Genomic DNA, 144179 nt, shown 5'->3' on the forward strand with positions numbered 1-144179 from the left:
AGATCCTGCTCATGCAGCAATCATCTCACAGAAGAAAGCTACGAGCTGAGCTCTCAGCGGACAGAAGGCTTGTAAGCTGACGTGTGATGCTGTGCCAACGATATTAAACTACGTCCACCCACTCCTCGCCCAAATCGGATCAGTCAATTAGCCCGCCAGAATGTTTTAATTTAGGTCTGTTCGATTCGCCTTAACTGGCTGAACTAGTTCGGCAGTGCAGGAACAGGTGCATTCGACTCAACCGTAAGTTGCACGACCGCTGCACTGGTGCGTTCGATTCACCCCAGGTGGGATTTAGTGCGTTGGCACTCGCATGTCCCCGTAGCTGGGCATAATACTGCATGCTTTGTCCGCTGGTATCTATGGACGCCCACTAACGGGCCTGGGAAAAACTCCGAGAATCGGCATTTTTTGACGATTCTCGCTTCAACTTGACGCCAACGTTGGCCAAGACGTACGCTATCGTCAGGCCTTCGTCTTCGAGGTGACCGGTATACCGACCGCGCGCTGCCGCCAGTGACCCCCTACGCAAAATCATCCTGATGCCGCGAACCTATCGTCGAAATGCAAAGATTCGCTTTGAGGGGCATTTGCCGCTACCTCCTTGACATAACCGACTATAGTTCAGAACTTCCTGGCCAAATCGAACAGACCTTGATTATGCAGCGAAACCGAAACCAACAGCTTGGCCATCTCGAAATGATACCAGAAGTTGTATTTAGCACGCGTGCAGCCCGATATCTGTTTGACCCGCGTGTGAAAATGGAGCGTAGCTACGATTCACCACGCTCGTCCAAGTCAAGTGACGAGTCCGACATGCATTTGAACGGTTCGCCGTTTGCCTTCGACCCGCGGACGTCGCCTCTGAGGGAATGACCCGCAGCCTCATCACCGATCCAGTGGATCCGCCGAAATGTGTACCCAGATGCCGCTTCGTGTACCTAATAGCGAGTTCGTTTCACACGCACTGGCACCGTTCGAGTTCTCTCCCAGTATGCATCGCACTCACAGAGTGTTGCACGGAAAACTGGACTCAAACGAACTCGCCAAATGCACCGAGTGCAGAAGGCTGATGCTGCCGCCATCTATTTTGTAGAAAAGGTACCGACTTCAAACCGAAACTAGCGCCTTTCTGTTCGAACTTCGAGTGATGCGTGGGAATTCGAGAATACAGTCGGCTACCAACGTTTATCTACAAACGTTGGTCGCTGCAACCTGTAGTGTATAGTTGCGAAGACTTCAAGCAGCTAGGCTGCCGTAGAGATAATTACAGACGGCGTAAATTTCCGCAACCAGCTGTCTACAAAGCAGCTGGTCGCGATCTTTCAATTCTTATAACCGTTTACACTGAAGAAAACTGATGATGCTGTCCGAGCAGAAGCTTGATCCGTTTGAGCATGGTGTTATGCGTGAACCACCGAAAGGGTACGGCTTAAAACTAGCCTGTTGGAATATCCAGCAAAACTGGGACTTTCGATTTGGATCGTCATTATAGGTGGACAGGGACGGATGCAGGAATTTCCTGAGGGGGGTGGGGAGGGGTCAGGTGTTTGTCAGCGTACCATATGTTCAGGAAACCCCTCCCCTTCCCCCTCGTTTCACGCCCTAAATTTTACACATGCAGAAATCAAGAGGGAGGTCAGGACAACCGGACCCCCCCTCTAAATCCGCCCCTGGAATTAGCCTTGGTGGGGGCGTCGAGAACTAGAGCTTTCTTTAACAAAATACGACGGGGCAGGTTAGCTGACGTAGGTAAATGTGAACATGATGATGTTGCCCAATCCTCGGGTAAAGTCTCCATCTTTAGCTTTCTCTGATGCTTATTGGGCAGTCAGGGGTTTCTGCTGGGGGAGTTCTGTCGACAAATGTTAAATTTTTCACCCGCACACGGATGGTGATAGACATCTCGGGGGCCGCTGTTGCGTTTGTTCTGAGCATTTCTTTACGCACTGGTATATTTCAGCGTTTGTACGGCAACAGCGTTTGTACGGCAACAGAGCTCACAATTCGAGCTCGCGTTTGATTTCGTTGCCCGCGGGACGCGATTTCTGTCAGAAAATCTACTTTTTTTTTTTTTTTTTTTTTTTTTTCCGTTCGGTTCCGCGACACATTGTAGCAGACGAACCCTCGTCGTCTGCTCCCGCTTCTCGCCGGCCCCACCGGAGCGAGGCATGACGGGATTGCATTTTGGCGCACTCCCGATTTTCTCGGTGCAGCGAGTGCATGCACGCGTGGGGTGTCATCGCAGAAACGAACTCGGAGAGTGCAACCACTCGTGGAGTGCCGGCCGAAACGAACCCGTTCCACGCTGCGAGTGGGCACGCGTGGGCACGAGTGCCGTGAAACGAACTCGCTATAAGTGCCGCTTCAGAGGCGAAATCTGCATCCTTTGCTTTGCAAGCGCCCTTAGTTCGATCGGCGTCTGTCGCAGTTGTGTTTGCGCGAAACGGCGTACGTTCGCTCGAAGCTTATGGCTCTCTGCGAGTAACATCCTACTAAAAGGCGTGACTTTTTTTGCACGTGCTTGGGAACTGCATTAAAAGAACCGTATTTCAGTAGGGTACTGCCTAGGAGACTATATAATTCGAAACAAAATACAAGACATCCATCGACCAACGCTTGTTATCCCGACCATCCGACAAACCTTTGCGTTTTGTGACGTCACGCAGCACCTACGGATGTCAGCCATTGACACTGGCGAAATTCGGGGTGCAGTTTCGTACATAGGATCATGAAAGGTTTAATTAATAACTGGAGATTATATATCAAAATAAAAATGACGTTTGTCTATATGAAGGCTCCCTCGACGTAACGAGCTCAAGAACTTAAGTACTTCCGGTTTCGACCGGACAATCAACAGATACAGCGGAAGAGGTTACAGGGGTGCCACCCCTGACTCCCCGGCGGGCGCGCCGCGTCGACGTGCCGAAGTTAAAATGTACCTAGGTCGGGACGCGCTACCTGAAAGGACCGCTGAGGCATGGTTGTATAAAAACAATATTAATTGTTCCGCAAAACCTTGCAAACTAAAGATTTTAAAAACATAACGCTCCCTTCATTTGGTACAAAACTCCAATAAATTTCATACAAAAAGAGTCTTTTCCGTTTGTTTTTACACAAAAACAGGCTTTCAAAAAGCTCAAGGTGACCACAGTACAGACAAACGATAAAGAGTGGCGCTGTTGTCGCATTTAGCTCGGTCTCGGTGGACGCCAGCGGCCCAGGTTTCGACGGCGAGTTTCCCAACCGAGTGTTTTAGTAACGTTGATCGCAGCCTTGTCATCGGCTGTTTCTGCTCAAAACATTGCGCTGCGCTGTGCCCTGGCATTAGCAGCCGTAAGATTCGCGGCTAAATTGAGCGTATATGGTTGTCTCATGAACTGTTCCCGCTGCGGTGTACATCGTTTATCTGAAGTTCGTTGGGTTTCGGAGCAGATGACTCTGGGCTAGCAGACGACATCCGGTTCCTCCGAGCCTAGCCAAGCCTCCCGCCTCGCATTTGGCGTGGTGACGCAAATGCTCCCATGACGTCGGGTCACGCGCCTCGCTCCGACGCTCTTATTGGGCCGCGGGGCCCGCTGGTAATCTTTTCAGTAGGGATGCAGCGAACTTGTTTCGAATCGAAGTTTCGATGGTCGATTCAAGCGGTTCGAAAGGTTCGAAAAGTATTCGACGGATGAATTAAAAAAAAATTCGACGAAAGTCGATATTTTTTTTTTTTTTCGGAAGTCGGATTTTCGATTTTGTTAAACTAAGAAGTGTGATAACGTTGCCTCGAATCTGCGATGTCATGTCACGTGGTCTGCAGAGAGCTACTATATAAATGGGTGTTTCCCTTGAATAAAGATAATTCATCGTTTGGCTTCCAATGTACGAGTCACTACATTGGCGACGAAGGATCGGATTACGAAGGCCGTAGCGGATCGGCGAAGCGGTCTGACAGCTACGCAAGCTCGGGAGCAGTCAGGGATCAAGCTTGGGAGCGCCGACAATGCTGCAGTCAAGGATCACCGCAGTGGGGGAAGACTTCCAAACGATAAGTGCATCGGAGTACCCCTATTGAATCCGACATGTCAAGGCTAGGGAAAATAGACGAGTTCGACAAGAAAATAGGGCGGGGCTTCAGCCCTATTTTGAAATTGCTCTTGTGGCTCTCCGGCGCGTCGCATTGAAATATAAATTTGATATCTGTTATTCTAACGGCCAAATGAACGCAATTCAAGCGTTTTTTCTCATATGTAGAAGTGCCCCATCTTCCTTCATCGCCCGCAAGTATAACTTCGGTCAGTTTTTACAGGATGCTCTATGTGACAGGCCAGTTGCGGGGCTCCGAAGTGAAGACAGCCAGCGCGCGTTGTTTGCGGTGGAAACTATCACATTTGAAGGGGCGTGCAAAATTGCCATGGACAGGGATTTAGTCGCGACACAGACCGCCTTGTTGCACGCCGAAAACAAAAACTTGTCGTTGAACGCCGTCGGATACTGGAGCAGCGGTGACAGTCATTCCTGGAAGTGGGTAGGCGGCAGAGTTTGGTCAGGTGCCTTCGAGCCCTGCCACGCAGTTTTAAAAACGTACGCAGGGGACCGGTTGCCTGTAAAAGGAAAGTGTCATCTTTCTGTAGTCTACCGGGATCAAGCCATGATTCTGCCAGGAATTGTGATTAAAGATCAAGGAAAGAAACTATCCGTTTTACTGGGGCGGAACTGGTTAGAAAGGCTTCAGCTAGATTTGAAAGTACTGAATTGTGTCACGGCGGAAGATCGGGTAAAAGGAGTGCGTAAGAAGTTTCCGGGCGTGTTTTCAGCAGGTAACGGTGTTATCAATCACTACGAAGCAAAAATCTTGTTAAAAGATAGCAGCACGCCCGTTTTTTCTAAAACACGTTCTGTACCTTTCGCTCTGCGAAGTGCTGTCGAAACGCAATTAAACAAAAAAAAAAAAAAAAAAAAAAAAACTGCGTTGTTTAGTGGGTGTCACAAAGCGACTGGGCTACGCCGTTGGTGATTGTTCCCAAAAAGGACAGTGACGGTTCGAGATTGTGTGGCGACTATGAGGTCACAATCAATCCGGTTTTAAAGACAGATCAGAATCCTTTGCCGCGCTCCGATGACTTGTTTACAGCCATTGGTGGCGGTAATATTTTTGTGTACTAATCTTGTCATCAGCGTACCAACAGGTGTCACTGAGCCAAGAGTCCAGGCCACTCTTGACGGTAAACACTCACATGGGGCTTTACGACTTCCAGAGGGTTCCGTTTGGTGTGGCTAGTGCCCCAGCCATTTTCCAAACTTTCATGGATGAATTACTCAAGGGCATACCAAACATCGGGTGTTACATAGACGACGTCATTATTGGAGGGGTGGACATCAACGATTGCCACCGGAAGCTGGAGTTAGTTTTAAAGCGATTGAGTGAGGCTAACGTAACGCTAAAAGAAGAAAAATGCTAATCCTTCAAAGACACCGTGACGTATCTAGGTCACAAAGTTTGTGGTCACGGGATTTACCCCACAGAGTCGAAGGTAAAGGCAGTAAAGGAAGCCCCCGCACCCACTTGTGTCGCCGAACTGAAGGCCTATTTAGGAATGTTAAATTTCTATTCTAAATTCTTAAGAAACGCGTCCACTGTGGCAGAGCCACTGTATTACCTGTTAAAAAAAGGTCAAAAGTGGTCCTGGACACCAGAGTGCAGTAAAGCGTTTCTCGCGACAAAAACTCTGCTCATGAGCAGCAGTGTATTGTCATACTACGATGTGCGTAAACCGATAGGCATCATGTGCGACGCGTCAGCCTACGGGTTGGGGGCAGTCATTTTTCACGTGACACACTGACACCTGAGGGTGACGAACGATCTGTCGCAATCGCATCGCGAACGCTTACGAGCGCTGGAAAGAACTAACGTCAGTGCGAGCGGGCAGCGTTAGCTCTCATTTTTGGGCTGCAAAAGTTCCACCGATTTTTGTATGGATACGATTTTGTCCTCGACACAAATCACCAGTCACTTCTGGGAATCTTGGGTCATGACAAACCCATCCCACCACTGGCGGCGGCCAGAATGCAGAGGTGGGCGTTAATTCTGGCAGCGTATCGTTATAAGCTGAAATACCCTAAGGGGCGAAACGTGGAAGTGGCTGACGCGCTGTCAAGGCTTCCAAGAGCTGTCTCTGGGGCCGAAGAGTCGGCCGAGTGTCTTTCAGTGTTTTCCCTTACAGCCACAGACGTAGCGAAAGCAACAAAATCGGTTCTAACATTGACTAAAGTAGTGGAGTTCACGCTAAATGAGTGGCCAGGCCAGGTTTCTGATCCTGAGCTACAGTCTTATTTGGTCCGTCGAAATAAGCCTTCCTTAGACCATGGCTGTGTAACCTGGGGAACAAGAGTCGTTGTGCCAAAAAGGCTACGGAAATCTGTCTTGGCACAGCTCCACGAGGATCACCCAGGCACCAGTCGGATGAAAATGATGGCAAGGAGCTACGTCTGGTGGCCGGGCATGGGTAAAAACGTAGAAGAGTAGGTACAACAGTGTGCTATTTGCCAGTCAGTACGACCCGCGTTACAACCTGTAGCGCTGCATCCTTGGACGTACCCAGCGGCGTGTTGGCAAAGTGTTCATGTCGATTTCGCATCAAAGGGATCGAACTCCTTCATGGTACTCGTGGACTTTTTTTCGAAATGGGTCGAGGTGTGGGCAATGAGTACTACCACAGCGGCCAAGACAATCGAAAAGCTAAGGAGTGCATTTGCTGCGTACGGGTTGCCAGAGGAACTCCTAAGCGATAACGGGCCGCAATTCGTTTCACAAGAGTTTGCTGAGTTCCTGGCTGTTAGCAAGGTTAAACACACCAGGACGCCACCATACCACCCGTCCTCGAATGGAGCTACCGAACGGCTGGTACAGACAACCAAGAAGGCGCTTCTAAAACAAGTTTTAGAACAGAAACTAACAGGAGTGACGATTTCGCTCCAAGATGGCCTCGATAGCTGTCTTGCTAAGTTACCGAAACACACCTAACAGGGCCAGGGGAAAAACACCGGCTGAGTTATTTTTGAAGCGGCAGCCGCATGTAAAACTAACTATACTAAAACCTAACTTTGTTGCTGACATGCGAAAGAAACAGGTCGCGGTTGATGACTTGGTTTTTGTCAAAATGGTGAGGGGGGAAGAAGTGTCTTGGAATGGCGGAGTTGTTGTGCAAAATGTTAGCCCAGTGACGTACTTAGTAAGGGTTGGTGATCAGGTCAGGTTTACATATGCCGACCACATTCGCGCTCGTCCTGATGCTATCTCGAACCCTGAAAGTGCAGTGCCTGACTGTGCAAGACCGGCCGAGAACAACGCAATGGAGACTTCTCGGGTGCCACTCTGATGATGGCAGTTCCACCCCAAGACAAGCCATGTGACAATGAGGGCAACACCCCAACCGGAACCCCGCCAAACACAGCCAGACGCACCAACGGACAGTGTTGCGCGAAGGAGCGAACGTTCACGTCGGCCACCCGAGCGTTTTGTATTGTCCGAAAATTTCCGGAAGTGATGGGTTCGGAATTGTAGGGGAGGAATGTGATAACGTGGCCTCGAATCTGTAATGTCATGTCACGTGGTCTGCAGAGACCTGATAACAGCTACTATATAAATGTGTGTTTCCCTTGATTAAAGATTATTCATCGTTTGGCTTCCAATCTATACGAGTCACTACAAGAAGTTCGAAGCTTTTTTGAACTTTAAAATTTCCTACGCTAAGAAATTCCATAATTTTCGAACTTTCGACCTTATTTATCTAGAGAAATCGAAAAATTTCGAACTTCCGATTTCTGAAAAATTCAAAAGTTCGACGAAGTTCGACCTTTCTGGGTAAAAGTTCGAAGTTCGTCGAACTTCGAAAGACTGGCGGGCGGTTTCATTTGGATTCAAGCAGTAAAGTACAATCGTAATTTTTTTATTTTTTTTTTATTTTTACATGCGGTGCTGCATTCCTTGTGAAAGACAATGCCGTTTATTTCAATGTTCTGGCATGCTTAGTTCTAAAGAAACAAATTTCCGAAGGAGCGAGGAAGGACGGCCGGTTTTTACCGATTGTCGCTTGTGCCATATTTGAAGCGCGCGAACCGAAGCTTTATGGTATACTTTCTAACTATCACCGTACAGCCAGCTTCACCTCCATGAAAGCTTCTCTTTATTTGCCCAACCTCTCCTTTCGTAGAAAAATACCTCGCCTCTGCTTATTTCACAAAATTTATCACTCTAATCCAGCACTTCGAACCTCATTATTTTCAGAACCATCATACATATCGCTGCGTACCGATCATCCACTTAAAGTAGGAATCCCCTACTGCTTCACCTCCACCTTTTATGCCTCCTTCCTACCCTGACCTCCGTCGACTGGAATCTTCTTCCCGCATCCGTAGTCTTACTTACTGACGCTGCTGATTTTAAAAACGCCATAACTGATGTTCTTAATAATGTTTCATAGCGATTCTGTACCTTGTGTTTTGTTTTTTTGCGTTTTGTTTTCATTGTTCACTTTTGTATTGATGTATAATTCCACTCTCTGTAATGCCTTCGGGCCCTGAGAGTATAATAAATGAAATGAAATGGTAGAGATGTTAGACTTTTTAAGAAGGATCTATGTATCGTCTGGGTATGTGCTGTCTTAAGATATGAATATTGTTATTCAAGATGAGTTTCGAAGAAATGTCCAAACATGTATCTACGGGCAATTATGCCCTAAACTTGGTAATTTTTTTCGTCTAAAGATTTGTATTTGTCCTTTGTCCCTCGTGTTCCCCTTCTCCAGGGATTATTTCCGTCATTCTTGTCCAGCTCGTTTGCACCTTTGCATTTAATTGCATTATAATTATTGATTGAGGTATCGCATTCAAATTAATACCGCAGACAGTACATATCATTGCCATCTGCAGAACACAAAATAATGTATTTATTGTTTTTTTCACGTTGAGGAATAAATTAACTCATGGAGGAAGATTTATAATATTGTTCAAGTTCAGCACGTCATAAACAATATATATATATATATATTTTATTTTTCTTGCTTTACGTTTTTGGGACTTGTTTCTTTTGGCCTGTACGCAAAGTTGGTAGGAGAAATTGGTTTCGAAGTTCTGAGCCTCTGAGTATGCAAGAATACAACACTTTTAGCAAGTTCTTGATTGTTTCTGTTTCTTTTTCTTTTTTTTTGCATTTATTGTTATAATTTTTTTTTTTTGCCAATGGCACAGTTATTTAGGTTGAGAAGCCATAGCGTTGAACTTCCGAACCACTAAGCGTGTGACGAGTAGTGCCTTCTGACAACGAGTTTCCGACATTGACCATCCACGCGATCTTTTATGCAGTGAAGAGCGACAGACTAAAATAAGCTCGACCGCGCCCGCGCCCCCTTTCCCCGGGGGGCGGGGGGGGGGGGGGGGGGGGGGGGGGGGCTGGAGCTTCCCTTTCCCCTTCCCGTTTTTTTCCTCCGTTTTTTCTCTTCCGACGCCACTGGTATGGTAGAACGCTCCTCGAGTTGTGTCGGCTTCTGTGCTTTTTGCTCGGCGTTTCCTCCGTCCCAGAAAATTCGATCGCATTACTACCAGCGTGGAAGGAGGTGGGGAGGTAGTTTGCTAGATCGCTTCAAGGTTTTTCTGAGCCTCAACCTCCTGCCGGCCCCTGGCCGTTGCAAACTGGAAGAGTATCGTAAAACAGTGCGTTCGTGTGATCACTACTGCGTGATGCACGTTAACCCCCCCGCCCCCTCCCCCCCTCCGGGGCTGGCGGTCAAAATTACTGATCAATGGTCACACGCCACTCTGCACTGGCAAGTATTCCAGCACATCCGGGACACTCGTCGTCTCATTTAATTGCCTGACCAACTTCGCGCAGTCTGAATATCACCACACCCGAACTTTTCTAAACCTGATTTTGTGAGTAACAAAGTTCTGTGACCATGTATAGGTCAAAGAAACAGCGCATAAAAAAAGGAAAGGGTGTTTGATAATTCACGTGGAAGTTCTTTGCTGTTCGAGGCGAGAACGGGAGTGCTAAGAACAAAGACGTGTAGGGCTAAATTTCAAGAGAGAGACACATTATGTGCCGTGTGCCATAGTAAGAGTCAGACAATAGGATATTTGATTTTGAGGTGCACGGGGTTTCGCCCTGCATTCCATGCAGGGGTAACAGACCTGGCAGGGGCGCTGGGTCTTGCTGGCAATGATGGAAGAATGGAGGAGAAAAGGGGTAGTCATAAAGAGGACGTTAGAAAGTTAGTTAAAATTACCAAGGAAAAAATTAAATGAAGTAAAACTAACGAGCAAGCTGGGAACAGGCAGGACAGAGGAAAATTGGAACTCATTCTCGCGTGGCTCCGGTTCAAAGTTTTCACCCTGCAGTGGGCCCGGTGTTGGGGTGGCGCCGAGCCGCCGACTAGGTTTGACTAAAGTCACTGGATCGGGGGACTTTAGGTTTGACCAGAGGAAAATTGGCGACTCCCTCGCTGGGGGACGAAGGCGATGCGTGATGCTTTTAGTTTATTTGCCTGATCCCCAAAGGTCACCCTGGTGATATCCCACACCGCCTGATAATAGTTACAACAATACGGAGAGGAAGCAAATTGGCTCAAACAAGCGGAGGAGGAGTGATACTTTTGGTTTCCAGCCTAGGTGGCGCAAGCTACCGCCCGTTATAAACAGTACAGCCATTACCACCCATCCATCCAGCTCTTTTGGGTTTCAAGCAGAGGAGAAAATGTTGATCTTGATTTACGCTGAAAGCGTGCTGCGGTGATCGAGGACGGATCTCCAGAGAATGACTGCGCCACTTAGCCAGTTTATTTGGTTCAGCCTGTAGAAAGCCCGTATAATGCCAAAAATGCAAAATGCAAAAAAAAGAAAAAAAAAAAAAAAAGAAAAAGAGAAAAGCTGTTTGGTATGGTATGTTCTGATAAAAAACAATCTGAGAACCTTTTTTTTTTTTTTTTTTTTTTTAGGGGTGGGTTGGGGGGGGGGGGGGGGGGCGCTTACGTTTTTTTCCCAATTGGAGGCTGGAATCGGTCGTCACCCAGGTTTGCTCCACTAACAGGTGAATTTAGAATTTGTTGTTTTTAAGCAGGATTGCCAAGTGATTATGAAAATGAGGTCTGAATATTAAAGTATTTGTCGCGCTTTTTGTGTAGACCAAGCAGCCAGGCTCGCTCTTCTGCATCCGCTAGAGAGGACGCCAGATTGCCGTTCTGTGAATTTATTTCGGTGCAAGCTGGAAAGGAAATGATGTGACGGCCGCACGTCCTGGCAGGCTTGAGTCGTACACCGACTCGGAGGTGGGTCTCTCGGTGGCAGGCTGGACGTGTCGTCTGGGACCGCTTTGAAACGTCGGTGCTCTTGGGGCCCTCGGGCAGAAGAAGCTCTGTCGGACTGTGTACGTGGCGCGGCGGGCCGTCCCACCGCAAAAGGCCGTGCTCGGGTCTGGCTGAGGCGCGCCGGTTGCTTCGGGGAATATCGAGGGACAATGTCACTAGGGCCTCCCCCGCGGGTCTCAAGACGGGAAGATGACCCTCGACCAGAACTTGTCCTTCTTTCGGCCCTCGACCCTCCGAGACGAATCCTGCGTGCTCCCGGCGTTGCTGCCCAGCGACGTGGGCTTGCTGCTACACTGGGCGTCGTCTAGGCCCGAGGTCCTCGCGCGAAATCGGAAGAAGGGGCACTGCAGCCGACCGGGTTTCGGCTCGGGGCTTTCTTGTTTGAAACTGTGGTCTTCGCTTGCGTCTTCGCTGTCATCCGCAGCCACGGACGGAGCCGAACTGCTGTTGGGTTTCTTAGAGTCGTGGCCCTTGATCCTGTTGGGCTGTTTCCAGCGGAGGCCCATGAACGATCGGTTGCCGGACTTGGCCGATGCTTGGTCTTGCCACGGCAGTCCCAGGCTGTCGACGCTGTTGGGGCTGGGGTTGTCCTGGGCTGCGACCCCTGAAGCTTGTCGAATTGTCCCGCTGTCCTTGTGGACGTACTTTACGGCGTGTTGCGTCGGGTCTGTCGCTTTTTGTCTGGGCGCGAACAGCGGGGACTCACTGCCGTCGGCGGTGGTCGGCTGTTGCTGCTCGCCGATTTTCGTGGACTTGTTGGTGAACCGGCTTTCAATGAACATGCCGATCTGCAAGAAAAAGCATTGGAAGTGCTCTTAATTTTTAAACACTGTTGTCTGCCGTGACTACACGATAGTTCGCGTAACCTGATGTAGGTAATGATGGAAATAGTTAGTAAATGAGTGTTCTGAAATATAATCCTCGTCCTAATGGTCATGCCCCTCATCTTTCCACAACCATTCTTCTATTTCTCTCTCCCTCATGCCTTTCATATAAATTCGAAAATAATCTACTAATTTGTTATCATAGGGTAATCAGAGTTGTGAATGGTGACATGGGACTGTAAAATAGATTAGGGTGCAGCACATCCCACCAACGTCTTCTACCAACCTGTATCGAAACAAACTGGTAAGTTAATTAATCACGTACTAAAAAAAAAAAAAAAAAAGGCGCGAATTGACAAGAACAAAAAGAAGTATATGAAAAGGACGAGCGCAGTCCCTTGTCCTTGCCCGCTTGTTGTTTTTTTTTCTTTAATTTTTTATATGGTGATTTTTATCACCTGTCTCAGCCAGCCGCCGTTCGCTTTGCGACATTCATGTTCGAGGCAATCAAAAGCGCCCAGTGCGCATACACTATTGTCCCTCCCCCCCCCCCTCCCCCCCCTCCCCCCATCTTCATTCACAACGCTTTCTCTCTCTCTCTCTCTCTCTCTCTCTCAGCTTGCGAGTGCTCCGCGCGTACAAACCTCGTCGGCCTCGAAGGACGGTGACGGCACGGACGAGGTTCGCCTGACGGGGGACGAAGAAGGCGAGAGCAGCATGCTGTCTTCGGCGGCGCCCGTGGACTCGACCAGGGTGGCGGCGGCGTCCCCCGACGTGCCCTTCTGGGAAGCGAGGTCCACGAGGTAGCATTTGAGCGGGAAGTCTCCCACGTCTAGGTTCTCCTCGAACACGTAGTCCTGCTTGGTCAGGTGCCTGCACCAAGCCACAAGATAACGGACAATTAGTCTGTATTGCTATGTAATTAATGCACAAAACAAAACAAAATAGACGAACTTAGAGGTTCGTGTTTATAGACCTTCGTAAAAATCGCCTTCTGCTCGCTGCCATTTTTGTCTGCTGGGCTGTGGAACGCCTTCTGAGTATCCGCGGTTACTCTGTTGTACGGTATATAAGACGCTGCGCATGCGTCCACAGTTCAGTGACTCAGCATTTTTCGCCCGGGTGATAAGCGACGGATATACTCCGTTCCAAGGTAAATCCGATGGAGCCAGCCGAGCGAGGCCAAAAGTGCATCATCACGACGCTCATCGCCTTAGCGCTTTTGCTGTCACAGACAAAACCAATCACGCAGGGTGAATGCGCCGCGATGCTGCACTTCTTTTGCTGCGCGTAATGCGGAGACCAAGTCGTCTGCTTTTTGCGCAGGTGTTGTGGTGACGTCAGAACGACGCCGAGCTCTGATTGGCTGATTGAATAAAATAGTGGGTAGACCTCAATCCTAGATTCCTTGACGTCTACCCACTATTTTTTACAATCACCCAATAAGAGCTCGGCGTTCTGGCATCATTGCAACCCTCATGCAAGAAGCAGACGACGTGCTCTCCGCGTTGGTTTATACGATCATGATAGAAAAGGCACGAAGGCAACGAACGCCTTGGCGATGCACTTTTGGTGCTGCTTAATTGACCCCATCGGATCGTCGACTGCGATCCGACTTCAAGTGAAACGAATAACACACAGCGCAAGGTCGGTCTGCCTTTGAAGTGGTTTACGATGTACATGAGCAATTAAACAAGCGCATTACGACCGCTAGCCTGGGGTCTTCAACGTGCATCGCGCAATAGCGATACACAACCGCACGCCGGTGGGTTGTTCATCCAGATTGAAATGGGCAGGGGTGAGCATCGAGCCCAGGATGTCCTCTTCTCAGACCAAGCCTTTTTTTAAAAGATAGGTTTATTAATTTTTAAAGCTACTTCAATGAGGTGCGTTACATGGAAAAGAGGGGGGGAGGGGGATTATGTAGAAAAAAATCAACAGTGAAGGTTGCCGAACAACAGTTGTATTAATGACAGTGAGCGAGAGACATATTATACAGTTCTCAGATTAGTTCTAATAGTTCCTCATTTTAGATTAAAACAGTAGGAATGTTTGATCGTGATTCGCCCAGGCAGACGCTGGGGTTATGTTGGTACTTTTTAGAGCGCAGCTCTTAGGGGCCCGTTCCCGGCTTGAGCGGCGTCGCCGTCGGCGTCGCCGTCGCCGTCGCCGTCGCCGTCGGCGTCGGCGTAACCAAGGTCATCCCAAGGTCACGTGACCCCCAAGGTCACGTGACCCCTCCCAAGGTCATCTCAAGGTCACGTGACCCCAAGATGACCCCACGTGACCCTTTGAAGGTCACGTGACCCCCAAGTCACGTGACCCCTCAGGTCACGTGACCCCCGAGGTCACGTGACCCCTTCCAAGGTCATCTCAAGGTCACGTGACCCCTCTGAGGTCACGTGACCCCTCTGAGGTCACGTGACCCCCCGAGGTCACGTGACCCCTCCAGGTCACGTGACCCCTCCAGGTCACGTGACCCCAAGGTCACGTGGGGGTCACCTTTGGGGTCACGTGGCCTTGAGGTCACCCCCAGGTCACGCCTCCCCGAGGTCACGTGACCCCCTCCCCGAAGTCACGTGACACCCCCCCCGGAGCATATTAAAGAATGAGGGGAGGAAGAGGAGAAGGGGGAGGGGTCTACCCTCCCCTCAGTACCCTTCACTCCTCCTCCTCAAGAGCTGCGCTCCAATTCGGCGTTACAGGGATTTGTAAACGGCTTTCACTTTTTTTAATTAAGTTGACATTCATGGTTGAGCTGGCGAAGTTGCCCTTAGTGGACTCACCACGTGTCATTTTAAGGCGCACTAGCTAACTTCGCTCCGTGTATAATCTTAGGTGCCGCCTATCTTTTTTGATACTGTTTTCGGAGAAACATCAGCATATCAGATTGTCCGGACTAGTTTGTAGTTTGGGATTGCCAGACAATGAGTGCCGGAAGCGAGAGGTTTTGTTTTTCGCACGTGTATCTCTTTGGTGCGCAATTGCTCGTTGAATGCTTTTGACAGGCCTGCGACGAGGAACGTTAAGAGTGTGGGGGCCTCGAGGTCCTACCACGTTATTTAAAGTGAGGACGTATACTGGGTGTCTCAAGGAGAGGCCAGGCTCTTTCAATCGACCGCAAAATTCGGTTTCTTAATCTATCGCGTTCCGATTTTATACAGCGGTGGCCACAGGTGGTGCATTTTTTCTATAAAATTCGCAAAGAGCGAGCTTACCTGAGGAAAAAGTAAAAAAAGAAAAAGGCTTAACTCCTATGGAAACGCAGCGAAGCCACCGGTCTTCAAACCATAGGGCGCCCTATGGTTCTAAGACCGGTGGCTTCGCTGCGGGGTTGCTTACACTGAAATCCTCTTCTGTGCATTAGTGGCACACTTAAAAAGCAGACAAGAAGAAAAGAGACAGCACTCAGCGGAATACTATAGCAATAAAGCCCAATTACATTTCCAAACTCAAACGCCAATCTTTTAGTTAATATTTTACTTGTTTCAGTGACTCCACGTTATAGTAAGTTTCTTGAGGTCTATTAAAATAAAATGGGACATATTATGCCCGTGTTTTCCCCCCATCATTTGTATAAATCTTCGGGATAACAAAACTTTCTATGCGCCTAAGTGTTCGTCCCTTTTTTAATACTATTTTAAATTTGCGCTTACAATAGTGCGTTACTAAAATACCATAGTAGCGCAGTTTTGTAGCGTGAGCTACACTGGCCGAGGTTGAGCAGTTTCGCGTGGCTCCTGGAGAGCCGTGCTGCGCATGCCCGAGGAGCAGTGACGTCACACGGTGCACAGCTGGCGCGCCGGAGCCGCCGCGCGCGCCTCGCCGGTCTGTGCATTTCAGAGGAGTGACGTCATAGCCGCGGCAGACGCACTGGCGCCTGCGCGTGCCCATCTGTGCGCCTCCGTTGCGCAGTAGCTAAGTCTGACGCTGCATCGGAGCCGCTTGATAGCGCCTCTCATTTTGTGCGCATGCGCAGAGGTATCAGTGGGGGTATACATATAGCGGGGCGTTTGCCAGTGTGGTATAGCCAGGGATGGGCAAAATACATGCAAATATGTATCAAAATACAAATACAAAATACTTCGTCAAAAATGTATTTAATTACAAATCTACTTATATTTCCAAAAAGGCATTTAAGTACAAGATACAAATACAACAAAATATATTTGGTCTCCTCCAAATACTTTTCCGAAGCATTCCTCAAAATTTGCGTCAGCGACTTCAGGGCACCGTCAACGGGTTTCTGGGTATCTCATTTTAATTTTGCATCACACACTCGGGAGTTAGTGTGCGAGGCTCTAGTAACGTAATAGAAATATAATCACAGAAAAAATGTAATCAGCTTGGACGTAATAGGTGAAAAAAGTAGAGAGCTTCAAGCAGCTTTTTTTGTCGATTACATTTTGGTATAGACCAACAAAGAACCGAGACGACCAAGACGCGCAGCACTAGCTAGAGAATTTTTTATTGTTGCAACTCGCACCAGTTACGAAAATCTGGACGATCCGCACATTTAGAATGTTCCAGACAAAAATATGGATGGAAATCAGGCTGGAAAGCATCACAAGTTGTCACAGGCACTTATTTAGCCAGTCTGCCTGTGAACGTCGATTTCGTCACTATTCTTGCCCTGGACTAGCACCGTAATCACGAAGTCACTAAACGCTTCTGCTTGATTGAGAGTCACTGCATTCGGTGCAGAACGTAGTTTTCTTCCTGCTCTGGACAGTGACAATAAATTTGAGGGATGTATCTTCGCCCACAAAATTGTATTTAATTACAATTGTATTTGAAATACCTACGTTTTAGTATCTAAATACACACGTCAAATACATTACCCGATTTGTAATTAAATACAAATGCAAAATACACAAAGTATTTGAAATACATATTTCAAATACTTGTATTTGAAATACTGCCCATCCCTGGGTATAGCCATGGAGAAGGAGAGCGAAATTCCTGCTTAGCGGCGCAGAAGAGCGGAGAAGCTTAACTCATCGGACACCGTCGTAGTTGCCTGGCAATTAGCGGTTGAGCGTATGAAGAACGAACAGAAGAAGGCTAAACGTGCTGCGGAGACACCGGAGCAAAGGGAGGAACGTCTAGCAAAGCGGCGTCGCCAGGAGGCTGAGCGACGTGCCCGACCGCTCACGCTACGTATATCCTGGCATAGCCGAGCTAAGCCACTGCAATTTTTTTTGTGGATAACAACTTTAAAGGGATTGTCCGGTCGAAACCGGAAGTACTTAAGTTTTTGAGCTCGTTCCTTCGAGGGAGCCTTCATGTAGACAAACGTCATTTTTATTTTGATATATGATCTCCCGTTATTAATTAAACCTTTCATGAGCGTATGTACGAAACTGCACCCCGAATTTCGCCAGTGTCAATGGCTGACATCCGTAGCTGCTGCGTGACGTAACAAAACGCAAAGGTTTGTCGGATGGTCGAGATAACAAGTGTTGGTCGACGGATGTCTTGTATTTTGTTTCGAATCATATAGTCTCCCCTACTGAAATACGGTTCTTTTAATGCAGTTCCCAAGCGTGTGCAAAAAAAAGTCACGCCTTTTAGCAGGATATTACCCGAAAACAGCCATAAGCTTCGAGCAAACGTATGCCGTTTCGCGCAAACACAACTGCGACGGCCACCGATCGAACTAGGAGCACTAGGAGCGCTTGCAAAGCAAAGGATGCAGATTTCGCCTCTGAAACGGCAACTAGGTACACGGAGCGGCATCTGGGTACACATTTCGGCGGATCCACTGGATCGGTGATGAGGCTGCGGGTCGTTCCCTCGGAGGCGATGTCCGCGGGTCGAAGGCAAACGACGAATCGTTCAAATGCATGTCGTCACTTGACTTGGACGAGCTTGGTGAATCGTAGCCGCGCTCTACTTTCACACGCGGGTCAAAAAGAAATTTGGCTGCACGCGTGCTAAATACACCTTCTGGTATCGTTTCCAGGTGGTCTAGCTTTTGGTTTCGGTTTCGCTGCATAATCAAATTGATTGATCCGATTTGGGCGAGGAGTGGATGGACGTAGTTTAATATCGTTGGCACAGCATCACACCTCAGCTTACGAGCCTTCTGTCCGCTTAGAGCTCAGCTCGTACCTCTCTTCTGTGAGATGATTGCTGCATAAGCGGAATCTCGATCTTGACTGGAACCCAGTCCCCACGCACGGCGACGATCCATTTTGCTCGTCACTGCACGTCTCGCGGAAAAGCGTGGAACGTCATGCCTTGGCTCGCATATGCCGCCCGGTGGTTGTGGCACCCAACAGCGCAACAAAAACCTCACCCAACCACGAAACAAGTCGAGCACAACAACAAAAACGAAGAACGCTGAGGCGTTCACTCGCAGGTAAACGAAGAGACAGAAATGAACGCTTTGTGTTGTGTGACGTCAGAGCTCCGATGCTGTCACCGAAAGCAGCGTTTACGCTACAGTGCGATTGGAGCAGTATAAATTCAATCACTTATGCAGAGAGGCATATAAAATTCAGATATTGCACGTACGATGCGTCTCGAGACGATAACAACGATATTCAATTGTTTTCTCAAATACAAAATTTGACCGGACCATCCCTTTAAGACATAAATTTTCTGATTCATTTCCAATTCTGCGTAGGTTGTTCCATAAGTAATATTACTTGCAATTTTATGTAATAGTTTGTCAAGTTGTTTTTTTATAATTAGGACACACCATATAAGGAGATACAATATCGGAGTATGGACTCACCCAGTGCACTACACACTCTCAATGACATTGTCGCTACGCTACGCATGCTGTACAAATAGACCGAGACAGCACGCATTCTTTTGATGAGATATTCTATATGCTCATTCCACAGGAGATTCTGATTTACGTAGATATATCGCCAAATATTTAGTTGTTGTAACATAATCTAATGCTACACAACTGCAACGTGCGCATTTCAGGGCGTGGAGAAATAACGGAATGCTAAGATTTAAAAGCTTATACGGACTACGGAAACACCTCAGTTTTGTTTTACTTGAATTAACCAAACTTCCGAATATCACCGGTTTGTCCGGTGATATCCGGAAGTTTACTAAGTTTTTGCATTGGTCACGTAGAGAGGGCCTAAATATAGTCAGCTGTGATTATTATTTCATTAAAAGACGCTTCAATATTCGTTAGATTAATTATGAACATCAGTACGAAACTTCTCGCTAAATTTCGCAAATATGTATGCATGCTGGTCGTGTTGTGACGTCACACCAGGCACGGTAGCGTTAGAGTCGCAGGCGTTGACTTGTACCCGGTTTTCTTCAACATAGTTGATTGCGCGTACAAAGATCACCGTCGAAGAATTGAGATACCGTAAATCATGCCTTTATTAGAACGAAGTTGTTTTACTGAAACGGTAGTCAAGAGATGTCGTGGTTCTCTTTGCATGATGTTACGTCAGTGCTTCCGCTGTGGCCAACTAAAACGCTCTGCGTTCTGCTGGTGCGTTCTGAGCAATTGGGCTCTGTTTAAAATTGAATTACTTGTGCGGCGGAGGATTAAACATTCGGATATTGTGCGGATGATATCCCATAAACCTAACGCAATGACAACATAATTTCATTATTTTCGGAAAGGCAAAATCTTACCGGACAATCCCCTTATTATAGTCCATATTATTCATTGATGTTGCCTGGAAAATATGTTTTGTTAGAGATAATGGTAAATGATGAATGGCTTCTGAATGGCTATTCAATAATCCCTGACGTTTGAAACTGAGATTGGCACAAGAAGAGGAAATGCCGGAACAGGACAAGAAAAAACAGCCAAATCGTTTTTTTTAGGCTCAAAATCAGTTAATGAAATAGACCTACACGGCTCGCGAACTCAGTTGAACTAAAATTACATTTATCCCAAATGTTACTTGTGAAGTGCTGAATGCACTAAAGAAATAACACGAGGCGTCCGTAGGAAACCGGTATTCGAAACTGAAGGACCAGTAAGTTAAGTAAATAGAAAGAAACATACATGGACCAACAATTAAATAGAAAAAAAATGAAAACTTCATGCTATGATCAATGGTAAATTTAGGATAAATGGGGCAGAAAGACGTATAAAGTAAGTACGGATAAAAGTGCATTAAAAAAAATGGAAACGCCCAATTCGCCGGGTCATAACACAACGTTGGAGAAGCGATTTATCATCACACCTCAAGGTAATCAGCTAAAGGGGGGGATAAGGCAGTGAAGCCCACTTTATAAATGATGCCAGATAAACGTAAGAACCAAGGATATAATGGGAGGAACAGAGGCGAGGAGGCTAGTTTCGTTAGTGAAATCGATGGTATCGGACAGCGGGAAAAGAGCAGAGCAGAAAGTTTATCATTATAGCAAGTATTCACTGGCGGTCATAGCTGTGTGCGCGACTGCTGAGCGCGTGCTGATGGCCAGCTTCCACAGTTCTTCTGTAACGAGCATTCAGCACCCTCAAGATTGCCGGTCTTAGCAACCTATTAATGTGGGCTCGTTCTGAGCATGCGCTCTAAACAGCACCCACAAATATGGCGCCCAGTGAATGCCCCTTATACAAAAGACAGTCTGCACACAAATTCGAACGCGAGCCACCGCGAGATCCGTGCTTCGAATGCCTTATGGTAATGGGTTCAAGGAGAAACTTGGCACGCCGCATTCGAAGCACGGATATTGCGGTGACTCGGCTTTGCAGACTGTCTTTTGCATGATGAGCAGTGTGAACCCGGCTTAAAGGCCGACGTCGATGAGACTCGAGATTCTGCAAGGCAGAATATCCGCCTCACCCTGGGGGAGGGGGAAACAGGCAACTGTGGGCCGGGTAGAAGGGGGAGAGCAGAAAGCGAGGGTAAAGTGGAAAGCGCGAACTGGTAGTATATTATATACAGGTACAACATGAGAGCGAATTCGATAACGCACATTTTAATATAGTCCCTGTCAAAGGGCGATTGAGGTGCGTAACTTTTAGAATAGTTAAGGTTTAAATAGTTTTGCATAATTAAGCTTTTTTTTTTGTACACATAAACATATCATTGTTATTTTAAATTTGTAATTGGAGCCAAATTACAAATTTGCTGGACATAGATACAATCACTTAATCAGTCAATTCCCTAAAGATTTGAAGGCCGTGCTCCTTTTTTTGTCTTCAGAGACAATTGTTGTTTATGGGCGCAGAAATAATGAGATGATTATGATGAAAATGCATCGAACTTGGACGCGTCCGGGCATTTTCATTTTATGTTCATTATGATTTGCGTTTCCGCTTATTTCATGTCCTACTAAAATTTACTTATTTAGGGATTTTTGGCAATGCAGAATTGCCAAAAATTACATGTTAGGAATTAAAACTATATATTTATTTTCACTAATCAATAAAGCGAGGTCTTAGACGGGGATGCCCCTTGTCACCGTTACTTCCCATGTTGTACCTGAAGTATTAAAAAAAAACCTAAAAAGGAGAAAAAAAGTTTTTTTATGTAGTTTGGGTGGGGCACGCGTGTCGAAAAAATTAATTTTAAGCGAGAAATTTTTTTTTTTATTTTTTTTTTTACGGAAATATTGACGGCGAGAGATTTATTTGAAATTCTGCGCGCAATGTTCATAACGTCACGGGTCAATCCGGAATGACCAGCTCGAACGTTCGCTCTTTCCCCCTCAACGTGGTGGCCAAGCCGATCCACCTCTTCTCCAAACGCGCCCGAAATGCCGAGAGAGAAAACAAATGGAAAGGACGTGACTGCCGACTGAATCTTCGCGTAAAATTAATTTTTTGACAGGTGTGTCCCAACCAGGCTGTTCAAAAAATTTTTTTTTTCTTTCAGTGTTTTTTTAAGGAAAATGTTAAAGAGCTGTCTTGGGTTTGACTTTTCCTGTCACAAGCGTGGCCGGAAAACCGAACGATCATTAGGAGGCCTGATGAATGCCGCCGATATAATTTGAATGGCTGATAACAGACTGAATATGAAGGAATGAATGACCATCCATGGCGACGATGGCGTAGAAAAAGTTTGCAACGACAAATCACCAGTTATTTTTTTTTTCTTTAAATGACGAGAGTGAAGCGTTTCAGGTACAGGAAGGTGTGGTTGAGTGGCTCGATAAACACAAATACCTAGGAGCATAAATTCTCTAGGGCACATAAATTCAGTGAACACGAAAAATACCCTCGACATGTTCAACGATGCGAGCAGAGCGCAGTGGAGCCCGTGTCGCCAATCAAGTAAAGCAGAAAGCGCAATATCACAGCTTTCATTGTCTTTGAACATATTCTGCACCGTGGTAACGCTTTTTTAGTCTGTGGATATCTGTTTGAGTGCCTTTTAGCCCTTGACTGCGCTCTGTCTAAAGTTGAAACCAAGCATAGAAAGGCCACCTCCTTTCTTTGAGAATTCATTCATTCGCGATGTAGGTAGAGAGGGGGGGGGGGGGGGGGGGGGGTTGGATAGGGAGGGGGAAGAGGCGACGTCGAGGCGAACATGTCACTGACCAAAATATCTTGGAGCAAAGCAGGCGGCACTACCGTAGACGCGCGAGTGAGAAAAAGCGAAAATAAGGAGTGTGCGTGCCAGAGGATGTGGATACATTTTTTTGGCTTGTGGTGCCACCTGCTGACAGGAGAAGCAGACACTCGGTACCCGTCGTCTGCTTTTGAGCGAGTGCTTGCCGCGCTTATCGGGAGATGGCGCCGTAAGCCCGGCAAACGTAAAGCACTGAATAATATTTTGTATTTTTACTTCATCTAGTGCTTTAGGCAAACTCGGAGCCCTATGTAGAGTTATAATATTGGTGTGTGTGTATGTGTGTGTATACAGCCTACAGCCTGAAGTTAGTCTGCCTTAGTGGGCGTCTGATGTCTCAGCTGTAGATGAGCAATTTAGCCAGTGCGTTACAACCGCTAGTTTGGGGTCTTAACGTGTACCACGCAGTAGTTATACACGACCGCACGCCGGTACGATGCTCATCCAGATCGAAATGGACAGGGGTGCAGCGCGAGCTCTCGCTCCACGTGCTCCGAGCTGGTGTGCGCTAAAGTGCGCTAGCTCGCTCGGCCACCTGTGTAGAGTTTGGACATTAATCGGTAATAATAGGACGAAAATAAGGGCAAGCCATTGGCCGAAATTGTTTCAGTTGACCCCGTAAGTGACTACGTCACAACATGGCGTCTGGGTCCAAACAAACAGTTGCTAGGGGCGTTTATATGGACTAATGCATGGAGACTCCATACAAGGCTAGATTTTTGCTTTACTTACAAAAAAAAAAATTTTTTTTTTTTTGTAGCTAATCTAACTTTTTGATATCTAATTATGAAGATGTTCTTGTCGTCTCAGTGTAGTATTGCTACAATAAAAGCCATTTCTGAAGTATTACACTCCGTTTTGCTTTGGTAGCAGACGACACAATAGCTTTGCTGGCCTCTGTTGCAGCGGGGGTCTTCATTGAATTGCGTCGGTAAACGAGCGACAAAAACAAGTATCGCCATGGCCGTAGAGGCCTCCGCCATGTACGTCTTTTTCTGTGATGAACCCAGCTTAGTTCAATGGGGTGAAAATGCCGTAAAATCAAACCACGTCATGATGCAGATCAGTTACGACGACGACCTGAAGTGCATTACTGGCGTCGTGCTGGCCAGCATGGGAAACAAATCGTACGTCATACCCCATTGAGGTTAAGTCGTTTATTATTATTATTATGGAGGTTGGCAGGTTATTAAAGAATTGCATGTCTATCGTGATTTCGCAGTAGCCATCGCAGCGATGGTTACAACCAGTTACGAACAGTGTTGTGCCCGTTACCGAAGAAAAGTAACGAAATAGCGTTACTCGTTAGTTTGGTAAAAAGTAACGCGTTATCGAGCTACGTTACTCTTTTACAAACGTAACGATATACCGCTACCGTTACTTTTAAAAAATAACGAACGTTACTCTTACGTTACTTTTTTGTTCGAGTACATATGTTTGGCAGAGGTGTATTATAAGCCTCCTTAACAAGCTTGGATAAAAATAAAAATTTAGAGTGGTTTCATAGTGTTTTGATGCGCGAAGCAGCTTAATTTTCGGCATGCAGATTAGGCATTGAAACTGTAAATTACCTGATTCTGTCTCCTTTAGTTGATACATTTCATTCAGACCTGCTGGCCATGGCGACGGACTTTCGTTATTCATGCCCATCTCACGCGTAGAATGAGTCGGAGATGTTAGTCAATCGGCTTTTGTAAACTACAGTATGCGAACGAGGACTGCTGGAACACAACCAGCCAACCAACACCCCTCATCTGTACGCCGGTTTTAGTAACAGTCCGGTTCATACTATTGCCAGAGACTGATTTACTTCGCTATGTGAAACAGGACGCCGGTTACCAGCACACTGGCTATAATCACTTGCTGCTTCTTACCAGCAATATTTCTTAATTTTCCTGTAAAAAAAAAAAAAAAAAAAAAAAGGTTTTGTGTTTGTAAGTTTTCTTTCCAGCTTTAAAACTTCTTTTTTATTTTTTTTATCATGACCTTAGGGAATTAAAGACTAAACAAGCAAAGGATTCTTCTGTGTACAAAAGTGGGCCAGGAACTTTCAGGCAGCGAGGGGTAGAGCGAGGATAAAAATATTCCACAAAAGGTGTTTTTTTTTTTTAACTAGAGAAATGAGCAAATCGCTTCGCCACTAGTTGTCCACTGTTGTAAACGGATGTCTCTCCACGGCTCCCTCCCCCCCCCCCCCCCCTCCCCCCCCGCTGTCCGCTTCTGGTCAAGAGATCCAACGAGTCAAAAGATCCAACGAGTCAAAAGGTCCAATAATGGATCTTATGACTCGTTGGATCTTTTGACTCGCCAGACCAGAGTCAAAAGATCCAATCTGGGTCAAGAGATCCAACGAGCCAAGAGATCCAACGAGCCAAGAGATCCAACGAGTCAAAAGATCCACGAAGAGTCAAGAGGTCCAACGAGTCAAAAGGTCCAACGAGTCAGAAGGTCCAATAGTGAATCTTTTCACGCGTTGGATCTCTTGACTCGGCAGACACGAGTCAAAGGATCCATTGTGGGTCGAGAGCTACAATTACTCGAGAACTGCCGCTTCATGTTGCAAAGGGTCGCAAAAAGCCCCTCACCACTTATCCCCTAGTAGCGCGGAGGCGTTGCACAATAAAGATCTGTAAACGATTTTTGACTTGGCGCCTTAGTTTTAGTTAAAAAAGAAAAAAAAGTGAAACAGATTTCAGTTTGATGCGCCGCTCAACCACGCACCGTTTTCCCGGTTTGCGGCCTAAAAAAACCGACTCTAGGGAGGCACCCGCGTCACACCTCTCCTTGCCATTCGAAAGTCGTCATACATCGAAGTTTTGCTTTTTCTTTCTTTCGTGCTCTTCTTCAAAGTCCTTCCTCCCCTTTCCCGGTGATCGGGCAGGGAGTCAAGAGGTCCAACGAGTCAAAAGGTCCAATAATGGATCTTTTGACTCGTTGGATCTTTTGACTCGCCAAACACGAGTCAAGAGATCCAATGTGGGTCAAGAGATCCAATGTGGGTCAAGAGATCCAATGTGGGTCAAGAGGTCCAACGAGTCAAAAGATCCACGGCGAGTCAAAAGATCCACGGCGAGTCAAAAGGTCCAACGAGTCAAAAGGTCCAACGAGTCAGAAGGTCCAATAATGGATCTTTTGACGCGTTGGATCTTTTGACTCGTTGGACCTCTTGACTCGGAATCCCCGCTGTCCACTTCTGCTGCAAAAAGCAAGGGGGGAAGAGGAGGGAGGGGAGGAGGCTGTAACGCAGTCGTTCGTTCAAGCCTTGTGGGTGGTGACACTATGAAAAAAAAAAGAAAAAGGAAAAGGAGGATGCACGGAATTAGCTGGTAGCCGAAGGTTTTTTTCGCCTTCGAGAAGTGAGTTTTTTTTTTTATCTTTACTGTGACGGATGCTGGTTCCGTGCAGCGATAAGCTGGTGCAGGATTTTGAGACAAGCTCGTGCAGGATTTCACCAGTTTTGGTCAGAAGTAACGATTAACGAGTAACGAAATTTGACAGCCGATACCGTAAAAAAAGTAACGGAAATACTTTACTCGTTAGTCGTTCAGAATACTAACGAGTACGTTACTGCGTTAGCGAAAAATGTAACGCGTTACCAGTAACGTCGTTACTAGTAACGCGTTACCTCCAACACTGGTTACGAAGCACCCTCGCATAGCACGAATCCGCAAACAAAGTTTGGGATCTGAACCAATCGCCTGAAATGATTTTCTCACGGGTGCTGTGCGATCTTTTAGCAGATGATCATCTGGATCGACGCCCGGACGTTCGATAAACCATATTGTGCATCGCACCCCACTATGAATTCTTATAAGTGTATGAAACTCATTATATTTCAAACAAATGCAATATCAGAACATCGTATTTATTAACAGGATTCAAACCACGGCGCCGGCTTGGCCGGCCGGCGTGTGGCAGACGCATTCGTCGTCTGCTGCAGGCATCTTGACGACCGGAAGTTGCAGTCGTAAACATTACAGAAACAAGCGATTACCGGCATCGGTAGACTCTAGAATTGAGCAAGCGGGGAGGTACGTGCTTGTTTGCTTTTTCTGACAGGGACAAACAAAGTTTTTACTTAGACCGCTTTCTTTTTGGGGGGGAAAAAAAGGAAAGGGGGGGGGGGGCGGTAGGCAATAAAATACCTCACCGAGGACACCGAGTAAATCCTATGCGCAATGATCAGTAGACGGAGCGAAAACGTCAAAACGCTTAAAGCTAAGCTCGAACATATTTCTCCGAGACGGCTCACTGGCTGAACATTTGCTTCCGGCGTCGCGGGACCTTCATTTGGTTTACGCATTAGGCCTTTCCTTTTTAACTGTGGCTTCTCGTTGCTGTTCCAACCTTTTGTTTTCTTCTCAAGAGACTTCCGCGGAAGTTCCCGTCTCCATCGTCAAGCGGCTCTGTAAAGAAACGCCGCGCTACAACGAACACGACAAAAGCTCGCGGCGAAGTTCTGTAAACAAAGACGGGTTGGCGTCCTACGAATTCCGTTCCGCTCTGAGCTGACAGCACGGTGGAGGTCGTTGAACGAGTCAAACGGCCATCTTCTGGGAACGTGATCACGGTCCCGCCCGTGCACGCGCGCGCAGTGAGCGGGGTCAGGTGATCAGAGAGAGACGATTGATTGGTCGGACGAGCGCGTAGCCTCCACTGCACTGTCAGCTTACGGGTCATCGGAGCACAACAGAAGCCTCGCGAGCAGAAGTAAACAATCGACGTCTTTGTGTACAGAGTGTTCTCCCGATTCTCATTCCTCAAACTTTATTCCCGATTTTTTTCGAGACACTTTCGTTTGATTTTTCTTCGTGTGACGCGATACATAGAGATCGTTCCGTGTTTTTGACCGTAAAACCGCTGTCAGACTGCTTGTACATCCTACCCCCCGTCTTTGGCGTGTCACGTTGGTCATGCAAAAACTGTCTACTGAGATGTTCGACGCATACATGTGTTCGAAACAGGGCTGGGCGGAGATACTCTAAAAAGCGTTTCATATACAAATGCGGACATAGATGTATTTTTAGGCCAAAATACACATACTGAGACACATTTGTTTATTACGTAACAGCATATTTCTGAGATACTTCCGCAAAAATGGCCAAAAAGTATCCCGGAATACAGATACAGATACGTACAAAGCTAATTCTTTTTTCCCCCAAATGACGGTAGATGCGGGCGGGGAACTACCGTGCACGGCGCATGCAAATGCTAGTGCTTGTGTTCTTCTTTTCGTCTCCGTTTGTGCACCTCCCCATACCTCTAAGCCTCCATATAGCTAAAGCCCTACCTATATCCGCAACTACCATCCCGAGTTCCGACAAAAAAAAAAAAAAAAGTTGCGAGAAAACATTGCCACTTTGAATGAACCACGTAGGTCCCGGGAGCAGACGTCTGACTGCCACGGTTGACACAGGCAGCCTCAATCTGCTCGAAATGAATTGTGTTTTTTTTTGTTTTCTTTTTTTCGGGAGAACGTGCCGCACACTGTCATCTGAAGTTCTTCCGAGTCACCCAGGCTGTGGAGATTGTACAACGGAGCCGGGCCTGTCTGCTTTCAGTGCCACTGACCCTAGTCGGCATGGAACCTGTTGTTCTACCTCAAGTCCTTTACTCTTCATGATTTGTAGTTTTCTTGTCTCCACTCGCATCTTTTCCAGCGTTCACTCCGCTAAAGCGGAGAGAATGGACGACCTAGGTGCTTATCCCTCTAGACTCTAGTTATCTGAACGACCTTTCCTCGTTGTCTGGAACCAGTTTTGTTTGTTTGTATTTTTTTATTTGCATATTTTTCTTGCCTTCGGTGAACCTGCAACTGCAGGATTCCCATCCCTAGAGGGATATATGTTGCAGGTTCATATATAAAGTTCGGGACCCCTCCAGTGATTTCCCTACACACTCCGTAAGGGGGGGGGTGGACAACCCCCCCCCCCTTGTTTTTCTGAAGGCAGGTCCTTTATTCTCATTGCCCCCCCCCCCCCCCTAAAAATTTAGACATCTCCCCCCCCCCCCCCCCCCCCCCCCCCCTCCTAATTTCAATTCCTGGGGAAACCCCTGGACCCCTCGCGCCGGAAACGTGATTTTCAGTTCATCGCAAAAACCCGAGGACTAACTTTTAACAACAAATCAAAAAAAGAAAAAAAGAACACGATCAATTTTAAGCTTAGAAAAGTATTCCGATACATCGTAAATGTATTTCACTTGTGAGATACAGACACATTTGTAAAATGTATTTCGATTCGGAGATACAGATACTCGAAAGTGTAGCCCTGGTTTGAAACGGCTTCGAAGAGGCGTGTTCGCAGATGGTTCTGGCATCCTGTCTGTAGAGAACACCGCGTGTTTTACATGACGTAAGCTCCCTTTTACATTAGGGCCGACGCGATCGTTCGGACAGAGAAAATCAAGCGGCGCCAACGAGTGTTTAATCTTGGCGCTCGTCAACATTGTGCGTTTTCTATCGCCGGCTAAACCAATCAGGATCGGTGAGTGGGGCCTGATCGTACGCTTTGTTTTTGTCCGTCATTGGCCTATCCGGTGATAGGAAGCGCACTTCCGGCGCTGCTCGATCGGCTTAGTCGGATCGTAGCGTTAAGCCTGTTCCACATGCAGAGACTGTGCGAAATAAATCGCTGCGAGAGCCGACTCAGCGACTGCGATCGCAATCTTTTGTTTCAGATGCTCCAACGAGCGCGCGATATCTGTCGGCGCGGCCGGCTCTTCGGACAGGGACGCGACGCGTTTGACTTTGCCTAAAGTACAGCAGAAAGTCTTAATCCACGCAAAGGTTTTACGAATACAATATGTAACTATAAATTTCTAATAATTTAGCATTGAACCAAAAGCGTTTAGGTGTCTAAATTTATTTTCGAATACGCAGCTATCACGGATGAAAGCTGGCTAATGAACGACTGGTTGACAACAAAGCAACGTTATTAAAACAACTCAGTTGGGAGACTACCATAGAGCCCGCTTTGAAGAAGTGGCTTCGATCTGTGCTCGAGAACCGAGCTAACGGCGATCGCAACGCCGCCATTTCTCCCGCAGCGGCCACTCCGGGAACTGCACAGCCGTGCAATGGCCGGTGGCGCCATCTCGCAGTGCCATTTTGCAGTAGCAATATGAATGAACTTTTCTGTTCTGATTTGTCGCTCAAGGGTGGCGCTGCTATTGTATTTAGCTCGGTCTCGGTGGACGCGAGCGGTCCGGGTTTCAAGGGTGAGTTTCCGAACTGAGTGTTTTAGTAACGTTGCAAGAAAGCGATCATACCGACTCTGCGACAAAATACCAACTTGGTGGAAACCAGTCGCAGAGCCGCTGCGACAGTGCGACTGCGATTTTAATCACACATTTACTGGAAATCGCGCCGGTTTCGGGCGGGAATCGCAGCATGTGAAACAGCCTTTAGCTGTGGTCGGATGGACAGTTATAACGGATGGTAAACGAAAGATTTGCGTGTGGGGAGTATTCACTGGATGCCATATTTGAGAGCGCATGCGCAAAACGAACTCGCACTACTAGACTGGAGGGAACAGCCCTTTCCAAAAGGGACAAGTCTAATTGTCGACTACAACAAATAACACCAGGCAGCAGAACGTTTCTCCAACCGCTAAGCAATATTGAATGCTTGGTTCGCTAGCCAGCCACTGCCCCTGACTCCGAAATTATTTCTAGAAAAATAAAGGAAACCGGGGGGGTCACTGGGCACATCTATATGTCCAAAAGCCGTTCAGCTGTACGTACGTAGTGCAGTACGAGGCTGCCAAGACTGTGAGCTTTATTTAAATTCTCGTACTATTTTCGTCTCGGGGAGACAGGAGGGGAAGGGGGGCACGCTTAGAGAACCGCGAGCACCACTGGGACCCGCGAAGAGCCGCATGCTGCTCCCGAGCCGCAGGTTAGCCACCCCCGCTATACAGTGTCAAGATGGCGGCTCCCTTGACTGGCAGCTTGGGCGACGAGGTGTTTGCGAAGTTCAGTGTTACGCGAAGTTTACGTGGAGTGGCTATTTTTTCCGGGACCACCCGCAGTCAAGAAAGATCGCGAGGCAACTGTGGTAGTGCACAGTGAAAATGTTCACCGCCCGCGAGGTTCGTGAGTGCTGCGATCTGCTCATCGAGGCCGCTAGGCCTAATCCATCACGCAATTCATCGTCGACGGGCTGAAGACTCTTTAAACAAAAGTTGATGGCAAGTTGCTAGGCAATTGTGTTGCATGCGTGAAGCGTTCTAGCGTCGCAAACGCTTAGCGATACTCCGAGTTTCCAGACGCCAGACGCATACGTTAACGGCGCTCTTCATCGGATAGCTTAGCGCGTACCATGTGTACACTCGATAGTTGTTCCTGGAATGAAGCGATACTACCGCTAATCGGACTGACAAACCTGGAGATCTTCTAGAGCCTTCCACACTCGCGAGCTCCTCTCCATCAGTGCGCACAGGTGGTCGAGATCCTCCTCGCCTGCCTCACTCATCCTGGCCTACCCCTCTGGTCACATGACCTCCCCGTTAGTCAATCAGCGTCGGGCACCTCACTACTCCTCTCCCACCCGTAAACCAATCAGTGTCGAGTCCCGCGGCCACGCATTTATCTGGGCTTCACGAAATGCCGAACACCGAGCCACAGAACGTTTCACGTTAAAAAATAGTCGAAGTTGCCGCCCTACACTGGATGGACTTCAGTAGGTCATGGAATTAAATTAGCTGCACTGCGGTTCTCTACTGAAATATATGTAGCGGGAGTAAAATGCAATGTTTCAAATACTTAAACAATAAACACGAGAACATAAAAAAGGTTTAAGAATCATTAAGCGCATCAGTAGAATCTTCAATTGAAGAAAGTGTTGCTATATAATTTCCGAATAAATTCCAACCTTGTATTCCTACAGGAAAAAAACAAAAAAAAAACAAATAAATAATATTTGAAAACATAGCGTCTTGCTATCCGTATCCCGTATCGATTGATCATGTGTGATTTATCTTGGTGGGTCTGGAAGATGGAGTAATTAAAACGGTAACCTTCAATTTGCCGCGGAGGAGGGAATACACATATCTAGTCTAGTTATCGTTGCTTTAGCTTTTAAACGTTGACTTGCTCAAACAATGACCTCCTTTACTTAGATAAAACGCGACAGATTCACCCCTTCTTCTGATGAAGTGCATCGTCTCAATAGGTTGGTTTAATCGCTGTACAGCGAGAATACCTATCGGGCAAGAAAGCAGCATAAATGGGCAGAGTTGGAAACAACACTTGTGTACAGCTCCGATCCGTTCGGAGGGCTAAAGGGATCCGGGGGGCGGTCGACAGCGCTGGCTTAATTTCACGCAACGCTGACCGCACCGGCGTTTCCTTTCTGCGGCGTCTCTTTGGCCTGATCGGCGAAAGATGGAAGCAACCTGGCGGTCGATCGCCAGAGGGGCTCGCAAGAACACGTTCCAATCACTGGAAATGGAAAGCTAGGACACTTTTTTTTTATTCCTTGCTGTTTTTTTTTTTTTTTTTTTGCTAAGGAATTGAAGGAAAAAAAGAAAGAAACTATCGCTTGACTTCCCAAGTCTTTATTGAACTCGTCGTTTCTTATGTAATTGTATACTGATGGCGATGTTCGGGCGACGTCGTCAGGAATGTTCCAGGACGACGAAGAAGATTCGAACACCTCACTTCTTTTCTTTTCTTTTTTTTAAAATTTACATTGAGGCGGCGAGTTCGCTATGTGCTGTTTTATATTTGCCTTGCAGTAATACTTTTTTTTTTTGTGGCGCGTTTTATTTTACACATAAGTATTTCCTTCTTACTTGACGTTCATTTAGTCATTGACGACAGGCATTTCAAGGTCTGTTAGATGTGTTAAGCTCGCAAAAAGTGTGTTTACATGACGTAATGACCCGCTTTTATACTGAGTTATTCGCGGATGAATATCAGACGACGGAGAATTACAAAACTAAATAATTGAAATTTTTTATTCTTATATTGGGCTAGATAATTTGGACGAGAATATAGTCTACTCATAAACATGCATTTATTAATTTGTTAGTATTAAAATGGACCGGTGATAACTAATCTCTCGTTCTCACAAGTTGAATTTGTTAGAGATGACAGAAAAATTAGCGTCTCTAACAAAAATCGAGGAAGCATCGCGCTTGCAATGGGTGGTGGATGGTAGATGATGCCGTCGTAAGCAATGTGTCAGGCGAGTCATTATGAACGTTCCTTTCCCAAAGTATCTTTTTATGTTTTTAATATTTCTTTAAATGCTTACTTTTAAAATAAATGTTTTGAAATGTTACGTGTTAATTTTTTTTGTCATAACTTGTTATTGCTGGATTTTGTTAACAAACTTTTTTTTTACATAAGGTCGACACCAAATGGTCGGCGCACAACGCGAGCTACGCTGGGCGGAATCGGAAAAGTCGCAGAACATTCCGATTCCGCTTTAAGTAGAGTTTTACGCAGTCCACACAATTTTTCACCTGAAAACGCAAAATTTCTTCGATATTTGCAACGCATGTAGCGCCTCCTCAACGTACGTAACTTTTTTTTTTTTTTTTTTTAAAGACAAAAGATTTTTAAGCCTATAGTGCTGTATGGGCGCGTCATATATTTCATGGGTTATATTCGTTTTTCTGACACCCTTCTTAAGGTCCATTCACACTCTCGCAACCGACTACGACCGAGAGAGACGAGACCTGTTGAAACCTCTTAAAATTCCTTAGGACGAGAGAACACGCTGGCACTTTGGCGCCATCTATGCGGTGACCCTTGAACTGCACTTCACAAGAGCGAAGGTTTTGCGGCATTTTCGAGGTCCAATGTGCGTAATACCTATAACAAAGGCTCATTTATAACGTTGGCATAAGATTTTCGAGCCAAGAAAGAAAGAATAATGCGCGAGAGAAATAGAAAATATGCCGGACCGCCAAGTTTACACTGCTACCTAATAGATGGCGCCAGTGTGTCGTCTTGTTGTAAGAGGTTTCAAGGCACCCAGTTTTAAGAGGTCGCAAGAGTGTGAACGGGCCTTAAGAGGTTCCAAGGCACCCGGTTCTAAGAGGTCGCAAGTGTGTCAACGGGCCTTTAGCGGTACTAAAAAACGGACCGCACGTTCGATGCGATGAATCTCACACCGTGATCCCTTCATATTGCTTCCCTCAAAATCCGCGATGTGGTGGCGACGCCGTCGCTGGAAAGCCTTAGACAGCCTAAGAGATTGACTAACTCCAACCGTGGAGAGCGTTTGCAAGTTAATGGCGGACACCTTCTGCCTCCATGCGCATGCGCGCGTTGCCACGTGGTAAGGAAGACAGCCGGTGGAAAGGCTGAGCCAAGCTCGGAATCACTAGCAGACGATGGGCGCCAAATACTGGATAGGGAATACATCTTACCGCTAAAAAAATGCAATGGCTTTGGCGCCAACAGCGTTTGCGTAGTTGTAACGGCTGGACGCGCGGAGCCTCGGGGTTTTCCCCTTTGAATGGGGAGGGGTGGCTGCCGGCCATCTATCGTCGTGGCCAGACTTTGAGGCCGCGCAGACAGCTGTTTCTGGTGTCACGGCGAGTCCAGTGTGTCAACGGGAGCCCTCTCCTTCGGCGCAGCTCAAAAGCGTGGACAGCGCTAGGCGCATGCGTTCACTCGAAACCGAGCTGCCACCACTAGTAGGGGAGGATTCGGTGCTGTAGTCGCGCTGCCTATAATGCAAATGAGCGGAGTGGAACGTCTTCTAGTAAAATATTTGTCGGCGCTTTCGTCCCCCTCTCTCCCCTTGGATTTGCAAACGCGGTATATAGACCACGTGACCTCAAACGATCAGTTGGAATCACTCTCAAATCAAGGCACACTAGGAAATCTGAATATAGGAGACGTCGCCCGCAGCCCGAGGGCGTCGTGGACTCACAGCGCCCTCTATACGCTGCTTAGCGGTCTCCAGACAAAGCGGCCCCAAGGTGCGCAAATCCAATAAGCAGCCAACAAAATAAAATAAAATAAGAACTAAACAAGATCGGGAGCACCTCGGTGACGTATAGGGCCGTGCGCTAAGTACGTTACCAGAATGCTCGAATCTCTGCGTCGGGCCTTTCGGGCCCTTTTCGGTTTTGCCCGACCCCCGCGGGTGGATGGCACGAACGGCGTCGGGGTCCCGAGCGGGCCCCCGATGCCTCGCTAAGCCTATTACGGAAGGCTCCGGTCGTGACTAGAACAATGGATCCTCTTGCTGGTGAAAAGCTATAGCCGGGGTCGCGGACAAAAGCCGCCCTCCGAGTAATTGGAGGAACGTCCTCGCCGCCGCGAGGCACGCGGGCAAGGGCGCCGCGCTGTACTTTGTTTCACTGTAACTTGGAAAAGAGGGAGTGCTACGAGCCACTCAGAGAGATAAAGGCGAATCACGTGACAGCCTTTACGAAAGGTATAAGGGCGAGAGCGCGACTCACGCAGTTGGAGCCTCTTTCGTGCGTGCCAGACGTGGCTTTCGTCCCAATCGGAGATCAGCCTGTCACCAAGTATCACTGTGACAGGGGAAACTCCTCCCACGCTCTTCCAGTTTAGCGGAGCGAACGCTGGAGAGGGGGTCGCCTCCTCTCCAGCGCTCGCTCCGCTAAAGTGGAAAGGACGTTGCAAGACGCCAGCGAGACCTGCAACGTCTTCACACAACGCGAATGTCGCGAAGCGCCCGACGCGGCAACACCACACGCAGGCGTCTGCCGCCCGGGCAGATCCCGGGCGCGTCTGCCATTTGGGGTCGGGTCGGGGATCCACAGACAGTGACGTCACGAGCGGGCCTTGTCTCCTTGGTGGCTTCGCGCACATTCGGGACGCTCACCTCCTGGCCACCTCGGTGACGTTGACCCTGGAGGGCTTGGACAGGCTCTCCGTCTTGTTGGCCAGGGTGACGGTGTTGCCGAACAGGCAGTAGCGGGGCATGGTCAGGCCCACCACGCCGGCCGTCGCGTAGCCCGTGTGCACGCCGATGCGCATCTGCGGGGGACCGAACCAATCGAATTGTGACCGCATTCGCGAACAAACCCGGAACCAGTGTGGGGAAACGGCCCATAGAAGTCTACCGCAGCGCCGTGACCGGATTGTGTACTCGTCTGCTCGCGGGTACCCCCGATTAGCGACAGATGGCGCCGCGGCGAGAGGGAAAAAAAAATCGGAATTGGATTTGCATGGAGCTTTATGGGAGAGTGCGCAAAATAAACCGAGAGCACGACAGTCGTCCATTGAGAATCCACGAGAAACTATCTCCGTCAGTTTAGCCGGTCGCCACCGGTCGCCCACCTAGAGTAAGAGTTCGCGGTGCTCCACATAGATGGCGCCCCAGAAAAAGAGAAACCCGAGGGGGACACAATGCGGTCGCTCATTTGGCTCTCGTTTCCCCACCTGTCTATCTTACACCCTGCCCGGAACCCATAGTCACCGACGGACGAAAGGGCTACGACAACGCAAATTTAGAGACTACTGATTCACTTAAATATGGCCTATCGAATACGAAGAGCTCAAAAACACCGGTTGTTGGTTGGGAAACCCGAGAAAAAATATTTTAAAACGAACTAAACGATTTTCTAATTTCACCTATTGGATGCCGCTGATGATAAACACACCACCCGAACACACCCTCGTGAAAACGTGTATCGCCCCTTGTTCATTGTCTTAAGTATATATATATATATATATATTTTTTTTTTTTTTTTACGAGGGAGCTCGCGAACGCTTTGTATTATAGTACTTCTGCAATCTCAGGCTTTTTAAGCGGCAGCCGCACTGCTCATGCAACATACGAGATACTCGCGGCTAACGACGGAATTTTTTACGAAAACTAGGTTGTGTACTTGTTTTGTGACGTGTACAGGTTCCCCTCTAGAAGTAACTAAATACATTACCTTTTTAATAAGTAACGAAATTACGTTACTTTTTCCGCCTCTTAAAAAGTAAATATGACATCATTATCAAAAAAAAAAAAAAAAGTAACTCGGTACGAGTAAGGCGTTACGTCATGTTTACGTACAACGCCTGTGTATACCTCTGAAAAAGGGCGTAATGCGAAGTTTGGTCGTCCTTTTAATAGGAAAAAATGGTCAGGCATAATTGTAATTTCAGGTTTTCTGGGATAGTTAGCGCTCGTAGGCTGAGTGTGGGCTATAAAATGACAATCTCAATATAAACTTCAACTGAACCTTTCATTCCTGTCTGCTCAACACCCTGACGTTACTGGGTTCAGCGCTGTGATTGAGTTCACACCGAACCCCTAACGGCAAGTTACGTATTTAAGTTTGTTGACCTAGTCAATATCAAGGGCACTTCGATCGCTTCAGAGGGCTTAAACGAGTGCCCTCTCCACTTGTCCGGATTGAAATCGAAATTACCTCACGAGGGCACTTAACGAGCACTTTTCTTTTTTTCGAATCTGCTTTTAGTTCGTAAGCTCGCTCTTCTGGCCGTACTCAAATTGGACTTCCAGATTGCTAAATTTAGGTTAACAAGCCCTTTATACTTTCGACCGTTCCATGTATAAGGACCGAAGAATCCGGAACGCAATTTAAAACGCGACCGAAAGAAAATTTAGGTGGCCGGTAACGAAATAAAAAAATGATGTACAAAGACCGAAATAACTCCCTACGTCGGGTTCGAGAAGCGGAAAATCTCGGCGACGTAAGAACATACAAAAAAAAAAAAAAGTGATCGGAGATTTAGAAGTTAATACGTAAAAATAAAACAAAAAGAATTAAAAAAAAAGTTCTTTGGGAAATAATCCTCTTCGGTGCAGTGCCGACGAGACCTCCAATGGCGGCGCACTAAAGTAGCTTTCGGAAATAATTCGGGCGGAAGGCCCCAAGACCCTCAAAATAAAACAAAAGGAACCATCCAGCCACCGTCCGAGTAAGAATGGTAATACCAAAAGGAAAGACAAGGAATGTCCGATTTTCGATTATTATCTCGGTGCGGCCGTTTCATTTCCTGGTCTTGAAAAAGTCCCCCCGCGCTGAGCCGCTTTTCTCGACGTGGGTCCTAGCGACAGCGTATATACTCTTTGGCTCGGATCGGCTTGGCTCGTCCGTTTGTGTGCCTAGCCTCCAGCTTGTTTCGCCAGGCCTGCTCGAGCTAGAGCTTTCTTCGGGGTTTAATGCTTGGGCAGTTCCACTCTATGGCATCGTCTTCCTTTGCCGTGCTGCTTTCAACCGGATTCGCGAGATTTTTTAACGACTGTCGACCGGCGAAAACCCGTTCTGCTCGGCTCAGACACTCTATCAAACGACACACGGTTCGGATTAACTTCGCACTCCGAATGACTACGCAACGTGCTACGAGGGATTAGGCTTGCTCGACTCCTCAACTGCGTCTGCGGAGTTAAGACTTTAAAATAAAACGGTTATTTTTAATCATAAAAAAAAAAAAAAAAATCCACGCAGTCATTGACGTTTTTTACAGACATGTAAAAAACCCTGCGAATGGCTTTCCCTGCGAATGGCTCATTGAAGTAAGGGGGAGGGAAGAATGTTTTTATATTGCGAAGGGTTCTCCAGCCTTGGGTTCGTGCTTCTCAGGCGGGAGGGATTTGGTTGTCTAGGGTAGGTTGGTTTACGAGTACTTATCCCATACCAAAAAAAAAAGTAAAAAGAAAAAAAGAATGAAAGACACATAAAAGCTGTGTTGATGCCTTCGTAGTTTTTTCAAACTAACTCCGTGAATGATATTGTATATAAAATCTTTTTAGGTACATTACGATACATTTCGATACATTTTAATCAGTTATCCGACCTGGCGTCCAGACCTAGTTCTCACCGACGAACTCCTTCATTCCTGTCTCTTAGCATGTGGCCAATAAATTTATTCCGAACTGAACGTCTTATCGTGACGATAATCATTCTAAGATTACTACTCAAGATGACCTTCTAATTTTGGAAGCTGACCTTCTCAAAATAACCGACTGGTGCCAGAATTGGAAAATGTCTCTTAATACTAACAAATGTAAGTGCATGCGTTTTTCTAATTCATTAGCAGAAACTAATCCTACGCTACTTTTGGATGGGACTATACTTGAATATACAGACCACTATAAATACCTCGGCGTGCATCCTTCACCTACCCTCTCTTGGAATACTCATATTAACAACACTGTACAATCTGCTAATCGAAGTTTAGGCTACATCCGTCGAAATTTTAGATCTGTTTCCAATAACCTTAAGCGCCTCCTGTACGTTACTCTTGTCCGTCCCAAATTAGAATATGCGTCTTCAATTTGGCATCCTCATCAATCAACGCTAACTGATTTAATTGAATCTGTTCAGAGCCGTGCTGCACGCTTCATTTTTTCTGATTATTCCCGTTTTTCGAGTGTCTCGTTAATGAAAGCTCACCTTGACCTTCCGCTATCTTCACGTCGTAGGATCTCTCGCCTTTGTCTTCTTCACAAGGTATTTTATACGCCCATCTTTAAACAATCTCTCTTAAACCCCCCATCATACATCTCGGCTAGAATTGACCATCCTTGTAAGATCGCCCGCCCACAATGCTTCACCCTCGCACACCAGAAGGCGCTCTTACCATCTGCGATTGTGGACTGGAATGACCTCCCCGAGAACCTCATCGGCATCACCGACAGTGGAAGATTTCGGGACGCCATCACCAACTACTTCATGTAAACCCGCTCCCCTCTGTAACGCCACTTGTGGCCCTGAGGGTATTATAAATAAATAAATAAATAAATAAATAAATATATGATGTCCCTCCTGGCCGTGTATCTCATATGCCAAGACCGCGTTCGCTTATTTCCAAAAATAAATATGTCAAATTAATATCAAACACCCCGTATACAGGGTGTCCCCCAAACGAATGTATCGACTTGTTTTCACCGCAAAAATAAACTACACATCACCGAACGCTCATTCTCCTTCAAAATGTAGCTTTAGCGCTTCGAACCAGAGGCCAAAAGTTTCAGAACTAACCGTTACTTAATTCAAAAGTTACGAGTGGTTTTCTCAAATGTTAATTGGGAAAATGGCGGTCGAATACGGAAAGCCGTACTCGGCTTCCCGAAAGCCGAATGGCGCCAGTTTGCGATGGGAAAATGGGCTTCGTTTTCGATAACTGACGCCATTCGGCTTCCCGTGTTCGGGAAGCCGAATACGGCTTTCTGTACTCATCCGCCATTTTCCCAATTAAGATTTTAGAAAACCACTAGTAACTTTTGAATTATATAACGTTTAGTTCTGAAACTTTGGCATTCGGTTCAGACCGCTAGCTTCACATTTGGGCTTACAATGAGCGATCGGTGGTAAGTAATTTATCTTATTATTTCTTTTTTTTTTTTGCGGCGAAATAAACGCGGAACTCTTTTTTCGGCGGAAGGGCACGCTGTACATTTTCGAGTACCTAAGGGGCTGGGAACGTGTCGACGAATGCTTGCCTGAATGGGCTCTCCGTTGACGGGACTGAGCACGCCGCGGGTGGCGGTGATCATGTCCAGTCCCATGGCGATCAGGCGGTCCGCGTGGTCCTCGACCGGCTCGGGCACCCCTGCCACCACCACGTACGCGTCTCCGATGGTCTCCACCTGGCAATGGACGCCGTGACTTTAGGCTCGCAAGCAACGCCTGGGGCAGAGGATCGTTCGCACCTTCGCGACACCATTACGACGGAGCTTCTCGTGATTTCTTACGACGAAAGAACGCACTGGAGCTATTTATTGGCTAGCCGTGGAATACTTAATCTTTTTATTAGTTTCGCGTACCATTCTTTTCTTATTCACTCGAAAAAAATCTTTTGCCAATGTTATAGACCACCATTTCACGTAAATAGCGCGTGCATTTTATTTCGCATAAATTACCGCAGACGCTTCACTCTAGCGAAATCAGTAGGTCGTGAGCAAAAAGCAATTTCAGGGCCTCCTCATAGACGGCGCCAGCGTTCCGGTATGTTCTCTCGCCGTTAGACACCCCAAGAACGCGCTCGCAAGCAAACACGAGTTCGCGAACACTCCCCGAACACTAACACTCCCCAAAAATGTTTTCTTTTCAATTTTTTGTCACACGATTTAATATGGTGTCAGGAGAATACCTAATCAATATGTCGCTGCAGAGCCACGTATATGTTTATTAAAGCAAAAAAAAAAAGAAAAACTTAATTGTTTGAAACCGATACCGAAACACGAGCACTTAAGCTCACGGCTGGAAGGCACGTGGCTACACCCGACCGCGTTTTTTTTTTTTTTTTTCTCGTTTTTTCAGTGTACGAAGCAGACGACGAGGACGACGCCGAATTTGCGTGCCCCGTTTGTCGTGCGATTGTTTCGCACTTTCATCCTTTCCGCTCGATGTTCTGCACTTAAAGATCGTTTGGTGCGTATCACAAACCACAGTTTCGGAGTAGCGACCCCACGTCCGTCGCAACGTTGGCCCGTCGCGCGCCGCCATCGTGTAGTCGCCATATTGAGAATGACGGGTACATGTACTTCCTACGATCTGTGCAACATTTTTTTTTCGATCAACGTACTTTCAGCTTTCTGAAAGCCACAAAAAAGGATTCATGTTGTTTCATATTTTTAATGTCGAATGTGTGCCTTAGATGACCCGCATCTTTGAATATAGTTGATACACGTAGTTTGAACGTCACGTGACCATAGGAACGAGAGTGAGCGCGACTGAAACCGGGCAATTGTCGACCGGCTGTTTTTGGGCGGAAAGAAAAGGAATTTCTAGCCGCAAATTGTGTTCTGGGTAGCTGGGCCCTTAGAAATCATGTTAAAATAAAAACCTCGGCGAGCTTGAATACCCCGTCAGTGTCCCTCTAAGAGCAGCAACAGTCAGAGACAGCTGTCAAACACGGGGCGTGGCGGACGTCTCATTATCGCACCATTAGCCGATCAGAACGCTGAAAAATAAATGAAGAAGTGTGAACACGGAGGTGCTTCTGAAGTTGTCCGCGGTTACATAGATGCGGTCGCTTCCATGTATCCGCGGCTAGAGACTAGATAGATTAGTTCAACTCTTTAACGTCACTTCACTGCGGTGGCGCTGGTGTCGGCATTGCACGTGCGCTTCGCTACTCTCGGATCTGGTTTCCGCGCAGGCGCAGTGTCCACACCCGGTCGGGGCAAACGAGTGTTAGTTCGTAAACACTGTGTTGGTGTAACGCCTGCGCATTTCGCCATCGGTAGTGAATCCAGCACTAAGCGGAAATGCCGCACACCGTGTTCTCTCTAAGTACAACCGCAGCCGACGATCCGTGGGACTAAAGCAAGCAGCACCAAATGTGCGTTGTCCCCGCGCTCGTGGTCTTTATGCGTTTGCTATCTTTACCGACTAAACTAATCGGGCGCTTCTTTTTCTGCGCCTGATAGGTTTAGCCGATGACCAGAAAGACAACGAGCGGCGTGACGATGCACTTTTTGCGCCACTTGAATGGCTGCATCAGATCCTAGCGAGCGGCCGAATAGACCCTCCGCAAAAAAATCCCGTTGCGCGCGCGAGCTTTTGGGATTTTGTTTTCGTCTGCTTCATGCACAGGGCTTGTGATGACGTCAGAACGCCGAGCTCTTATTGGCTGATTCAAAAACAAAATAGTGGGTAGACCTCGAGGCATCTAGCAGTGGGTTCTACCCACTATCCTTCTAACCCAAGCCAATCAGAACTCGGCGTCGTTATGACGTCAGCGCAACCCCCGCGCGAAAAGCAGACGACTTGCTCTCTGCATTAGATTGCACTTTCCCTTTCGCGCCGAGCAAGAACGGAGCCCAGGCGGCGTATAGCGATCATATTGGTCGAGCGAGCTCCCGCGACGCTGGGCGACGTTTCACCTTGTAGACGCCGTGCAGGTTGGACAGGTTGTCGAACTGCAGGTACAGGTGGTTCAGGAGACGCACGATCTCCATGGGCTCGCAGCTTCCGCTCATGCTGGTGAAGCCCACGATGTCCGAGAAGAGGCACGACACGGTCTCGAACTTCTCCGCTTCCACGGGTAGGTTCTGGCACAGACGCTTGGCCACCTGCGCGATGAAGGCCGAGGTCGACGCCATTTATACCCCCGGCACGCTCGAACAAAGAGTGAAAATGCTCACATCACGCAGCTAATATACGTCGCACAAAAGACGGTATGCAGACACCGAGTTTTTTCTTGTAAGATTGGTCATGCAAAAACTGTCTGCAGATACTCGAAGGAGACATGTTTGTGAAGGCTTCGAACATAGCTGAGACGTGTCCGCAGGAAAATGTTCTCGTCATGTATGCAGGGAAGACCGTGTCTCTTGTATGATGTATTAACTGTGTGACCACGGCCAGCGAAATATCAAGTGTTTGTTTTCCCACAAAGCACTTGGGAGAGTGAATAGCTGCACTCTACGCAAAAAGCTCGGGGAATGATGAGGCTGGAAATCTGTTCACAGACAAAATCTTTCAGCCTTTCCACTCTGGTGAAGAAGGAAGACCAGCGAAGCTGTACGATGCAAAGTAATGGCCGGCCGGAAGTCGGCAAGCCAGAGTGGAAAGGCTGGAAAGGCTGCACTCATCAATGAATGACGGCGGCAACCAGGTACGTGGCTTGCCGCCGTCAGTCATAGATGGCGGTAGGTGTCCAGAGTTCGGTGTCTTCATTTGTTTGCGGGGGACACGATCCTGGGGAAACTAGTCCTTAACACATCCGCTGTAAAAACAACCGTCTGCGCCATGACACTAAGTTGCTGGCACTACCACGAACACTCGCACGCTTCCCTGACAGTTTAGGAGACGAGAATGTAACTAATAATACACATAAAAAAAAAAAAAAAACACACGGTTACAGGGACAATAGGACCACTTTCGAGCACGCTCACTGCTTGAGGCTAGTTTCTCACCGACGTCCCGGCTAACCCTAACCGAGTGGACTTCATTTCGACAGGCGCGCAGCTTGCGGAGGCGCAATTTCGGACACCGCTGGCGGCTAAATTCCCACTTTTTCCCGCTGTTCTTTCTTTTTTTTTTTTTTTTAATTTTATGGTATATGACATCTATGTACTATTCCAAGGACACTGAGAAAACAGTGGACTACATTTAAAACAAAAATCAAAATGTAAGTTTTCGTTTTCTTGTGGTACGCGCACGACAGATAAGATGACTGGAAGGTATGTTTTATCTGACGATAAGCTTTAACAGCGACGCCCGCTCAGCCGTGCAAATCGACGAGGCGCTTAGCTGTCGATAGTTTGAGTACAAAATATAGCCGGAAGGCATGGATATTTCACGCGCACAAATAACGTGTTTACCGATCTACACGATAGGACCCAGGCACGAAATTTAATGAGTGTCAGCATTCGAACGATATGATGTACGTCTCTCAAATACCACAGCACAACAGTGTCGACGACAGTCACATCTGAACGATCGGACGGCATCCGAGAGGACCTCGTTTTAGAGCACGTTTTCGGGGAGAGCCACCCTTTTTCACAACAACAGCATCCACATAAACGAGCGGGCGCGACTAGTTCGTTCCCCACCCCAACCCGAAACGCTATTTTTGGCTATAGAGAGTTTTAGTAGATCGTTCCCATGACTCCAATAACGGTACCCGATACCCCGCCACCGCCTCCCTTGCGCATGCACAGTATCGTTATCGGGGCTATCGGAGGTATTGGAACGATCTACTAAAACTCTCTAATGGCTGAGAAGGTCGCCATCTTTGCAGATTATTTCTGGGAGCAAGCAGTAGGTAGAACAGTTGTCAATGTGCGCCACACCGCATAACATATGCGCGGAAGCGCGCTGAGCATGTTTCAGTGGTCCGAGAGAGTGGCAAAAAATTTCCAGCTGATAGATGGCGCGAGAGTGGCACCAGCTGCGTCATTATAATCATCATCAGCAGCCGCAGCAGTGATTCGTTTTTTGGAGCGAATGTAAGCGCGCGAGCGAGCTGGTTTAAATCGCAGCATAACCTCCTCTATACTCACAAACCCTGACAGTTCGAGGAGCACGAGCTGACTTTCCATCGCTCGGGAGAAGTGTGTTTCGGCGTCTCGCCGCAGCGGGGCGGCGCCAGTTACATGACTCTCCTCTCATTTGCTGTCTGCCGCTATACCGGTCCTTTTCACTTTCGGCGGCCACGCCTCGTGGCGATCTGCCAGGCTTTGTCAGTATAGAGGAGGCTATGATCGAACATGACGTCCTCGAGACTGTAGGTAAAAACAACACAAACACTAAAAGGCTTTTTTTTTTTTTGCGTTTTTGTTACTTTTAGTGGCTACGTAGCGATGATAACGTGCTCAGATTGCCACGCCCTGCGTCTCTTGAGCTGTCGGTCAGTCACCGTTGGTAGCGTGCGACACCTAAAGGGGGCGCGCCGCTCCGCCTTGGCAGGTCGCTGGCAGCGCCACCAACGACAGCGTTCGCGTCGCATCCTATGGCCGTGTTTCTTCTCGTTCTCGCATCGGAGTAGAGGCTCGGCACCTTGACACTCGAAAATCCACACGCGTCCAGCGTTGATCTGCGTCTGTTTTCACGCCATGCGACCCGCAGCAGTTGCCCGAAGCTCGGGGAATTCAATCGTGTGTCCCGCAGTTGTAAGGGGCAACGACGGCAATGCACCGCCATGTTTTTTGTTTGTTTGTCTGCGCTGGAATGTGCCTCCACGAAGCGCTTGTGTGTTCGATGGTTTCAAGGTCGCTATGGGGCGACGTTCACCAGTGATCGATAAAATCTATAGGAGAGGTATTTTTCGCTCCCCTTATTATAGACCGACACGCTGTTTACAAACAAGCCCGCGTTTGCCCACACGAGGTGTGGGCACTGCGCATGCCCAGAAACCGAATTCGAGTGAACTGAAGCGTTTGCGCATGCGCAGTGCCGTCGACAGCGCCACCGCAGCTGCGTGACGTCAGGGACGCGTGTTGGTCTATAAGACTGCTCTTCGCTCCCTAGCGTATTGAGTAAGCGTACTGAGTTATGATGATCGCGGCGGTTTTGCTAGCGCACTAAGGGGACCCATGTTCTCAATTTCCAAATCTTCCGTAAAAAGAAAAAAGAAAAAAGAAAAAAAAAAGCTTTGCGCTGGTTGTGGCTTTCACCGTTTTCAGAAAGACGCTTTGCTCGGGTAAGCTGACATTGATTAGAAACTAAGGTTGGCTGCTACACAGGGGCCTTCCACGCCTGCCCGGCCGTGCTTTATGCGAAATGATTTTGCTAAAAGCCGCACCGTGGCGCCACTGTCTTGTCGCATGCTCCCAATAAAAACAAATCACGTCTTTCTTTTTATTTTGCGTTGTTGTCAGCATTACTTTGGGGGAGCGTTTTCTGTAGCAGTCGGATCGCAGTGCACCCGATCTGCTTTTCAGAGTCAGTGTTTTGGCCAGATTAGTGAACGGTGTGGTCAGGATGGGCTAATGGAACATTCACTTTATGTCGATACATAAGCATAATGTCGGCTCAAAGTGCACGCTCTCTCGGCACTTATTACGCCAGTGGTTGTGCCCTGTATCAAAGTAGTACGATATGTAATCTATGCGGACTGGTATGCTCTAGCGTCAAATAAAGTTTCTACACTTACTGATTTTAGTTGCGAATGAGGACGGCCCACTGCCGTTTAGTTATATCTTTGAGGGGGCTGCATAAGTGGCTCTCTTGTATGATCAACATCGCAAGTTGTGTAGAGATAATATAAAAGACAAGATCTCAAGCGCGTTGCTTCGAGAAGTACTGGTGGGCACGTGTACTCACTCAGAGAAAACTCGAAAAACATGAGTATACGGACCATTTATAATTAGTTTGCTATTTTCGCTTTCAGTGATTCAAATAGAAGTTCAGAGGGGAAAGCTTGCGGGCATATCGGCGGGGAATGTACTGCATCTCCATGTTTAAACGAGCAAACAGTGCTTCTCTCTATCCGATGACACATTGCAGATTCATTCGAAAAGAATGAAATTCTCATTCTGCTTTGCGGAGCTGCTGCGAAAGTACTGACAAGGCTAGCACGTTGTCAGGAGCCCATGCTCGTGTAGTACCTTAAAGGGGCACCAAAGTGCTTTTTATAGAAGCTTGTTTTTGATGGCATATTGTTTGTTGAGCTTTAGTCAACAAAAAATGACCAGTTCTAGAGTGCAAAGCGTCCCAGTAGATTCACAAAAATTCCGAACTTTACTATTATTATATTTTGTGAAAAACGTCAAATATTTGGGTGTAGGAGACGTAATACAGCAATCATTGTTTGAAAACGCCGTCCGACGGCTACCTCTGGTGTCTGATCCAAGGCGCAGAAATAGAGGCGCGTCAATATCTTTGACTAGATTTTTTAATAATGAAATCGGCCGCCCATAATGTAGTTTTGGTATTTTTTTTTAGGATGTCTAGAGCCCGTAGATTGAGTTACTACCATACATGAACGATCTCAGAATCCACTTTAGTGCCCATTAAATGGTGCCCTGAGGGTTATAACTTATAAGCATCCTAGAAATGCATAAATCATGATCATACGTGGCCGATTTACCTAATAAAAAAACTCCCTGTAACGCCGAAGTAGAGCGCAGCACTTGAGTAAAAGGAGGGAAGGGCAGTGAGGGGAGGGTATACCCCTCCTCCTCCTCCTCCCCTCATTCTTCAATCTCCTCCGGGGGCGGGAGTCACCTGACCTCGGGGGGAGGGGTCACGCGACCTCGGGGGAGATCGCGTGACCTCGCGGTTACGCCGACGCCGCTCAAGCCGGAAACGGGCCCCTAAGAGCTGCGCTCTAAAACGCGATTCGTGACACAGCGAGGTCATCTCCGCCGATAGGAGGAGCATGTTGTGAAACCTAGGGTGCCTCCATGTCCCGCTAGCGAGCATGAAGGCACTCTAGTGGAACCAGGACCACTGTCAGCCAATAGCAAGCGAAGGATCCTCGCGCGTACGACCTGTGGAACCGCGGAGTGAAATCTCGAATGCGCGCAGCTCGTTGCCCATACGGCCCGGACGCGTGTATCCGAATGCCTGGACCCCCAACGGGGCGAGGGAGAAAAGGAGAGGGAAGGGAGGACACCCTAGCAACGATAGACACCCTAGCAACGGCGCTCACTCTAGATTGGCTGCTCGGCAACGCGCGGGCACTTGGATTTCGGATTCGGACGGCGCGTGTATCACTGGGAAGCATGTTAACCCGCCCCCCCCCCCCCCCCCCCCCCCTGCCCCCTGCGTTCACGCAGCTTCACGGAGACAGTCTGCAGCTGCTCATTACAAAACTATTCCCCCACTGCCCCCCCCCCCCCCCCCTCCCCCCCTTCCCCCCGTACATGCCGCGTCCAGCCAGCATCCCATGCCCCACTGTCAGCCATGCAGCTCCGGAAGGGAGGTTTTATACCACTTAGTTCCGCGAAATTTCGTCGACAGTATTAGTTCTTTGTATTTTGTATTAACAGCGTTTGCAATCTCAACGAAATGTCGCGTTTTCATTGGTCACATGTCGTCCTGGCTACCATCGCCAGAGATGACTTCGATCTTTGTTTTCTCATAGAGAAATCGGCCGCGAATCGCTATGATTTATGAATTTCTAGGATGCTTAGAGCCTGCAGGGCTCTAAGCATCGCCGTATTTAGGCGATCTCAGAAAGCTCCTTAGGGCACCTTTAAGGCTGGTTCACACACTTGTGTCGGTACCGCCCAGAGCAACCAAAACGACAGCAACGACCGGAACACCGAAACACCGGGGCAGCAACCACCACTCACGATAGCTCCACGAAAACTCTTTTGCCTAGCTTGGTACAGTTGTGTGCGGCGAACACTTTTCCCGATAACTTTGTCATTGCTTTCGTTTCGATCGCTCTGAACGCAAGCAACGCAACTGTCTGAACCAGGCTTTAGAAAAACTTTAGTTGAGGATGCCTCCAATGAGAATATTTTGTAGTTTGGCTTCAGACGAGACAGGTACGATAGATACTGCCGGGCAACTTTTGACGCCAAGGCATAATGTAGGCGGAGAAAAAAAATTAACTCGGCAACTTGGCAGATATATTCGCATGAACATTCAGTTAAACAAGCACCCTAAGCAGTTTAGTCTTTGGAGTTAATTTTAACGAAGAACGAAGAAAAGTTCACTACTTGCACTAAAAAATGCAAGAAAACAAAAACAAAAACACATGTAACGCTTTAGGGCAACTTGTTGCACTCGCAGACGGTACGCGAAAAAAAAAAAAAGAAGAATATTTTAAAAGTCCTTTTTTTGTTACGAAACTCACGAATCAGTTTCTTATGTTTCTGTCTTGTGTCACGGCTCACGTTATATTGAAAATATAGTCCTCAAACTTTAAATAAGCTCTCTCGGTAGACGAAAAACTCCCGGAGAGAACGTGCCTATCGGTTGACGAGATCTGCCGACTACTAGAGCTCTGCCTGAACAGCACATACTTCTCATTTAACTGAAAGTACTACAAGCAAACCAGCGGCACAGCCATGGGGGCAGCCATTTCTGTGACAATGGCAAACCTCACAATGGAGGCCATCGAACGCCAGGCTCTCGACACTTTCGAGCCTAAACCCAGAACGTTCCTGCGTTACGTGGACGACTGTTTCTGCGTCGTTAAAACCAGCGAGGTGGATCCACTTCTAAAGCACCTCAACTCGGTGGATGCGTCGATACAATAGACTACTTCCATAAAGCCCTGCATGCAACACGGCGCGCGTTGCACTCTGGGAACTAGTTGGCCAGGGAGGAGAGTGGCATGGTTTCGGTTTCGATCGACACGTCGACCAGAGATTACACACAGAGCGTGGACTATAAACGGCCATTATCTCATGTTTTCTGGTCCCGAGAGCGTCATTTGTGGTCTATAAACTAACCTAAATGGCCAGACCTCGAAGCTTTAGCACAAGCCCGAGACGTATATAGCTTCTCTTAACACATGCTTGTTCTATTTTTGTACTTGAGCCTTTTTGTTAGCGTTTCGAGGTATCTGGACGAGCCAGTGCTGGGAATCTCGACGCTGCGAAGCTCGGGGATCTTGCTTATGTACGAATCAACAGGCTGTAGCAACCAATAAGTATGCATACATCAAGCTCGCGCCTTTACATTATATGTTGTTGATCAGGAAGTTTGTTCGTTTCGTGCGTCCATAGAAGAAATATTACTTTTTGCAATTACTGTTTTCTTAATACGCCTGTGTACGCGAAGTAAAACTCGGAGGTGCCATTGAAAAGCTAAATTATAACACACTTCTTATCTCTTATCTGTACTGACCCGCAGCACTGCACGAAGCGAAGTCCCCACCCACTTGCATTTTACTAATATTCAACATCGCGTATGCACGTAAAGTTATCCTGCAATCGTATAGGCACATTCGCGCATACAAACCGTTTTAAAGGGACACTGACAGGGTATTTATGCTCGCCGAGGTTTTTAGTTGTACGTAACATATGAGAGCTCAACTACCCAGAACAGAATTTGCGGCTCGAAATTCGGTTTCTTTCCGCCCGAAAACCGCCGATCAAGAATTGGCCGGTTCGAGTCTCGCTCACTCTCTTTTTCGCGGTCACGGGCCGTTTTCTAAGGTATCGATGCGACCACCAAATTTAATCAAAGTCGTGGGTCACTGAAGGCACACACTCAATATTAAAAATAGAAAAAAATATGAAACCCATTTTTTGTGGCTTCTAAAAAGCTGTAAATCTGTTGATTGAAAAAAAAAGTTCCACAGACAACCGGAAGCATTCTGTGCGTTCGTCGTTTCGCGTATCGTGGGACTCCCGGGGACGGCGATGGCAGCGGACGACGGGCGTGGGACCTCTATTTCAGAACTGTCGTTCGCAATACCGGCGAATTCTGTCTACCGTTAAAAGAAATTTGGGACTGATGAAAAGAATTGGTATTCATCCCGTACGACACGCCCGGCCACAAAGCCGATTTGCACGAAGACGTCGCCGAGCCGTCGCTCCCTTCTCGTTGCTGAAGACAACGCTCGCGCAAACGTCAAGCACGACGTGTCTACTTCGAGTTGAATTGCACGCGTACGATTTCTTTACTAGGTGCGAATGTCCCCAAAGTGTGGTGCAACCCGACTTCGACCCGGGAGTGCTTTTGCTAGAGAAAAATCGACAGCAAACTTTCCAACTTACAGTTTACCGGCTGAATTATTACTAAGGAAAGAGATCCACCAGGAACGAGATGCCCCAGTAGCTCAGTGGGAAAGACGTCCGCTTCGCACGCGGTAGGACCGGGTTCGATCCCTTTTTTTTTTCAACCTTTTTCCGATGTTTACATATTTTTTTTCTTTTTTTTTTACAATCATCACTGAAGAAACAAACAAAAAATTAACAAACAAATGTTGTGGACAATACTTCGCTGAATTAAACGGTATGGGATTTCCGTTTTGACACCTGCGAACTCAATGCAATCACTTTCCACAAAATGCAAGGAGCATATAAATCAGGTAGCGTCCGCTTTCCGAGGTGCCCGTAAATGTTCTACAGGAATTGCAGCCAGCCATTGGTCCCGATCCCGTTGATCTTTCGGAAACTCTGTCGCACAATGCCACTTTTTTTCGGATGCAGGACATGTGAGCCAGCTCTTCACGCAACATCTTGGGTTTATTCTTTTCGGAGCCGATCATGGAAATTCACCACGGGCGCTCACTACTCATCTCCAACTCCTCAATGTACAAAACAACTCATCTTGGAGTACAGAACAACGAGCGGAACAAACATAACTGCAAAAGAATCGCACGGCAAGCAGTTCCCGCACGCCGCATCGCACGCCGCATGTCGTGTCGTCTGCTACCGGAGAGGCGAAAAACAACAAAAACACGCACGGTCGGGTGTAGCCACGTGACTTCCGCCAGTCACTCTCTTCTCTCCACTTCTCCGACCTCCGTCGGGTTTCGGTTTCGGTTTCGAGCAGTTGCGTCTTTTGGCTTTATAAAAGAAATAAGCTACTCTGTTGCAAAATATTAATTGGGTAGTCCTCCGACACCATAATGAAGCTCCTGGCAAAAAATAAAAAAATTTTTTTGGGGGCTGTCAGTGTCCCTTTAAGAAAGCAAAAGTCGAGCACTTATGTGAAAAATGTTGCACCATTCGCCAGAGGTACGCCGGACGGGTATGAACCCCTATGCGGTGCGCCAAACGAACGAAATTATTCAAAGTGCATTTGACGGTTGCTAATGGCCATAATATTTGTCATGTGTTAGCTTTCTTCCTGCCTGAGTATGCCACGATAATTTCGGACACACCGTTGAGGCACAGATCTTGGGCGTCAGTAAAAGCTCGTCCAAGAAGGCTTAGCGAGGGGTAGGGGACGCTTGTTAGGGCCTCCGTCGTAGCTAGCCCATCTCCGCGTTTGCGATAACTTAATCGTCTATCAGCATAAAATTTGAGTGGGAGATATATGATGACACGAGGAAGACATCATAGTAACTTTGGTGCAGTAGTGAGGTCGAATTTATTGCGTTTCCTTAAAAGTTTACGCGTCAACGCTGGGCTCAACTTTGATACTCCTGTGAGGATGCGGCTTGCTTTTCACCCAATGAAGTAACAAGAAGTGGACATTTGGCAAACAAAATATGTGTAATGCTCCAGGTGACCGAATTTCACTTGTAGTTCAATGGTACTAGACGGGATTATTGAAATTGAACTCAAAGATGATGTGACTAAGCCACGTCCTACTACGTTTGCATACGCACTCAAATATCCGGTGTTTCGGGAACCAAAAAAAGTGCCCCGGCCTTCGTTTTGTATCGCTCGAGAATGAGTATATTGTACATTCGTAAAAAAGTAAGATAATCGAAATTGCAAGCAGTGCGTTCGGTCGCGGCGTGATAGCATGAGATGAATCTGCTCAGTCGAAACCGAAACTGAGTGGCCAACTAGTTCCCAGAATGCACTGCATGGTATTTCGCCGCAATGGGGCGCGTCGGTTTTGGAAGAAGTCCATTCAAGGTCGAACGCGAAGACAAAGGTTCCCTTCCCTTTCTGGATGTACTGGTAACCAGGAGTGGCAGTGGGCTAAGCTTCTCTGTTTGCAGGAAGCCAACCCATACTGGCAGATACTTGGGGTTTGATTCCCACCACTCCCGATGTCATAAAGCGTCGGTGGCCTCTGCACTCTTCAGGCGCGCCTTCGCCACCTGCTCCCAAAGAAAAGCCTCCAGGAGAAAATCAAGGTCGTTACATCGGATCTCCGCAAGAACGGCAACCCTAAACGGTTTATGCTTCGGATACTCGAGAAATCAAGGCATCCACCCCTAGGGCGCAGCAGTCCCCCTTCCGATCGCGTCTGTGTCCCCTACATTAGCCGCACCAGCGAGGCCCTTTCCCGCGTCCTCGGTCGCTACGGGATTGCGGTGACTCATAAGCCCGTGTCGACAATCGATCATCGCCTCCCCCTCCCGAAGGATCGGCCCCCAAAGAAAGGGCCCAAGGCTTGGTCTACCGCATACCATACAAGGATTGCCCGGCCTCATACGTTGGCGAAAGTAAGAACTTCGCAGAGAGGCTTACGGCGACACAAATATGTCGTCCGGAAGAAGGATGTGGAGGCGAGCGCCCTCGCGGAGCACGCAGAAGAAGCCGGCCACACTGTCGACTTCGAGGGAAGCATCGTGCTCTTCGTTGATTCCTGGTTTATCTAGCGCACAAAGGAGAACGTGAATCGTTCTTCGGGCTCCCTGCCCAGCAGCTACGTCTCCGGACTGTGTGACGTCAGCAAAGCCCCCCACATCCGTATGTGCATTTAGGCGACACGTGTTCCTTTCTTTTCGTCACTCACCCGCGAACGAGGGACCGAACTGGTCCCGAAACGTCGGGTAAATGTTTATTAAATTTTTCGTTAGAGTCCCTATTTTTCGCTTCATGTCTACTCCTAACCAGGCAGAGGGCTGCCGAACGTTTACCTTCAAGCTTCGTCATGTATTACGCTGTGTACAAATTTTTAAGCGCTTCACTCGCTTTCGACATTGCTTCGGAACCCCAACAGAAGGGTTGATTGTGCTCACGACGCTCGTAGAAGCGTCGAGAACACCAGGAGACGCACAAAGATAATGAGCGCGGTGACGGCTGGGCTCGACAAACCTCAGTCCGGCTGCGCTCGGACTTACAGTGAACGGAGTATACCACGTGCACGTTCGGCTGTCCCTCGTGCAATTCGTGCGTTAGTTTACCCGCCGAATGCCCGCACCTGTTTTTGCTTTCCCCCTATGTCGACCAATACCGGCGCGCGCTTTGCTGCCTCGTCAGCGTGCATTGTCCGCGTTCTCCGTGTTGTCCTTTGATCGGCGTTCCCCTCGGGGCGATGCGGCCAAGACGCGCTCTAGAACGCTTTCTCACCGCATAGATTTCGATCGAACCATGCACTCCGTTTTACGAAGTGTAACTCTGCGCGTTTTGACAGCTAAACCAAGCACACGTAGTGAGTACGCCGGTGTCCTCTTTGTATACGTGATTTATTTAGGCGGGGGTATATAGCGTCGGCTGGACTGCGTTCTTATTTGGTCTGAAACAGAATGTACGGGTAGACAGTGAGGGAGAGGAGGAGATGAGAGACCGCGGGGACGTCGAACACCGAGCTACGGTTGGAAAGGTCAGTGGGCAGACGCGAACCTTTGCCTCTACTCACACTTCGAACGCGCTCGAACGCTAAGCGCCGGCATTCGCGATCGAGCACGTTCAAGCAGTGCGTAGAGACAAAGCCTCCTATATACTAACAAAGCCTGGCAGATCGCCGCGAGAAACGGCCGCCGAAATGAAAGGAAGTGGAGCGGCAGACAACGGATCGGAGGCGAGCCACGTGACTGGCGCCCCACTGCGGCGAGACGCCGAAAAATTCTTCTCCCAAGCGAGCAAGTGTGTTTCGGGGTCCTCGCTGCTGCAAAAGCTGTGCGCTGACGTCCAGGTTCCCCGAGAAATGGCTTTGTGGTGCTCTGTGCTACCAGATCCTCGCGCTCCAAATCCGGGACCGGGCACTATATGGTTCCGTCGTCGAACTGCCAGGCTTTGTGAGTATATAGAGGAGGCTATGGTAGAGAAAAAGGCGAGTTGCTTCGCGTCTACCCACTTATTACTCCGACTAGAGCTCTGTGTTCTCACCTCCCCTGGCGCTCTCATCTCCAGTGTGTACCCGCATAGATGAACCCGAGGAACCGCCACACAGTGCAAAAACAGTACGTGAGTAGACACGCAGTACTTGTCTCGCACTGCACTGCGACGCGATGGACGTATACGCCGGCGATCGTACGACGGATACGCCGAAATATCTTCGTAATATCTCTCGTCCCGGCATGTCCGTAGCAATCAAGCTGATCCCTGCACAGTCCAATGAGGAGCACCTGCCTTTATTGGGTTCTCTATAGCTGCGTGCGACGTGTGCAACGAGGTTGTTGCGCGAATCGGCGGGCCTCGTCTGCTGCGCTCGGGGCTGCACTCGGGGCTCCACTCGGAGATGAACGCGAGCTTTCGCGTAAGCCCCCTTCATCCCACTGCCAAGAAAAACTGCGGGCGCGAAAACGCGGTCGCCCAGTAGATCACTCCTTCGCGCACCAAAAAAATAAACGAAAAAAAAAAAAAAGCACCGGCCGCGGCCCGAAAATATATTACCGGAGTAAGCATGGCAGGAAATGAGCTCTCTTTATCCCATTTTTTTTTTTTTAGAATTTGTTCGTTCACTTTGATGGTTTCTCTTATTTTTATAAGGGGGGGGGGGGGGGGGCATTCTGATCGAAGGGCAGTGCGCCACGGAATACGGAATTGGGGTGTTGGGGGGGGGGGGGGGGGGGCTGCTTCGAGACGGAGAGAGAGAAGAGCCGGAACCAGTGGATTGCCGTGGCGAAGAAATAATATACTTATATCGCCAAAGATTCAATCGTCCGACGAGCGCTCGAGGCAGTACGCGCGCACCAAGCGACCAGGCTGTCTGCCCGAGTGGCAGCAACAGCTCGGTTAGAGGCCCGACTCCAACAGAATTTCTACTCGCTGTGTATCGTAGCGCGGTAGCGCGGCAGTCGTTATGAAAAGGAAGACGAGTGAGCAAACGAGTAAGGAAAAGAAGATACAAGAAAGAAAATATAAAGACAAGGAAAGAGGCTCGAACGTGGTCGCCATAGCAGTCTTTTCTTCGTTGAGCTCGAGATATATTTCTAATACCTTAGTATGGACCGCTGTGGACGCTACGTATCATCGGAGCCAATCCGATGCCACGTTAGTATCACGTGACGTCTCAGAAAAGGGGGGCGGAGCGACGCGCGAGGAGCCTAGTCACGTGATACTTTTATAGCTCTGAATTGGCTGGTATTGCTCGTAGCCCCCGGTGCGGTTCACCGTGAGGTGAAACGCAGAATGAGTGTACGTTGTCTGTTTGTGGTTGTTACAACTGCCGCTACGTGTTCGTTTTGAGGGAGGCATTGCCGGGAGGCTTTGGACGCGCGGGGCGCGCAGTCACGTGATATGTTGGCGGCGCGTGATTGGCTGGTACGGCTCGTAGCGTCCGCTGTGGTCCATCCTAAGGTAAAACGGGGTTGTTTGTTTGTTTGCTATAGTATCGCAACTGCCTCCATGTGTTCGTTGTAGGGAGGGAAGTTTGGCGAGGGGGCGGGGGGCTTTGGCGAGAAATCACGTCGGCTCGGCTGCGATTGCTTCAGACGCCGGTGGACGTGCGTCCGTTATACTTCGTTACCCCTAAGCTGACGGTACGGCGGGAGCTAGGCGCTCGCCAGAGCAATCACACGTCGACCTTTTGCCACGTGATCATGCTCACGCCCATATCCAGGCGCAAAGAACGGGGTCGGGTGATGCCAGGGAGGCGGCTGATTGGTCAGCCGAGCACGTAGCTTCCACCGCTCTGTCAGCGTAGGGCTGCATGCAGTGGGGTCGGAGCAACGCGGTGTAGGGCGCCATTTCCTCCGCTGAATGCGTCCGCGTGCCCCGTTCCGTTTCCTTCGTTTCCCTCTTGCTCCCGAGTTTCAGCTTTGCTCGTGGGTTCCTTCGAGAACGCGAATAATCCTTCTCATTTAATGAAGCTGGTCAGTTGGGTAGCTTTGTGGGTTTGTGGGGAGGAAGCGGCGATCGCAGTCAGCGGCCTTTATTAGCGAAGGCCCGTAAAACGCGGTATCTACAGGGGGCGATCGTTTCGATTTTGCCAGACGGGTATACACTCCGTGCGGGAACTATAGGCGGCGCTTTCAAAAACGCGCGCAGCCCCGCAAGCGGAGGAGCTGGCGTTCGACCGTCAGGCACGTTCAGCAGCCTGCGGCGCCTTTTCGCATGCCAAGCTGTGGCGGCGGAAGCGCGCACGGACGAAACTTTTGCTTTTTGAGCCGATACGTTGAGGGTGACGTTGCATGAGTGCTGGGGCGCACCTAAGAAGGGCATTTAGCTGTTCTCCACTTCTTATATACTGAGTTTTAGTCGTTATTAGGGGTAATTTCTCAAGTTGCGGCCAAAAAAGGAGTTGGAGCAATTTTCCGAAAAGCAAGACGGCCGCCACCATAATTGCTTTGAGTGGGAAAATTATTTCGCTCGTCGCTGTAAACGTAGGACTGCTGGAACGATGATATTGGAGGCGAGTGAGATTTTCACTAAGTTTCTGCACGAAGTGTGCCAAGTTTCATTACAGCTGTGAAAGTTGTTTCTAACGAATAAAGAAATAAAGCTGTACGGTATATCCAATATTGGACCCAAAATGTTGTGTTATAGCGGGCTGTGCAAAGTGCAGATTTGGGCACACAGGTGCTTGGACTTGACAGTAACATGACACAGCACTTATTATACAAAAAAAGGTGGCATAGGGAAACCAGGTGAAAATTTGGTTTGGGCGGCGTAACTCAATGGGAACCGGTTTTGACCATGAAAAGGCTGTCAAGAGAATACCACTGGTCGGGGGAGGTGAAGACTTTAGAGGTAGGAAGGGACTAGTGGACTGTACTTCCAATTGAAACAACTTTACGAAAGGTGGTTCCAAAGCCGAGAAAACAAAGTTGTCGGCCAACACACGGTTTAGCCGCCAAGTGCTTTTGCGGTCAGCCGTTGTGTAATAACCTGTTGTGCGAGGTGCTGATTTTCGGCCCACAGGTACTTTGGCATGACCGTCACTTGGCACAACACTTATTATAACAAAAATAGTTGGCATAGCGAAACCAGGTGGAAATTTAGTTTGGGCTGCGTAACTAATTGGGAACTGGCTTTGACCGTCAAAGGCTGTCAGAAAATACCACTCATCGTGGGAGGTGCACACTTTACAGGTAGGAAGGGACCAGTTGTCGTTACTTCCAGTTCGAACCACTTTGCGATAGGTGGCTCTAAAGCCGAGAAAAAGAATTGTTGTCTACAGAACTCGGGGTGTCAGTGTTTCCACATCCAAAAGGAGGCTGATCAAGAAAGAAAGCACACCACATAAACTTCCATACTCAAACGCCGATTCTCCAGTGATTCCGAGTTTCATTGTTGTTTTCTTTAGATTTATATTTGTCACTTTTTTTTACCGTTCGAATTTTTCTTCATGAAGTACAGATTGCGTGCCATACTTGTCCGGAAATATCATCGACACGTACGATGGGGACGAAACTTCTTTGGAGGGCATTCCTCCAACGAAATTGGCACTGCAATCCCGCGAGTGTGGGATGGCATTTCAGTTCGTCCCATCGGCGCTGACACATGTAGGCGTTACTGGTGCGAAAACAAACGCAGAGCGCAAAGCGGCAGTTAGAATATGTCAGCCGTGCCGACACAGTGCATGCAGACATGATCTGGAGACCAAATTTCTCGCGTCGTACGGCACGGCTCGATCGTTGTCGCTGTCCCACAAAACATCGGCGAGGTGAAAAACTGTGAAACTTTGTCTCCACGAGATACGACGCATAAATATTGAAGCACTTAATGACGCCGCACAGGCAGCACTTCATGCTGTGAACCCAGTGCAACCGCACCACTCCGACTTCAATGCGTACCAACGTACGCGGCGTGGTTTCGGTTTCGTTTTCTCTGGGGTTCTCACTGCCTACCTTAGGTACCGGCCGCGCGGCGGCGCGCCAGTCGCGTCGCACGGAGTGTATAGACGCTGAGGGAGAGGAGGACACGAGAACGTGCTATGGCGCCTGGTATGTATAGCCGTGTATATATCTACAACTATGGCGCCTGGAACGCGTCTGCGACGGGTGTGTTTAGCATCCTATCCCACCCATACGTCAAAAGCGGTCCCTAAAAGGCAACAAATGACGTCACGGAAGTCGAAGCGCTATTGCTTTCGGATGTCGCGATCCTGGCGGTTGGTGCCGGAAGTCTCTGTCAAAAGTAGGAGCGAACGCGAGTGTCGCGGTCGTCGCAGCGTCCAAGCGACTCACAGCCGAAGCTTCCCTGGGCTGTGAAGCTGAAGAGCGACCTGCGGCAAAACGGGCGTCTGCCACAACCCATTATCCCCTGTTGTGACACCGCCAGGATCGCGGCCGGCGACGACATGACACTTTTATGACGTCATTAGGGGGAAATGAAGGGACCGCTCCGTTGGACGGGGTAAACACACCGGTCGAAGACGCGTTCCAGGCACGGCAGTTACGTCGTTATCGAGTTGGAACGGTCTTCAATTCCTTACGAGTTTCCTTTTATTTCGTTTCGTTTCCTTTTTTTTTTTGGTATTGCGCCATGCTCGCATTTTTTCCAGAAAAGAAGGAACGTTGTGACAAAATTCATTTTTGCAATCATTACGACAAACAACCATTATTACAATAATCGATTATAATGACCATAGCCTCCTATATAGGAGGCTACGGAATAACCTACCAGCACACACACAGGGACCGAATATGATCTAACAGTTACTATCAACTCGTGTGCAGTGTTCATAGCATCTGGATTTTTTTCTCTTGTCTAGATATCCAATATGATCTAACAGTTACTATCAACTTGTGTGCAGTGTTCATAACATCTGGATTTTTTTCTCTTGTCTACATATCTGCATTTTACATATATTAATGCAATTTATTGTTATAGCGTGCTCTTGTTTATTTTGTTTTGCTAGATTGGTCGCACTTTTGCTATTTAATTTAATTTATTCATTGTAAAATTTCCTTCTGGAAATGTTTTGATACCGAAACCAAATGCGCGATGCCCGGCGGAACCGCCACGACAATATCGTCTGACATGCCAGCGCTCTTTGTCGTCCAACAGGTTAGTGCACACCTAAAGTGCAATTGTTTTGGAAGTAATGAGACGCGCATTGTTATCGTGCCGTGCCCAAAAGCGTTGTGTCGTTTGACGTCCGAGTGTTGTAAAATGCTACTGCTCCGGTTCGGTGACTTTGAACGAAACCCTGGACCACAGACGAAGACTATAGATCTGGTTCAAGATGCGTTTGATGCTCAAGCACTTATCGCTGCCGACCTACGGCTGCTAGAAGAAAATCAAAGCAGGTTTCTAAAGGAAGACGTAAAGCAAGACCCCCATATCCCCCCCCCCCCCCCTCGGCCAAAAAAAAAACAAAAAACAAAAAAGCTTTAATTTAAAAGGTTTTCGATGCGCAAGAACGTATTTTCACCGGTGCGTTATCGATAAAATAAAAGCATGATCAACTAAGCGAGCGCATCGAGACCATGTTTAAGCAGCTTGAGATCGTTACAGAAAAGCAAGGAACATGTGCGGAACTTGTCGTACCACTCCGGGATGCTGTTAAGAGTATTAACCAAGTCAGCTGCTCTCAGCAAGATAAGCTTGTCGACCTGGAAGACAGGAGCCGTAGAAACAACAATATACTATTTGGTATTCCGGACAAAGACACGGACGAAATAATTAGGAGAAAGGTGCTACAGGATTTGTTCCGGGATCGCCTGGGCGTTGATGTACAGTCGGTAGAACATATGAACAGGCTTGGTGCAAAAAAGCCCCAAAGAACTAGGCCAGTTATTATGAAGGTTTATGATTACAATGAAAAGGGTGACGTGTTTAGAAATTGTATGAAACTCAAGAGCACAACAATATCAGTGTCAAATGACTACTCACAGGTGACGTTGCGCAAACGGAAACTGCTCCGGAACGAAACAAAGTACTAAAATAAAATTTGTGCATGATAAGCTGCGAGTCAATGATAATATATACGCGTGGGATGATGTACAAAAATGCCGTGTAAAAATGAGGGATTGTCTGGACTCAGAAATTGTGTCTACCTGACAGCATGAAAACAGTCTGACGTCATATATTTGTCCTGATAGCTAGCTGGTGAGTAGCGATAAAGGACGCGGTTGTGATAAAAAAAAAATGTAATGGAAAACGAAGTGCTGTTTCTGAAATATTTTTTCTGATAAGGTACATAATGTTTTGTCAGTGAATTGTCGCAGCGTAAAAAATAAGATTGAATGATATAACGGCTTAATTCAAGTATATTTTCCTGATTTTATTTTTGGAGCCGAATCACGGTTAGATGAAACAATACCGAATGCAGAACTTTTTCCCGCGGTATTAGACGTGTTCCGAAGGGACAGAAATGGGCACGGGGGTGAGGTTCCTCTTAGTAGACAAGTCTCTGAACAGTGTGATGATTGATGTGGTAACAAAATGGGTTGAAACGGTATTGTGCCGAGTACAATCCCCTAATAAAGGATATAAGGCTATCGGAGTATTATACCGCCCCCCTGGTAGTGGTGTCACGACCCTTCAGGCTTTGAACGATATTGTTTCTGGCTTACCTGATGAGCAGATATTCCTTGCTGGAGATATTAAACTTCCAGAGCTAAAATGGCACGGTGATGACACCATTCTACCAACTGGGACTGTTTACGCGGAATTTGATGATATTTGGACAACTTATGGTTTCGAACCATTTGTTTAGGTCCCAACTATAGGGGAAAATGTACTGAATCTATTATTGTGTAAAAGTGAAATTGTTCACGATGGAAGCCATCCTCCCAAGAACTAGCGACCACAAAATGGTCACGGCTAGCTTGACGTTCCCTTAGCTTTTCCTTGCCCAGGATACTGACAGAAAATACTATATGTACGATAAAGGTAATTTTGAAGCTATAGGAAAATGGCTGTCTCAATATTTTGGGGATTTCGAGCGTTTCGATTTTGACAACGGTGTAGACGCTTTATGGGTCTTTTTCAAAAATCGTTTGTTGAAATTAATGGACAAATATGTTTCCGTTAAACTAATACGTGCAAAAGCAATGAGTAATAAGCCCTGGATGACAGTTACTGTAAAAAAGGTGATAAAAAATTGCAGACGTGGTTATCAAAGTTATAAAGTACACCCATGCATATCGGCAGCCGCAGAGCTCGAGAAATTCAATGTAGCCTGCAAGGAAGCTATTATCGCGGCAAAACGCGAGTATTTTGATAAACTGTCTGATGGCACGCGAATTGGTAGCAAACAATTCTGGAAATAGCTCGAAGAGACGCGAAAGGAAAATATGGGAATTCCAAATATATTATAACTTGGGGAAGTAATTGAAGAAAGTTACAAAAAGTCCAGCTGTTTTAATACATACTTCCAGTCTATTTTTGCCTCCGACGCCAGAACTCATTCCTAACCCTCTCTGAATAAAAAGATTGAAAATCAAATCGCTCCTTTTGTCGTCAGTGTAGTGGGGATAAAGAAGTTCCTAAATGAGCTTGGTATTAAAAAGTCTGTAGGTCCTGATGGTTTGTCGCCCAGAGTTTTTAAAATTGTCCTCATTTGTTGTGTTTCGCAACTTAGAGATTATTTTTTTTGGAAATCCCTAGAACAAAGTGTGCTCCCGCGTCAGTGGAAAGTGACGTGCGTTACACCAACCCATAAGCAGGGATCAAAGCACAAAGTGGAGAATTATCGCCCTATCTCACTAAGCTCCATATGTTGCAAGATTTTAGAGCATATTATTTATAGCAACGTTGGGAGGCATTTCTATACAAATACAGTGTAATCCACTTATAACGATACCAGATATAACGATATATCGCATATAGCGATCAAATTTTTTAGATTTGATCGCTATTTTTTTAGATTTGATTTGATCCAGATATAACGATAATCGGCTATAACGATTGGATTTTGCGGTTTTCTCAATATCGTTATAAGTGGACTGCACTGTAGTTATTTCTTCCTAAAACCCAACATGGTTTTAGAAAGGAACTCTCATGCGCCACACATCTCGTAGAACTTTGTCATGACTTAATTTCAACGGCTGAGGGGTTGGAGAAACGCACGCCATCTTTCTTGATTTGAGCAAGGCTTTCGATAAAGTGTCTCACTCTTTGCTGCTACACGAACTGAGCTCCGTTAGCCTTGATGGAAACGTATACCGTTGGATAGAAAATCACCTCCCTGGGAGAAAGCAGTGTGTCGTTGTAAATGGTGCAAGCTCAAACTTGGTTGATGTGACTTCTGGCGTGCCGCAGGGGTCAGTGCTCGGACCTCTTTTATTTTTAATGTTTATTATTGATATATCATCGACCTATAACTCGTCCATAAAGTTGTTTTCGGACGATTGTGTTGTGTATAGCAGGGTTGACAGTGTAAGTGATTTGTCTTTTTTACAGTTGTATCTGGATAGAATATTGAATTGGTGCAGGTTTTGGGAGTTATGCTTGAATGTGGATAAATGTGTGCAAGCAATTTTTGGGAGCAAACGTAACCCTGTCCCATCGTGTTATTTTATTGATCATCATAAATTAGGTAATAACACTGATGTTAAATATTTGAGAATTACCTTGTCAAGCACTCTTCTTTTTTTAATGTTCATGTCACTGAAACGGCTAAAAAGGCCAGTCGAACTTTAAATTTTCTTATTCGAAATTTACGCGGTGCTTCACAGAAACTAAGGGAGACAGCCTACTGCTGTTTGGTTTGACCAACACTGAAGTACGCATGTGTTTTGTGGGATCCACACCAAAAGTACTTTGCGGGTAAGTTAGAGAAACTTCAAAACCGTGTGGCGAGATTTGTAACACAAAATGATAATAGAAACAATAGAGTTACAGAAATAAAAAAATGTACTTGGTTAGGGAACTTTATTGCAAAGACTCAAAAGGTTTTCGATTAAGATTTCTGCTCGCAATTTTTTGAAGCTTTGACAGGTATTGATAAAAGCAAATACATAGAATTGCATAACTAAATTTCTAATCGTGTGGATCATTCCAGAAAGATACGGGAAATTTTCTAAAGAACAGATTATAAAAAGTTTTCATTTTCTCCACACAATCGCTCAGTGGAACCTGTTACCTGAGTCTTTTTTTATTAATAACGTTGTGGGACCATTTACTCCAGGAAATTGTATTGATTTTTAATTTTTGTTATTCATTTTTATCGTTTATGTATTCTCTTTCTGGACAGCCGAGGCTGTATATTCAAATGTTCTGTTTTTTTAGTTCTTTATTGAGTGTATTAACCCATGGGCTGTACCTGCTATAATGCCGAAGCTTTGGCGCGGCAGGTTTTCTTTTGTGAATAAATAAAAAGGACAACCGTCGGTTGGCGCCGGAGAGTCACGTCTTAATGACAAAATTCGCGTCCATATTTTGCGTTACAGCGCGCCGGAGCTGATTGCAGTCGGCGCTTCGTGGCTGGCCAACTAAAGCCATAAGGCACCTTATCGGCCGCGACAAATTGCTTTGCTTTGACGCGTGATATCACTGAAAAACACGTGACTCTCCTGCGTCAAACGATGGTTGTCCTTCCGGCGGGCATCGCGCGTTTGGTTTCGGTTTCGACAGATTTCCAGAACAAAATTTGACAATGAATAACTCCAACTGCGTGAACGAACCAGGATTCTTAAAGCTGTGCTGGCCTTCAACCTTGATTGCCTCCCTTTCTTGAATATAAATATGTGCCCTAAAATGTTTAATTAAAAAGTAATTAGTGAATGTTCCTTAATTAGTAATCTTTTAGTTGTATTCTCTCTCTAACATAATTTCTGCCTGGCATTACAACTCAATACAGGGAGGTCAGCTTGAACATTAGACAAACAGAAAGAGAGGGAACGAACATACACGCTGCTGACTATCAAGTGTGAGGTATCTTCAATGGTTCATTTGATGTATCGATTTCATGCTGCCGAGAACAAATTGCCTAAATGTGGCGCCACCCGAGAACCAATGCGTGTTCCACTTTTTTGCACATATTGCTGACCTTCATGTGATATCACTGTTGCCGTCAAATATAAACTAGACAGTTCCAGGAAGGAATCCAGGTTCATCCCTGTTGCGTTCTAGAACGTCTTTGTTCCTCACTGGCATCCCGAAAAATCAGCATGAGGCTCGTGCATGATATAGAATAGTACATATCTTGCATGCCGACTGGACATCCCGATGTGACCACGGATGCATTTTCTTCGAGATAGGCTATGAGTTGCTTCGAGTTTTGAATCCTTTAAGCATCATCACACTGTAGCTGGGATTGATGCTTTGCGAGGAAGGCTTATACTATGCAGTTCCAGGGAGGATTCCAGGTTCATCCCTGTTGCATTTTGAAAGGCCTTGTTCCTCAATGGTATTCCGAAGACTGTATGTCAAACACTTTTGGTAGTATTTTGTCATCCTGAAAATACATGTATTTTAGAGTATTTGCTACTCTATTTGAATTAAGTTTTGCCTATTTTATACTCAGTGTCTCAAATACATTGTACAACTTTGGGAAAAAAATTCGCCAGAAAAATCAACGGAACTAGTGGTCGTCAGACTCCAGGGTAAAGCTGAACCGATTGCAAACCTGGAGCCAAGCGAACGAACACAAAACAGGAAACAAGGCACGAGCAAAACACAGTCTCCAAAGGCCAACAAACGACCAAACAGATAGCATCGTATTCTTGTCCTCTTGTCCATTTTTTTTTTTCAAACTGTCTCCGCTTGGAGCTAGCAAAGCGCTGGTGACGTCGTCCAGATTTTGCACTTAGACCGCACCTTTTGTCTGGAGCTAGAGTGGTTCTGTCAGCAGAGGATTGTGACGCCGACGCTCGGTACGACCACAGTGAACCATTTTCGGAAATTGCCGGCTCAGGGGGTTCGAATACGAAACTGCGCGAACACGTTTTCATGCGAGCTCAGGCACTCGTTCGGCCAAAGAAGCTAGATCCTGCTGGCTCGATTGAGCTGCAGTGACTTGGATTGTTCTTTCCCATAATATCCTCGTGTGCCTATTGTGTCTTAAATTTTGCTCTGAAGCTAGTTAAAAACCGTTTCTTTCATCTCCTCCAAAACCATCGAAACCAGTTTTCTGCCAGGTGGAGTCATTTATGAGCAAGTATTCTGATTATTGGAATCTTGACCATCTTGACCTCAACGCGTGAAGAATGATTTCAACTGGTGCCGAGTGGACAGGGGAAGGGGGTTTAGAAGCAGTTTTGTGAACACCCTCCTTTTTCTCCTTCGTGACCTTTTTTACTTTTGTTTTTTTCATTCTGAGCGTGCACGGGTGTCGGCCACTCGCGTATTCATAAAAAACTCTGGCTGACTGATCAACTTCTAGTTCGGTTGCTATAGATATGCAATGCCGGACTACATGTCAAGAACTTCTAATCGCGGTGGGACATATTACAAACTTATTGCGAAATGCGTCACGAGCCAATAAATTGCAGTCAAACTAAAGAACGTACAAAAATATTTCGGCACGCATTATGTAGCATACCCCGAATGATTTCGCAATAAACTACGATTGCAACAGCTAAGGCGTTTCTTGAAGGTCATAAAGATCGCAGCAAAAGGTGCATTTCAGAGGGCACCCCTTTCTGACGTTTTATTTTTATATTACGAGCTTGCAAAACTTTCCAAGTATCTTCAAATGTAATTCAATTACTTTTTCAAAGTATTTGTACTCTACTCAAGATTGTTCGTACTAAAAGTAACATAAATAATTCTCTAAATACATTTTCAAATCTGTATGCAGCATCTTATCTTAAATACTTTTATTGAGTATTTGTGACAACATTGAGAATAGTGCAAGCCTTGTATGTTGAAGCATTATCCAGATACGACCACAGGATCCAATTACTTCTCTAAATTTAACGGAAAACTTTTACCACTAAATTTAGCGGAACAATTTCCCAGCTAAATTTAGGGGTGACACTTCCCATAATGCAACCCGCGGTTACGCCGACGCCGCTTAACCCGGAAACGGGCGCCTAAGAGCTGCGCTCTAAAACAACTTGTAGATAGACATAGATAGATATAGATAGAAATAGAGTAGACAGGGTTGAAGTGGAGTAAAGTAAGACAATGGGCGGCCACAAGTAATGTGCAAAGCACGTGTACTGTTAGAGGATATACATGGGAAGTTTATAACGGCATTTCGAGTGGGGACCGCTCTTCATCAGGTGCCATAACGTCGTATAAAACTTCCTATATCGATCCTCTTACAGTACACGTCCTTTTCATATTCATTTTGCCCACCTGATGAAAAGCGGTCCCTGTTCGAAACGTTTCAATAAACTTCCGGTATGGGTCCTCTCTAGTACACGTCATTTTCGTGAATATAGAGACGTATAAATAAATATGATATATAACAATTTACGATTCTGCGCGTGACTTCTTGTGCTGCTGCACTAAGGTCACTAATGAGAACAGCTTGATACGCGGCAACTGAAAAGACCTGCATTCTTCAAGAGCCACTTTTATATTCTTTTATCTCCAAAGCCACTTTTGAACGTTCTCGTTTATGCACACGCTTCTGAGGCTTATCGCGGACACGTGTCTTCAACGTCTGGAAGAAGCGTGGGTAATTAATTTTAATTTCTTATCGTCTAGAAAAAAAAAAAATTGCCGAATCCGCAAAACGCGCGAAGCTTCTCCAGTAAAGTGGCTTGTATCGGGATCATCATTAATTTTCCGCATCGCGTGCCACCTTCAACAAAAATACAGCAAAAAAGAAAAAAAAGGAGCGAGAATATATTTTAGTATGTTTATGTGTTCTTGGGTTTTTAGGGTGCTTGATTTTAATTAAAACATGTTAGAAAAAAAGATGATACACGAGTGCTGTCTTTTGTGTTCCTTGATACCCTTCCCTACGAAACAGCTGGTTAGAAAACAAATTCTGGCTTGTCTCTCCACGCTTCAATAATACCCTAGTAACACTAGCACTCTCAACTGTCATTAAGCCAACGATAGTTTTTCATCTCCCAACTGTCATTGAAACCAACTAAGTTGTCCGGTGTTACAAGGTGCATAGGCCACACTAGGCCCAACAACCCCAGTTGAGATGCGTGTGAAGGGGGGACACAGTTGGAACCGAAACGAAAACAAAACTGATGTCACATTGCGAAGATAATTCAGTTAATGGAAAGGTGCAAGCGAGCTGGACAAGAACGACGATAATAATTCCCGGAGAAGGGGATGCAAGAGGGGATAAAGACAAACGTAAATCCCCAAACACAGTCAGGTGACTGGTGCGCGACCGAAAAAATCCGCCTGGTTCTTGTATCAGGCGGACTTTGGAGAGGTCCCGGGTTCGATACCCGGACCAGGCGGATTTTTTCGGTCGCGCACCAGTCACCTGACTGTGTTTGGGGATTTACGTTTGTCCTTTATCCCCTCTTGAATCCCCTTCTCCAGGGATTATTATCGTTACATTACCTTTTTTTATTTATAAAAAAAAAAGTTGTGGAAATGAATTTAGCCACACTTTTCGTTCAATATAAACGTTTACAACAAAATAAATGAATTTTTGTCTTGTTTTTAGAGTAAGGAAACGATAATTAGAACGTTTCACACGAATTCAAGCAAGAGAGGCATACCAAAAGTCCTATCGGCAACGACATCACAATGGCCGCCGTCGCCGAGCTTTGGCTTCCGCGATGTGCCGTGATGGCTCTGGCGGCAGCTCTTGCCCCGCATCATACCTCTTCCGACATTATTTGTTGCTACAATACTTTCTAGATACCCCCCCCCCCCCCCTCCCCCTTCCCCAATCTTCCGCAATAGTAAGTGCTTCGTTGGCACGGGCCGTGAGCACTGAAGCGGCCGACGCCGCTATCTTTAGCTCTATTGGGGCGAACCCCCATCAGTTAACTGAGCTAGGCCAGTTCAGTTGAACTCAATGATCGTTAGCGGCTCAATGTCAGTTGGCGCCATGTAACTCCGGACGATCGCGACTGAGTCAACTGTCGCTGGCTTAATGACAGCCGAGAGCGCTAGTGTAACTAGGGTGTAAGAATATTTGTTTATACATCTATGAACTCCTTCTAGATGGCAGTTATTAACTACATAATTAGAGATTCCGTTTGACGGCAAGTCCGATCGCAAGGAGCGGCACGATTTGATGGAGAAAATGGAGCAGCGCCAAGAGGTCTCAACACTCGTCGTGTCTGCGCCTTTCCATATCACCACTCTTTACAAAAATCACTGTGGCCAGTCAAAACGTACGCTTGCGTAACACTAAAACACAGCAATGAAAGCGCCCTCATACGCTTTTATAAATAAAATAATGAATAAAAACAACGCATAAACCAATTGCGCCCAAAAAAAAAAAAATTTAACGGGTTAGCAAGATTAGCGTTTTTTAACACTGGTCTTTATTCTTTGTTTCTAATATAGATGGCGCAGGCTACCGCCCTCTATAGAGGGTACAGCCTTAGCATTTATCCACCTGTGCGTCCGCGTAGATATATAGTGCTCCCCAATACTTGCTACGCGCGCCGTTCTATAGGACGAGAGATCGTCTTTGTTCGAAGAGAAAGGAAAAAGCGGCTTCGTGTAAAATGGCGGCCGTCCCATTGTAAGGAGGCGGTGGTAATTAGAATGGGCCACACTGGCGCTATGGTGAGCCGGCCACGGGACGCGGCGATCAATGCGGACTCGGCCGGGGAATTCCGGTCACGTTTTGCGCCAGTTTCGCTCTGCAATCCGAATGCGCAGGCGCGAATTAATGAGCGGAAAACGCATTTGTGCGCTTTCTTTCTTCTCGCATTTACTGAATCGGGCATTGAGGCGGGCAGCGTGATACGGGCACTTGTGACGTTATTATCGTGACGCGGTGTCGGATTTTGGACGGGCGCGATTTGCGTTTATCACCATATGCTAAACGCTAGGTATTCCGAGTAAGGGTTACTGGAAAACGTCATTGTTTTGCGGCTGTGAATTTGAATTTACTGCGGTACGCCAAATTTAGGCGAAATTTTTGACCCTCGTCGGAAAGCGAGACAAAAAGGTGTATACTAATTTTGTACTTTCTGGAGAAAAAAGTACACTTAATTTATATTTGCTAATTTTGTTCTTTTATATAGAGTAATAGTGCGCTTTTTTGAAACAGAACAGGACACTTAGACAATATCTTGTCATATTTTCAATGACCAAAAATATACTTCTACCATACATTCTTATCTTATATATCTTATCATATTTTCAATGACCAAAAATATACTTCTACTATACATTCTTATCTTATATATCTTATCATATTTTCAATGACCAAAAATATACTTCTACTATACATTCAGTTCACTAACTATTTTAGCATTGCGCTTCGCGCATCGATCCATTTTATACAACTATGATGTCCATGCTAAAATATACGTTTAATAATATACCATTCGTAAGGAAAAAAATGCGTGTCCTCAAGTTCAAGGTATTACTGGTGAGTGCTGTATTTAAAAGTGTGTATGAAAGATGCAAATTTCGACGCGTGTTCATCCCCCGAGAAAAATGATTAGTGTTAGCATTTATAAACGCTCGCAGCATCTATGTGATCACGAAGTCATATTTCTACGTTGCTATATCGCTGCCAAGATGACATCGTCTTTTATAATCGTAGAAAAGGTGTGTGGCGAGATTTGTACTATCGGTAATGTTGTGTGTTAAATTCGTGATAATTCAAGACGGCGTACTGCATCTTTCTCTTTTCTTTCTTTCTTTTTTTTTTCATGTGCACTCTGCCCTGCGAGATTATACGAAAAAGATGATAAAGCTATAGAAAACTCTCTGTCCATTTACTCTTACGCCAGTGAGTGGCAGCGCCTACCCTCCTTTTTAGAGATGCCGCGGAAACAGCTGACGGCGGCGTCCTGACGACCTGTTGCGCTTGTTGCAGCGGTTGCAGAAATGTGTACACGTGGCGCAGAGCGGTTGTTCCCGTCGCTTCGGTCACAACGGACGCAGTCGTGGCTAGGGCACTCTATGCAGATGTCTCTACCAGTCATTACTCGATTTTTTTTTTAGATAGAAATTAGCACGCACAAGAAAACACGGTATTCTGATCTGTGTTTCGTAGGTGGCAGAGATTATTTCCCGCCGTTAATGGGCCAAAGTCCGAAAGTCTTTGCACCTTTACAAAACATATGCAAATGAAAAAAAAAAAAAAAAGTTAAACGGCCTGGATGGAAGAAGTTTGTCACAAAATAAGATTACAACGAAAACATTTTTTTAAAGGTTATATTTACGGCGCGAAACGAATTTGTAACTGGTGTCTGCGGGAGCCAGCGGAAAAGTGGCAACTAACAGTCACGTGACTGGCCACTAGTCACGTGGTGCCTGCGCTGTTTCAGGAGTTTCCTATGGGCTGTCAAATTACTTATTAATTTTCGTTTTTTTTTGTTGCACCCCTTTTTCTAGCTAAACATTTTTATGTTAGAAAAACGTCATGAATAAGAATATCGTCACTTCCGTTTTGACTTTTACGATAATAAATAAAAGCTTTGTCACTTTCTGTTCGAAGGTGCGCGGTGCCACACGTTTTATTTTATAACATGTCAGTTTCTAACATGTCGACGAAGGGCTGCTTTCTTCGTGATCGTCGAGGAGCGGTGTCGCTTTGGGGGAACCGACATGTTAGAAACTAAACCATGTGACACCGCGCCCCTTCGAACAGAACATTGCGAAACGTTTTTAGTTATCGTATGAGTCAAAACGGAAGTGACGATTTCCTTATACTTGTTGTTTCTCAAACATTGAAATATTTTGTTAAGAAAAGAAATGCTACAAAAAGCTAAGGTTAATAAGTAAAATTTAGAGCCCATACGAAGCTCCCGAAAGAGAACAAGCACCACGCGACTATAGTGTCCAGTTACGTGACTGCTATACTCCGTTCCCCCTTAAAAGGGTGATGGAACGATTTTTCTACTTTCGCTGAATACTGCTTGGAATCACTCCATAATGTTAATAACTGAATAAACTTAGTTTTCTTTTAAGGCAATGGCAGTTGCCCAAAAATTCTAGCAATGTGAGCATCACTCATCCCCTCAACTCGGAGCCAGAACAAGCGGCCACGTGGCCTGGTGAATATACTATGCAGCGAGCGTTAATCATACCACGCGCTGAGGTTGGCAAAGCAGAAAACGTCTGCTGAACTAGGCGTTGTTAGAGATTGGTTATTCTCATCACCACAGTTGTCGGACACGAACCACTACCCGAGTATCCGCCGAGGCAATTATCGCTACGAGCCGAAGTCGAGTGCTCACGCAATTCCATGAGCCTCGCTCGACTGTCGTCAGGCGGGTGGTTTCGAACCCACAATTATGTCATCAAACTTTTCGAAGGCAGGACTGAAAGAAAGGTTCTCCTTTTATCCTGGCATTTTCACGGCGACCAAGAAGCTTCTGAATCAGTGGCGGTCCGTGCAAGTATACTCGGGCCAGACTAGGAGCAGATGTGCCTTTGCAAAGTCATGAACATTGACTTCAGCTCGAGCTCGCTAAGTTCCGCATGCTTTGATTTCGCGTGCGTGCGCGTTGACAGCTGTGTTAGCGAGGGCAGAAAGCTCGCGCTGAAGGCGGAGCTTCTAGTCTTAAGATGAGGGGAGTATGGTTGCTACTTTTTCGCGGGCTTCCGCAGGCGGCAGTTACAAATTTGTTTCGCGCCGTAAAATTAAATCGATTTTTTTTTATTTTTAAAATTATTTTATAATATCCTTTTCCCATCCAAATTGATAAAAAGAAAAGACGCTTATTTTCCTTTGTCTATGTCTTTTAAGCAAAAAAAAAAAAGAAAAAAAGAGTGCTGCAATTAGCAACAAGTGCCCCGTAGTTTCCTGACTATAGTTCGTGGAGTCCGTGGACTATTCATGTTTAAAAGTCGAAATGTGTGCGGATTGCCTACATTTGCGGCCTGGAAAAGTCAATAGCAAATTATACGAATAATATTTTCTGTACAATACATGCTTCTTTTTGCGTCAATAGAGTGAACATCTTTAGTAGTATGCATTTGGGAGGGGGGGACCACCTGTTGTTGGGCGTACTTAGACGCCCATGTCACTTTCAAGGTATGCTGTGTATGTCATTTCTTTTATTTTTGTTTGATATTTGTATATTTGTGTGATATTTCTTTCAAGGTGTGCTGTGTATGATATTTCTTGATATTTCTTTTATTTTGGTTTGATATTTGTATATTTGTGTGATATTTCTTTCAAGGTGTGCTGTGTATGATATTTCTTGACATTTCTTTTATTTTTGTTTGATATTTGTACATTTCTGTGATATTTCTTTCAAGGTGTGCTGTGTATGATATTTCTTGAAATTTCTTTTATTTTGGTTTGATATTTGTATATTTGTGTAATATTTCTTTCAAGGTGTGCTGTGTATGATATTTCTTGATATTTCTTTTATTTTGGTTTGATATTTGTATATTTGTGTGATATTTCTTTCAAGGTGTGCTGTGTATGATATTTCTTTTATTTTGGTTTGATATTTGTATATTTGTGTGATATTTCTTTGAAGGTGTGCTGTGTATGATATTTCTTGATATTTCTTTTATTTTGGTGTGATATTTGTATATTTAAGTGATATTTCTTTCAAGCTGTGCTGTGTATGATATTTCTTGATATTTCGTTTATTTTGGTTTGATATTTGTATATTTGTGTGATATTTCTTTCAAGGTGTGCTGTGTATGATATTTCTTGATATTTCTTTTATTTTGGTTTGATATTTGTATATTTGTGTGATATTTCTTTCTTTTATTTTGGTTTTATATTTGTATATTTGTGTGATATTTCTTTCAAGGTGTGCTGTGTATGATATTTCTTGATATTTCTTTTATTTTGGTTTGATATTTTTATATCTGTGTGATATTTCTTTCAAGGTGTGCTGTGTATGATATTTCTTGATATTTCTTTTATTTTGGTTTGACATTTGTATATTTATGTGATATTTCTTTCAAGGTGTGCTGTGTATGATATTTCTTTTATTTTGGTTTGATATTTGTATATTTGTGTGATATTTCTTTCAAGGTGTGCTGTGTATGATATTTGTTTCCTACGTGAAGAGTATGCCCTAGGTGCAGACCTGTTATCGGGTGCAGTATACCTAAGCTAAAAATCGTTTTTTTTTTTCTACTGTATCGGACATGTCATCGAACTCCATTTCATCGAACGCCGTTCTATGGTATAACTGGACATTTCACTGAACGCCGATTCATCGAACGCCGTTTCATTGAATCTCTTGACGCCGTTTCATCGAATTTCCCTTTACTGAATTTTAAATTAATACAATACTTTTTTACATAATTTACTATCGCTTTTGAAATAGTTTTGACGCCGCTCTAAATTCACCAGAAATTTTGTCCACCTAAATGTTAGCTACTGAATTATTAAAAAGAGCCATCCTATCAAACCTTGAGTGGATACTCGACTTACTCTTTTCTGGCGAGGTATAGGGGGCTGTTCTCGGCCTCATATATTTTCCCACTTCATCCCTCTATTTATTCACGCGTGAAAGGCATTTTCTTAAGATGGAAACAGCTATTCTCCGCAGCGCCTTTTTTGTTTCGTATTTGTCGATTTACCTGTGTTTTCATTTTATCCTAGGAGAATAATTTTCTCTTTAAGAACATACTATATGTTCTTAAAACAAGACGCGTCTCCCTTCTTCGTTAATTTGTTGTATACCCTACAGAACCGTGAACCGGTCGGATTTTTGACATGCAATATAAATACTGTATGTCGAATATCCCGCAGGTCCATGGTTCTGTCGGTAACAATAAATTAACAAAAGAGGGAGACCTGTCTTTTTTTTCCGTATCATGGGACACGAAGACAGATCACTGCTTCAAGGACGGCTTCGTCTTGAAGCAGAGTAGGTCTCTTTATGGACCAAGATCTATATGCCCTCGAACGGACGTGCGTTCATCTCTGCACCTGATGATCGCAGCTTTAAAAAGTGCCGTCAGTGTTCCCGTTTCTTATTGGCCACATTAACAGAGTTCATCATTTACTTAAAAAAAGAATAGAAGGTGACAAAAAAAGTTTCTTCCTTTTATATATGTATAAGTTTATGAATTATAATAAATATCAAAACACTGATACCTTCCCGGCGCTAAAAAGAGAAATATTTCCTGGATGTAGAATTCATACGGCTCAAGTAAACGGCGTTCGATGAAACGGCGTTCGGTGAAACGGCGTTCGATAAAACTGCGTTCGATAAAACTGCGTTTGATAAAACCGGGTGTATCATGATTGCCCCGCATGCAGAATCCCTGTCCCAAAAGCCCCGCGTCATTAGCCCCACATTTCGAAAATTCCGCGTTCAATTACCCCGTCCCGTATTTCCCGTATTTCGACGCATCGACTAGCCCTGTTAAGGCCCGTTCACACTCTTGCGACCGAGATAGACCAGACCGGTTTTTAAGCCTCTTGCGACTTCTTAGGACCAGCTCCGCTGCAGCGGATCCGGTCCTAAGAAGTCTCTCTCGGTCGAAGTCGGTCGCAAGAGTGTGAACGGGCCTTTATTCATTTTGCTACTGTAATTCTCAAACTTTTTGGGAGGCCTCTTGATAGTGCGGCGGAGGAAAGGGCGGGGGAGACAATGGAGAGAATAGACCCTTTCCGGAATTCAGTCTGGCCACTTTGATCACTATCCTCATCATCTGAAAACGGCATATGTGCTATACTAATGGCGGCCTTCTGTTTACTGATGAAGGAAGAAGTTGAAGATGCTCCTGAGCAGATGATTCGAAGCCTATACATTCTAGGTAATGTAGTGATTGCGCAGGCGAGCTGGTGGATGTTAACCATTTTGTTCTTAGCCCGAGACTGAGGCAAACTGAGAGACGTGTCCTCGACTGTTCATTTTTCTTCTACTTCGAAACTTTCCTCTTTTCCTGCCTCAGTCTCGGGCTAAGAACAAAATGGTTAACATTCTAGGTGTTAGCGCGACGTGAAGCAGGAATTGGAAGCAAGAGCTGCGTAAGCGTTCATTTCTAACTCAGTCCCAGTCAATTTGTTAACATATTGACTGGGGACTGAGCCGATTGAGTGCTACTAATTAGTAGCACTCAATCGGCTTCAAAGCCTCTTGATGTATAGGACTCTATCAAGGCGTCTATGTGGGTTCGCGCTTGGTTCCGACTGGCTGCATTTGTTTCGCTATCGACACTAAAAGAGTTTGAAAAATAATTGTAGTGAAGTGAACGTTCTCGTTTACCGTTGACCTTTAAGTGACGGTGCCCCATTATATACTGCAGACCACAGGCTCATCCGCCATTAGTATAGTAAAAGATGAACTGCCATTTGAGTCACCAGATGGCACTGAATTCCGGAAAGGGTCTCGGGAAAGCTTCGCCGCCAGACACAAAGAGCAGGAGACGCCGCCCCAGCGTTGGCATTTAGGTTGTCAAATTATCCGCCCAACACACTTCATACGCCGTTTCCGCCCGCGCTTCTTCTGTTCTTGATAGCCTCAACTGCCGTTTTCATCCAACCAGTGATGCATCATGCACACCTTGTTCCTTTACCCTTTCCCGGCCCTATTGTCATTTTTTATTTTTAGGGTTGGGGGAGGGATGGGTGATGTGTTTTTAGTTGCCGGCAGTGTGAATACTATCTTCTATTTCGCCACAAGGATGCTTGATGGTTTTCTCGCAGCATTCGCGGTGGTTCGAGTCGGGGGCGAGTATTCGCGAAGACGTGCATATCTTGAGGTGCGCGTCCGATCCTTTTTTTCTTCTTCGCAAACAACGTTGTTTTTTTTTTTAATCTTTTTTTTTTGGGGGGGGGGGGGGGTTATAATTTACATTTGTTTTATTTATAAACGCTTTCAGTCCGTAGAAAAAAAGGTAAGGCGTGTTTTTTTTTTTTTGGTGTGGTTGAGGGGCGTTGCATATTTTGCCGACTTGCGTCCTTCAAGGTGCGCAACGCGCGTCTGTCTTTGCTTTCTTCTTATTCTTTTATTTCACTTTCTGTTTGCCACCATTTTTTTTGTTTATTTTTTGTATTTTTTGTTTTGCGGACTGCAGCTCCCCGCGGTAGCAGACGACCCAACGGTTTCTTCGAGGCCGGAGCCCACTGCATTAAGAATAGAAGGCGCTTTCCATTTTCCAACGTTTTCCGCCTCCCTTTATCAAAGCAACACAATTCTAAAAAGAAGCTCGAGGCTGCCTGCCATGCTCTAGCGTAAAGCGGAATTTGGGATGCCCGCGTATGGATATCTCTCCGCTCTCGCTTCTCCTTCGTCTGGAAATCTTCTCCGGAAGCGCCGCGGTGTTTCCAGGCGGATTAGGTTGCTGTAATTCCCAATGAAATAGTGATGCGCTCGGAAAAAGGAGCCGTGTCATCTTTATTTTTTTTTTATACTTACTATTTTTCTTTTTTTTTTGGGGGGGGGGGGGGGGGGCGTGGAATTGCAGAAGGGCCTCTGGCAGCTCCTAAGCTTCGGCGATTTGCGGTGGCAAGAGGCAAAGTTTTGACGTAAAATACAGGAACGCCCCGCGACACTGTTAGCACAAACAAGCCATCGGCGTTTTTTTTTAGTCGTTATCTCGACACTTAAGGAGCAATATCAAACGTACTATAGTGGTGGAAAGTGCTCAGTTGGAGCACTAACTTAAGTGGTATATGTTGATGGCCGCCAGTTCCTTTTTGATGTAAAACTCGAACAAGTGCCGTTGTTGTGTTCGCGCTAACAGTGTGGCGCAGTGTGCGTTCTTGTGGTCGCTGGCCATTTCGAGACGTGCGCTATTTACGTTTTCAATGGCATCCGTTCAAAGGGGCGGTGCAGCGGGGCTAGCTGGGAGCGACTAAATTCTACAATCATGGGCAACATTGTGGAATATTTAGCTTTCTTTTCCCGAGTAATAAAACAACATTTCTTAAAACAATGAAGTTTAATGTACATTAGTGCTATGAGTTGACGTTAATACAATCGCTGGGAATATTACGGGTTCTTATTATGGTGGATGGAAATTTAAAATTTTGCAAAGGTGATATCCATCAAACCCAATTCCTAAATTGGGTCTAAGACACTTAATTTTGTTTTCCTGCATCTTATAATTCTTCTGGGGAAGATAAAAATTTGACCAGTTGATAAGCTGAAATAATCTTTTTTTTTACCATGTTTTACCGAGAACAGTTGATTGAGGACACAAGGGGTGAATGTTCCAGAATGTTGGGAATGGCGCATAAAACAAGAAGAGAAATCTATAAGAAGTAGTACATACATAAAATGATGAAAAAAAAAATGTAAAGCGAAACGCATATACTTATCATTATGACTATTTCGCCGGTATAATTTGGAAATATTCTTTCAACATTTTATATTTTATGAAGCGTGACGACTCGGGCAGCATTTCTGTATATTTTTAAGCAAATCTTCGGCACGTTCTCACGTCTCATTAGTCTCCACTCCGAACTTACTGGATTATATGCAAATGAGGTATCGTAAATCTGCATAAACTACGCTCCAGCAAATGTCATAATGAGCTCGTTGATTGGTACTTACTGCTTTACTTAGGGAGTGTCTTTCGAAAATACGTGACTGGAACTGGAAAACGTAATGCCACAGGGATCCACGAGGTTCTAATTAATTCTACTTGTTCAATCAGCATGAACATCGTATCACGAAAGCTGCATGATTCCCACAGAAGATAATGACGGATACTTGAGTTTAAATAAAAAATACACGCTCAATTTAGAATAATTCGCAAGAGCGACATCGTTGAGCTCGTGTTGGAGCGATAATTGGAAACGGTTCCATTACTCACAGTGAATAACAAAAAGCAAGCTCGAGAAAGAACAACATTAGCACGAAAGCGAGACAAAATAAGATAGGACAGAGAAAACAACTAACTATGATAACTGCCAAACATTTGTAGACATAAAAAAAAAAGAATTTTGACGTTCGTATTTGCACAGCGTAAGGTCGGTCTGCCTTTGAGGTGCGCCGACAATGGTTTACGCTATAGAGGATAAATTTAGCCAGCGCAGTACCACCGCTTGCCTGGGGTCGTTAACGTGCGTCACGGAGTAGTACCGGTACGACACCGAATTGGTTTATGTAGCCATATTGACCATTCCAGAAACGGGCTTCGGCCGGTGCCATTTTCAGCGTTCGTACGTATAGGCCTGTTTCTCTCGGCCAGGTGGCGCTGTAGCGTCCACGCGACCCAGTGATCTCTATGTCTAGTTGCTGGATCGCGTTTGCCCGCTGCGCGAGTGCTGGCGGCCATCTTTTTGGTAGAGTTATATTACCTCTAGCCACACCATAGTAGTATGGTGGCGCAATCTACCGCCTGTTAGATAGGGTACAGCTGGTGCATCCACCATCATCCATTTATGACAGACAGAGTTGTGGCAGTTGTGGTGGAAGGCTTCCATAAAAATAGCTGTCGGTGATATTTCGTGCTTGATTAAAAATTGTTTGACGAAACATATTTTTGAAACCCGGCGTGGACGGTAGCCTCATCTTTGAGGACCCGGCGAAAGTTACGAAATCGCAGCACCGGGGAAAAGCAGCACAGCTCGCATCGAAAGCGGATTTGAGCGATGGCGGGGGCGCACACACGCTTTTGTGTATCTACGGCTCCTCTTATGTCTTTATAGCACTAGTGCGTTTTCGGCAAAGGGATCCCCGTCATCGATAGGCCGTGAACATCTCGCCTGTGAACAACAGCAGGCTCATCAAGCTTCAATTCACTTCGTTTAAATGCATTTTATTTGGAACGTCGAAGGCGAATATATGGTACAAAAATATGTATGGGTGATTTCATCTCAAATCGGGCAGGCTAAAAGGGTCTAATTTTTAATTTTCACGAAAAAAATATATGTTTTGGGGGCATTTCTCAAATGAAGGAGGGCGCAAACTGCATGTTCTCCAGACTTTTTGTTCTCGAGTTACGAGCCGTAGAAGCTGCAGTGGCAGAAACTAGTGTTTTTGCTTGCCGTCGCAGGTCGCGTGTTTGACACCCTCTGCTGGCGCTAGTGTTTTTTCTACACCATTTTAACTTTTTCGCCTCATTTAATAGGTATTATAAAGGTACCTTGACGTATTCGAATATTTTTAGGCATTTAATTGTTTTCTAAAATACGTGTAAAACTCGTCACTCCGGTCGTTTTTTGGTCAACTTTGACAGGTCATTACTTTGTCTCTACTTAAGGTAAATTTTCTCTCTTTGGCTCTACAGAAAGCCCAAAGGAAGCCCATTTTAGATATAATAATATCTTTATGATCTGTCGACTAGCCGCTTCGCTACCTTCACGTAAACGTTGTAATAAATAGCAAATGTTGAAAGTTTGAGGTCGATTTTCTCAAAAACTCAATTTTTGTAAATTTTTATTTTTTAAATTTTTTTAGAAATTTTAGTCCACTACAAGAAAAAACAATCTAGAAATGTAATATGTTGGTTGTATGTCCTCTATTTGAGCCGCAATCGCGTGAAATGTGTGAACATTTGTTATTTTTTACAACGTTTACGTGAAGGTAGCGGAGCGGCTACTCGGCAGATCAAAATGATATTACTTTATCTATACTAGGCATGCTTAGGGCTTCCTATGGAGCCCAAGAAATAAAATTTACCTTAAGTACAGACAAAGTAATGATCTGTCAGAGTTGACCAAAAATCGACCTGAGTGTCGAGTTTGACATTTTTTTTAGAAAACAATCAAACTATTAGAGATATTAAAACACGTGAAGGTATTTCTATAGTACTTATTAAACAGGGACGAAAAGTTAAAATGATGTAGACAAAACACTAGCGCCAGCAGAGGGTGTCAAACACGCGACTTGCGACGGGAGGAAAAAACACTAGTTTCTGCCACTGCGGCTTCTATGCTCCGTAACTCGAGAACAAAAGATCTGGGGAACATGCGGTTTGCGCTTTCATTCATTTGAGCAAAGCTCCTAAAACATATATTTTTTTTCGTGAAAATTAAAAACTGGACCCTTTCAGCCTGCCCGATATGGGAGGTTTCATCTCAAATCGGGCAGACTAAAAAAGTCTGATTTTTAATTTTCACGAAAAAAATAGATGTTTTTGGGGAATTTCTCAAATGAAGGAGGGCGCAAACCGGATGTTCCCCATATTTATTCTTCTTCAGTTACGAAGCGTAGAAGCCGCGGTAGCAGAAACTAGTGTTTTTGCCTGCCGTCGGAGGTCGCACGTTTGACACCCTTTGCTGGCGCTATTGTTTTCTTTACACCCTTTTAACTTTTACCCCTCATTTAATAGGTGTTATAAAGATACCTTGATGTATTCAAATAGTTTTAAGAATTTGACTGTTTTCTACAAAACATGTCAAACTCGTCACTCCCCGTCGCTTTTCGGTCAAATTTGACAGGTCATTACTTTGTCTGTACTTAAGGTGAATTTTCTTTCTTCGGCTCTACAGAAAGCCCTAAGCAAGCCCATTATAGATATAATAATATCATTATTATCTGCCGAGTAGCCGCTCCGCTACCTTCACGTAAACGTTGTGAAAAATAACAAATGTTCACACATTTCACGCGATTGCAGCTCAAACAGAGGACATACAACCAAAATATTACATTTCTAGACTAGATCTTAACTGAGCTTATCAGCAGGTGGTGATGTCCGAGTCATCAAAACGCTACCTCACGCTGAACACGCACAAGGGGCTGTTCATTGTAAACAGACTTCCTTTTGGAATCTCGTCCGCACCCGGAATGTTTCGAAGAATAATGGACACCATGCTGAAAGGTTTGAGCGGCGTTTGTTGTTATCCAGATGACATTTTAGTCACGGGCAAGACTACCGAATAACACATGGCCAATCTTGAAGCAGTGTTGAAGCGTCTGCTTGAGCGAGGAGTTCGAGTCAAGAAAGAAAAATGTTCGTTTTTTCAGCCTGAACTTCGCTATCTAGGTCACAGGATCAGCGCTGACGGCACCTCGACGTCGTCTGACAAGGTGGAGGCGCTGCTCCAGGCTCCCAAGCCCGAGACAAAGCAGCAGCTCCAGTCTTTTTTTGGGTGTCGTCAATTACTACGCCAAGTTCGTGCCCCGTCTTGCAACGACAGCCCAACCGTTTTACAGATTGCTGCGCAAGGACGAGCCATGGCGTGGGGACCAGCTTTGCCAGGAAGCCTTCAACACCATCAAGGCCGAGCTGGCGTCGCCTCCCACCTTGGCACACTACGACCCCGACAAACCGCTAAAACTAGCGTGTGACGCCTCTCAGTACGGGGTAGGTGCTGTAATTTTTCACGTTTACGCAGATGGCAGCGCTAAACCCATCGCTTACGCTTCGCGTACGCTATCGAACGCTGAAAAAGGGTACAGTCACCTCGAACAAGAGGCCCTAGCCATTATTTTTGGAGTTAAGAAATTCCAGTCGTATCTTTATGGTCGGCCCTTCACTTTGGTCACGGACCACAAACTACTCCAGACCATTTTAGGTTCGAAAACTGGAATTCCGACCATTGCCGCTGCGCGATTGCAGCGTTGGGCAGTCGCATTGTCGGCCTACATTTACGATCTTATCTCCAAGAGATCAAGCGAGAATGCCGAAGCAGATTTTTGCTCGCGTCTTTACTACCGACTGTTGGAAACGAGACTAAAGAAAACGAGGAATCATTCTACTCATTGCGACTGCAACCACTGCCGGTATCTAGTAGTGATATAGCACGTGCAACAGCGCGAGATCCAGTTTTGTGCCAAGTGAAAGAATTCACAAGCGCAGGCTGTCCCGCGTTTGTCTCTGACGAGAAACTAAAGCCTTTCTTCGACAGACGCAACGAGTTGACCATTCATCAGGGCTGCATCATGCACGGAATGCGAGTTGTCGTCCCAGGGAAACTGCAATCCCTGCTGCTGGATGAACTTCACGAGGGCCATCCGGGTATTGTGCGCAGCAAGGAGCTCGCGCGCAGTTACGTTTGGTGGCCGGGCATCGAGGCGGACCTGGAGCGCAGCGTAAAAAACTGCGTAAGTTGTCAAGAGCAGCGGTAGTGCGCCTGCCAAGGCACCCCTACACCCGTGGTCAAGACTTTGCTGCACCTTTTCTTCAGTCTATGTTCCTTGTTGTGGTAGATGCCCACTCCAAGTGGCCAGAAGTATTCATGATGCGCTCAACCACGACGGAGAGCACGGTTAACACTTTGAGAGAGCTTTTTTCTCGTTTTGGCAACCCTGAAACTATCGTGTCAGACAATGGTCCTCAGTTCACGACACGGGAGTTTAAACAGTTCACACAGGAAATTGGCTCCCGTCACGTCCTGAGAGCTCCCTACCATCCAAGTTCAAATGGTTTAGCCGAACGCTTTGTACAGACCCTCAAGAGCGCCCTTCGTAAGAACAAAGAGAGTGCGCATTTGAATGTGAAGTTGCAGATGTTTCTGCAGAGGTACCGCAACACGGCTCACGCCACAGCGAACGAGTCACCCGCCAATTTTTTTGGGGGGCGACGTTTGCGCAGTCGCCTAGACGTTGTAAAGCCTTCTGTGGGGGAAAGAGTAGCCCGCAAACAGTTTATGCAGACTGCAAGCCGGCGTGGGCACGATCGTGACTTTGCCGTTGGTGATCATGTGCTCATCCGTGACTACTGTGGCAAACCCAAGTGAGTGCCTGGAGTGATTCTTGCGCAGCATGGCCCTGTTTCTTACCAAGTACACGCCACCACTTCCAGAGGCAGCTTCACCTGGCGTCGGCACAAGGACCAGCTGCTAAGAACTCCAAGCCTTGCCGACGAGGACGCTGACAAGGAAGGCACAGAGTTCCTGTTGGTTCAACCGAGCAACAACGCACCCCAACCATCGTCCTCGTCACCCACCTGGCGGAACTGTCCCAGCCTAAGCAGCACAAGCGCCTGCTGCCCGACGGTATCCGGCAAGAACCCGGAAACCTCCCAAAAGATTTCAAGCCGGATCTTAAACTTTTTGAGCGTGTCCAAATAAAGAGGGAGGAAATGTCATGTCTGGGCACGCGCCGCCGATAACAGAATATCGTAGTACGGCGCATGCGCCACTAGATGATAAAAAGCGGTGCTCCGCTGGCTACCGCCTACTATGCTCAGTTACCCCCCCATCCATGAGCATGGTGGAATAAACTTGTTCCTTGCTTCTGGCCGACACACAACACACATAGGCTCACAAATTTGTAGAGAGACCCCGGTGAATATATACACTCGCAAGAATTCCGCAAATTCCCGCGAGCACACCCACGGCGTCTCTTGATCCATATCCAAGCGTTCGGGAGCACAAGACTTCACCACAAATGAAGTCGCACCAGCAACTGTCAACAATGTCGAACCGCGGAGGGGCTTGTTCCCGTATACGGCGTCTGCTTTCGATGCGAGCTGCGCTGCTTTCCCCCAGTGCTGCGCTTTCGTAAAAATTTCGCCGGGTCCTCAAAGGGGCTGTCGTTCACGCCTGGTTTCAAGATTCTGCTTCGTCAAACAACTTAATCAAGCACGAAATATCACAGTGTACTAGACCCACGGCTATGTTTATGGCAGCCTGCCGCAACAGCACAGTCTGCCATATTACTATGATAGCTACAGATAATATATTCTACCAAAAATACGGCCGACGGTGGCCGCATTCCCGTCCATATATAGGCGGAGCTGTTAAAACGTGATCACTTGAATGTTGACGTAAAACGGTGTCCTAGAGTGCCATCATGCACGATCCACGGCCGTAAAGTAGCGTTTCTCAGCGTCTCTCGGTGTCCCCCGGCGTCTTTCCACGGGCAAGATGCGAGCGTTGTGAAGGACGCAACGCGGCGCACACTGAAAACGCGACCGACAAATATCCAATTTTGCTCGCCAGGGGCGCTGCTCGAAACCTGAGAGCTACAAGCCTATGGCGCTCGCTTTGCTCGCGTTCCGAAGCGACGAAGACGCGCGCGCCTGGCTGTGGAGATCGCACACTGGGCTATGACTTTGTAAACATGGGAATGGTCTACCCGTTTTCTCGAACGCGAACCGTGGGTTAAAGTTAACTATTGTCCCTAGAAGAGGAAATTCTAGGTCACGTGACTGGGAGAGCAGGGGCGCCGAGGGAGGAGCAGTACCTAGAAGCAAAATGGCGGCGACGTCGCTTAATGAGGGCTAATAGTTCTTCTTGGTTCTGCTGAACATTCATTTCGATCCGGCTGTTATATTAATGACGCACCATCAACCTATTAGCACGTCAAGCAAAGCGGTAGTTCAGAGGGAGTACTAAACTAACCGACGGCAGCATTTCGCCAACGCATCACTCTTCAGCAGTCCGGGATCCAAGACATAAGCATAAGCCTTGCAAGTGTTTTTATGGCGAGTAAAAAAATTTTTGCGAACGAGTATTGGTATATATTTATACTAACACGTTTAATTTGTTACACTATGCACGCCAACTCGAGAGCAGCGGTTACTTTGCGAAGAAAGGGAATTATCCTCGATAAAGTCTTTGTTCCGGGTGAACAGCTGGGACATTGTACTGTTTTATTGTTCGCAGAGCGCCGACAGTATGCCGACAGCATCGAGGTTTCTACATATCCCCGGTGGCCAGCAGTTCAACGGTGACGAGAAGCTTAGGTCCTCGTCACCGTTGGATCGGTTGGGCAGAAGGCAAAGATGAGATCAGCAGGAATCGCAGAAACGTGCGTCGCAAGGAACAAAAACGATACTACAGCACCGGCGTTGCCAGACTGGAAGGCACACGGGAAAGTTATGCGTTGTTTATGGCGAAACATATTGAAGGAAATGTTTCTTAGATTTTCGAATACTCGTCGGCAAACTCTAGCATAGTAGCTAAAACTTCTTCGTACCATCTGAAGCAAATAAATTGGTCTTCAAGTACAACATTACTATATTTTGATTTGAAATACCATATGAAATCGATAACAAACCAGCGGCAAAAGAGGTTAAACAAAATGACTGGCTTGTTTCACCGATAGATGGCGCATCTTACTGCCCAATGAAAAATAATTATTGTTTTTCTATATCCAGCCGTTTATTACAGTGCCTAGGTACTTTTTCCTTCCTAGGCACCGTGGTTTACCAAAATGGGTTTACCATCGCTTCGAGAAAACCGGCCCTGGAAGATAACGCCTAAGCTTTTTTTCCTAAAAACGTGATCACTTGTGGATCCACGCTGCCCAGTCTAGCTTGCGTTAACATCACCGCTAGCGCGCCTTGCAGCTTCTCAAAACAAACGCAACGCCAGCAAGCTGTGACGCCAAGACGAACGCACACTGGCCACGCAACGTAAGCCGCCGCCCGATTCAAGCGGTTCGGCTCCATCCATCTATCCATCCATTCATCCAAAGACGACGTCACGCGCAGTCCTTGTTTGCTGGATGATATTGATAGTGGCGACTCCAGCAAAATCGGCGGCACCTATAGTGCCCAGTGCAGAAAGCTGCGGCAACACGCTCGGTCGCCAGTCTTCTCGAGCAAATCGGTCATCACGGCGCCTGGGGGTCTAAAGACAAAGCCTAGAAAATAGGTTCGAATACGCGCGGTGAAAATCACTGATACCCCGTGTTGGTACAAGACCGACGGAGTGCGGCTCTCACCTTGGAGGGCAGGATGGAATGAAGGAGCTCCTCTGTCTTTTTCTTGTCCTCGTCCAGCTTGGACTGGAGCATTTTGAGTCTGTTGGTGGCCTCGTCGAGCTTCTCGATGAGCTCCCGCTCGCCGCGGTGGTGGTGGGACCGGAGGAAGAGCTCCCGGGCCGGGTCGTGGATGGCCAGGTCGCTGAAGAAGAGGCCGATGCGGCGCATGTCGTCGATGTCCTTCACGCGAGGGGAGCACAGGAACAGGATGCTCTGCGTCTCTTCGACGGACACCATCTGGCCCTTGAGACGGAGCAGCGGTCGGCCCTGCCCCGGGCTCCCCGCTTCCTCTCGGGGACACTGCAAGACCCCTTCGCGGGCCTGCACCACGAACACCTGCGCGGGAAGATGGGCAAGATGGCCTAGTTGGCACAGTCTCTCACAATATGAAAAACCCACTCGCCGGGACAGTTCATGCGGCGTTGCTAAGAAAGTACCACGTAGAAGGCAAGGCCTGCCTATGATGTCATTGTTAGTGGACCCCCAACACGACCCCCGCAATGCGGCGGTCGTGTACTTCTCGCTTGCGGCAGCCTCGCCGCTAGTGCGGTTTCAATTTTCGGTGTTGAACAATAGGCCGGTGTTTATCAGGCCTTATGTAAAAAATAAATAAATAAATAGCATACCGACATGAAGTTTCCCAACGTCCAGAGAACACGCTCGTGCCCAGAATGCTTGGAAAACGTACCGGTGCGGATAAAAGAAGGAAACGAGGCAAGGGGTTTGGAAGACTGAAGTAGGCTACCGGATCATTCAGTAATCTCTAATTCGGGGCCTTTCCGTTTTTACTGATTTTGATAAAACCTACTCGGGTGTTAATTTTAGGGGTTTATCGGTATTCACCAAAAAACTCGAAACTGTGTGAGTAGCGTGGCTTTAGCTTCCCACTTAAACCCGCACCGTTTCGCCTCCCGGTCCATCGATGTCCACGGCATCGGGTCGACCCCGCTGCAGCGAGTGGCGTCCCTACAGTTTCTACTGGAAAGACCTCTCGGGGCTCTGCTAATTGGACCTCTCTTTCTCGGTCCGTTCTTTTTTTATCTTATCGCTTCCCCCGTTTTCCTCTCCCGAGACGCGCGTCCTTTCTTAGAAGAGAAGCTGGGCACCACTTTTAGTCCTTCGTTCGGGTCCGGCGTGTGCGGCGGTGGCCCGTGTCTCTCATCGATTTGTACTTGGGCAGCGAGCCGGGAGCCCTGGCCCGATCGGCTCTCGGGGTTCCTGCCCCCGGGCGTGCCCTCGGGGACCCGCGTTCCTTCCTGTCTCGGGGGAGGACGTCGTTGCAGGAGGATGCGCGACGGCCATTACCAGCCACGTCCACCGGATTGCATTCGGACGGAAGACTGCTGGTCATCGTAGCCTTCTCTCTCTCTCTCTCAAACTCCCTCTTTGTATCTTACTCTGCCGAATAGTTAAAGCTCGTTCGCACGCTTATGGCAGGTTACGACAGGGTGCCTAAAAACCTCCGGACCTCTTACCACCAGAGAACACGCTAGCGTCATCTATTGGGTAGTTGCGTAAAAGTCGGCATTTTCGTATATTTGTTATTCTTTTCCGCGCGTCTTTCTTTCACTATTGGCGTCAAAAAAAAAAAAAAAAAAAAAAAAACTTTTCGCAGTGCTATAAACGACAGATTTTCGTAGATAGTAAGTACATTTTTTTTTTTTTTGCCGCGTTGTCGAAAGTAGAGGAAGCTCGCGCTGGGGCAGGAGCCTCCTTCTTAAAGGGTAACTGCAAAGAAAAAAAAGTTTTTTTTTTTAAACAGCCTAATTGGGACAAGCATGTCAAAAACAATTTTTCCGCGAGAAAAAACATTTTTTACAGCAATATTTATTGTGTGAGACTGATTTTAGTTTGCGGCTATTTCGCTCGTTTTAAATCGCGCGCCACGAAGTTGTGATTATGTGACGTCATTCCCAAAAGGTTCTCATTGGCTAAGAGTTTGATTGACAGCTTAGATCTTGGTTGTTAAACCTTTGTTATTCGTTGCAATTTCCATTTGAGCGGCATATTTTTACGTTTAAAGAATAACCCATGTGATGAGAGTTATTATTCTTTACAAAAGGTTTACAAGACGGGCACTTCCGTTTGGATTCATACAAACAAAAGCTTCGCCATCTTTCATGGCCGCCGAAGTCTGCTCCCGCCTGTCTCGCCTACCTCGACTAATCGTCTCGCCGAAGTGATCAGTGTTTCGTCGTTTCGTGCTGACCCAGGTGCTTGAGTGAGACTTCTTGAAGTGAAGTAGTGTGTGTTTAGCAGCTGTCGCAGGTGTTAGTGATAGGAAGCGACGCGGGGTTTTGGCTTTCATAGCGCGGTTCTTTCGTTTTCCTCTTTGCTTGCTTAGCGTGCTTTTTTTTTTTTTTTTTGCTTGTTTGTGCGTGCAAATGCTGACTTTTCGGAGATGTTAGATGCGTGATCCCGACAGTGAGCCTTCCAGCAGCCATGTCGCCCCGAAAGGAATGCTATTTGGGTGGAGGCAATCGGGCGTTCGCGTAGCGACAAACGTGTCCAGTTACGTTCTCGTCATATCGCTCTGGAGGCCGTCGAGATTCGCCCCGTGTGCACCTAACGTCCGCGACTAGACAGAAAATAAAAAAAGCACTATCTCCACTACATAAAAATGGTCTCAGTTCATGCATCTGTAGGCAGGTACGAAATCGTGCCCAAATTTATTCACACCGCACGATGCAACACGTCGCTGTGCAAACGCAGTCCAACACGAAGCATAAAAACGGCAGATTTAGGACAACAATGCGGAGTCCATTGTTCAATTAAAACGTAGTAATTTTGTTGAAAACGCCCGCAGCTTTTTACTCACGGAATGCGTCGGGAAACTTCCACATTTTGAAACAGAACGAGGCAGATTTACTTTTAAGAACGCTCCCAGCGTCCTCCCGGACCAGTTTGACTGGATCAGCTGACGACGACGGGACTTAGCTGGTTGAACGTCAACCCCACAACAACCAATTTGCGCTCCGTGTTAGCACCGCATTACACACACCACAAACGTTTCAGCTCTGTCTCACCGCCGTGTTGCACCAAACGGAACGAGATCGCCGAAACCAACGCAGCGCTGTCGTGAACCTTGGCTCGTGGTTGCGCACTCGTGGATTCTGTGACTCCCTTCGCTTTGAAAGCGCGCACGACGATTACGAACGATACTTTCCATCTTCCGGGAACATCACAGGGGCACTTCTCCGGTCACGTCTTCGCTACATCTGCTCGCAAACCGCGTCAAACCCACCAAACCAAAAAAATACCACGGCCTGGCGTGGTTGCCAGATCTTGCCGGAAGTCGAGACCACAGGCCATCTTGAAAATCAAAACAACCAAAACGAAGCATAAAATGTGGTTAGTTACCCCATCCGTGGTGAGAGGGCGCTTTTACAAGTTTAAATAATTGTTTGAGGAACTTTCGCTCTTTTTTAATTATTAGGTTATCAATATAATTTATATTGTGTGAGTAATATGTAATGAGTTTAGTTCTAAAATGTACTTTTATTCACACAAGGCCCTCGATCACGTGGTTTGCGATTACCACAGGCTTATTCTACAGTGGGCAAACTGTGTATGATAAACTGTGGTCGAGACGCTGCGTCGTTCAACTCCGCAACGCAAGGAGAGTGAGGGGCGGGGCGTACTCCTCTTCCGCGGGGGTCGAAAGAGCGGGAGTTTCAAATGTGGAGAAATTCTGACTCTACTAAATTACGTCCTGTGGCGTAAATATTGATAAAAAAAATCATTTTTTTCGCGGAACATTTGTTTTGTGACATGCTTGTCCCAATTAGGCTGTTTAAAAAAAAACTTTTTTTTTCTTTGCAGTTACCCTTTAACGTTCTTTCTTTCAGTGACCTTAGCAGGCGTGAACTCGGAACGTTTTCGGTTCCTCGACAGTTGTGACAATATTACGTAGGAACAGTTGGGGGTTCGCGTACGTCGTGGGCCGTGCCGTCTGTGGACCGTGCCACGGATTGTCCACGAAAAGACCGGTCCCACATTCTGCTGTCTTTCATGCGGATGTCGTTCGAGCGTGGGGTCACCGACAGCCTAGAGCCTCGTCGTATACCGCTAATGCATCGTGCAGAAGACAGTCTGCAGAAACTGTCAGTCTGCACAAGCTATCTGAGGCTTTCCTCGCATGACGTTTCTCCTGCCACATTGGTCATGCGAAATCTGACATCTTCCGAGCCGTGCATAGTTTTTTTTTATTTGTAAAATTTGCTACATGGCGTATTTAGGGGCAGGACTCGGAGAAAAGAGTAGTTATGCGTCGTGCACGTACTCTCTTTTCTCCGGTTTTGTACACGTTATTCGAAAATAAAAGTAATCAATTACAATTACAATTAGCTCCCGGGTAAGAAGTATTCAGCTATATGACTCGATTACTGGAGACGAAAAGTATTGGGGTGTTACTCGAAAAAGTAACCGTACTTCTCTGGTTCCTCCTAGACTTTTAAAACGACATAGTTTTCTGCCGCGGCAGATAACTATGTCGTTTTCGGCATCGTCATTGGCTAAGCCGCTCTTCGTAAATTGCGGTGATTGGCTCTTCGAGTGTTGTGCGGGAAAGTAGACGCACTAATTCTGTCATCGTGTCTGCGGCGCATACCGTGTTTTTTGTACGACGTGTAAGCACTGGGGCTCGAGGCACGCGGGGCGGGGCTTACGATGGTTTCGCTTCCTGATTGGTTCTTTGACCTCCTCCTCGGCTAATGCTGCCAGCTCATTGGCTAGAGAGCTACAATGAGGTGCTCGGCCACGTCCCTGCGTTTCTTAGGTTGTCGGTGACCATAGCGCTTCTTAATAATATCACCAGAAACGATAACATTTTATTATCGTGCGACGTGGAGCCCGGGCCTTATCTTTGTCACGGAGACGCCGTCGCAACCGCTATAATGTTCGCCGTGGCTTTTTTGTTGTTCTTCTTCGTAACGATATGCTTTTGCTCGCTTCTTACTCGTTCCTTACGTTTCGGTATCTTCAGAATTCGCTTTGTTCCTCCTGCCGTTCGACTCCAAGTGCCTCGTCTCGGCACTGCGTTGTTTCCATGCCCGCTTCGTGCTCTCTAGGAGCCGACGTCGAGTCTTTCGAAGCCCCAGCAAAGGACCGTCCTACCCCCGGGCACTGGCACATAAGGTTCCGCTCAAAGCCTCCGCAATGACTGCTTTCTGTTTTACAACGGTCACGTAGTATCTAAACCCTCGGGCTCGTGAATTTATCTATTGTGGCATCGTTTTATATGACACCGGTTATTCTGACACTTTCCTTTTCATAAGGGTTTTGCGTGTTTCGAATTCTCCTCTTCAATTACAAAAAAAAAAAAAAAAAAAAATTGCAATTTAACGGGAATTGTAATTTTAGCGAGTAAAAAAACGAAACAAACACAACTTGTTATGTTCGTCGCTCATCGCAACTCTCGAGCGCAAAACGGACATGGGCGCAGGATATATCTGCCCGAACTCTGAAGCATACAGACACTGTCTATGACCCGCTTTTTCTTTCGTATGACGCCTACATTGGTCGTATAAAAACTCTCCGCAGACATGCTCCAATCATACATACGTATAAAGCAAGGGTTAGTTACGGGCTCGAGGTGAGCTACTTGGTGAATACTAGGGTAGGGCCAGCTTTGAATTTGGTAGACAAAAACACGTAAAAGTCAAAGATAGAAGAATGAGAGAGATATTGCTAGACTACCAGCTACGGTTTTAACGCTTCTTCCTCTCTTGAACCGTGACTATCTGCTTCTTTGCAGATAGTCGAGGTTCAAGAAGAGGAAGAAGCATTCTTAGGAAACGAAAAGCCGTAATGTACTTCAAACCAGAACTTATTCCGGGCGACTCAAGATGACGCAGCCAAAACGGCGTCATTTATCAGAAGCAGAAATTAAATTAACCAACTTACTGTAAGAATGACCTTAGAGAAAGTCTGACAAACGACCCTTTAACTTCGTTTTAACCGTCGACATCCGCCTCACCTTAACATCTGCAATCTGATTTGCTGGCGCGACGTTGGGATTGGAGGACACCGTTGAGCGGCGTAGCTGCGAGGCCCTTGTGTCTCTGCTGTTACAATGTTCATCAATATATAATCGATACCAACGCACGCTTTTTCATGTAAAGCAGTGGCCTTTGAACAATGTATGGTGTTTTTGTAGCAAGGGTTACATTTTGAGGTGATTCGTATTTTGTTGCTACAAGGCGCGTACGCGTAAAATCGCACAGAGGCTGTGGCAGTCTTCGCAGCCGGGAGGTTTAAAGCATTTTAGAAATGAGACACGCGGGCCTCTGTCGTTGGTAAGTATATCGAGAAAAGCAGCAAACCCCAAACTAACCCGCCTGGCACTTGCATTTTTTTACAGCATATAAACTAACGCTTTTAAGGTACTTTATAGACGACCCGCAAAAATTGGTTTTTCAACGCATGGCGGTGGAATTTACTATAGAGGTGCAAGCTAGTGGTAAAGGTTTCCAATAAAAAAAAAAATCACGAAATAAACTTACATTGTTAAAAAAAATTAAAAAAGAAAAACCGGAAACCTGTTTTGGGATATCTACGTTGCCGTTTCGCATGCATGTGAAGTGAGAAGTGCTGCCGACGAATGGTGTATTTCGCGTCGAAGAAGCGCCGGCCACTTCGGTTTATAATAGCAGACGATCCCGCAAATGAACCTAAATCGGCCGGCGCTCCCTCGACGCCGCCTACGCCATCTGTCGGCAGCACTTCTCACTAGGCGTGCATCGTCTGCGAAGTGGCGGCGTAGATTGCACAGGACACGTTTCTGTTTTTCTCATTTTGAACGAAGTAAGTTAATTCGTTGATTTTTTTCACTCTGAACTTCCACTACCTGCTTAGACCCTAGTAAATTGCAAGGCGATACGTTGAGAAACCAATTTTTACGGGCCGTCTAAAGTGCTTTAAAAGCGTTAGTTTACATGGTGCAGAATATACAATTTGGTTAAACATACATACTGCCGTCCAACCACGTATCTCCAATTTATATTACGGCATGAATGTTTTTTTTTTTTAATATCGCAAATATTTTAGCAAGAGCTTTGAGTGAATAACCTTGATAACGGCTTTTGAAAACGTTAGAGCACGTGACATCAGTTTGGCCTTGGCGATTAATAACCGGTGAAAAATACTACGCTCTTTCGACTGATTGAAAGATTGCCGATTACAAGTTCTAATGTAGTGATGTACATTCAATAGTAGATAATGTTTTGTGACGTGTGAGATGACGTGATTAGTATATGCTAGGCTAATCACTAACTAATAAAAACATGATGCTCATATTTAGGAAAAAACATACATATACAAACGAACAGATATGACCTTGTCTGCCCGTTCGTTTACGTTTTCCGCCTAAATTTGTGTATCGTATAACTCGTATTCCGTGTCTTCGAAGTTCATTTTTTGTGACATTTGAAGGGTGTTTTATTTTAGTTTGTTTCTTGCTGGAAACTCGGGTTTTATCGGAGTTTATTTTTGTTAGAATCCCGACTCTCCGAAATTCGGAGTTTAATTATACTGAGATATTTTCGGGATAAAAACCTAGCCAAAATTGATGAAAGTTAGTACTCCCTGTCGCTGTTGCTATTGGGAGTACTAACTGTCCCACGACAGATCTTGCAAATAAGTGTTGCTTCAATAAACATCAGTACTCGAAGTAGCCAAACTCCTGTACGTAGTCGTTGGAAAGTATAAAAGTGTCAGCTGCCCTTCTCTAAGTTCCACAGGTTTTTCACTGTTATAAAAAAATACAACCGCTCGTGTATCTAGAAAGCACGAGAAGTATGGTCCAAAGTGGAAATTTGAACAGGGGGTGTTGTCGTGGGACAGAACTACATTGACCCGTTGTACTGTACGCACTTTGAAGAGATTTACGGAAAACTCCATTTTGTCATATGCACGTGAAGAAGAAATAAATAAATAAAAAAGAGTGACTTTTTTCTTTAGTACCGCTTACCCCGTGCTCAACAAACTTAATTAGTAAAATATTGCCTTTCTTGCCTTTTATCCGAATTGACCAACATTTTACCGGCAAGAGCTTTTCGGAGCTTTTTTTAACTTTATCCCGAAACACGGAACCCTACTTCTAACCTACTCTGACTTTGGGTTAAAATAAATGAGACAATATAATTAACTGATTTATAATTGTCACGTGATTCATATACGGAATTTAGAATTGCAAGCTTCCCTTCAAAAGGAAATCTCAAGGTTCTAACGATTAATAAAAATAACGAACTATTATTTTAAAACCTATTTTCCTATATTATGAGAAATATGTTAAAAATGTCACCTCGGCCACGGTTTAGTATTAATGGCAAATAGCACGTCTATTTATAATTATATCCCGAAGGTAACTGTATAATATGTCACCGTGGCTTTACCTATTATCGTTATCTCTTCTAAGTAACAACTGGTAGCAGTGCACAAAAACACAAGAACAAAGCAAGGAATGCACAAGACAAGCGCTAAAATCGGAATAAAAGTGATTTTTAATTACACTACCACCGCTGTCGTAATTACGCTATTACTTCTGTCGAATATGTTTACGTTTCAGTCCTTAAGTACACAACTATCAACGAGACATGCACATCATTTCCGTTTAGGCGCGCTATGGCGCCAAAAGTGTTTCGCAGTCCATTCTTTATAAATGACGAAAGCCAGACGTTACATAGTACTCCTGCTCTTCGAAGAAGCATACGGATATACAACGAGTGCCCACAAAGAAAAACACCTCATTTCGACCGCATAATGCGGTAAATATGGTCCACATATTAAGCGCGATAAATCGGCTCATTTAACCAACAGGGCTTGAGTAATGTTTCACCGCACGTGCCGCAACCAGATAACTTTGCAGGATGCCCAGCCACGCGTGGAGCGAGAGCTCGCGCTGGATAACCCGGAGGTCCTGGTTTCTATCATCCCTACCCCTGCTTCCTTCGATCTGTTTACGTGCCGTACCGACCTGCGTTCGTGTAACCACGGATGCCTGATGCACGTTAGAGAACCCTCGCTAAAAGCGGTTATATTGCACCGGCTACATTTCTCATCTACGGCGGAGAGACCAGACGTCCATTGGCGCTGATTAACTTACTGCTGTCTCAACCAACCCAGAACTCGATTCCTTTTATTCGTTTCCCACCCCCGCCTGTTTCGATTTGGAAGATCACCGTACTGGCGCGCGGTTTTATATCACTACCGCGTGGTGCAAGTTAAAGACCCTAGGCTACAGTAGTCGTCAGTCTTGTACATGTTACTTGAGAAAAGTAATCGATTACAGTTACAATTACTCTTGGCTATAAAGTGATCAATAATATTACTTGATTACTTAAAAAAACAATTGCTCGTTACATACAAAAAAACAAAAACAAAAAAAAAAACGCCACACATGCGTTTCTTTTGTAATTACTTCAGATTTTCAAAAGAACAAGTTTTTATGTCGGTTTGAAAACGTGTTTTTTCTACTGTCTATTATCAGATTAGAATCATCGAATTATAAAACTGCTCATCTTTTCTATATACCAGTTCTGATAAACCTTAGTCTTGTCGGAAACTTGATTCGCGAATTCTTTCGAGGGAAACTTGTAGAAACAAAAAGCGCCATTAGAGAGGGAGGGAAAATAGTAACGGTTACAATCGATTTTAGTGCTTCCAAAAGTAATCAAATCAATCTCGTGATTACTCGATGAAAATGCATTCAAAGGATTACAAAATTACTCTAGAAAGTAATTGATTACTTGTCATGAGTAACGTCCAATTTGGTACTCGTGTTTCACTGACTTAAGTGTTCATCAAGAACGGAAACATGAGGCGCTCATTGATTGATTGATTGGTTCATTCATTCATTCATTTTATTTAGTCTAATCATATACAATAGCAATACATAATCAATTGTTGGACCCATAGCTATTAGGGCTACCCCATGGTCCAACGACAAAATATACTTTTGAATGTTACGGGCAATCGGTAAAAAAAAATAACGCAATAAACGCCCATCGTTAAATAAAAACAACGCGATAAAATAACGACAATTATGCGTTTCACTAATCTTAAACGCACAGGGTGGCAAGTCTCTAGCTCTAACTATAAAGACTTGTCAGCCTGTTCCTCTGTCGTAGTTAAAGGGACTTGCCACGCTCTAAACACCAATCCAATTTTCGTATACACAGTCTGCTCTTCTGGGACCTGTTCGTCGAGCTATGCGTCGAGAAACTGAGGAAGAAGAGGAGCTAGCTGCTTTTATCTCCACGGCGCTTGTCGAACGCGTTACAACCTGGAACGCGTTACAACTTGGAACGTCGGCGTCCGGCGGTTGGCTTTCGCGTTGAAACTCGTTCGACGAGTGCAGTGGAAACAAAGGCGGCTAGCTTTAGTTCTACCCACTATTCATTCTCATCCGAGCTCAGCGTTCTGACGCCCCCTCTCCGGTTGTTTCCTCTTCTCCTTCAGTTTCTCCGGGCTATGCTGAGCGGAAGCTTGTCTGCTCCTTGCACGGGGGTTGCAGAGACGTCAGAACGACGTCGAATTTTGATTGGCTCTGATTGGAAGAATAGTGGGTAGACCTCAATGCTAGCTGCCTTCACGCCTACCCGCCATCCTTCCAATCAGAGCCAATCTCAGCTCGGTGTTCCGACGTCACTGCAACCCCTGTGCACGAAGCAGACGAACTTGCTCTCCACATAGAAAACTCGCGCGCTTTAACCGCTCATTCACACTGGAAGCGGGTCCGCGTTCCCAAAGCGGTTGCGAACGTACAATTGCACGCGCAGTCGATGACATCAAGTGCACGTGCAATCGGACTGGATCTTTATACAACCGCGTTCGCGACCGCTTTTGCGGACGCGGATCCGCTTCCAGTGTGAATGAGCGGTAAGGCCTGTTCACACATGCAGCGGAGCGCTCCAAGCATAGCGCTGACCTTGCGCTAAGTGCGTGCTGACGGGAGCGTTTACCAGTTTTGTATCGCACAGTCAAAACTGTTTCTCATGGCAGACGCTAAGTATAGCTGACGACACGTGAGCAGCGCTACATCAGCGCTTCGCTGCATGGGAACCGGCCTTTAGTGTTCCGAAAGCTGGGATTAGCTGTAGTAACCTGCCCGTATTGAACACGTGCCCGACTGGTACGTTTATCGTCCCATTCCGCCTGTGCACAGAAAGAGGTCCCAGAGTGGCACCAAATGGCGTCGCAAAAGCCGGAGCGTAACGCTGCCGGATGTCGCGATCCTGGCGGTCGGTCGTGGAAGTTCCGTCAAAAGGTATACGAGCAAACGCGAGTGTTGCTCTCGTCGCGGCGTTCGAAATCCTGGCTGCCGAAGGTTGCGTGGACTGCCAAGCTGGAGAGCGATCTGCGGCAGCACTATACTCCGCGACAACTTTTCTTGGCAATGCAGTGGAAGGTACAGGCCCGCGTCCCCTCTCCCATTTTGGGTGTACGCAGGCTCTCCTGCGTACACTCAGAGGAGGAGAGCCTGCGCACACTCAAAATGGGACAGGGGACGCGGGACGTACCTTCCGCTGCATTGCCAAGAAAAGTTGTCGCCGAGTATAGCGTCTCCCACAGGTGCATCAGCGCTGCTGTGACGCCGCCGGTGTCAGCATGACACTTCCGTGACGTCATCGGGCCGATATCCAGGGACCAGTTTTGTAGATACGGTAAACACACCAGTCGGAGAGACAGACGCGTTCCACGCATCGCAGCTGCAGCGTCTGCTTTTGTCCCGGATATTTAGCACGTCGTGCTTAAACGCGACTTCCTTTCGAGCTATTAAAAAATAAAGAAAGAAAGAAGGAAAGTGTTGCTATTGAACCTTTCTACTCCTGGTTCAACATCGATGGTTGCATAAGGGAAATCCGACTCTTTTCCGCGGTCAGTAGCGCGCCATAATACTCGTTTCTTATTCGCTGCTTTTGTTTACTATAAATGAGAAAAAAGGAAAGGCATGAAAAACGAAACAAGGCATTTTGAAATAGAACGAGAGCCAGCGCTCTTTTAACCCCAAGGGTCTAATACAACGACATAATGTTATTATTATTTTTTTAATGTCCGATCGCGTAGCGGCAGCTTCTACACTCACGTCAGACACAACTCAGAAAAAATGCAAATATTCCGCTTCGAGTTTTTGAGGAGGCGGTGTCAGTCATTGATCGGGTCCCCCGAGGCAACGAAACGAAAAATACAAATCGAAGACAGACCCACGAAATGAAAGAAAATGAAAAGAACAAAACGACTGAAGATTAAAAAATAAAATAAATACATAAAATGTTTTCTTTTGTGAGTGGACAAAGGAGATGGAACATCGCTCGGAGTGTTGATACCCGCAGCGTTGCCATGTCGGCGTCCTAACGCTCCGCTTGCAACACCTTGTGTCGCCCAAACTTGGCAAACGGTGAAGGCAACGTTGCCAGTGAGCCAATCAGAGCGACGGAGACGAATCACGTGACAGCGCTTCCCAAATGTACAGAGGCGAGAGCCTAACCCAACTAGCCATGGAAGAGGGGAAGGAGGAACACCCAGACGTCACTGTTCTCCTCGAAGATTAGCCCTTCGCTCAAAATTCGCACAAAAGTGGCTTTCCTCTCTTTCTCCCGCCCGTTGCTTTGACAGCACTGCGCGCAACTGGTGAGAGAGACATGCAGTCACGTTTCTCTTTCCGACGTGCTGATTGGCTCATCGGGACGGTAGCTTTCGCCGTTTGCCAAGTTGCGGGGGCACGGAGTATTGCGACGAAAAAGCAGCGCTCCGTGCTTTTGCATATGCACACCTTTTAATATCGGCATTCGTGCCATCTCTTACATCGGGGATATGGTTGTTCCCCGCAAAGAATGTTTATTTTGTTTTGTGCGAGTTTTGAACAGGGCGTTTTCGGAAACAAAAAAGGGGAGTCGTTTTATTCAAAATGTATTTTCGAGGGCGTGCTGGCTTTTATACGGTTCTTATTTTTGCTTCGCTTTTTGTTTGTCAAGTTTAATCTCTGTTTGAGGGCTTCGAGACACATTGCTCTCTGCATTAGGGGCACACTCGAGAGGGAACAAAAAGGCCGCTCCTTTTGAAATGACCGTGTATTCACCGACATCGCGAGAAATGGATTTTGAAATGCGCTGTGCCTAGTTTTCCGTTGGGTACACACCTCACGGTTTCTCGCAAATAGCAAGGGGGTTCGCAAGGGATGTGGCACTATGATTTTGTGTCCTTATTTGATTCAACTTCGCGTCAGCGGATCACACGAGCCTCAGGGTTGAGAAAAAGAGTACAAAAATATGAACTTGTGTCTTTTATCAGCACCTGTACACAAAGAAAGGGGCTCTAACCTTCTCTCCAGAAGCCAGTTGCTTCCTCGGAGACTAGTTATGCAGAACTATCGATAAATTAACGATCAATACTATCGATAGTTTTTTTTTTTGAACTATCAATAGTTGACAATTTATAGTAAATTTTCGGAAAACTATGGACAGAATACTGTTGAAAGTTTTACGACAATCAAATATTTACAGTATAGACCGTTTTATTGTGGGCAGCGCCATTTTAAATACTGTAGCGTCATCTAGCGAGCGTCGGGTTTCGCGGCCATGCTGAGTGGTTAGAAACGTCGAAAGTGCTCTTTGGGGCGCCTCTTCTGCGTTAGGTTTGCAGGCTGAGTGCTCTAAAACTGCTGGGTATCAAACTTAGGGCGCGAATTTTGTTTTTGTGTGCCGCGGTTGTTGTGTTTCACCTAACTGGGAACGTTTCTTGCCCCGCATTACGGCATCCGCCAGCGCGGCGGTGCCGAGAACAGCGTCACTGAACGCGCCATCAATAGCAATAGGACGTGGGTACTGAAAATATTGCATCAGTTTACGGGGATTGAAATTCCCTTCAGGTTTTCTTGTCGTTTTAGATGTACTACACGGATAATATTTTTGGCGTGTCATGTCGTCCACAGCAATGAAATATAATGTGAACAAGGACGCGCGAAATGAGATTACTGCAGGGAACGATCGCAGGTAGATCATTCCGGCTTGTAGATGTTTATAAACGATTTAATTGAGGATCCCGTATGGATGAGAGTGCCCTTTTTGAGAACTGAAAACAAGAAAGTCAAGATGGTGTATTTCCGGAGCGAATGGATTAATGATTTAAAGATTCGAAATCGATGCATGGGCTTTCAACAAGAGAAATTTAAGCTTTCTTTGTACTAATTACAAAATGTACTAACATATTAATTTGCAAAATAAGAAGAACCGAGTCGCGTAATGACGGTCAACATAAGTTCCTGGCTCTCAGCGTTTGTGTAGTAGATCGCAATTAAGAAAAACCGCTAGAACTAACTTATTTGACAATTTCCAGCCACACCCGGTGGCGGAAATGAGCCTTCACCTAAGCGTTGAAGACGATAAAATGAAGTCAATGTCATCGCTGCAAAATATAAGCGTTACTTGGAAATAATAGTAACCGAAAAGTTGCGAAGTGAAACGGCGATTCTTACGAGAGAACCTGCATGCCACCTTGCGAGCGTAGCCCATGTTCATCGACGGTACAGCGTTAAGTTCGTTGGGCGCTCCATCGTCCCGAGAACACTCGAGAGGATGGCGTTCGGGGAAAAGTATTTTGGTTTGCGAAATCAACTCACTTTCGCCGAAGGTGTTGGTCATTTGGAAAGCGATGATGTTTGAAGACATTGCCGCCGCAATTGAATTGTCGGATTCCGTGCGCGATACAGAAGTCTTCCAGTAATATTCTGCGGTTTCCGTTGCCATTCGCGCAGCCTATTACCGAAAAATGGTGCCCCACGACCGGGGAATTGTCTTCATTGAATCCGTTAGCTATAATTAGATCTGGAAGTAAAACAATGAAGGAAACCGCAAAAAAACAAGCGAATTTGGAACAACACACTCGTTAAGGCGTCCATCCGGGTCTTCCGTTTGTTCCTAATCACACAGCAAGGGGGGAAGCACCGGAAGCCTTTTCTCTTTTTTTCTCTGACCATGTAGTAAAACGTTTTATACTATCGATCGTCGACTATTCATAGTTGATTCCTGTCTCCAGGGATTATTATTCTTACTCTTGTCCAGCTCGAGGCCTTTGCAGTAATTGCACTAACATCGTAACCTTAAAGTGCAGGCCGTTCGCCCTTGTTGGTTTTAGACTGGTGGCAGCTGTTAAAACCCGTTTGCTCTAGTAACGTCCAACTCCTGGTTAGCTAAGTTGGAAGAGCGCTCACACTGGAAATGGAGAGGTCCCTGGTTCGATACCAGCACTCTAAATTGATTGATTTGATTGATTTTCGGTTTTAATGGCACAGCGGGTGCTAAGGCCATAGTGCGCCAGCAGCACTCTAAACAAAAAGGGTGCCGTCTTACACCCTTTTGTGCCATAGAATGTACCCTAAAACTTCAATTCGACGTGCAATGCACTGACGTCGAACAAACGGCCCCAACCTTTACGAGGGGTGTGATAAGGGTGCGATATAACTTATTAAACATACAAAATACCTGTCAAAGACTACTGAAGAAAAATACCACTAAGGGTTTGCAGAAGGGCCAAGAAAACCTCGATTATTTTTTTAAGCCCGTCACACGTACATTAGCTATTTTAATAAGTTGTACCACTTGGCTATCAAGCCGCTCGTGAAAGTTTGTACCGTCAATTCAACGTCAGGGCGCTGCACGTCGAATTGGAGTTTTCGGGTCTATTGCGTGTAACAAGAGGTGTAAGAATATACCTTTTTTTTTTTTTTTCTGAGAGTGAGGACCAGGCGGACTTTTTGAGTGGCGCACCACTCACCTACCTGTACTTGGAGGTTTGTGTATCTCCTTTGTCCCCTTTGTTCCCCTTTTTATCCAGAGATTAATATCGTTATTCTTGTCCAGCTCGCCGTACCTTTGCAGTATTTGCACTAACATCATACTATCGGTAGTTTCTTTTTACTATCGAAAGCTACGTTCCGCCTTTACTATCAATAATATCGATAGTACTATTGTATGGGTGTTTCTTAGATAGATTCGAGCCGAACAGAGGGCAAGTTCTTGGCGTACCATTTCGCGTCTCACCTGGCGGATGTTCTCAACATCAGCAGATGCCGTCAGTGCTGTCAGGGTAGTAACACGGGCAGCTTGTGGTCTGCAATATGCACGTGCAACATGGCGCGTTGCGGTTTTCTAGAGCCTCAGACACTCTTCTGTGGCCCTAGAAAGGACTATCAAGGTTTTGACTGTGGATAGTCAGATTTGGCTTGCACCATGGATAGTACTATGGGTAGTATTTTTACCTTTGGTAGTTAGATTTAGCTTCCACTACCGTTAGTATCGATAGTGCTATCGATAGTTTTGCACCACTAACGAATACCAATTACTCTTTCTCTCCCCCCTCTGCAGACGACGCCATTTTTGAGCTTGACTGTGCAACACTTTCAAGACTCGTTGTCACCTCACGAAAAACCCCAAGTTTTGCGCATTGTTTATACGCCGCGCGATGGAGTTGTTACAATATTTTCCTGTCGGAGGAAGAAGCGAGACTTATGGCGTTTGAACCGTGTACCGCTTGAAAAAGATTACACATATCTAAATTAAAATGCACCTGGTCATACCTTAACTCTCCACATAAAGAGGGAAATTAGGAACGCTTCGCGAGGAGCCGCGGACTTCCTTTTTTTTTATTTCCGTTTTGAGGTGAAAACGAGTATAGATGACACGATGGTAGTGCTGAACTATCAACGTCACTCACAATGGACACGAGCGCTTCTTCAGACTTTGACCGGGACTCGTGTTCGGTCAGTACGAACCGGAGTCCGTGCAGGAAGCTGACGCAGCCCTTGCAGCCGCGATCTGCTCCCTGCGTCGGCCATCTTTAGGTGACGTCGAAAGATGAGCACTACGGCTCTGGTATCTAAGAAATCTTGGCTGTGTACGGGCTCTTGATAAATCTGAATTCCTGAGATATGTTATTTGGACGATCAGATAATATCGTTGTGCGGAGTGTTTTAACAACCGCCGGCGGTGACTCCGAGGCAAAGCGCCGGCCTATGGATCCCCAGGTGGCGGGTTCGAACCCCGGCCGACGTGCCTGCATTATGACGGTAGCTTATGGGCCTGTTTATCTCGGCAAGGGGGCGCTGTACCGTCTGCAAGAAGTGACCACAAAAGAGGCGCCGCCATTATACTCTATTTCACCTTATGATGTACCGCAGAAAAGGCTACAAGCGCGAGCTCCTTGCTCTTGGGCTCATCTCGGCGGCACAAGCTTGTCTCGCGCATTAAGGGCAGCTGTCAACGCTATGGGCTCGCGCCTTCTAGCCTTCGCTGCGGTACAACATAAGGTGAAACGAAGTATAGAGTCCTCGAGACGCGACCATTTATTAAGGCGAAAGCCTTATATGGTCTCATCGTTCAATCGACCTTCAAAGTCCTTGAGCGAAAACACGTCGATGACACGAAAGCTACCAAAATTCGACGGCGACACACGAAAGGTACGAAAACCGGTGACACGAGAGGTACCAAAACGAGTGGCGCCCCGTCGTGGTTCGCCACTGAACCACGACGTGGCGTTACATGCGCCAGAATTGGCGGAAGCGCTATATTCTTCCGAAAAGACTTTGGGCTCTTGTCCCTCGGCTGGCGTCGAACCAGTGACCTTTCGTTCAGTAGTCCGACGCCACACCCGTAAATCATGTGTCTGTCTTTAATGCAACGGCGCTTGGGCTTTCACCTTCAAGTCGTCTTAGGGATAACGCAAAAGACCCTGTGTTTTTTTGCTGAGGTGAGGCGGTGTCCTAGCGTCCCATCATGCACGATTCATGGGCGTAAACTATCGTCTGTAAACGGGCGCTGACAGATCGTCGAAGGGATGCCACGCACAACGGATACGCGATCTAAAAATATCAAAAATCGCTCGCCAGGGGCGCTGCTCTAAATTTGAGGGGTGTATGTCTATTGCGGAGAAGGCGCCGTGTACCCGAGATTTCTGTACCACGTCAAGAGATCCCCAGATAGTCGAAATGAATCCTCGATCCTCAACTGGGGTGTGCCAGATTTCTTCCGTTTGTTTGGCACGGAAATCTCCCAAATTTGACTTTGATTTGACTGCTTGAACATTTGTGGAGGGCAGAAAAACCGTTTCCTGCAATTTAGGATAAAAATTCGGATACCTGGCAACAATGACCTTAAGCAACAAACCTTCGCTACTTTGATGCTAAGCTTAATTAGGAGCACCCTTTTTTTTTGTGAATTTCGCTTTTGTCTGTCTTGACTGTATATTTTTGACAATATTTAACATTGGCAGTGTTTGCCCTTTGCAGTATTTATCTTCGGCAGTGTCTAATTTTGCCATTATTCAACTTTGACGGTGTTTGACTTTGACACATGATAACTTTCGTGGATAAAACTATTCGAGACGTAACCTTTTATCCCGCATGCAGCGGTCTTTTGCTGCTGCGGGGGTGACAGGAACTTGCCAATCGTCCCCGCGTAGCTCATTTATTGTGCTCCCCCCTCCCCGCACAAACAAAAGGCACGAAGTTTTCTGGAGACACGGTGACAAACTTGTCTGTGCAACACGCCTCAAGCACGTTGGAAGCATGTCATTTGTATGTTTCGAACGTATCTGCAGACTGTTTTTGTATTACCAGTATGTCTACAAAGACGAAGCAGGCCTGTTTCTGCAGACTGGGATATATAAAGACATGGTCACATTGCTAATACATGGTACAAAGAACGGCCCGCAGACGAGGCGCGTTTCTTCCTTGTAAGGTGGTCACACTGGCCATGCAAAAACTGTCTGCAGACAGGTTCGAAGATGTACGAAGTATGCTTTGTACAGTCTTCAGGCCTGTCCGCAGACACTTGCGCCATTATGTTTGCCACGAACACCGTGTGTTTCGTACGATATGTAAGCAGGGTGAACTCTAGCAGCGTGACCGCGACGCCAGTCGAAACTGTTTACCTGGTTGCAGTAGCTCCGTATGGACTCGAAGGTGCAGTCGATGACGGGCCTGCTGATCTCGAACAGGTCGTCGAACTTGAGGCGCCTTCCCTGGGCCCTGCTCCGCTTCCAGAGGTGTCCGGCGAGGCGCAGCAGTCCCTTGCCCGCCTGCACGACTCCGAAGTCCTTGCCGAAGACCACGTGGAACGGAAAGGCTGCGCACATGGTCTTCACACCCATCGGTAGGTCCTCGGGCCGGTTGCTCAGCGTCTCCAGCACGTTGCTGAGGAAAACCAGAACTATTAGTTTCTTGGTGCATCGACTGCCGCGGTCGTGGCAGCCTCGAGGGCCGTCCAAACAGGTCGGGTTTTCTCCAGTTACTGCATTTGCCGTACCGGAAGTAAAAGTGTTCCTCCAGTTCGGGTTCGCATTTAATGGACCTTTTTCCAGTAAGGAGTGCCTCATGACGGTTTCGCCGCGTACTACAAATGGAGGGCAACCGGACTCGCCTTCTCCCGTAGGAACAGATTAGTGTCGCAACAGAACAGTGCCCCCCAAAAATGGCGAAAGGGCGGTCAAGGTCAAGGGAAATGGTGAGCGCGTGCGCAGACGCTTACTGGAAAAAGGTCCATTGGTGCGTTTTCTTTCTATTCTTACCGCTCGAAGCAGATGCTTAGAGCGGCAAACAAATGGCGACTAAAGATGCAAGCTTGTACTGAGAGAAGTAGGTAGTCCTAAGTCTCTCCGTTTCACGAAAGGGAAAAAGTTAACGAGAACGCTGACGGTAAGTTACTTTAACAATGGATTCCGAGACTGAGAGTAGGAATACCTCTAGAAGGTTATTGGCTCTTTTCAGAAATTAAGAAAAGTTCACTCTTGAGGACCAGGCCCGCTTGGTTCTCGGAAAGGTCCGCTTAGAGCACGCTGCCATGTGCTCCTTGGGTAACAAGTAAGCCATGACAAAACAAACAAATAACGTTCTCGAGATACGTACAGATCATGACAGTACCATCCCATTACTGAAAGAAGAACAGGAAAACTTCTAGGTCTTGGCATTCTAAGCTTGAGACTGGAAGATTACGTATATCATCCAATGCATTGCGCCAATAAACTACGAGGTAAAACTCACGATTTATTATTTCTTCAACCGCGGTCGCAATGATACTACATAATTTAAAATACAGTTTGCAGTCACTGCTTTCTTGTGTGACTCTCGCATTGGTCATACAAAACTGTCTGGAGATATGTCCGAAGCCGTGTCTTTTGTACGACGAAGCAGCGGCGCGACTGGGGATTTCCAGGGTCGCGATAGGTGCGTTCTGATGCCGCGCACAATGTTCCGGCTCTAGCTGAACTGGCAGTCGATGTCTTGGGTTCCGCAAAAAGGGGACAATCTCAGTGGCAATCACTCGAAAGATAATCTCGTTAATCGCTTCTTCGGGTAGTCCCGTCACTGTCGAGGGCTTACGAAAGACCAGAATTAATCTCGGCGCCGTCAGCGTGCTGTAAGAATGTCTCTTGTGAGGGCCGGTGTTGTTCGCTACTCTAAATCGCAGAAACTGCACTCGGGACTATTATAGATTTTCTGTCAACATGACGTTAGGACTCTGGCCCAATCTATTTGTTCCGAAGACATGGGATTCCAAAGAGCGACGCTGTAGTGTGAGTGCAACGCTGTTTGGTTGACTATTTTACTTTTAATATGTTAGTACCGTGACAGTGGGTAAAATTAACAATTTTTGTTTTTTGTGCGGGTATGCGTTGGAGGTATATATTGAAACTTTAGATAGCGAGTGGCTTTGTATTACTTGACGAGGCTTTGCATGTTGTATATCTTAGGCGAAAGCAGAGTGCTACGAGAACTTCGGAGGAAGTTTCTTTTCATCACTATGATCATGTCCGACAAGTTCTCTAGCGAAGGGTTTTCTTTAAACAAGCCCAAACACAAGTCGTTCTAAAGTTATTTAGTTTATGTTGATATACACGTGGCGTTTTACTTCCGAAACGTTAACTGCGCTCTTCCACGCAGTTGGCATCCTTGGCCACAAACCTTAACTGGCAATCTAATATGCAAAAACCCTTTGTTACGATTTTACGGCCAAATAAAATGATTGTCAAAACTTAAGGATAAATTTTGTCTTCAAACTCAAGGTACCTCAAGTTTCTTGTCGTTCAAGCCGTCCAGATCTTCGGCCTCACGTTCTATGGGGCACTCGCACGAGGTTGTTTTCAAGCAAATACCAAAAGTCGTTTTGCAGTTGTTTAGTTAATGTTATTTACAAATAACATTACGCTTTAGAGATATGAACTGCGTAGTTAGTCTTCAGCAGTATTCATCCTTGGCCATATAACAAGATCTCCCGTACTCGAACAAGCGACCCTAAAAGTCTAATGTATTCGAGAAAGTACGCTAGCTGTAACCATTGACAAGGTGAGAACGAAGAGTGTCTATTTCCGACGCTCGGCCTACAGCCCACGGGCGCTGCCTTCCGTCGTGCTTTGGCTGCGCGTGCACGCACGAGGCCCACGAAACGCAGAAGCATCATGTAAGGTAGGAAGCTCGCGCTAGAAGCAGGACAACTGAAGCCCCTCCTGCCATTCTTATTCTGTCAGCGAATATAGATGGCGCAAGCAGCCACCCAATGTATAGCAGCTGATCACGAGCACAAGGAGAGACAGAGCAATGGTACCTCGGCAACAGGCTGCTCTTGCCTTCTTTGTTGAGCTCGGTGATCTCGAGGGTGACGTGAGCCCTGTCCCCGAACTCGGAGACCACGGAGATGTTGGCGCTCACCTCGGTGTTGAAGAACTGCTTGCCCACCACCTTGACGATTCCCAGCACGATAGGATGCAATCCTGTCCAAACATCATTAACACTTCTATTATAGATTCTGTATAGTCAGTGAAGAAACGCTCGGCGAGTAGCGGGAATCTTACGGTCGCTTTGCAGCCAATTGGGGTGTGGCATCAGTCAATAAGAACTCCAAAGAACCAATCAGGAAGCGCGAAGTGTTCACTTAATAAGCCAGGCCCGGCGTTCCTCAAGATGTCTTCGACTATTGGCACGAGAGCGGTAAGGCGCTTTGTTAGCTCGCACACTTGCGAGAACAATGGTCTTTCCTCCGTTCCAAAGCCCCCACGCACGTTCGCTACAGTGGCTTTCACGACGCCGCTCGCTAAGAAACTTTCGAGATAATTATGTTGCGGTATGCGAACTTCGACAGGAATTACGAGATACTCGAGGAAAAAAAGGGGCCGCTATTCAAGACGCTCGCGTGCTCCCACACGCGCGCACGAAACTCTAGAGTTCGAAAAAGGGAACGATGTTTCAACCGTTCTCAAGTAGGGAGAACCGATTAATTATACGCTGATTATGCCGTTACTAATTGATAATTTGTGTACGAGATTTTTTGTTTGTTTTAGCTTCGCAGCTAACCGCCTAATATTTGCGTTATGTCCTCTTCATTTGCGCCGCAGGAACGTCGATTCGGACGTGAAAGGTGCAATCAATGAGATCGATGAGGCTCGGTGATGCGCCGCAGAACGCGCGGGGGGAGAGAGGGAGGGGGAAGGGAACTGCCGTCTATTCTTCGCGCAGCCACGCGTAGCTTCAACAATAGAGCCGCCGAGCAAGCGGTTCTGTATCAGCGTGAAGCCGCTTTCGAGGGAATTCAAGCGCTCCGTCGTGGTCCGCTGCGAGGTATAGTAATGCACGGGGCGGTGCGCGGACGCTTACGGCCGCGGTGACGCTGCTAGCAGATTATACGAAAGACAGTCTGCGAACACTCTATCGGACGTCTTTCTTCCTCTTAGGAGGAAGAAAGATAGAACGCCAAGGTGCGAAACCCTTACCCTGCAGTAAGATCGAGTACATTTTGAAACACGGCCATAATTGAAGCAACACCGGTTTGTTCAACACCGCGCTTTTTTGTCTTCCAAAGAAAACCGCATAGTCACAGCGACGCGTCTTCGACTGGAGTGCTAAGCGTTCTATAAGTGACAACAAATTGCGTCGCAGGAGTCTGCGTGTCACGCTGTCGGATGTCGCGATCCTGGAGGCTGGTTTTAGAAATGCTCTCGAACGAGTCGAGCAGTCGCGAGTGTACGTGTCGTCGCGGCTTTTCAATTCGCGTCTGCTTTAGTTTCCGTCGACTGTTTGCTTGCGGGGAGACCTGCGTCAGAACGGGACTCCGCCGCATCCAGTCGAGCTGTAGTGCCACCGCCAGGATCGCGACAGGCGACACCGTGACACTTGTATGACGGCATCAGGCGGAACTCGGGGGACGACTTTTGGCGCCGCGGTGGACACGCCAGTCGGAGATGCGCTACGGACCAGAATAGTCAAAATCTGTGAGCTGCCTCCTCTGCCACCACGTGACGCCATCATACTCGGACGGTGCCGACGCAGCACTGTGACCCGCGCCCGACGCCGGTCGTCCTTCAACGCGTTCATTGGACACGAGGCCCGGCCGAGCGCTGACGTGGCACTCGTGTCCAATCAGAGCCTGCACTCGATCTCGCTGCGATGCCGTCCGAGGCACGGGTTTTGATTATTCGGGTGTTGCCCAGGCACCATAGCCGGCGCTGTGGGCGTTACAAAAAAAAAAAAAAAAAAAGGAAGAAGACGAAGAAATCTAACGAAATACGTTTCTCGTTTTTTTTGAAAATAAGAAGAACGCGTTACCGACCTACGTCACCTCAAAATAAAAGGAACGCGTAAAAGAAGTAACTAAGGTTGCTTTTAGAGCGCAGCTCTTAGGCGCCCGTTTCCGCGTTTCGCGGCGTCGCCGTTGCCGTAACCGCCCTGTTAAATTTAGTAGGAAATTAAATTGGTGTTGAGATCACGTGACGTCAATTTCCTCGTTAAATTTACCAGGGAAACATAACCCGCTATGTGTAGCGGGAAAATGTTCGCTCAATTTCCCGCTAAATTTAGCGGGAAAATTTAGAGTGGAAATTTAACGGGAGGAGGAGTCTCCGGAGGAGGAAAGGAGGAGGAATATGCCCTCCCCCACGTATCCACCCCTCCTCCTCCTCAGGAGCTGCTCTCTGATTTCGCAATACAGAGAATTGTAAACGTCTTTAATTTTTTATTTATGAATTCAAACGTTTTATTGTTTTGACGTTACAGGTATGAATCAGCGCCATATTTCGAAAAATATTATGTCCATGCAGAAACTTGGCATATCTACATTGTTTTTTTTACGGTTCTGATTTTGAAAGAAGGCGGGATGAGTGCAAGAATTCAAATGACTCGACAGATAGAAACACACGCACAGCAAAAAAAAAAAAAAAAAAAGAGGGCTTAGGAAAGAAATGTGACGAATAGCGGGTAGCTAGGTTACCCGTTACTCGAAAGAAGTAACGTAAGTACGTTACTACGCTACCGAGGACAGTAACACGTGTCCCGTAACGCCATTCCTTGTAAGGCGTTACCGGTAGCATTGTGCACTGGCCCAGCCGAGGAGAGGCGCATCCTCACCCTTGCGGTCGCTGTAGTAGTGCAGCAGGATCTCTCCGTTGGGTCCGGGCGTGACCCGGAAAGACGGCGCGCGCATGCCCGGGTACGTGGAGGCCAGGTGGTCGTGCAGGTTGTCCAGGTTGGTCAGGAAGTCGGCCATGTTGGAGCCCAGCACGCGCAGGATGTGATCGTAGCCGTGCTGCTGGCAGAAGTACAGGAAGTGTTCTCCGAAGGCTTCCAGGCACGTGTCGAGGTCCAGCCCTGTTTACGAGAAAAAAAGAGTGATATGTGAATCCGCAGTACGGTCATTGAAATATCTGCGACACCTTATCGAACTATGATATATCCTACGTATCTTGCCCCTTACCTGGAGGAACCATCACCAATCTCTGCTCAGAGTTTGACACACTCATCAATAGTTATAAAACTATATAGATGTCGCATGACTACGTTAGTAGTTACGTGACATCGTGTCATGGTCATTGCGTGACTCTAAATATAAACGACGGATGCCCTATATTATAATTTCGATGGGGGGTGGAATGTGAACTCGGATTCAGCCCCACGCTCCTTCCCCGCAGAAAGCGACACCCATAATACGGCGACAGCCAGTGTTGCTCGACGAACTTCTTAAGAAGGTCTATTAAGTTTACTTTAAAGTTTGATCGTAGTATAGGGAGTTCCCGAGAAAAAAGAATCGTGTGTTTCGGCCAGGGGAAATATACTATGCATTGCAGAAAGCTCGAACTCCGTGAGAATGTGACGCTGATGGTGGTTCGGACAGAAGACGAAAGTTTGAGAACACCACGTTACCGGGATCAAACAAGTAACTTGATGCAGGTCACGTTCTCACAAGTCTAATGTCGTTAAAACAAGAACCGACGTTTTAAACGCTTGTGGGATTTTTATGAGTGAAAAAAATTAACTTCTCAGAAAAAAAAAAGATACTAATGTTTTCTTTCTTGCTGACTAGTGTTTTTTTTTTTTTTACTTAAATAGACATTACAAGCACGCACAATGTCTTTTCTCGTTTTGACGATGTTAGGCTAAGGTGGACGTCGCTCATAAAAAAAAAAGAAAGAAGGTTCGAGTTTCTCTGTTATTTTTTAATCCAGGTAACGCCATGTTCTCAAACTTTCGTGTTCTATCCCAACCACCGGCGTCACATTCTCACGAAGTTTGAGCTTTCTGCGATGCATACTTCAGTAGCACAGTCCGAGCCACACGATTCTCTTTTCTCGGGAACTCCCGGTATTTTAGAAGTTAGGTGCCCAATGGCTGGGTAACCGATTTGAAAACATGCCGCTTCCGAGGATCTTTACCAGTCATAACGTGATGGGGAGAAAGCGGCGAGACAGACTCTATTGCTGTCTAAGCTGAGCACCACGGCACGTGTTTACGTTTTTGTACGTACCCAGGACCTCGCATGCCGCACCCACCAGCTTGAGGGTGACTTCGTCGGTGTAGACCTTGTGCATCAGGAACGAAGCGCCGTGCATCGTTATGCCAGACTTTTCTCTGCATCACGCCAAACAATATTGGGAGAGTAAGAAAACAAATTACACATAGGTTCAACCCGTGCAATGTTGGCAATTTTATGGAGACAAGAGGATGCAATTAAATGTATAAAATAAAGATATCAAAGCAATTCTCCTTTTGTTCTTATCTTTTTGTCGCATTCTTCTATGTTTTGAAATGCACTGTTTCAATCTTCTAGACAAAGGGTTTTCAAACCTCGGCCTGCGGTCCAGATCCAGCCCGGGGAGGCGTTCCGGCGGGACCAGCGCAAAAATAAGTGTACAGGAAAAAAGTGCAGCGATCCACACCAAGAGCACGAACAAAAGTATCAGGACTGACGAGTGAAAACTGCGTCAAAAGGCGAGTTCCCTCGCCACATTATTTCTATTACATTTCGTCAGCAGATTACTATACGTTAAAATTTCTTTGCCTTATATATATATATATGTATATATCTCGATTTGTATCCTGTGTCATATCAGATTTATCATTCTCATTAGTCTTTTGCCCCTTTGTAAATATGCCAAAGTTTTTATGCGCTTTGATTTATGCCTTGCGAGTTTTCTGGGTCGCAATTATATTGTAATTAGCGACACACTAAATATAAGAATAAAGTATCTACTCATCCACCTTCCTTTAAAAAAATTATTTCAGATCTTCAATTATTGTTTTTAATTTCTTATCTAGTTTTACTTATATAGTATTTATTTTTTACATTATCTTATTTATTGTCCGGCCCTCGAGGCAGTGACAGATCCCCAATCCGACCCCTTTGCCGAAACGTACGGAGAAAATTAAAATGAACTTCGATCAGATCTCCAGAGATAGTTCCCTTTAGGGGGTAAAGGTAAGCTAGAGAAATAAATGAGTAAAAAAAATATACATTTTTGAGAAGAACGCAGGAAACTTCCACTACTCATTAGGAAATGAATAAAAAAATTCAAACGTCCGTTAAAGAACTGCGCACTTATTATTTCTACCACATCTCTCAGAATTATCGTTTGATCGTTTATTTCTTTTTTACCTCAAAAGGGAACGCGTGGCACAGTAAGTCAAAACACATAAGAAAAATATGTTTGAAGAATTTAGGTTTCTAGAGCTCGTTCACATCGCTCGTGAATAGGCTATATAACGCAACAAAGGGGCGGTAAAATAGATGAAAGTGAGGAATTTACCATATAGGCTTGTCCGCAGCCGACGTTCTTTTTTATCTCTATTTGTTTGTCGGGTTCGCCGCGTAGGGGGTGGAGATGAAGGCGTGGTGCCTGACAAAGCTTCTGCACCCTAAAGTTAAGCAGCTCAAGATAGTCATACATATTAATGATACTACAAAATATTACACAAAAAACATGAACAACAAGGGAAAGCAAGAAGAGAAAATAAACACTTCAATCATTTGGTAAAAAAACAAAAACAAAAACACTATAAACGTCAGTAAGTGTTAGTCGTGTAAAACAACAAAACAGCAAAATACTTGAATGCTACCCTGTTTATCTCCGACATGTCCGCAACAACAACACATTCGGATAAGATTACATTGACAACTTTTTTGTAACTAGTTATATTATATTTAGCGATTATGCTCTTGGTGCAGCACACTATCCATATGAAAATGCGATTATACTACCAAACAAGAACCTTCTGCAATCACGTTTAAAACAAAACAACAAAAAAAAATGTTATAAAAAGAATATTGTTAAATTCAGGAGGTCATGTGTGCTCACTAGGGATAAGGGGGATTTTCCTGCCCCTATGCATAGTCTCAGAAAAAATCTAGAATCCAGAAATGTATTTGTTCCGAGACCCGAATGATGTACGTTTTTTATTGACCCCCGCAGTAACTCTGCAGTTTAATCTGCGATCTAAATATAATAAATCAAGACTGGTTGCCACTGATTTTTGGCGTTCATTACTGCCTCTCAAGTGCAAACGGGGGTTAGATGTTTTCACGGTGCTTCGAGAGACGGAACTCACAGCAACAGCTTCCACGTCTCCGCGCCAAATTTCTTGGTCACCAGGTCTTCCAGGGCACAGTGGATGAACCCGTACTGTAATCAGACGGAGAATAAAGGAGGACAAGGGTATTAGTGCACTGCAATTACGTGTTTCAACTCAAACATTAAATTTTTTTTTTGAGTGCGGGAATATTAGGACTGCAGTTTTAAAGAAACACTCGCTACCAATGCGGATTAACTTCCAAATGCTAGCCAATAAAATGCATATTGAAGGAAAACACGTCTACAGTCAGTGAAGGCATTTCTAAAAAAAAGTCATCCTTATCGTTTTATACCACCACTCTCGATGATTTCAAATAAACATTTCGAGAATGAAAGACAAATACAAGGCAATCCTAAAGAACATCAACTGTCACAATTTCGTAGCGGAAATAGTATCGCGATTTCAATGTGGCGGTATAGCACTTGGACGCTTGCGATGTTTATCGCGGGAGAGGCAAGGAGTGCCACGACCGGACTAGATACACGCTTGTTCTCTTACGGCCTCTCCAGTGGGCCACGACAGCACCATATGGTTCCAATGCGGCACTTGCACATTGTTGGCTGCTAGCGCCTACGGGCGGCCGGAAGCTGCACCGCAGCGCGACCACCACAATACTCGAGGGCTTTGTTTCAAATCTTACCCAAATGAATCCGAGTTACTCCGGCGGATCGTATCACGTGACAGCACAGATTGAAAAACGCTGGACGCGGGTAGGTTTTAGAACGCCAAGGGTACGAAACCCTTACCCTAGAGTAAGATCGAGTAAATTTTGGAACACTGCCGAGGACTACTGTCTGTGGCTATGCACACGAAGGTATGAGAGCGCGTGCTTGAGAGCCGGTTGATTCCTCTTGCTAGGTCTGTTCACTATCCCCTTGGGGGGAAAACATCTGAGTTGCGCATTCTACTTTTCGACGTGGATGCCGACTGCTTCAAAACGGGTTTTCTTCGGGCATTCTCGGATGCAGGCATTAGGTATCTTAAAGACCTATCGAACACCATGAGCTCGGCTGCAGGAACTAGCTTCTTTGTGCGGCATCCCGGCACATGATCCCCCGGTTTAAAGTGTCCGCCGCACTCAATAGTAAATGTAAATGTGTCGTTCGCAGCAAGGTTCTCCGTTGGTATTCCCTTGATCCGCGCGGTTCTTAGTGATTCATCGCTGGGCGGCTGGTCAAAAGGCACGACAGAAGTCTTCCCCGATGTCGACTCGTAATTTGGGACATCGAGCCACGCGAAACCGAACCCGTTGATGCAGCGGGGCGGAGCAGCAAAAATAGTTGGGTCGCATCAAATGCTCCAGTGCACGAGGTTGGTGTATCACACTGCGCCTTGCTACTTTGAAATTGTTGTAATGCCGGAGTCCCACTGTATTCTGTTCACCCCTAAAGGCCGACTACCAGACTGGAGATTCTGCAAGGCAGAAGATCCTCCTCACCGTGGGGGAGGAGGAAACAGACAACAGTGGACAGGGTAGAAGAGGGAGAGGAGGAAGCGGGGGAAAAGTGGAAAGTGCAAACTGGTAGCCGGTCTTTAAGCTGAGACGTTGAGACCGCTTTCCTGACTTTTGGACGTGCATTTCTAGCGCGGGCGGTCGTTTTGCCGAAGAACGCTTCAAAGCCTCGGGCTTTCGCGCTTGTCACATCGGCTACCGTCTCAGCTAGCGACAAAGAGAAACAACTTTAAGCTCCTAGATGTGTTTGCGTTTGTCTTGTAAGTAGCGTCAAATGTGCCAGTGGACGAGGCCCGTGTCTGGAGTGGCCTTTGGAAGCAAACGGCGGCGGAGCACCCGCTCGTGGCACGCGCCTCGAGCATTTTTCCATGAATGGTTGACGGTACATGAAATTGCGAATTTTATCGAGGATCTTGAAAACAACCGACACCGACAAGCACGCGCACCATGTACGCCAGGGTATTCTAACCACGATGATATGAATCCAGAACATTTCACTGTTAAATATTTAGCCTTAGTTTTCGGGTTAAAATCATCATGGTAAACTTCTACCAGCTCGCCTGCGCACAGACTGTAATTTCATTCAAGGTATTTTTGTCAAGCTTGCAGTTACTCGCCCTAACATCACGAGCTCCGGCATACTGCGAGCCTACCAAAGGTAGAAGGCGCGACATTGTTAGCGCGTTCGAGACTTCGTCGTTTTTTCCCTCTTTTTAATTCGAAAGGATAGCGGCGGGCGTCAAAGCTTTCCACTTAGGTTAATACCCCCCCCCCCCCCCTCCCCTTCTAGCACTTTCCATTCCTATAAGCCAGAACTCTCCAAAGAATTAGGTTCAAAGGCCGGATTGGGGACCTGTTGCAATCTCGTGGCCCGGGAATTAGGAAAGACAATATGTACGAGGAAAGAGTATATAAGTAAACCTAAATATGCATTGAAGTGCAAAAACGTAAACTAGAGCAAAAATTAAAAAAAAAAAAATGTACGGTGGAGAAATACATGTACCTTATTTTTAAGTGTAATATTTTACTATTTACGAAGTAATAGTTTTCCCGAGAACCGATCACACATAAATCAAACTTTGGCATATTCACACAGGGCAGAAGACTGTTGAAAATGGTAGATCAGGTCAGAACACGATACACAATACACACAAAAACGCGAAGGATTTTTTTTTTTTCACGCAGACATGAAGCAGGGAATTACAAATATACTTTGGTGATGATAATGCACAGTAAATAATATGCAGAGAAAACCGCCGTTTCTATGCGGTTTTCTAGGCATGTGCCAATAGTGGATTTTGAGATCGAAGCGAATTCGAAGCGAATAGGGGTTTTGGCAAAATTTTTTTCGAGTCGAATATCGAATAGTTTCTTCGAGCTGTTCACTACCGCACCATGCCTAAACGAAAATTCATCTGAACTCGTGAAGGTTGTTCCCAAGCTCCCACTTATCCATATAGGAGCTAAGTTAAACTTAATCTGGCTATTTTTGTGGACTGTGAAATCATAAAGTCCTCTGCCCATATGGAAATGGCAAGTAAACGATGCATTTGACATAAAATTAAACTTCTCAAGATACCCAGCTATACCAGATCGAGGAGATTTACATATATTCTTGCAATATGCAAATATTATTTATTCAGTTTAGCATTCGAGAACATACCAAAAAGACAACCGTGAATGATGAACATAGGCTGTCGGGGCATTTCTGCCTAACCGTGGCCTAACCTAATATAACCGTGACTTTGTCTCTGTCCCCTTCCTCGTCCTTGTTTATTCGGCGCTTTCAATTCACTAATATAACCGTAACTCCATAACAGCCGCAGTTTAATATTGAACATTTTACTGAAGTGTAAATATTATAATTCATAAAAGCTTCTGCTTTTCTTTTCTTTTATTTTTACTTACACCACGCGCGCGCGTGCATAATCCCGCTTTGAATGTAGAATTTTCTGTTAAGAATGTGACTACAATATTTGTAGGCCCGCGGAAGCGAGCACCGCGGGTGTTGCTTCTCCGCAGCGCACCGGTGCTCGGTAAGAAGCGCTCTCAACGGGGCTAACCCGCCGCGTTCAACCCTTGGGGAAATGCGAATATCAGGGCTAATCTCGAAGAGAATATCGGATAGCATAATATAACGTGAAACCTTTTTTGTCTAGGTGTTCGGCATTTCGTGAAGCCTGGATAAAAGCGTGGCCGCGAGGCTCGACGCTGATTGGCTGATGGATGGGAGAGGGGGAGTGAGGTGCTCGATGCTGAATGGTTAACGGGAAGGTCATGTGACCAGAGGGGTAGGCAAGGAGGAGTGAGGTAGGCGAGGAGGAACCCGACCACCTGTGCGCACTGAGGAGAGGAGCTGGAGAGTACGGAAAGATCTGGAAGATCTCCAGGTTTATCAGCCGGATTTGCGGTAGTATCACTTTATTCCTGGAAAAAAGCTATCAAGTGTACACGTGGTACGCGTTAAACTTTCTGATGAAGGGCGCCGCGAACATAGGCGTCTGGCATCTGGAAAATTAGAGTCTTGCTAAACGTTTGTGAGGCTAAAACGTTTCACGTAGGCTACGCAATTTCCTAGCGATTCGCCATACAACTTTCGAAACTACTATTCAAAAATTCGCATATTCGCACAACACTACAGTTTTATCTCGTTCTTTCTGATAACTTCGTTCGCGTTTTTGACGTTTGTCGCGGCGTCGATTTTTTTTTATGAGCGCCTATTTATTGCGTTGGTAGGAGCGGGCTGCGGGCCGGGTGTTGCTGGAAACACCGCGGTCAGCACGGGCATGGCCGAACGAATCCGCGGTCCGGAGCTGACCCGCGGGCCGGGGTTTCGAGACCCTCGCTATAGACAATTGCAAGCATGGTGCCTCGAATGGCACCGTGTGCGAGCAAGCACGTGCAGCGTGCGCGTGAACGTTGCTTTGGTACGGTTGCAATCGCACGGGCGTGCCCGCACGAGGAGAGACATGGCGGTGGCAGCTTGCAATCATCTATTCGCAGAAGGAAGTTTGGGGATCGCCGTCTGGTGGAGTTTTTTCACGACCCAGAGTGAGGATACTTCAACTTCGTCCGCCGGTGCAAGCCCGTGCAATGCCAAGCTTCTACGCACTATGAAAATTAAAACGTAAGCGCGTGGGTAGCACGTGCACTACTCATAGTGAGGAAAACTGAAGCGCCCCTCGCGAGCTTCTCGCCGCGAATAGTAGATTTATTGACAACTTTTCCGATATTAAAAAAAAAAAAGAAAAACAAGTGATGGCTTGTTTGCAATGTGTCGAAAGGAGTGTATCTTGGCGTGCGCGCTGGTCGTGCTTGAGTCATGTCGGTGTCGGTTGTTTCTGTTCGTCGCTCCAGTGGGACTCGGGCATAAGAAGCGTGAATTCTGTGAATGGTCTTTATGCTGAACTTCACTTTAGGTCCTCTCGCAGCCGACGCTATACGATCCAATAAAGATAATCAAGGGAAGCCAAAAGCGCACCGTCAGGGCACTTATCGTCTTGGCGCGTTTCCTAACGCCGATCTAGCCATCACACACAGCAACTGGGACGTCGTGTGCCCGTTTTTTTATTTTTGACGCGTGATTGATTTTGTGGCGTGAATGTAAGTTATATATCCGGGGATTTCGAACCCACAGGCACAACGAGCGCTATGAGGATGCAACTTTTGGTGCTGCCCGGTTAACGCCATCGTGTAGCAGCGCTGGAGTCCCACTGCTCGCATATCGTACAAAAGACACACGCTGTTCGCTGCAAACACGAGAACAGAAATATTTGCGGACGCGCGTCAAGCATGTCTGGAGCATGTTTGCTCGATACATATGCCTGCTTCGATCGTGTCTTCAGACAGTTTTTTTTTTTTGTATGATCAATGCGAGAGGACCGTCATACGAGGAAAACACACGCCTCAGACAGTGTCTGCCGACAGTTTTTGTTTGTTTGTTGGTAATGTATCGGCTGCGTGCGCGGGGCGTAAGGCTTGGACGGTTCGTAGCGTGCTCTGCGGTCCATCCGAAGGTGACGCGGGGCAGAGAGCGACCGCGAAGAGCCCGAGAGAGCCATCAGGAGGGCCTCGCTGCGACGTCGGGTTCGGTGTCGGCGTCGCTCGCACACACCGGAGGCCCCGATAACCGTCCTGATGGATGGAGACGGATGGCCGGCCGAGTGGTTGGCCGCTCCGCAGGCAACCAGATAGCCGCCGTGTTGGATCGGACCTAGATGGACGGTAGACGACGCCCTGTGTCGATGGCTTGCCACCCCCCCCCCCCCCCCTTTCCTGTTATTTTTCTTTTTGTTGTGTCGGGTGTCGCGGTTTGGGGCTTGTTGGTATAGCTCCACTGCTTTCTCGTCGACGCGTGCGTGTGTTTGCCGTTGCTGCTTTCTGCGCTGGGTGCGCCACGCTATCACGGAACGCACTCTCCCAGCGTCGCCTGCTTTTCGCGCGCCATTGACGGGGTATCGCGGCCGATATTCCGTGTGGGTGTGTTTCGTGCGGGGCTCGCGGCGCTTCGCAAAATTTATCGGGCGAATGAAATTATGCACGAATGTCGTCTCTGTGCAGCATAAAGTCCCATTCATAAAATAATTGCTTCGCTTTTCCTACAAGAAAATTGGAGAAGCAGCCTATTTGAACGCGTAGTATTAATAGGCATTAATAGCTTTCGTGGCCGCGCCTGCGGTGCAGCCTCGATAACGGCATGCTGTCACGTGACGACCGTCATCAGCGTGACGTTCGTCATCACGTGCCGCCATGACGTTAATAGACACCATTACGTGAACCGTAGCGTCAGTGTCACCTGATGTAAGATCACATGACCGAGTGCTTCCCTGTTGGTCACGTAACATAGTCACGTCATGTTCCACTATGACGTCATATGGAACCTATAAGTTCTTTTCATTCAGAGCGGCTTTGGGATATACTGAAGAAACGAACAATTTTTTGTATCCTAGAAAAGAGCGCAATGGACAATCACAGCTGCTGAATGGACCTGGCACCACGTTCTCGGCGTAATCAACCCGTGATTCAGTTTTAACCCGTTCGCGAGCTCACAATCGGACAACACGTTTGTGAGAACGTCGCCAACGTACAAATGCGAAAGAGGTTTCGCGGCCTCTCACGTGCTTGTATTTCATACCCCTTCATCCATCGGTCGATGTCAGTCTGTGTACGGCAGCCGAACTACCCGAGATTTGCAAGCGAAGCGCTGGTTGTCAATGGCTTCCAACGGGAGATAGCAGACAATCAAAATTTAAGCCCGCGTCAGATCTCACGTCGCCGCGGTGCTCGGTTTCTAGCGGACAATTAACTTTTTTTTTTTCTGGTTTGTTAGCAGACGACGTCCGCAGTTTCCTTATTTTACTTCCGTCTGCGCGTGGCGCTTCGTAGCAGACGAACCGCGTTTTTTGCTCGTATTAGCAAAGAAAGCGTCTGTGAACGCCATCTCCTCTCGCTCCGTGACAGGCAAATGAGATCTCGTTTTCGCTCTCACGCGGTGACCAAAATCGAACCCAGGGGACAGTGCTTGGAGCGGCGCTGTTTTGTTTTTGTTTTGCTTGAATCCCGGAATCTGTGTATGCTGCAGAGATGAGAAGACCCGGTGCAAACGGGGTAATCCGGGGATGATGCCGAATGGAAGACCCCGCCGAAGGAAGAAGGTGAACCCGGACAAGAAACAGAAATGGCGATTTTTTCCCGGCGCAGGAGAAGGATGATTTGAGCGGGCAACGTCGTCCGAGCGTCATCCGAAGGTCTTAGGGAGAGGTCGTGTTCACGTTAAGCCGGCATTACGTCGAGATTAGGTCGGACTTACGTCGGTATTACGCGGATGTCGTGCGATCGCTGCATGGATTTCTACGCGTTTTTTTTCTTCTAACGACATTGTTTTCGGCTTTGAATGTAAGTCCTATATACATTTTTGCTTCGGTTCCTTCGAGAACTGCCGATCGCCATTGCTATTGAATGTGGTGCGCGCGGTATACGATATTCGGTCTAATGAGTTGTTCTTGCACAGCCAGAACCACACTTAACTGGAACGAGCGCTAAGCCTATTTTTGGCATATTATGTTTATGTGCACGCATACGCTGTTCAGGTGTTGAGTTAGTTATTTTTAGAATGTGTTACATGTTCAATTCCGACAAATATTCCCAAGGGTTATGAAAACGATATCTTTAAGGCGATCGTGTCACAGAAAAACCGGCGTTGGTGGCGTTCCGCTAAAATCCTGATTGGTCGATAGGGTCATGACGTCACAGCCACATGACCTTGCACGGGAATTTCAAATAACCCGCAACGCTCACGTGAAACGTGACGCCACGCGTGAATTAAAAGTGATTGAAACATCGTGTATAATGCGATTTAAAGGTCGCCGCATGGATCAAAACACTTTATAAAGTACTTAACTTGCTTTAAACAAAAAAACTAAAATTTAGAAGGGGGCGGCATTCGAACTCATGACCTTTCGGTTGCCAGCCAGACACGCTTGCAAGGTTTGAAACCGAGCGGGGGTTTGTATGTTTAGCCATCGCGTTTCCCTCTTGAAGGCGCAGCTCAAGCGTCCTCCTGTACTTTTTACGAGTTTATACTCGTATTCACCACAAGAACCGCGTTGTGAAAAAAAGTCTGGCTTATCGCGGATTCTTACTGAATTGCTGCTTTATCTTGTGAATTAAGATATATGCGGGTGAATTTTAGAATACCTTGCCAATATTTTATTAACACATACACGACTCAGACACCAAAAGTACAGTTGTTTCCTCCGCCAACCAAATCTTGTAAAAAATACTTTGAGCAGCGCGTGAATAGTCCCCAAAACTTTATTTTGTTTTTGTTGATGTCAAACGAGTATAGTTATGGTATCTGCCTTAAAAAATTCAATCCTGTTTTTGAAGCAAGTTTGATATATTGACTGTACGTACGATATTAAATGCATGGCGGTGAGCAGACCACCTACGTCATCGCATTCCCAGTTCGTTTATTTATTATTTTTGTCCGCTCGTCTCGCCTTCACAGAACTACAAAGGCAAATTGTTTGAACGATAACAAAAGGCCGGTTAAATCTGCAGTTTCACTAAGTACACTGAAAACAGGGTGTCGTTTGTTTGATGACGTTTCTTGTTTCGTGATTTGTACTTTACTATTCTTCTGCTCGGGAATCGTCTATTCATGTTTCTCAAGTTGGCACGGACTATTGTTCACAGCTCGCCTCGGTCGAACCATAAAGACGAATTCCCGGGACAGTAAGAAAGGACGGTTATGCGAGTTACGCTAACCAGAAGCGAAGCAAGCGAGACGATGAATGCTTATGACCCTAAGCTACAACCCTCGAGGAAGCTCATGCACTGTGAAAGAAGCATAAAGTACCGACAGAGGGCCTCTCGCGACATCCTAAATGGCTCGGGCGCCCAATTTAATTTTCTCGGAAGACATTCGGTTAACTGCCTTTTCTACGGAAGCCGACCCAAGTCACCAAGACGAGCTCATTTCGCGAAAGTCGCCGTCTTCGCATCAAGAGGAGAGTTCTTTTTTTTTCCACGCTGCCATCTCGCTTCTCTTGAAAGCGACAGAGATTTTTACCAGAGGAGACATTACGCAGTGAAAGAATTCTGCGCGGCTTTGTTTGACTAAAAGCTAAATTTGTCATTATCAGTCTTCCACTGTTTGCACAAAAACATGCGTTGGTTTTAGTCGCAGCAATGATTGTCGGGAAGCGGCGCGTGTAGGAATATTTTTCAGAGGATAAAATGTGAGACATGAGAGTATGCAAGCGTTCTGGTTAGGGAACATCGTAGTCTCAACCCTGAGGCACAAAAGATAAAATAACGAACGAGACGGTTGTCTGTTATTCTGTTTATCCGTGCCTCGGGGTTTACCAAAATGTATGATGGGGACGAGACAGACGACAGCGCTGACTATCAACTGAAGGTTTATTAAGACGACCTGCCTTACTTGTCCTATTACTCGAAAAGCCGTCGGCGTTGTCCCCGAAAGATGGCCATAAAACAACGTCATCGAGCACGCGCCCCAGAAATAAAACACAAAGAAAAACGTAGCAACGTAGATGCTTCGTCACGGTAGCCGGCGGGGGCGCTCAAGGTCAAAGCGGACGCGCCTCAGGAATAAAACGCAAAGAAGAGCACAGCAACACAGTTGTGTTGTCACGGAGGCCTTCGTGAGGCCGGCGGGGTTCACCGCGCCTGCGCAGTGGGGCAGCATGACGTCACCTCCGTAGCGCCGTGTGCGAAAGGAAGACGTGGCTCGCTGTTTGTAAGAATGCGCTGCGTGTAGGAATGCTTTCGCACTTCTACACGTAAGCGGTCTTAAGTGTCTTCGGCGAGTTTCTTTTCCCCGCTCCCAGTGTAACCATGAGCAACAGCCTCAGTCTCAGCATCTTATTAGTTAAATTATACAGTACTGTTTCATAGTCGGTCCCTAATATGCACCAGTAAGGAAACACGTTTCTTTATCGGACAGACCAACAGAGGGCATGCTGACACAATTGTATTTTAGTGTGTTTATTTCGTAAGCTTCCCTTATCTCTCGAGTTAGTTTGTTACCGTGTCTTTTTAATACTTTGATTTTTTGGTAGTCGGGCGTGCATCGACAGGGACGGCAGTATATTCCCAGATGACGGGAGATTTGTTGCGTTATATTATACTGATGTTCCCTTAATCGGTAATTAATGCACCGTCCGGTTTGTCCGATGTAGAACGGTGGATTAATGACCGATTAAGGGAACACCCGTATAATATAACGAAACAAATCTCCGGTCATCTGGGAATTCACTGCCGTCACTGTGGACTATCAAAAAAAAGCAAAATACTCAAAAGGCACGTTGACAAGCTAGCTCGAGAGATAATAGAAGCTTACGAAATAAGAAAACTAAAAGACAAATGTGTCAGCGTGCCCTCTGTTGGTCTGTCCCATAAAGAAATGAATTTCTTTACTGGTGCATGTTCGGGACCGGATGTATTTTTGTGTCTTTTCTTTCGCACTTTGTTTATTTGGCTGTTGCTCCAGCATGTATATATACTGGGAGCGGTGGCAATAAGCTTTCAGTTGATAGTCAGCGCTATCGTCTATATCGTCTTTACTTTGTCCTTGTCGCGCTGTTTTAAACCAAGATGCTCAGGGTTTCGATGAGGACTAGATGTATGCTTCTTTATCGCTGTGCCATCCTTGCAATATACAATTTAAGCCCCCCCCCCCCCCCCCCCCTCTTCCAAAAAGAAAACAAAAAGAAACATTTGTATACAGGCTCCATTTTTACATTGAAATTTGCGAAAGATCCCTTCTAACTTTTGAATTAGATGACAAATAGTTCTGGAACTTTTGGCATCTGGTTCGAAGCGCTCTAGCGCTATATTTGGCCGGACAAGAAGCATTCGACGACGCGTAGTTAAGTTTTCTGGTAAAAAAAAAAAAAAGAAACGCTGTAAATATTTTTGGGACACGCTGTACATTTAGATCTAAGAAATTTTGCGTCCTTCAATGCTGTCGTTGTCACTGACAGTTTAAGAAACACAGGGCGCGGGTTTGCAGAGTGCAGGTTCGTCTGCTTCTTGAGCAGGGGATGCGGTGACGTCAGAACGCCGAGGTCTGATTGGCTGTGATTGGAAGGATAGTGGGTTACCATTCGGTCCACCCACTATCCTTCCCAATGAGCCAATCAGAGCCCGGCGTTGTGACGTCACCTGCTGAAGAAGCGGACGAACTCGCGCTCCACCTTCTAAAATGTGGTCACGCTCATTGCTGCGTTCTTAGGTGTCCTTAAAGGCTAATGATGCGATCTGATTGGCTGCCGAGCGGTAATGAGATGCGGAGTCTCGCCACATCCTGCATTTCTTAAAGGCGTACGGAAACGAAATGACGTGACCGCGAGCTCTCTTACCTCCCGCTTCAAAACAGGCCAGCGAGAAGGGCAATGCGTATCGCTCTCGTGACGTCGAGGGCCCTTGCACGCCCAAGGGTACTGTGATTGCGAGTGTTGCCACTTGGTGGAGGTCCCCGCATCTTCAGATCATTAAAAATGGAAACAGCGCAAAAAAAAAAAATGACAAAGGACGATTAACAGAAGTATACGGAAAAAGCGCTGACTATCAACTGAAAGTTGAATTTTCAAGCGAACCAGAAAATAAACACCGGAAGCAAAGAAGAACGCAGCAAACGAGGCTAAAAAAATACAACCCGATAACGAGACTTCTACTACGTCATATCTCTTTCACACGTGCTTGCCACTGTTCTTGATAGAAAGGACCTCATCAGCCCCCAAGTACACCGACGGTGCGCTAACAGATTCCACATTCCCCTTTTTAATATAATAAAAGCGGCCTCTTCAATTTCTCTGGCGGGGTCAAGAGGTTTACGGGTCGCGTTTGCAGTACGAGCTGCGAGGAAGGGGCGCAAGCGTCGAGCGTCTCCGAGCTTCGCACCGCCTCTCCGCCTACTAATTCTTCTCGCCGCGCGACAACGCACGCATGCGGACGTGCAATTATTCTGCGGAGGAGGTATCGGACGTTAAATTGCAAGTGCTCGTTCATGGTATTAACTCGCTTCATCTCTTCCATGTAGGCTAGCTCCCGTTGAAGCAAAGACCGGTTGAGACGCCGCCGCCTCTGCAAATACGCTCGCGTTTACTTGCTCGCTTCTCCAGATCTTCTATAGCTTATAGTTCGGTGATTTCAGGGTTCGTTTCTTTAGAATTTGTTTTCTTCTCCCGGAGTTTATTATTTCCCACAGATTTGGTGTTTTTTGGTGTTGGACGAAAAATCGTTGTTTGATCCGGGTTGAAGAAATTAGGCCAAGGGGTACGAGATTCCTTAATACCCCAAGCAACGTGCGCGTGATCCGAATACTTGGAAAACGCCCTGGTGCCGATAAGATAAATAAATGAGATAATTCGAAACGAGGGAAGACACAAAACTCCAGGACGCACGAGTCGTTTTCTAAGTGGTGCCATGCTGCCAGTTGGGAAACGTCTTGTCCGTCCTGGTGCTTTGTGCCTCTTTTCTTATCTCTAATTATCGTTACCAGCCAGCACTTCATTTCAAGTGAAACGAGGTAAGGATTGTAATTTTGAACAAAAAAGCTGCCTCGCGTTTAGTTTAGTGTGACTGTGTCTGAGGTAAATACAAAATAAAATTGCAGCTCGACACCTTATCCCCAGAAGCTTGAGTTTTTCTCATTCAAAAGACAGGCTCTATTTCGGGGATTTTTTGTTTTCCCCGTTTTTGATAAAATTAGCTCAGTGGTGAATTTTTTAAATTGATCGGTAATTAAAGGAGAAGAAGAAGCGGAGCCTTATCTATTCGCAACTCCAATACTGGCAAGTGTGGTAGCACTAATTTATTTTGCTGCCAGTGCGAAGTGGTCAAAGCAGGGACATATCGCTGGTGGCGAAGTTGTTGATGTGAGTTTTCGTTTTCGACATTGTTGTAAGAATAACGGTGTTATGTATGGAGTTGCTCAATCTAACACGAGTCGGGAAAATATAACGTATCAAAAACACATTGTTGGCAATCCATTTGCACTTGAAAGGTTTCGGCTGTCGTCAACAGCATTAATTTCTCGCTACTTTGTGTCGACGCGAAAGTCGCGAACTCGATGTTCTGTCGGGCCTGCGAGAAGAATACGTTAGTTGGCCTCCTAAATGAACCCGGTTACAAAACGGTGGAAGCCTGTCTCGCGTCAAGTTTTTGCTTTTTTACGCCGCGACCAAGACGGAAAAGAAAAAAGGAAAAAAGATGAAGATTATTTTGTGCTTTTTCTACTGGTAAGTGAGAGGGATGCTTTTGATCTTCGATTTTGAAACTTGTCTCAGACTGAGATCAAAGAAGCTAGACACCACTTTTTTGTTTTGTAGTTTTGTTTTTGCCGTCGCTCCTCGTTGCAAAGCGGATCGTCTAGACGCGAGACAAATGGCGTCAGCCCCGGGCGTCAGGTGACGAAACCAGCCGGTGATGGAGTAGCGTGCCTAGATTTGAGAGTGGTTCCAACGGCACGATCCAGGTCACGTGGTTTACGAGCCGCATTCGCTGTACGAGCTGCGAAGAGCTGAAGAGCGTCGACCGTTTGCAAGCGTCTCCTTCCTCCTCGCCACGCCAGAACGCAACGCATGCGCACTCGCGACCAGTATGCACACGAGGCGTCCGCCATTAAATTGCAAACGCTACTCATGGTTTCAGTTGCTTCACGTCTTCAATCTAAGCTCTCTTAAGCTGGGATAGTATGAACGGTCCGATGGTCTTCTCGATGCCCATTAAAGCGGTCACTGATTTTTTCTCGCCGCCGAAGTTGCGAGTCGGCCTTCTTTTCGGGGTTAGATTGTTCGGTTTGGAGACTTCCACTTGACGGGAGGATGGATGGAAGGATTTTGATCTCATTGTGTTTTGCGCCTGACAAAAAGAAAGAAAACTAAAAAGCAAGGTATAAAAAAATTCATTTGTTTTGACCTCTTCTGCAAAGAAACTGCACGAGAGCCGATACGTTGCAAAATAATGCACACCGTTACACTGCCGCGTTTAAATTCAGCTGACTTTCGTCCCACGTCACACTGTTACGTCACGTTAAAAAAGGAACCTAACTCTGGGTTACTTTCCACTCGCCAGAAGAAATTGTGATTAAACAATTTTTTTTTTATTTAGAAAAGAATAAGGAAGTTAAGATAACCTACTTAAAAAAGACAACAACAACAACAAACGTATTCTGTTTTTTTTTGTTTTTTTTTTTTGACGGAACGACCACGCTTTTCAACTGAGGATGCACCGCGCTAGAAACAACATGTATGCCAATTATTTTAATTTTTGAATCATCGAAGAAAGAAACCGGTTGTCGCAAGTTCAGATGTAGTCTCCTAACCGTGATATATAGTTTTAATTGTATTTGGTTTTATTTTATTTATTAGCCATTTTGAAGTGGGGTGGCAAATACAAAACGTGCGCAATAACACCTGACCAAGGTCCCGTGTCCCATGTGCAGGTTTCGGAGCTGCACAATCAGATACGAAACACGCGCAAGTTAGTTAACGAACACGACGCAGACGTTGTGTTCCTCGTCCCGAGAGCAATGCAAGTAGCTCTTGGAGGGTTGACATAATTCATATCAGCGGGAAAGACGGGCGCCGTTCTCTGCTGAAACAGCCTGCGCACTTTTTTTTTTTTTAAACTTGAGATTGCTAATGGTTTTCTTCGCTAATGACCGCCTGGTTGCCTAGATCACGTTTCGCGTAAACCCTGCACGCGTCCTAATTGACGCCCGCCATTTTCTCAAAGCGTGCGCATGGTGTCGCGTTTCCGTAGGAAGGCGACGCCGTGGGCCTCGGTTTACGCTTATTTTGTGTGACCGATGAAAGAACACGCCCATAAAACGGCTCGCGCTACACTAGATACGCACAAAAACGGAAAATGTTTGGATGGTCGTACGCTAAGTTCAGACTCCACGTCGCCAAACGCATCTTCGCAAAAATTCAAAATGCGACAGTATTTAAGATTTTCGCGGAGGAGTTCGAAGCTTTTGACCTCTCGGAAAGTTTTAACTTTGTACCTATTTCAAATGACTCCTAAAAACTGGTTCATAAAGGATCGATTTTTCTACACCATGGTTTGTGATGCTTTCGTGTAAAACATAGAGTGTATACACCAATATGTTATTGAGAGTACACTTTGTTTGCACTCTCATTATATGAACACCATATAAATAAACAAAGTTTCCATTGGACGGCTATTCGTCTATCGAACTCGCATGTATTCCCCACCGAAGGCGCCTGTCCCATCTCATTAAAAAAAGAAAAAAGAAAACCCGGTTGAAGTTAACAACGTCGAAAATGCTCCGAGAAAAACAAACAAACAAAGGAACAGGCCGCACCAAATTAGAGCACCAATTAGGCTACGAGCTCATTACCTTTCCCGTCCGTCAGGAGGCGCGGTTCTCACATCTCAACATCAACCCACCCGAGCCAACAACGCCTCCAGGCTCTTTTCGCAACCAGTTTCGGGAAGTGAACCGATCGCTCTACTCCGTTCACCTCTAGGCCGACAGTGTGGTGGAAGCTACGTGCTTGGTAGACCAATCACACGCTCGCTCTTCCGCCACGTGATCACGCTTCCGCCCCATACCATAACCCCCCAAAGACCGGGGTCAGCTGATCAGAGCGAAGAGACTGATTGGTCCGGCCAGCGCGTAGCTCCCACTATGGTGTCAGCTTGAAGGCGAAGCGGGGTATACCGAACGAACCTACACCGAGAGCAACTTTGAGTAATCCCTCCGCGGCTGCATCGTGGATGCCGGGCCGAGCATCTGGCAACAACAGGCGGTCACGTGTCAGGGAGAGGCGTCATTAGGGCGTCCCGGGGAATCGATGTTGGCGATGAGTTACGATTAGCGCCGCGCCGGACGCTCCGGGCTTGCCGGGCAGCCGATCCCGGCGCGGCTCATTTACGGACAGGCTTCGCGGGAGAGACGTGTTATCGTATAACGTCTGTCTGGCAACCATTTATCAATGCCATTTTTTCCCTTCTCCTCTTTCTTTCGTTTCCGTTTTCTCTTTATGTGTCTTTTTTTTTTTTCCATCTTTCTGTATCTATCTATCGCTCTCTCAATCGCTTCCTTGAATCCATCTCCCATCTTGTTCGTTCCTACCTATGTCCCTTTTTTTCTTTTTTTTTTCTTTCCATAGCTTTTTATGCCTGTGGTATGAGGGAAAGTAAGGGGGAAAATGAGTGTGGGGTACGAAACTGACGCTATCCAGACGACCTGAATCATCGTCTTCGTAAACCAGCCAACGTAAGCGGTCGGCTCTCGAGACCTTTTTTTTTTCTTGCGTTTTATTTTGATTAGTGTACTGAATTCTAATACGTTCCGAGCCTTCCCGTTTGAAGCGTTCCTTTTTTCTTTTACTTCCCTTAACTCGACCAGACATTCGCTGTTCCTATTTCAGTCCTAGTTGTCTGCGTGTGTCGAGAGATTTTTTTTTTCTTTCCGGGCCGAGATTGGACGACATTGTTCTAGTTAAAATTGCATCCTTCGTTTTGTTTTGGTTCGAGGTTTTGGCCGGGGTTACGCTCAAACAAGAATAGCGCCATATTTTTTTTTCTTTTTTTTACTCTACGCGAGCGGACTCCCATTGCTTCCGAGTTTCCGTCAACTTACTATTTCGGAGACTGCACTTTCTTCCCTCGAAAGGAAACAACAACAAAAGTGATCGATCCAGAAGTCCTTTCTTTCACTTTTCTTTACTTTTTTCTTACTTTATCATCGTAACACGCGTCGGCGCTCGTGCGCACTTGGCTTAAATGAACTTCCGCGGACTCCGAAAGACCCTCTCTTTTCCCGCGCGTTTTTTTTTTTCTTCCTTTTTCCTTCCCTCGTAAAACGAAGGCGCGTTCATTGAAGGAACCCGATCGTGCGCGCAAGCTGTTGCGATCTAAGAGGCAGTCAAAGAACCGCCGCTGCGTTGTTTAGCGTCGAGTTCCTCTTTCGTACGAAGAAAAAGGAACCACGCGGGCGGCAAAAAAAAAAAAAAAAAAATATATAAACGCAAAATAAAAATCGGTGCTAGCAAGGTATGCGAGCGTCCGGTTTCGCCATCACTAGCGGTGAAAAAGGGGGGGGGGGGGGGGGGGGGGGGGGGGGGTTGAGTTTGGCGACGAAATAGGGTCTTGCCCCTGTAAAGCGTGCAGTTCCGGACGGGGAGTCTTTCAAAGGAGAAGCTGCCTTTACAGGGGAAATCCTGCACGCTTCGGATTCCTTGAGAAGGGGTGGGTCGCCTCGGCACCGTAATTTACGCTTTTGGGTTTTGTAAAGGAGAGAATATAGCAGATAAACAACTAAGGAAAAAATAATAATAAAATAAATAAAGGTAAAAAAAAACCGATGCATTGCGACAAATATATTTATGGTTTGAGTAACATCTCCCGCGCAGCACCGACGACTGATATCGATATTTAAATGAAGTGTTAATACTCTTTATATCTGCTTTAAATTAAGAACGTTACCACAGGTTCGTGCTCGATTGAAGTGCCTTATTTTGGCCTCGATTTATCGAAATGGCTCGCATAGGCGAGATACACGGGTAATGTTTTGAGGTGTGCCACGAACTTCAAACGACATAATTTCACTCTTCGACGTGCATTCAACGTATGTGCGCAGCTAGTAGAATATTTATAACCACCCATTTCTTTGAGCAACCAGTTGCGTATAAAACATTAATTTTAAAATTGTATCGCAATTCGTCAGTCTTTCATTTACTGGATTCCACTTCTTTCGATCCGTAGTGCTCGATCGGCTTCGTGAGGGCGAAATATTCCCTTGTCTACGCCCCCCGCTTTCTTATTCTAGTGATCACGCTCAAGACGCTTCAAATCTCATAACTTAGGAGCAGTAGTTAAGTTTTTCAGACTGGGGGGGGGGGGGGGGGGGGGGGAGGGGGAGGGGGAGGTACACAAAAAAAAATTCCACAGTTCTAAAAAAAAAAAAAAATTGAAAAAAAGTAATGAAAAAATATTGCAGCGTATTTTTGTAAGACATTAAGAGAAGGAATAAGAAGCTTACCGCTAGTTTCTAGTCTTTCATTGTGATAGATGCACGGAGAGCCTAACATAGCTACATAGAATGTCTGTAGTCACCGAAAAGATAAGAACGGTAAGGCGCGGTACTTGGGCTGCGCGTGCACTCTCGAGGCTCAGGGCAAGCCAGAGCTTCACCGAATGTAAGAAACTTGCGCTGTACGCGAAACAACCCAAGAAAAAAACTCCCTGCGGGTTTAGTTTTGTTGTTGGCTATGAATGCGGGCCTCGAGCGTAAAAGTCGCGTTATGCAGCGGTCACTCTCCTCATACATTGTACAAGAGACGGTCCCCAGACACTGACACTGTCTGGAGACGTTCGCAGCGCACAGCTGTCTAAAGACTGCTCTTTATAAAAGACGCGGACACGATGCCGCCTCAGGCATATTTTAAGCACGTTCGCTTTATCTACAGACAGTGTGGGTATAAGAAAGAGCCAGGCGGCGTCTGCGGACAGTCTTTTTAAGATGTACGAGAGGCGTAACCGCGGCTTAGAGCTCGGCGCGTCGGCCGAGTGGGCGAAGCGGCGGCCGGTTAAAGCCCCCTTGAGTGAGACACGCAAATTGGCTTCGCTCCAGGAGACTCGGCTCGTTCTTAAGAGACGCGCTAATCGGCTCCACTCAGCGCGACCACACCGTGGTCGGGGGGCGACACTTCTCGCATCGCTCGAGTCGAGTCGTAAAAAAGAAGAGGAAAACCGGAAAGACCGATAATCCCCCTCGAGGCTCATTCGGCGATCACCAGCCCCGCTATGCCGCTTTCACCCCTGAGCTGACAGCGCGGAGGGAGAGCTACGCGCTTCTCGAGACCAATAGTCCACCTTCCTTTCATCGCGTGACCCCAGGCTCTGCTCGTGCGTATCGCTGGTCTCTGCTATAGACGATAGACCGATCTCACCAGCCAGTTTGACTACGCCACCGCTGCCGCCAAGCATCGAGGGAACTTTAGCCTTTCTGCGCGTGCGACAACCTCGCTGGAGCTCTGCGCGTGCCGGCCACGAACAGTCTCGTGCACTGCCGATTGCCTCCTGTGAACTAAAGTTATGGTTGCCTCGCGCATGCGTCGAACGCTTGGTGAGATCGGTCTATTGAAAACAGGGCATGTGGGGGCCGCCGCGTTCCTCCTCGTGTGAGCGAGCACGTGCAGTTGCAGGCGTCTATTCAACCTCCTAGTGCGTTCGACTTCCTAGTTTATTGGACTTCCTAGACGGGAGTCAGTTGGACTCCCTAGTCGGGAGTCAGTTGGACTCCCTAGTGCGTTTTGTCCATGTTTTGCTCCACGCTTTTTTTGTGTCTGAGTGGGTTTTAATAATCCGGTTTTGGGGAACTGAATCCAGAGAAGAAGCCATTTGAACGTGCGACACGTGCGGACTCGATCAACCAGAATTTCAATATTTTCAAATGGAATGGCTTCTTAGAATACGTCTCGGGCCTGCATGTGCTGTTACAATAAGGAGGCTCTCTGGAGATGACGAGAAAAAAAATTGCAGCATCCTGGGACGCTTTTGAAACCAGCCCCCGTAAGAGTTGAAAAACCTATCGAGCCCTTACTTTAGGGGCAAGCGCTTACTGCCGGTGACTTCTTACCTGTTTCCTGAATACGTCATCCAGCCCACTAGTGGAAATCACTGGTGGGTATGGGGCGGAAGCGTGATCATGATGCGAAAGATATGCGTAGGACTGGTTCGATGACTCCGTAGCTTTTACCGCAATCCTAGCCGGGGGTGAATGAAGTATAAGCCAAACTGCAACAAGCCCTGAATGTTGCTACCTCATTTTTTCATCATGCCGGCCTTACCTTGTCAGCAGCAAAAACAACAGTTCTAACATACCGACCACGAGGTCGATTGAAAGGAAAATATTCTACTTTACAGATTTACGGCAACCGGATCAGAAGAGAACCACAAGTTCGCTACCTTGGAGTCATAATCGACGATCGAGTCAACTGGCGGCCGGCGGTGCAAACGGTGCTAGAAGGGGCACGGAAATTACTTGGAGCGCTATGCCGAATCGCCGGTCAAAACTGGGGCTCCAGCCAGCAGACAATGATGACACTTTATCGAAGTCTTATTGTTAATCGAATTATGTATGCCCTGCCTCTCCTGAATCTTCAACAACGACAATGAACGATGCTGGAGACATTTCACAGGAAAGCGATCCGTATATGCCTCGGCCTGCCCACTTCATCAAAGAACGTTCCCACCTTGGTAAAGGCGAGCGACTCCCCACTTCAACTACAGGCAAAAGAACCGGCTTTGCGCCAGATATCGAGACTTGCTGGTACTGAGTCCTCATACGCCTTGCTAAACTCAGTCACTGCAAGGCCATCCTCCCACTTCGGAAAGGTGGCGCAGACCTTCTGGATATCATCGGATGCCCAGAGAACGTACCCCCCATCCCGCCACCGCATCGAGAGGACAACCATCTCAAAATAGCGACAGACATTGTCGACCTTCCAAGACGGAAAAAAGTCGCAGAGACGGTGGCTCGTTATATTGGAAACGAAACAATCAGCACCTACGCAGATATGATTCACGTTTACACAGATGGCAGTGTGAAAGGCGATTCGGCCACAGCAGCCTACGTCGTCCCTGAAATGGGCTTGCGTTGTAAAGATCGGCTGAGCAATTGCACTAGCTCAACAACAGCCGAGCTTACAGCTATATGGCTTGCCATCACACAAGTGCCAAAATACATAAACTCAATAGACCTTGCTGTCTTCACTGACTCGAAAGGCGCACTAATGCAATTGGCTAACCTCAACACAGCTTGTCCCCTTGCAAAATCTATCGCCCAACTCACACGGAAAGCAAACGATGCGGGGATCACTATATACTTCCAGTGGATTCCATCACACGTGGGAATTCTAGGAAACGAGGAAGCAGACGGTCTTGCATTGGCAGCACACAAAGATACCTGCCCTACAATTGCTATCCATAAGTACAACTCCGCACGCATCATAATCCACCAAGAATTAACAAAACAACACTCTGACGCAGAAACGGCAGCTGGTTATCCACCTTTCCCGATACAAAAGAAAAAATTCAACCGTAAACAAGAATCGCAGTTACACAGACTGAGAACGGGTTGCTCGAACACTAACATCCGTTTGCACCTGCTCAGACGGTCAAACACAAAAAATTGCAGCTCATGCATTGAACCCGAAGACATCGACCATATATTTTGGACCTGCCCAGCGCATGAGGATCAGAGAAAGACGCTACTAGAAACCTTCGGAAAACTTCACATCAACGCCAGCACTACACAAGAACTCCTATTCCCGAGAGGACCACGGGCCAAGCGGACCGCTGCACTCCAGGCGGTGCTTGACTTCGTGTATGAGGCAGGACTCTCTTCTCGACTTTGAAAAGTAACAGCCTGACCAGCGCAAATCACGACATCGAGAACCCGCCCTGACTCTTTTATGCGCCCTGCCTAAGGGCCAATGTACAGTTTTTTTTTATATACTTTTTTTAACCTTTTCTACCTCTATCTTTCCCCCTCTCCCTCTTCCTGGAGGACGAAAAAGCTGACCCCGCTTACGGGAGACTAACCTTTCGTTCTACGCGTTCCCGTTTCCTTCCCTTTTCACTATATTTATTTTCTTTATTACAAAATAAACAACAGACAACAACCGACAAATTGCGGGCGAGAGAGATTTTTCGTGGGACTTTTACTGCGCCGACTCAAACGGCGCTAGCGACCCCTTAGCTACGTCGGCGTTGTGTGAAACGCGAATATTCCGTAGAAGGTGCAACATTATGTTTTGCGCAATTTTGAAGTGTGGAGGATTCACATTTTGAAAATGACACGCGGGCCCAGAAAAAATTATGCGTCGGGCTCCTAGCAGTGAGTCAGTATCTTCGCAGTTAATCCCGGAGGCTGCAGGTACTGAAACAATGATTTTTTCTTTCTTTTTTAATGTAAGCATTACTTTTCATTTTCCCTCTTTGCGATATTTGTATTTTTGGGTTTCACACCGTCTCTTCATTTATTTTTTATTTTCTTAATAATACATTTTTGTTTTACATGTTTGATACGCTCGCGTTCAATTAGTGTCTTCGTAGATTTGTTAATATACGTGTCAGAGGCATTCAGGTGTTTGTGTACTGTTAATTGAGGTGGGTTTTGCAGCTTCCCTTAAGTACGCGCATTAAAAAAAAACAAGCGGAAGTAGCTTTTTATATATAAAAACAAAATTAGTTGCTCTATTCTAGTCCGTGAATATACGCGGTTTTTTTTTATACCCAAAGCAAAATAATAATTGCGCGAATAAATAATTGTTTCCACGTGTTGCAAATATTTAGTCGGTCTGTTTCGAGGCACGGTGACACTGGTTCACGCTGGAGAAAAGAAATATAAAGCAAATCTGAAGATGAAGGGGGGGGGGGGGGGGAAGGGGGGGGGGTTGTTAAACAAAAACAAGTTAGAGGTGAATTTTATCGCAGATTTGAATATCTCAAGCATTTTACCCGTACACGTGAATAGACTCGAGAGAAGTCGAAGAACCTATCCCAGGGTATGACGTCATATCCAGAGGTTTTGCCTGCCTTGCGCGTGCCGCTTGTCAAGGCACGCCTGCAGCTTTTTTCCCTGCTCGGGTAAGCCTTGGGGAACACGCGAAAACGCTGAGATTTCTGTAGAGTACGTTATTATTTCCCCCTCGTCGCGAACGCGAAGGGAAGGAGAGGCTTTAGCGCTATTTTGAAAGCGCTGTTGTGGCTACTCGGCGCATAAATTTGTAATATAATTTTGACTTTCGTAAACCTGGAGGCTAAACAAATACGGTTTTAGCGTTTTTTCCCCTCATATACAGATCCGCTTTAATCTCCCTTCGACCCGTGGAGTCTGACTGCCAGCCCGGTGTCCTTAACGGGCATCACGTAGTGGCGAATACACGACCGCGCGCCGGTACGATGCTCATCCACGTTTAAACCGGCAGGGATAGACGATCGTGTCTGTAAAGCTGGAGTCCCGCTAGAGCGACAAACAAAAACGACCGACACCGACAGGGCGCAAGCACGTGCTGCCAGCGAGCGAGCGGAGGTATCGTTGGCAGGCTTGCCATCACTCGTGGTCACTTCGAGAGAGTGGCGAGGGACTGCAAGCCTGCCAAAAGGTACCTTCGCGGGCACGCCGCACGTGCTTGTCGCTGTTTGTCGCTCTAGTGCAGGCTGTGCTCTAGTGGGGCATTCCACGCTTCGGAATGTGAACCGCGTCTAATAGGTGTATCCTTTAATGTACGCAGGTTGCGAAGTTAAAAACTCAATTCCCACGGTTTGTTTGTTTCTAGGAGTGCGTTTTTTTGCGGTCGCTGGCAGGAGAAGAACGGGAGAGTGCTCCTCTCAAAAGCCTGGCCACCACAACTCGCCCGTTCGCTTCAGCGATAGCTCAGGCTAAAGAAAAAGAAAACTGAAATACCTCCCCACCGTTCTCATTCTTTCGGTGACTAGTGTGATGATTCATTTTAGGTGGACTGTTTTTTTTAAATTCAGTGATGCGTGACAGCGTCAATATCGTGGCTTACGCCTTAATATGACTCCAGCCGCCAAAGATATGACATACATATTGCGCGATTTTCTCTGCTTTTTTAAAGCTACGCGTTGCCAAACTTTCCCCGCCTGCAATGCGCAATCACCACGGGAAAAATATATGATCAAGAAAAACTCGTGCGGGTTATTGAAGTTTGGTGTGGAGCCCTTATATTTAACTTGTTTTCATATAAAAACGAGCGAGCGTTTCTGCAAAGCTATAGGCTTACATTCCGGACTGCGAGGTTGTTTGTATGATTCAAATGGTTATCGCTTGGAGCCAGCCAAATCTTCTCCAGGAGTAGAACATTTCACGATTTACATACATCTCCTATTTCATCGGCAGAAAAAGTTAGATACATTGTTAAATGAATAGAAAATAAGAAAGAAAAACAGATGCGTACGAGACGCGCGCGAGGATCTCAATACCGTTGAAAATATTTAATTATGCTCCGATGCATTTCCGGTAACATAATTACGTTCCGAAGCCATTCATGTTTAAGTAGCTAAAATGTACCCGTAAAAGATGAAAGGAAAGCCAGAAAAAAATATACAATTTTCAAAGACAAACTTATATACAAAGATATAGAAATTCTCGCGCGCAGGATGAGCCCGACGAATTTAAGTCCGGCAATTAACGTGCTCCATTGCGAACCGAACCTTATAAAGTACCGACGGAGCGCCAGCTTTATTACCTTGCGCCTTTTTCTTCGCCGGCGATGTTCCCGCTTTTGTCATTAAGCTCTATATATACCTTCGTAACAACGTCCTTTTTTTTATATTACATGTGATGGGATCGATTTTGTTCTGATCAAGATTTTATCTTGGCCGTATTTTTCCAGTGTGTATTTATAAGAGGAAGTCGGGGGATGTTTTTTTTGTGTGTGCTTATATAATATTGTGAATATCGGTGTATTAAGGTGATTTGTTTCGTACAAGTCGGTAATTATGGGTGAAAACTACTTCATTTAGAAAACCAAGACTTCAATACTAAGAGTTTCGACAACACGGTTCTAGCTGGAACAACACATTTCCAGAAATCGGAGTTTTTCAGTTTTAGCCGATTTAATACTTTTTTGATACCGAAGGATAGGTTTTTCGGTGCTTTTCGTTTTTAACCGATTTTTCTTTTATGACGACGACTGTTGTTTATCGGTGCATTGTGGTTTTCACCGATTTTGTATTTTTGACACCGACGGACGTTTTTATCTGTGTTTCTTTTTTGGTATGAACCGATTGTTTTTTTATTTCTAACATGTTTATCGGTGCTTCTGAAATTTTAACGGAATTATTTTTTGACACCGGCAAACACTTATCGGTGTTTTTCAGCTGAACCCGGAAAGTCTATGGCCTAATTATATCTCGACCCCTTAGCCTTCCGTTCCCTTGAGCGTAGACTCTTAAAAAAAGCTCGTTCGTCTACTTTCCCGCACGACACTCGTAGAGCCAATCAACTTACTTTACCGAGGTAGATCAGCCAATGAGGATGTCGAAACGTAAGTTTAGACCAAACAGCGCAGTCTGAGTTGTGATATTAAGCAATGCAAAACGTCACGCTTGCATCGCTTGATGTCACAACTCGGACAGCGTTTTTTGGTCTATGAACATACGTATCGGCATCGTCATTCGCTGAGCTGCCTCCATAAGCTAAGGTGATTGGCTCTCCGAGTGTTGTGCCGGAAAGTAGACACAGGTAATTTTTTTAAGGTGCACACTATAACATCTATTCATAAATTGTTGACATTGTTATATAAGTCGGAGGTATTTGCTTCGTGATCATGAGTCCCGGCTTTTTGGAACATTTTTGCGTGCTTACTGTAGCCAGCGACATCTTAAGAAAACCAGGGGGTGGCGATTTCCGTTGCATCTCAATATCGCGCAGCAGCCAATCAGATTGCTGCATTATCCGAGAAGAAAACCGCAGAACCTATCACAAAGTAAGCAGTGTGAAAAATATTAGAACACACCCTGCGTCTCTTTTTTAAGCTGAACTACGCAACGATATTATTCCGTTTCGTTCCGTCCCAAGCTTTTCGGAGGAAAACTCGCGCGTTTCGTTTCGAGATATCCTCCGGAGCTTCTTTTCCATTTTATCTGCGCGTTTTCGGCGGCGTCTCTTGCCCGGTGAAAGCGACTTTGATCCCATTGTTCCATTAGAAAAGGAACGCGTTTTTTTTTTATTTATTCGGACGGTAATACCTTTATCGATTTCTTTTATCTGCCGCGCTCTTCTTCGACCTCGAGTGCAGCGCCTCGCATTATTCGGGAGGGCCCGAGATCGGCGAACGGCCGCCCGACCCATCGGCTCGTGCGAGAGCACCCGGATATCTCTTCCTTGGATTTTGTACGTAGAAGGTTCCCGTAAAGCACTTTCTGTAGACAAGTCGGTCTTTCTTTGTCCGCACCAGGCGTGCGCACGGCAGGTGCGCAGAAGCCAGGTTCGCGCGAAGTGAAGCGTCGGAGCTTGGGGTGCGCCGACAGCGCAGTGGGTGGAAGAGGAGGAAATGTGAGCGCGCGGGGAGCGCCGAGCATTGATTGGAAAGTTCGGTGTGTAGACGCTGAGACTGGTGCTGCGCCAGCGTTGAGTGCTGCGCCAGCATTCGGCTTCGACTCGTCACTGACTGGAGACGAGTCGCCGCCGAGCGCTGACGTCAGCACTCGTGACCAATCAGCGGCCCGTCTTTGCTTATTAAGGGGACGTCGATAATTCAGCACTACGGCCTTATTAGATATAGTCACCGACCGCTCCAGAAACGCAGGCTTTGGCTTATTCTTACTGGCTAATTATTTGGTTTATTAGCTCATCAAAGAACCATTCACGAAGCTTCTCGCTTCGTGATTGGCTCTTTGGCGTTCCTATCGGCAAACGCCGCAATATGATTGGCTGACGAGCGATAATGAGATGCTCGGAACTGGACAGGCCCTGTCAGTACGGATGCACACGGAGCGCTGACGTCACGCCTCTGCGATGGCGCTGTGGTCGGCAGTGCGCATGCGCAGATGCGTCGCGGTACGCGCGCATCGCGTATCAGCCGGAGCGGTCAAAAGCTGGCGTGTTTGGAAACGGGGCGCGTTGGTATATAGCGGGTTTGCACGGCAACGCCGAAGTACGGTGGCGTCTGCCCGGAGGGGAAAAAAGGGTCCCTCCCCCCATGGAGAGGAGGAACCGGCCTGTGGAGAGGAGGTTGACGCCACTTTTGTCCTAGCTTTCAGCTGCAGTCGCGCAACTCGCGCAAAATTCAGTTTGCTTCGGACATGACGAGAACATTATCTACGCCTCAGACATGCTGGGAGCGTGTTTACCTAGCACTTGTGTAGTATTTCAAATTTCAGATTTAATTCTTTTTTCTCAATAATGGAGAGGGAAGAGACAGAAATAAAGCAACTTATACTCCATCTCAGAAGTTCCGCGTAGCCCCATGGAAGTTGTATCCTCTTTTTAGCCGATCGGCAGAACGAGCACATCACAAAACGGTATCACTACGCGCTTTAGCTTTCTCTACATTCTATCCGCTTCTCCTCGTTATTTTTCTGTTTTAGCCACGGCTGGTAATTACAATAGTCGCTTAATCGATCTTATAAATTGAACATTGATGCTAGCGAAGGTTCCTAGTTTTGTTACAGCGAATACTTCTTTGGGTTATGGCGATTCACACTTGCGTCGAGTCGTACCGGGTGCAACCGCAACGCCTTGCGCCGAGCTGTTGCTATGGCGACGCGCACGACGAGCCAATAGGGAGGCGCTGTGCTGCGCGACGCAACGCAGCGCAACGGCGTCGACGCAGACGTGTAAACCAGCCTTCCGTTATTTTTGGGAGCAGGTGAAGCACTGCGAGATCCATCATCTGCCTGTTGCTGACGCTGCATTTTCAATTGAACGCGCCAGGCACGGGACCGTAAAGACCGGGCTCCATTACTTACGAATCATACAGACGATAGTTTGCGAACACCGCCCGAACGTTGGTCACCGCAGTACACACACTTTGTACGCGGCGTGCTAAGCTAGTCTTGGAACTGGTTGCCATGTGGCAAGAAACTCGGATGTTGTGGTGACTCGAACTCAGATTTGTCTGCTGACGTTTTTTTTACTTGTTCCTTTTCTTAACGTTTCTACACTTCGTCGTTCTCTTCGAACACGTTAAAATTTTACTCTCAGTCGTTTTCCTTCCAGAAGTTTCTACACTTCGTCGTTTTCTTAACGACGCTTCTTAGCTGGTTTGGTAAGGTACGTTGTTGGGCTAGTTGGTTCATCTTAGTAAAACATATAAAATAGCGCAACAGAAACAAGGACAAGAAGTAAACAGGACAGGCGCTGTCCCCGCCTGTCCTGTTTACTTCTTGTCCTTGTTTCTGTTGCGCTATTTTATATGTTTTACTTAGCTGATTTGATTTGCCGGCCTCCTCTAGCAACGCTCCTAGAACATTTACAGCGACTTTCTTGGTCTCTTTGTTATAATATGTAGGCTTAGTGCAGTACCTCTACGGTGTCTCGGTAGCTGCCGTTGTTTTTTTTTGTTTTTTTCGGGAGCCGAAGCACCTCCTGGAAACTTATATGCACTTCGCCTAAATCGAAACATAAAGCAAATTTGGTTTTCATTATAAAATATATTCAAACATCCTCCGTGACACAAGAGACTATTCTTTTTCGAAAAACATATTTTCGCTTAACCTCTCCTAATAATCTGTGTGACTGTTTATAGGATATCTTTCTCGGGTGTTTGTACATGGAACGAAACCAAAATGTCTCACCAAATGAGTCAGATGAACAAAGGAACGCGGTTTGAAATAAGGCAAGGTCAAAGCAGTTGAGGAGCATGCACCTTTCTAATCTCTTCAGGTGTACCGAAAAAAAAACAGATAGCGCACCCCAGAACTTTATTGTGGTGCGCTCCATGGAGCCTGCGTGCACCCCGCAGCTTCCACAGTGTTGCACGGAACTTTTGAAATAAAGTGTAGGAATTGTTCGATAAGGCCTTTGCCTCCCCCGACAACAACAGCACCAGAATATAAAGAATAAAATAAAAAATAAGGAAACACTCAGCTTTACAGAATTACAGACAATGTATAAGAACAAAAATGAATGACGTTTACAATTCTCTGTAGTGCCGAATTAGAGCGCAGCTCTTGAGGAGGAGGAGGGAAGGGTACGGAGGGGAGGGAAGGGTCCAGATGGAATTTACCTGCAAATTGTGAGACAATTTTCCGGTGAATTACACCGCTATATTTAGCGGGGAAATTTCCCCGCTAAATTTGGCGGGTTCGCTAAATTTAGCGGAAAAAATTGTCCACCAAATTTGTCGAAAAAATGTATCCGCTAAACTTGGCGGAAAAATTTCCCCGCTAAATTTAGCGGAAAATATTGGCGGAGAAATTTCCCCGCTAAATTTAGCGGAAAAAGTTCCCCGCTAAATTTGGCGGACAAATATCCCAGCTAAATTTAGTGAAAAAATTACCCCACTAAATTTAGTGGGAAAATGTCACTGCTAAATTTAGCGGGAAATTTTCACCGCTAAATTAGGCGGAAAAATTTTCTGATAAATGTAGTGGGAAAAGTTCGCTATATTTAGCGGGGAAATTATCTCGCTAAATTTGGAGGAAAATTTAGGCGCCGTGTAACGTCACGAGGATGATGACACATGTGACGTCACTCGTGACTCTCGTGATCCTTGTGACGTCAATCATGACCCTCGTGATGTCACTTGTGACCCTTGTGACATCACACGTGACGTCACGTGTGACGTCATTTTTGGAAGCGTCCCGTAATGCAACGCGCGGTTTCGCCGACGGCGGCGCCGCTCAAGCCGGAAACGGGCGCCTAAGAGCTGCGCTCTAAAAATTAACATACACTATTAATAACTTACATTCAATTTGCATACAACTATTTTAAACACCGTCAGATCCCTAAATGAATAGCGTGCCTATATTTTTCCTAATAGCTCAAATGATATTTATGTCCACTTTATCTAAATGATTTAAGAGATAGGGTAGCGTGTTTGTTAGCATTTGAACTGTGAAGAGTTCGTTCTGGAGTGCGGCACTATTCCTTTTTCTACACGGCAGCAATCACGAACAACTTCCCATCACTCGAGGTACTGGCAATAAAAAAGTGTATTATAGATTAGTAGCAAAACCGAAATAGGGAGTACATCAGAATATTTGTAAGTTATACCAACAGCCTTGGATAGTTTTTTTTTACTTGTATGCTGCACCGTCTCGTCCCACCATCTTATACTGAATACAGACTATACCAACAACATTTACACGTTCTAATATGTCTTTTTTCTTTCCGCCGAGTTAAATATTAAGCGTATGAAAGCTATTTCTTGTTACGTGCTTTAAATAAAACTGCCTTCGCTCTCGTCGCAATTACTTGCAATGCCTTTGCTATCGTCCAATCATTCAGTTTATTAAGAAATTTATTTGCACTTTTTATAATTCGATCGGTAAGATTCCCTAAGAAGAAATTGACTTACGTAACCCATAAGGTGAAGCACAGCGACACCTGGGGTGTGACGTCGGAGGCGCTGAGGTGTTGTT

General features: G+C 46.4%; 1 protein-coding gene across 1 annotated transcript; it reads right to left on the reverse strand.

Moving 5' to 3' along the window:
- Positions 1–11185: 11185 nt before the first annotated feature.
- LOC8029735 (guanylate cyclase soluble subunit beta-1-like) lies at positions 11186–114362 on the reverse strand. The gene is made up of 12 exons (XM_042289701.1): positions 114348–114362; positions 114080–114153; positions 112002–112105; positions 110609–110848; positions 107817–107982; positions 105148–105409; positions 86185–86559; positions 42476–42664; positions 40088–40234; positions 35504–35658; positions 12817–13045; positions 11186–12136 (listed from the first exon to the last, which is right to left on the reverse strand). Exons 1-12 carry the CDS (start codon positions 114360–114362, stop codon positions 11525–11527), a joined length of 2568 nt encoding a protein of 855 aa, XP_042145635.1. The 3' UTR covers positions 11186–11524.
- Between the last annotated feature and the right edge of the window lie 29817 nt (positions 114363–144179).

The sequence above is a fragment of the Ixodes scapularis genome, unplaced genomic scaffold, assembly GCF_016920785.2.
Source record: "Ixodes scapularis isolate PalLabHiFi unplaced genomic scaffold, ASM1692078v2 PGA_scaffold13__105_contigs__length_92229423, whole genome shotgun sequence".
NCBI classification, from domain to species: Eukaryota; Metazoa; Arthropoda; class Arachnida; order Ixodida; family Ixodidae; genus Ixodes; species Ixodes scapularis.

Bases quoted from the DNA above. Each gene is read 5' to 3' on its own strand.
- LOC8029735 (XM_042289701.1), bottom strand. The intron at 105,410-107,816 runs GTACCATTGCTC...GGTTTTCCTCAG, and splicing joins AAGAGCAGCCTGTTGCCGAG to CAACGTGCTGGAGACGCTGA. The intron at 86,560-105,147 runs GTAAACAGTTTC...CTTCCCGCGCAG, and splicing joins TACGGAGCTACTGCAACCAG to GTGTTCGTGGTGCAGGCCCG.